General features: G+C 35.3%; 4 protein-coding genes across 9 annotated transcripts in view; 3 read left to right on the top strand and 1 right to left on the bottom strand.

The window, feature by feature from the left end:
• Nucleotides 1-20,056, top strand: part of LOC149784509 (epidermal retinol dehydrogenase 2-like) — a 31,124-nt gene extending 11,068 nt beyond the window's left edge. The window contains exons 4-8 of one of the 4 annotated variants that reach the window (XR_016413881.1): nucleotides 1,041-1,285; nucleotides 1,925-2,050; nucleotides 7,454-7,568; nucleotides 9,390-9,433; nucleotides 17,133-20,056. Coding sequence is in view for 2 of the 4 variants with exons in the window: in XM_089932590.1 (XP_089788716.1) it covers nucleotides 1,041-1,285; nucleotides 1,925-2,050; nucleotides 7,454-7,550 (468 nt within the window). In the remaining 2 variants the exon portion in view is untranslated. Of the gene's footprint in view, nucleotides 1-1,040; nucleotides 1,286-1,924; nucleotides 2,051-7,453; nucleotides 7,569-9,389; nucleotides 9,467-17,132 lie in introns of all 4 variants that reach the window. The other 3 variants (XR_016413880.1, XM_089932590.1, XM_089932591.1) reach the window with 3 other exon arrangements.
• A 7,496-nt stretch (nucleotides 20,057-27,552) lies between these two features.
• LOC149784508 (uncharacterized) lies at nucleotides 27,553-55,834 on the bottom strand. The gene is made up of 7 exons (XM_089932589.1): nucleotides 55,708-55,834; nucleotides 53,730-53,835; nucleotides 52,454-52,544; nucleotides 46,805-46,976; nucleotides 40,651-40,900; nucleotides 39,423-39,547; nucleotides 27,553-35,254 (listed from the first exon to the last, which is right to left on the bottom strand). Exons 2-7 carry the CDS (start codon nucleotides 53,749-53,751, stop codon nucleotides 31,517-31,519), a joined length of 4,398 nt encoding a protein of 1,465 aa, XP_089788715.1. The 5' UTR covers nucleotides 53,752-53,835; nucleotides 55,708-55,834; the 3' UTR covers nucleotides 27,553-31,516.
• A 3,681-nt stretch (nucleotides 55,835-59,515) lies between these two features.
• On the top strand, nucleotides 59,516-73,976 carry LOC149784507 (palmitoyltransferase ZDHHC22-like). Of its 2 annotated transcripts, none has more exons than XM_089932587.1 (2): nucleotides 59,516-59,620; nucleotides 69,375-73,976. In XM_089932587.1, the coding sequence occupies exon 2, from the start codon at nucleotides 69,406-69,408 to the stop codon at nucleotides 70,330-70,332; it is 927 nt and encodes a 308-aa protein (XP_089788713.1). In that variant the 5' UTR covers nucleotides 59,516-59,620; nucleotides 69,375-69,405; the 3' UTR covers nucleotides 70,333-73,976. The 2 variants fall into 2 exon arrangements, with proteins under 2 accessions (XP_089788713.1, XP_089788714.1); XM_089932588.1 differs by lacking the exon at nucleotides 59,516-59,620 and adding an exon at nucleotides 59,662-59,855.
• Nucleotides 73,977-78,499: 4,523 nt separating this feature from the next.
• Nucleotides 78,500-141,314, top strand: LOC149784506 (MFS-type transporter SLC18B1-like). Of its 2 annotated transcripts, none has more exons than XM_089932585.1 (14): nucleotides 78,500-78,712; nucleotides 102,735-103,319; nucleotides 104,362-104,457; nucleotides 105,713-105,786; nucleotides 111,278-111,434; nucleotides 113,557-113,625; nucleotides 115,886-115,976; nucleotides 120,047-120,186; nucleotides 121,001-121,099; nucleotides 122,836-122,936; nucleotides 126,587-126,682; nucleotides 129,351-129,425; nucleotides 130,054-130,147; nucleotides 135,458-141,314. In XM_089932585.1, exons 2-14 carry the CDS (start codon nucleotides 102,759-102,761, stop codon nucleotides 135,659-135,661), a joined length of 1,857 nt encoding a protein of 618 aa, XP_089788711.1. In that variant the 5' UTR covers nucleotides 78,500-78,712; nucleotides 102,735-102,758; the 3' UTR covers nucleotides 135,662-141,314. The 2 variants fall into 2 exon arrangements, with proteins under 2 accessions (XP_089788711.1, XP_089788712.1); XM_089932586.1 differs by lacking the exon at nucleotides 78,500-78,712 and adding an exon at nucleotides 99,586-99,676.
• Nucleotides 141,315-144,179: the final 2,865 nt, after the last annotated feature.

Below are 144,179 nucleotides of genomic sequence, written 5' to 3'. Positions count from 1 at the left end.
ACAATAACTTTACAAACTTTGAAAATTCAATGATCACTCAGGACAAGTGCAACAAAAAATGTTTCCTGTTGTAGCAGGCTTTGTTAAAGTTGGGTTGGTAGGTAGACTTGTAAAGAATTTTTTAAAATGAATTTATATATTCTCAATTGGTTCCATTTGCTAATCTGAAGAACTTCAAAGTATTCCAGGTGAATAATACTAAGTACCAAAAATGGCAAAACATTACATGTGTGAAAAAAAATCTGAATAAAAGTTTTCTCAAAAGTTTGGTGTCAGCAAAAAAATGGGGTCATCTGGATTTTAGAATGATTACTTCTGTTACAGGAACAGTAAAAAATTTTTACATGTCCTCTGTCAAATACTTACCATAAATCCAAATACTCTCTTGGGTCTGTTGCAATATATTTGCTTGTCTACAACCTCAAAAACACCAGCCAAAAATGGTAGCCCACAGCACTTGGACTTTTCAGAGTCCTGCTTTTCAACAGGAAGAACACCTTGTTCATAAGTGTGTCTTTGTGATTTGGAATTTTAACTTCAATTTAGTCTAAATAATGACCTTCCAAAGGAATATGAATATATACTAATCCAAAGGAAGTGAATTCTTGCCACTTAAGGTATGTAGAATCAAATTCTAAAAAATGACACCCATTACTGAAATAGTCAGTGTTGAATGCCTACCTGACCCTTGTGACTTGTACTGCAGCATGATACTCCACCTAGTCACACTATTAAGACACCAGGCCAAACAGTCCTAATACTAGTCTCTTAATGCTGAGCACCTAGTGAGGCAGCTGTTATTATTTTTATAAGCTTTATTATGACTCAGCCCAGGTTTGAATCCTCAACTTCCTGCATCTGAGGCAGATGCTCTCACCACTAAGCCACTGGAACCTTGTTCATAGGAAAGAAATCTTAGAGGAAATCAGCTTACTAATGTAGCCAAGGCATCTTTTGATCATGGATGTATATGACAGTAATTAAGATAACCCAAACACTAGCACCTCCTGAATAAAAATGTTTGTTGTTTTCTTCTTCAGACTGTGAAAGCTTTTCTGCCAGGAATGATTGAACGAGATCACGGTCACATTGTCAATATTGCTAGTTCTGCTGGGCTTGTTGGAGTTACGGGCCTTGCTGACTACTGTGCCAGTAAACATGCAGCTGTTGGATTTGATGAGACTATGAGATTTGAGCTATACACCATGGGAAAGAAGGGAGTTCACACCACAGTTGTCTGTCCTTACTTTATTAACACTGGAATGTTTGCGGGAGTCAAGACTAGGTGGGTCAGATTGGCCATAGTTGGTCAGTTGATAAAAGTATTTCACTATTATTTCCAGTGTCTATACTTATCAGTGTTTTTTTTCACTGAATAGCTTCTGTTGTGCCTTATACATAGTTCAATAAATATGAAGAATAAATTACAGACCTTGAACAAACAAACATCCCAGCCTTGAGAAGGGTATAATAGCAATTAAATAAATATACTTTTTTGCCAGAACTTTAAAAACTTCTGTTATCAATAAAACATATTAATTGAATACAGTGTATATTTAAAGATATTCTAAAATACTTTGTCATATTTGCTAGAACTTCAGAATTGGAACATGATACAAGACCTCTAAAACATAAAATAAAATGTATGTCCATGTGGCTCTAAAGGGTGTTTCAGATTTGTTCCATTTTCCTGGTGAGTTAGACATGCAGACAAAATGTAACTTTTTCTAGCAAAATATTTTGTTGTAACCTTTCTGATGCATTTAAAAATATAGGTATGATTGATGCAGGAAACCTGAAAGATTTATTAACATAATGTCCACCTAATATCACTGAAGTAATACATTTTTTTTCTAAATTTCCTTAGCTTAAAGATGCACTTTTCTGAATTTGGCTTAATAATTACAAATAAAATTTCCTTCAGATTTCCGTTTCTGTTACCGGTTCTTGAACAAGATTATGTAGCAGATAAGATTATTGATGCCGTCTTGTGTAACCAGCATATCATCCTGCTGCCTAGAATACTCTATATCTTCATGGCCCTTAAGTGGTAAGTAACAGTTCCTCCATTCCAACCATGGATTGCTATTAAATTTTTTTTAATACAAAGCTTATTTTGTTGATGATTTAAGACGCAAGTATCATTTTAGGGAAAAACAGTTGCATTATTAAACTTGTTTCTTAAGGATTTCCACCTTTGTAAGATAAACTTTATTGCTTGACTCAAAATTATGTGATGAAACTGAAGGTATGATGTTACTTAATGGTAATATAGTATTTTCAACTAAAGTATAAGTTGTATGTAAAATGGTGGGGTTGCAACTCTGTCTTTATTAAGTAATGATTATTAATTAATTTAGTAATCATTGTAATAGTCCTATGAATGAAAATGATAAAGTCAATGAAATCTATCTGAGACCTTGAAAAATTCTGTTGTAATTTTTGACCTGCCATAAATCAGTCATGCAGGTATTCTGTTGCATAAGAATGATGTTGTCCCAGTCATTATTTCATGCTTTAAAATATTATCTCACAAACATACACTTCTCTTGTGTATTTGATGTTAGGAGTCTGTGATCCTCAAACTTTGAAACTTTTATATAAAAAGAATTAAATACTCTTTCATCTGTTATTTTTTAGACAGTTTGTCAGTGTACTTTTTCACTTTTCTGCAATTGACTTATGCTAGGAAAGATATTTGACATAAAGCAGTGCTTGAAAATGTGCGCGAACCTGTACATTTTTATGTGATTTCATATTCCTTGTACCATTAGCTATAAAATACACCATTTTGGCCAGTTGTGGTCCCTGTCAATCAACTTACATCTTGACATGCTTGTAATCAGCATAACTCAAGAACTATTCAAAATATTCTGTAAATATTAAATGTGAACATTGTTTCATAGACCATAATATAATTTATGGGATTTTACATCCCTACTCCATTTTGGCACAGAGTTATGACCCTTGTCAGTCACTTTCATGTCTTTTCATGGGATGTTGCCTGTACTGAAGGCCATGGATTTCAGGTATTCCATTCTATCATTTAAATGAATAATTACCCCTGAATGCCAGTCTTTTCACAACTTGGATTCCCGATACAGGTTCCTCTACTTAAGGCCTCATAGAGCAAATTGCAGTGAGCAAGGCTCTTTGTGATGAACCCATCACAAAAAAGTCTAATTCAGTGCTAAATTGAAATGTTACTAGTTCAGCAACAAAAAAATCATAGCATATGAGTAATAATTCAGTAGTGACTAAAGTTGTATAGGAAAACTGTAACAGTTATTTATTCTCAGTGATCTGATCATCATTTTTCTTTTATTATTATTTGATTGTTTTTAGTTATTTAAGTTTTGTATTGAGAATGGAGCACAAACATTATCCAATTTGACCCCCACAAGTGGAAATTGCCCAAAATCTAGTTGGATTAAACTGAATAATATATGGTCCCTGTTCTAAGTACAACTTGTGCTTTGTGCCAGTGATATTTTTAAATTCTGCCTACCTCGTCTTTTCATCATCATGCACTCTGCTACCAGTCAGCTGAACCTTTGACAGGAAATCTTGGTTGCTAATGCTTCTTGCTCACAGTGATACTTTCCAATAGTTTCACTGAACCACAATCCTTGAAGATATAATCATGTAATATACATTTATTTATCATTGTACAATATCAAATGTTCACTTATTTCACTGAACTAGGAACTTAAACAGACATTTTAAGATGAAAATATAGGATTTTTGTAATGATGGATTTATCTTTCTCAGAAGGAATAATTTTAATGTATAGTTTGTTTTGTTTGTTGCCTAGATTTTGTCAGTGATAATTGAAACTTTTTTTGAGATATTTTTGAGCAAAGAATTTTGTGGCTTTTTTCCATGTTAGTCATCTGGCAGAACATATTATGCTAATGGTCCTGTTTGCCTGCCCATCTGTGTACAGTAACAGTTCTGCATGATAGCCTCATTTTGCAGTACCTACCTATTCCAACCTTGACAGATAGGGTACAGCTCTTGTGATTTTCGGAACCCCATACGTCACAGTGAGGGTGGAGAGAGTGGAAATGAGTTCAGAACAAAAATCACCACCATCATTCTGCATGTCCTGGTGGATCTGCACATCATGCTTTTACATTGAGTCATCATGGATGACAAGCATGAAATGGACATGGATGACAAGCATGAAATGGACATGAATGACAAGCATGAAATGGAGATAAATGACAAACATGAAATGGACATGAATGACAAGCATGAAATTAGTATGAATGACAAGCATGAAATGGACATGAATGACAAACATGAAATGGACATGAATGACAAGCATGAAATGGACATGAATGACAGGCATGAAATGGAGATAAATGACAAACATGAAATGGACATGAATAACAAGCATGAAATTAGTATGAATGACAAGCATGAAATGGACATGAATGACAAGCATGAAATGGACATGGATGACAAGCATGAAATGGACATGAATGACAAGCATGAAATGGAGATAAATGACAAACATGAAATGGACATGAATGACAAGCATGAAATTAGTATGAATGACAAGCATGAAATGGACATGAATGACAAACATGAAATGGACATGAATGACAAGCATGAAATGGAGATAAATGACAAACATGAAATGGACATGAATGACAAGCATGAAATTAGTATGAATGACAAGCATGAAATGGACATGAATGACAAACATGAAATGGACATGAATGACAAGCATGAAATGGACATGAATGACAAGCATGAAATGGAGATAAATGACAAACATGAAATGGACATGAATAACAAGCATGAAATTAGTATGAATGACAAGCATGAAATGGACATGAATGACAAGCATGAAATGGACATGGATGACAAGCATGAAATGGACATGGTCTCTATCAGATGGGCCTGATTTACTCTGTATGACTCCTGCAAACATGCTCTTTAGAGGTTCGTGGAGGGATAGGCACCAATTTATCTACATCATTAACAGCTGATTATAAACATTTCCTAGTTCTAATGAAGATAATGTAATAGATATAATGCCAGATGATTTGAGTTTAGATATATTAACATAGACACAATGCCTGTACTAATAGTACTGTACATTTTTTTTCCTCTTAGAAAAGGTCAATCAACATCTTTTGCAATAAGTTTATGTTTTTACTTTATTCAAAGAAATCTGAAAAGACCTCGTGGTGCTTCTCCTGAACAGTGTAAATTTATCTTAAGTAGAGATGTCAAAATTTTGGGAAATTTCTACTGGGTACCCGTCAGTCCTCATGATTGGTTACTCAGGTACCCGATAAAAGAAAAATTGTATTAAATGTGAACCTGAACTGCTTTGTTGTAGGTTCATACATGCCAACCCTCAAGAGAGATATAAGCATAATCATTACTAATATAAGTGGCAAAAAAGCATAATCTGAGCGTGAAAAGAGCAGTCTATGTATTACATGCCATAATTACAGAAAACTATGAAATACATTCATTTAATTTTGCTGCTTACCTGGATCTGCAAATAAAAAGTTTGTAAAAGATCTGCTAAATTCATATGGATTAGTAGTCTGCACAAGAGTATAGACACAAAAGAAATTAATTATATATGAATAACACTCACTTTAACTAGTATACATGACTACAGTAACTTTCGTGAATAGTCATCAAGTCCACAAATGATGATTGTTGTATTATCTTTGACCTGTCCTGGTTCATCCCTTAATGATGGTCCAGTACATCATGTTTTTAAGTTTAACAAAATCCCTCTCCTAAAAGTCTTTGGTCATAAAACATGCATCAGTCACATTGATACATCCCATTTTTATTTATTACATATTTGTTTTTTTAAAATGATATCTGTTGCCATTTATTTTCAATTTAGAGTGGTCCACTACATATGTAGTATCAAAATAGAATGAATCTAGAACAAGTGGTTTCATATTCCAGAAAGCTTTGTTTTCTTGGCACTGTTTCACATAAAATTCATGCAAAAATTACCACATTTACACATGTGGTGAATTTAATTAGATTTTTTTTCTCAGTGTTATTAAATAACAGATTTTTTCCCCATATATTTAAATGTTTCAGTGAAAAATTTCATTCTGTATAGTTGTACATTTCGTTCATTTGTTCCTAACATGGCACAAAAAGTGCATGTTATGGTAACCAAGTTTTTTGTGTTGCCTTTGCCATGACAAAAAATACGTCTTTGGTTTCCTGGTAATGAAAAAGATCCAGTAAACAAACGTAAACAGCAGCCCTGACTTGAACAGCTAACACTTGCTCCAGGGCCACAAACTTTAGGCAAAAATTACATTAGTTAAACTGGACATTTCTATTGTGCTTTCTTTTGTACATATTTAAATTTTATTTAGTCGAATATTTCTTAATTACTGTCGCTGTTGACGAAAGGTAATGATCCGTTTAATGTCATCAAGATCTCAAAACAAGCGTGTTTAAGTCATGAGAAAAATGGCACACAAACCATGGACGGACACAAAGTTAGAAAGGTTGAGCTTGAAATATTAACAATGATTCTTAAATAGGTCACACGAGAAAGGATTGTGTTATCATATAGTACATGTATGACAAGTAAATTGTAAGCAACCATGCAAACCCCTGTGATGATGAATAAATGCACACATGACATGAGCCTCAAACTGTCATCATTATTCTATGTCTCTATCAGAACTTGGACATTTTTTTTTAAATGGGTACCTGGTTCATTTTATTACCTGGGTTATTATCAACTTGCGTTTACCCAGGTACCCGTTAGCATCTTTAATCTTACATTTAAACATGAAATTTATTCCCTGAGGAAAGAAAAACAAATAAAACAAGAAAAACTAAATTTACAAATAAACGCAAACCACATGTTTAGTCCATCAACAGTAATGGATCATTCATCAGGCTGAATATAGCTATGAACTAGTTCAGTTCCTGAACATTAATTTTTGGGTCTGTATTGTTCTTTCCGATTGGGGTAATTATTTCATTCTTGACATTCGTCAGAAGATAAATTTGTTCCATGTACAGCAAGGAATGGGATAGTCCATCTATACTACAAATCAGAACAAGATAAATGTTTTCAAGGATTCTCCCCCACTTTGGAAACTAAAATGGTCTCTCCCTAATAAAGACTTGGCTTCAGCAGATGTTCAGCAGAAATCAAGGCAGTGACCATTGTAAACACTTATGTTAGCATCAGAAGATTGTTTCAGCTTGGGAAAGGTGTGTTTCTAACACACAAAACCATCTGACTTGACCTGTTGTACTTAGCCCAAATTATGGTCCTGTCATAGTCATTTGCATGAAGACCTTATGGGCAGGTATTATGTACAAGATTTGTAAGCTAATATGACCCTTTTATATACAGGACACAGTGGTTACCTTTGTATACAGGACAGTGGTTAGCAAAATCCACACTCATTTATTATATTTTATTTATTAGGGTTCTTCCTACAAATTGCCAGTTTATTCTAGCTGATTTGTTGGGGATCAACACTTTCATGGACACCTTCCGAGGGAGACAAAACAAAAATGAATGAAAATTGGATATACTTGAGGTAAATTCAGTTATCCATGTTGTTAATGTGTTCCTGTGACACAGCTATTTCTGTTTGTTCTTTGTTTTGTTTTCTAAAAATTTCTTTGCTGTTTGAATCTGCTTTATGATAGTAAATTGTAGAAATTTGTTACTCTCACTATCTTAGACCCTATTCCAGCTACATGTACACTTATGAAAACTGGCATGTGGGTGGGGGCCTAGGGTGGCAGCATTGTCTAATGTGCCTTGACCAATCACTGCCATCTCATCTCAGTCTGGGTTTGAGTCTTGGTCTTGACCAGTGTGGGTACATGAGAAATCTTGCAGGTAGTTTCATGTTGGTCAGTGGTTCTTAACGAGTTTTTTGGATTCTTCCTCCACCACTTATACTGGCTGCCATGTAATTTACATGATCATAAGTTCTTGCATCTTGAAATGGCATTAAACCCAAAAGGAGAACAACGACACTATGGATGGCCATACCAAAATGAGGCCATCTTGAAAACAAATGTATTATTATTTTTAAATATCACTACTCCATAAATGGAAAGTCAGTTGTACATGTGGTTTTCATCAGAAGAGTTCTTATGGTCTTAAATGAAAATAAGGTAAACTGATTCTTAATATGGCAGCAATGGATGCCAGCTTGAAAATACTCCTCCTAAATGGCTTCTTCACCAGTAGACTTCTTATGATACCTAGTCGGTCCTAAATGAAAAGTGTGCCAATCGTACATCCAATATGGCTGTTTTGAAAATCTTGCTGTCCCCTGCTTGGATGGTCGTTTTGATACAGGGCTTTCACAAAAGAGTTTCAAAGTGGTTTGCTCTGTTCTAAACCATTTTGACATCCAATATGTCCACCACAGTTACTAATTTATTAATGATGTTGTCACTGAAGAATATATATCAGAGATGGTTTTAACACTAAGCAGTTATAAAGGAAGAAAATAGCCATGTCTTGAAGCATCAAATAAGATTGCCAGTTATTAAAACGGCTACCATACATGCTGAACTAGCTTGGTTTCCCAGCCTAATGCATAATTTCAATATCGATGATACTAAATAATGTGTGTGTGTGTATGTGATTAATGTGTGTGTGTGTATGTGATTTTGATTTTTAATGTAGCTTTAACAATTTTTCAGTCATTTCGTTATAATGTCTGAAGTGTGACAGTTTATTGTGATGTCTAGCACTGGGTTATCATGCCTCAGACATGCAACATCGTGTCCCACCCAATGGCATTATCCTGACACCAGGCCAACCAGTCCTTACACTACCCTCTTAATGCTGAGTGTCTAGTGAGGCAGCTGTTACCATTTTTTAATAAGTCTTTGGTATGACTTTGCCGGGGTTAAAACCCGCACCCTCCTGCATCTGAAGTGGATGCTCTAACCACTAGGTCAACGGAGCGGTACAAAATGATGTAGAGTATCGTACTTGTATGTCTAGTTGATAAGGTTATAATGGTCAACTCGGCAAATAATGCAGGACATGTTTTATTTTTAGATTGTTTGTTGATCAAACAATTGCTCTGATGTGATGGTGGAAAAGATGTGAAAGTTCTTACAGCAGTCACCACCAAAACAGAGGAAATTGTAATTAGAAGAGAAAGAACAATATGAATATTTTCATCTTGTTTCCATGATTAATCCAATTTTTATTTTGGGATTCTTAATAATAACCACTGGACTTTTTCAGATTTATATACACTTGTTTTGTGTTTATGTTTCAATTTATTTGTTATGTTGCATTCATGCTGTTTGTTTCATAAGTGTTTTTTCTTTGGAATTAACGAATACCTGTATAGTATTTTATAGCTGTTGACATACCATTATAGGGAACCACGGATGGCCAAGTCATCTAGGGCACTCGCCTTTACAGGTCATTGACGTTTCACCGCCGTCTGCTTACTAGGTTTGAATGTCGGTCTCAGCAGCATGGGTATTTGAGAAAGCTTGCCAGTAGCTTCCCATGGGTTCTTGGTTCTTCCCAGGGTTATTCTGGGATCTTCCTCCACCATGTATACTGGGCCATCTGTCATGTGCTAAAAAATGATATTAAACCCATAACAACAACAATAATACCTTTACAGCATTTCTTCAGAATTAACACATAGCTTTCTATCATTTCCTAGGAATTAACATTTGATAGGAATTAACACATACTTTTATAGCATTTAATTGGAATTAACACATACCTTTATAGCATTTCATAGGAATTAACACATACTTTTGTAGCATTTAATTGGAATTAACACATACCTATAGCATTTCAAAGGAATTAACACATACTTTTGTAGCATTTAATTGGAATTAACACATACCGATAGCATTTCATAGGAATTAACACATACTTTTATAGCATTTAATTGGAATTAACACATACCTTTAGCATTTCATAGTTATTAACACATACTTTTGTAGCATTTAATTGGAATTAACACATACCGATAGCATTTCATAGTTATTAACACATACTTTTGTAGCATTTAATTGGAATTAACACATACCTATAGCATTTCTTAGGAATTAACACATACTTTTATAGCATTTAATTGGAATTAACACATACCTATAGCATTTCTTAGGAATTAACACATACTTTTATAGTATTTCGTAGGAATTAATGCATAACTTTATAGCATTTCAAAAGAATTAACACATACTTTTATAGTATTTCGTAGGAATTAATGCATAACTTTATAGCATTTCATAGGAATTAACACATACTTTTGTAGCATTTAATTGGAATTAACACATACCTCTATAACATTTCATAGGAATTAACACATACTTTTATAGTATTTTGTAGGAATTAATGCATTACTTTATAGCATTTCATAGGAATTAACACATACCTTTATAGCATTTCATAGGAATTAATGCATAAATTTATAGCATTTCATGGGAATTAACACATAACTTTATAACATTTTATGCTGGCTCAAATATAGAACATAGAGTGTAAACCTATTTTGACTTTCCTAATTTTCATTTCATTTGAAAATTAATTTTGTGGATGTGTGGCTTGGCAAGTTAATAAGGCTACATGTATATTTGCAGTGATGACCATAACATGTGTCCATCCTGCTCATGTGAATTTGCAGTACTTTTTATTTTTGAATTTGAAGTGTACTGGGTCAAAAATGAGTAGCCAGTTACATTGACTTTATATATGGAAAACTAACATCTTGCTGTTTCTAACAAAATGCTAAAGGAAATGGTGCTTGATGCTGGTAATTAAAGACTTGGGTCTTAGAACAGCTTGCAGTCACTTGTGTATGGAGACCTAATTTCTTCCTGTGGAAGACAGACAGACAATCAGAGAGACAGACTCGTGTATCAAGAACAATGTGAATGAGATCAGCACTAAAATTAATTTCTTTAAGATTTGTTTCAAGCTATGTTTGAGGTCTAGGGTCTCTGAGGCTTCCTAGTAACATGGGCCATTTCAGTGTTCAGCTATTTTGTCTTCCTAGTGACACGGATCATTTCAGTGTTGCACTGTTTTGTCTTCCCAGTGACATGGGCCATTTCAGTGTTCCACTCTTATGTCTTCCTAGTGACATGGATCATTTCATTGTTCAACTTTTTTGTCTTCCTAGTGACATGTGCATTTCAGTGTTGCAGTGCTTTGTCTTCCTAGTGACATGGGCCATTTTGGTGTTCCACTCTTATGTCTTCCTAGTGACATGGACCATTTCAGTGTTCACCTGTTTTGTCTACCTGGTGACATGGATCATTTCAGTGTTCAACTTTTTTGTCTTCCTTGTGACATGGGCCATTTCAGTGTTGGAATGTTTTGTCTTCCTAGTAACATGGGCCACTTCAGTCTTCAGCTATTTTGTTTTCCTAGTGACATGGATCATTTCAGTGTTCGACGTTTTTGTCTTCCTAGTGACATGTGCTATTTCCATGTTGCATTGTTTATTCTTCCTAGTAACATGGGCCATTTCAGTATGGCATTGATTTGTATTCCTAGTGACATGGGCCATTTCAGTGTTGCAATGTTTTGTCTTCCATGTGATGTGGGCCATTTCAGTGTTGAGCTATTTCATCTTCCTAGTGACATAGATCATTTCAGTGTTCGACTCTTGTCTTCCTAGTGACATAGGCCATTTCAATGTTCAGCAAATTTGTCTTCCTAGTTAGATGGTTCATTTCAGTGTTTAGACTTTTTTGTCTTCCTTGTAACATGGGCCATTTTAGTGTTGCAATGTTTTGTCTTCCTAGTTACATGTGTTATTTTGGTGTTCATCTATTTTGTCTTCCTTGTGACATGGGCCATTCCAGTGTTCATCTATTTTGTCTTCATAGTGACATGGACCATTTCAGTGTTCCACTCTTATGTCTTCCTAGTGATGTGGGCCATTCAGTGTTGCAATATTTTGTCTTCCTAGTGAAGTGGGCCATATTAGTGTTTCACTGTTTTCACCATGAAATACGTTATCCAGTCTTTCTGCTGGTTTTTCATAGTTTTCTTTGTATCCTTTATGACAGTCCTTCATCAAGCATTAAAAGCTGCATTCAAATCCTAGTAGGATTGTTAACGAACAAGACAAGATAGTACATGATCATCCATTTTTGCTCGTGAGGTTTAGTCTCCATAATGGTTTGTTATTTTCCTTTTGTGAAATCTTTTTATATATTTCTCCGTTGTTGAATATGTAATGCCAGTAATTTTACATATTCTTCTATTCTGCCTCTCAAATCTTTATTGGGCAACTGAATTATCATCTCTTTGTTCTCTTAGTTCCTTGCCATGAGTCAACATGTTTTGTTTCTGTCATTTGCTACAAATGTATAATTTCAAACTAGAGTCAGTATGTTCATTAGTGCATACACATAAAAGCAAAATTACAGAAAAATTTGTATCCATACTATACAACATCATCTGGTCTAATTTGGATGTCATCTCACCATTGGCTGGACACTCAATATTTTCCCTGCCTCCAAAATTAATATATCTTATATTAGAATATCTGTCTGTTTTCTTTTTCACCATTGGACCTGGGGATGTATGCACTTGTGCCAAAAAACATGGCCACTGTTACTAAAAGCAGAAGAGCATTTAAATGGGTTCTCGACAAAAACTCCTGGACAGAATTTAACAGAAGAAAGCATCCTGTCTTCAGGGCATTTAAAAAATAATGAATTATATCTAATTGACATCACATACACCAGCCTGTTACTGAAAATGCAAAACCTTCAAGTGACTTCCCAAAAACTACTTAATATCATTTGACTAAATTTGATAGTTTCTGAGCAGTAAGGCCTTTCAGGTTTGTAGAATCAACATGGTTCCCATTACTAAAAACAGAAAAATCTTTTAACATGTTTTTAAAAATCTGCAGTCAAGAATTTGACTAAATACAAAAGGAAAAAAAACAATCCCAAACGCCTTTTAAACGGACACAAATGATACTAATCCACTGTTAATTTGACCACCACTACCAAAAATAATGCCACTAAATGATATCTTCCCAAAAGCCAATAAACATAATTTTAACAAATTTGAGGAAGACTTCCTGTTATAAAGGTCTTTAAGATTTTTGCAAATGCTGATCTACTGTCAGATATGGTTGTCATTACTAAAATTAGAAAGTGTTTTAGTGTCTTTAATGAAATGTGTGTGTGTGTGTGTGTGATTTGGATTTTTAACATAGCTTTAACAATTTTTCAGTCGTATTGCTATGTCTGCAGTGTGGCAGTTTATAGTGATGTCTAGCACTGGGGCATCATGCCACAGACATGTAGCATGATGTCCCACCCAGTCACATTATCCTGACACCAGGCTGACCAGTCCTAACACTAACCTCTTAATGCTGAGCACCTAGCGAGGCAGCAGTTAGTACCATTTTTATAAGTCTTTGGTGACTTACTGCATCAAAGGTGGGTGCTCTAACTACTAGGACATGGGCATTCCTGAATGAAATGTGACAAAATTTGATAAAAGGCATCCTGGTATAAATGTCTTAAAGTTTATAAAAATGAAGAAAGACATCCGGACAAGTTTATACAAATGATACAGATCTGCTGTAAACATGTCCACTGTTTCAACAAATATAAAAACTTTCAAATGACTTCTCAAAACCACTTTGCAGAATGTGACCAAATTTGACAGAAAGGATACATGCATGAATGCCACGTGACTTTTTTTTATACAGATGTTGCTGATCGACCATCAAATGTGGCTGTCATTGCATACATACTAACAAAAGAAACATTTCTAAGCCACTAATTCATGAAAACCACTAAAACAATTTGACTGAATTTGGCAGAAATTTTAAATTCAGGTCTTTTTAATTCCTGTAAATTGTGTAGATCTGGAATTTTCAGACCTATTCCTATTATTAAAAATAGGAAAACCCTTAACAACAGCTCACATATTTTTTTAGCATAATTTTACCAAGCTTGACAAAATGCATACTAACAAGAAGGACTTTTAGATTTGTACAGAACTATGATATAGTACTATCATCAAATACTAAACATAAAAAAATGAAACCTAAATGACTTATCAAAAAACTGTCCAGCAAAATTTAAACAAGTTTGACAGAAGTCATCCTGGCATAAAGCATTTCAAGCTTACAAATAATGCTGGTCCATTATTCAATACGGCATTTGTTACTAAACCTTAAAATGGTTGGCCAAATTTCACAAATAGCATCTTGGTATAAGGTCTTTCAAGTTTGTACAGATAATGCTGATCTACCATCCAATATGGCTGCCATTGCCAGAAAATATAAAACCTTTAAATGTCAGATATAATCCCAGATTTAATGATTAACTGCTCTTGCATTTGGCTTTTAAGAAGATGTCTGCCAGGTGAGCAACTCAGCCCACATGGATCTCATGCTCTCAGTTGTTGGATGGTTGGTTGACTTGAGTTGCTGCGAGTTTTTGCAAGATTTATTTTGCTTTGACCTAATATTATAAACTGTTGTCATTGGTCCCATTTCTTAACAACCAATCACAATATTTTGCATCCTATTAATCCAGTTGCTTTGTGGGTGTGGAAATGTAATTAGGCAATCTGAATAAAATTGAGATCTGCTATAATAAGTAGATCTGACTGGTATTTAGACTGGTTCCAGTTCTGCTGACCTTTGGAATTCACAATCCACTCAGTTTTAGTAACTATCAGACATAATCCATTCATTTTTAGTAACTATCAGTCACAATCCACTCATTTTTAGTAACTATCAGTCACAATCCACTCATTTTTAGTAACTATCAGAATAACTTGCATTTCATGCTAGGAATAGTTTTCATTAGAAACAAGATGTTCCAAATGAGGTTTTTCACTTTTGTAAATGTGAAAGCTGTAAATTGATTGTAAATTAAATGGTCTACAGAACTTTACCTCGTATCAGTATCTGTCAGACAGATATCCTCCATGTCGGTCAGTTTTAATCATATTGGTACTCACACTTCTGATGATTGGTTTCTTTTTGACAGATTCAACATCAACAGATTGGTATTTAGACTTCTGATGATTGGTTTCTTTTTGACAGATTTGACATCAGCAGATTGGTATTTAGACTTCTGATGATTGGTATTGTTTTGACAGATTCACTGCCAGCAGATTGGTATTTAGACTTTTGATGATTGTTTTCATTTTGACAGATTACCTGGCAACAGATTGGTATTTAGACTTCTGATGCTAATGATTGGTTTCTTTTTGTCACATTTGACACCAACTGATTGGCCATCTGCTTTTTAAGTGAAGGAGAATTTACTTCCCACACTGAAGCCACTGCTGTAATCTAAGAAATGCTAAAAATTCTGGTATGATTGGTGTATTATGGATCTCTGTGTTGATCTGGTACATTTAATTTGCACTGACTACAATTTCAAGTGCCTTAGATAGCATTGCAGCAAGGATCCAAAGGGCATGGGACACCTTGTATCTTGTCCTGGGGGACACAACATTTAAAAGGAACAAAAGAAAATAGTAGATGGTACTTCATTGTTTGAAAGCTTTGCCACCTTAACTTATCTACGTTATAATCTCAGAATTTCCTTGAACACTTGAATTTTGTAACAAACATTTTATCTAATGCTCAAGCAATTCATGAAAGCATTAATGTGTTTGAACATCTGGTTCACCTGAAATGAATTTTCCATTCTGGATCATGCCCTCATTTAACTTTAGTGACCCACTCTACATATACATGATTTGACTTCCCCAATACAGGTATCCTGAAACTTGATACAGGTAAAAACCCGTTATAATGCAATTCTGCTTATCACACAATGGCAGCATTGCTACCATTTTTTAATTTATGGTGACATTGCTTTTTAACATCCTAAAACTTGCTCTCAGGAAAGCTGATTAGTCATATCCCTAGCAGATTATATGATCAAGAGGTTAGTTAAAACTGATGACATTGAAATTTCAATGCACATTTTCTATGGAGAAGTTGTTTGAAAAATTTGTTAACGCGATCCCACTTATTTCGCGATGTTATTCTTTGGACCCCAAGCATCATGTTATAAAGGGTTTTACCTGAATATGCTTGTAACACAAAGGGTACTGCAAAGTGGTACCAGAAAAAGGTCACTCTAAACCATCTTCCATGCATAACGGCAGTGCCAATTTTAGACATTATATAAGGTTAGCATTTCCAGTACTTTTATTGTGGTGTAACAGTAGCTTGTACATGCATTCCTTCTTAGGGGCACTAAAAAAGCAACAAAAATGAACCAATAGTATGTATGGAGGGGAAACAAAATTAATTTTTGCATGGCTTGCATCTAGTAACCTTTGCTCCCATTTAGCAGATATATTCCATTGCTTTCTGAATTTATTTAAATTCACTTTCATGCTATTTTACCCATTTTTACCAAAGAATTTACTTTGCATAAGATTCAGTAAATTAAGGAAGCTTTTTCAGTGCAGAGGAAGTAAAACAGCATGTTGAAGGAAATAAAGAGACATGCCTGTAAATGTCTGTAACATGCTAGCATAGCTTAAAAGCAGAACTCATTCTGTGAATTTTTTTATTTTCATGGTTTAATTTGCCAAAATAACATTTTGTTCAATACTTAAATTTGTAGACTATGGAAGGTATGTAGTCTTACAGTTTCTATGGATAGATTATTTCGTTGGGTCTTTAAATTCAAAGTTTGTAGCAACTACAAAATACACAAAAATAGTTAATTGACAGGATATTTAAAGTTATTTGAAAGGTAGGGACATGCTTTGAAGATTCATAGCTTAAAGACCTGTACTTCTATTTAAAAATCCATAAAATTGCAGACATTGCACCATTAATAATAGGAACCTGCAATAATTACATCTACTCAATTATAAGTAAAATCCAACTGCAAACAACATAGACCCTGATCTGCTGTCACATAATGCACTGGAAGATCAGGTTCTTTGTTTTGTTTGTTCTATAAAATACATTGACACAGATCTGTTAGTCTATTATGCAATGCAAGATCAGGGTCTGTGCAGTTTCCAGCTGGATGTATAAGCAAGTATATACAGTCGCTTTGTAGGTACTTCTTTTCATATTTGAGGGCCATTAGATTCCCATCCTGTATCATATACTTTTCATTGTTTATTTCAGAGCTATGATGCCCAGGAGTCTCTATACAGCAGGCATACTGTTGAGAGTTTGTAATTGATGAAGTTACCATGTACGTAGGAATAGTCACATTAATCTTTTGATTGAAATGTTAATTACATATTAGATGTTGAGAGTTTGTAATTGATGAAGTTACCATGTACGTAGGAATAGTCACATTAATCTTTTGATTGAAATGTTAATTACATATTAGATGTTAATAGCATCGTTTTGCAAGACGTACAAATACAACTTATTTTTATAATACTGTGTGAAGACAGAAGAATTTACATTTTTCTATTTCTGTTAAGTTTTGTTGAAATGATTGGGGTCTTTTTAACACTTGTTTGAACTCAGTAAAATTGCTAATTAGAGCAGCACTTTCAAATGTTGAAAAAGTTTTTGTTATTTATGGATATGATTTTGGGGACTCTAAGTATAACCCCATCCCCCATGCCAAACTAGTTAACAAACATTTTTGTATGAAATTGGTCATACCATTGTATGGATATATCCAACTCAAAATTGCTCAGAGTGATACAGATAGGAGAAAATAATATACTTAACATGAATAGGAGTCTTCATTCATGTACACATGGTCTTAAAGAAACATGTACACATAGTCCTAAAGAAACATGTATACATAGTCTTAAAGAAATACATATACATAGTTTTAAAGAAATACCTTATCACAGTCTTAAAGAAACATGTACACATAGTCCTAAAGATATGATGTGATGTGATTTGGATTTTTAACGTAGCTTTAACATTTTTTTTCTCAGTCTTATCGCTACAATGTCTGCAATGTGGCAGTTTATAGTGATGTCTAGCACTGGGGCATCATGCCGCAGACATGTAGCATGATGTCCCACCCAGTCACATTATCCTGACACCAGGCCAACCAGTCCTAACACTAACCTCTTAATTCTGAGCGCCAAGCGAGACAGCTGTTAGTACCATTTTTGTACGCCTTTGATATGACTAGGCCGGGGAATTGAACCCACGATTTCCCGCATCCGAGGCAGGCGCTCTAACCACTAGGCCACCAGAGTGGTCTAGTCCTGAAGAAACATGTATACATAGTCGTAAAGAAACATGTATACATAGTCGTAAAGAAACATGTATACATAGTGTTAAAGAAACATGTGTTCATAGTGTTAAAGAAACATGTATACATATTCTTAAAGAAATATGTATACATAGTCTTAAAGAAACATGTATTCTTAAAGAAACATGTATACATAGTCTTAAAGAAACATGTACTCAGTCTTAAAGAAACATGTATAAACAGTCTTAAAGAAACATGTATGCATATTCTTAAAGAAACATGTATACATAGTCTTAAAGAAACATGTACACATAGTCTTAAAGAAACATGTATACAGTCTTAAAGAGACATGTATATATAGTCTTAAAGAAATATTTATACATAGTCTTAAAGGAACATTGTATATACAGTAATTATATTCTGGTAGAATTAACTTTGTATTAGTTCCAATATGTTAGTGGTGGAATGTAGAGCATGTACTGCAGAATGAACTATTTTTGCTATGATAACATTGTACAGAATTTATTCAAACATTTTAAAAGTTTTGATCAATGATATCTTTAATAGTTTTTGAAAATATGCAGATATTTTTCTATCAGTTTAACAATGGCTGTAGATAGAAGTGTCTGAACATAATGCAATTAGGTTTGTTGATGCGGTTTAAAGAAAATACATCTTATTAGAGATATGTTTACAAAATGTAAAATCTTGTTCTTAGGGATATTTTTCCCACTATTAATTGTGAGAATTGTAATGTGTATTACTGCTGTTTTTGATACTTTTTTATTTATGAAATTGAGGTAAGCATGTGTTTGATTAGTCTGACATGTTTTCAATACAATAAAATGTAAATTCTGCAGCTGCCATTTCTGCAAACATTTAGATCATGCAGACCATCATAGTGTTGCTGTATACACTTTATTCTGCAGAAGTTTACTAGTCATTTGGTCAAAATATATTCCAATGGATAATCATTGTTTCACTTTAACCCAATGATAGAAGGTGCTTGCATTGTTTTTACATATATTTATATACCAAATGTGTTCTAGATGTCATTTTCTCATGTATTTCTCCAGGACATACAGATCCTTGCCAACTTTAATGAACACCAAGACCCACTTAAAAATGAGCATGTACATGAGCATCATGCATAGTTGATTGTCCCTCAACAAAACCAGTAACTTTCATTAATTGTACAAATGATGAATCTAATGATGTAAATGCTTGACTTCTAGATGCATTGCAATAATCAAGCACTTACTAGATAACTTTTTGCAACTGAGCAAAGAGATACTTTCATTGACTATCTAGTTATTAAGTACAGTTAGAGACATGGTACAATGGCATATATATTCAGTGGTAATGTCTGCCATTTTTAATAAATATGAAATAGTGCTGTTGCCATAGCATATAATTATCTCCTCGGGTAATAAAGAGAGATAAATTTGATACTTATTTACTTAAAGTTATTTATCACATGTCTGTTGAAACAAAATGTAAGGGTTACATTCATAGATATATCTAAAATTAAAGCAGCCCACTCCCCCTTAATTTAAAAACCTCCATGAAAATGCCAGACGATTCCCCCTTATGTCAGAAACTGGAGAAATCGGAGGAATCCATACTTAACAGATTTTAGTATCTTCTTTTTTTAAGGTACATCATTGTGGATGGCAGAACAGTGCTTAGTTAATTGTTAATACTGATTATTCTTTATAAGCATTTTATTTCTATATTAATTTAATAAATGTACACAAAGATTGCAATTATGATCTCAAATTTCACGTTATCATCGAATCTTTTATGTCATCTGCCTGATCCTTTGGCATGGGGCTGCTCATGTTTGTAACACTGTGATAAATAAATTTATATCTGCATAGATTTTGTTGTAGTTTTCACTGTTATTGGCATGAATGGATGTTGGTTCATTCAATTTATTCACCTTTAAAGTTTATGTCTTTGACTCTGGCTCATTCGTTTGCACTCATTAAACTTGATACGTTCATTCATTCAAAATAGTAGTACATTTTGCAACAAATGTAGGCCACAGTGACAGTTATTTTATGCTCCTGCTGTAATGCTATGTTTTGTATATTGAAGGTGCATACCTACATATACTATCACATACATATGTATACCCAGGTAGATCAAAGTCTCCTCAATTTCATGCTCCAGTGACATTGCATCTTTTGCCATTATGAAACTTGATAAATGAAAGAGTACTGACTGCACATAATAAATACTTAAACACAGCAGTTTTATAAATACTCCCCATGAGTACTAAAACAACACTGCTTTTTGAAGAATACACACCACATACTGAATATTGAAACCACATTGCTTTTAGCTGTACTGATCATTGATGAGAAGAGCTTATGAGATGGCCTGTTGTCTGTTTGTCAATCTGTTAGCACAAGTTATCATTACTCCTAAACTATTTCTTAGAATGCCTTGAAACTTGTAACAGTCATCCCCTGTTCCAGTTAGTCCTATATAAACAGAGTGCTAATCTGATGTCCAATATGGCCACCATAGTGGCCATCTTAAAAATCTTGTTATTGGTACTCATCCAGAATCGAATGTCGTATTGACACATGGTCACCAGAAGACATGATGTTTACTTGGTCCTAAATGAGAATGGTGCGAATCCCTTCTCCAATATGGCTACTACAGTGGCCAGCTTTAAAATGTTTCTATCACTACTCGTGGGTGGAAAATTTTATCATCATGTAGTTTTACTGAAAGACTTATTTTGAAGTCTAGTTGGTCCTAAATGAAAATGGTGCCCATCTCACTTCTAAAATGACTGCCACAGACGCAGTCTTGAATCATGTTGTCACTGCTTCTCCTAGATGGCTGTTTGTATTGTTCTCTCCAAAACACTTCTTATGATGTCAGGTTGGTACTAAATGGAAATAGTGCCAATCTGATATCGAATATAGCCATCCATCTTTAAAATCTTGTTAGCGTTTCTCCTTCAAAACGGAAAATCATACAAACATGGAGTTTCCAACAGAAGAATTCTTATGATGCCTTTTGTCTGTCCAAAATGGAAATGGTGCCAACCTGACATCTAATTTGCTCATTTGAAAATCTTGTTATTGCTGAAGTATATCAAGCTGGTTTTTCAATGCTTGGAAATTAAAAGGAAGAAATGGTCTTATCATGAATTCCTGGAAATTCTCTTCAGTCAGTAGAATGTCAAACCCTTTGAGGGACTCTTGTTTCCTTAGATACAGTGTCTGTCTGTAGATCTTTTAATTCAAACCAGATATCTTTCTTGGGCAAATTTTCTTTCTGTCAAAGCAATGATGGTGTGCGTTAATGTGAATATATGCAGAATTACTAGAGGAATGATGAGCAATGTCCAGCATATTTAGTTCGGAAAAGGACCCGACCATCAGGAAATTAGTTAATAATGATGGTGACCATATCATTCTCTAAGTTTCACAGCAATCCACTATAAACTGCAAGAGGAGATGCATTCATAAAAATGGCAAATACTGCATCCAGCTGCTTCCTCCACCAGTTATAGTGGCCGCCATGTATAGCCTATCTTGTGCTGAAAAATGGCATTAAACCCTAGAACATCAGCAGCATCCAGCTGCAAGTCAAAAAGGGCGATAACTCTTACAGACATGCCTTCAAGAAGGCTTACAACTAAAATTACATGTAGAACATTCTTTTGTTTTCATACCAATTACAAACTTTGTTTTGAATAATAGTGTTTGTAATGGCACACAATTTAATCCCCTATAAATGGCACTGATTTGCAGGTATATATCTATGTAAACAAACAGTCCTTGCTATAATTTATGATTTTGGCTCCATGCAAATTGTTCATTTTAAGTAATTCTTGTGAGGCTGTCATTACGAGAAAGTATTCTCTTCACATTTGAGATCCAGTGTGAGTCTTTGTTATATCATGAAATTCACAATAAATTAATGAGAGCTCACTGTATTAACATTCAAACAAGTTGTATTTTAAAATGACACTGCTCTTGTTTCATTAGGGTTATACATAATAAAATCAACCATATTAAGAGTTTCATATTAAGATTTTAAAAATTTCTTGCTCTGAAATGGGGTAGACACGGAGAGACAGTTGTGGGAATTGAACAATATCCAAAAACAGTAATATGTATTTAGTGATAAATATGTAACGTATATTCTACTTGAACCTTAATTTAAGGGAGGTAACTTTCATAAATTGGCAAACTACTTAATATATTTTGTTCTCACTCTTTAAGGACATATAGATTAATTATTATATTGTGTATATCAAAATTAAAATAGATATGGTATTTATAAATTAGTCATCATCAGACTTGAATACTTTATGGATTCTTAGATCCAGAATAACTTTGACAATTTCATGCTCTTGACAAATACCAAGCAAACTTAAATTTCAAAACCTCAACCCTGCTGATCCCAACACATTTTTTTTCATCACATGTGTGTTATTGTGTCTGTGTCTATGTGTGTGTGTCTTACAGTTTTCAAAATAGCCAGCTTGAGGAAGTACTATGTCAGGACTGTCTTGTAAAGTTTATTAATTCAATATTTTGTATTACCTCTGCTGGTGATAGACCAGAAGAGATTCTGGGATGGCCTGTTGTCCATTATCCATTGGCATAAGTTTGATTTTGCTACTTCTAATAAACTTTTTGAAACTTTATGCACACATGCATTACATGGCTTGTTGGTCCTAGATGAAAATGCTGCTGTTCAGACATCCATTAAGGTCAATACATTGGCCATCTTGAAAATTTTCATATATTGCTCCACCTGAGTTGGATTGTCAGCATCAAATGAACTTTTTCACTACAAGATTGCTTATTTTGTCTAGCTGATCCAAATGAAAATGGTGCCAATATGACCTCCAACATTGCCACCATTGCAGCCATCTTGAAAATCTTGCTGTCACTACATGTACTACGTGATGGTTGATCATATCAATGTGGGTTTTTAATAAAAAACGTTTTACATCTGCTTGGTCCTTAACGAAAATTGGTGCTGAAATGACATCCAACATAGCTGCAACAGCAGCTATCTTTAAGATCAAGTTACATTACTCCTCCTTAACAGAAAATCGTTATTATATGGGGTTTTCACCACAAGACTTCTTACGCTGTCAAGTTGGTCCCAAATAAAAATGGTACCAATATAACATCCAGTGTGAGCACCATCATGAAAATATTGTTAATGATATTCCTCCTAAACAGAAAGTCATATCAACATAGGATGACTTCTTATAATGTATATGGCCCCAAATGAAAATGATTCTGATCTGGCATTCATTGTGGCCACCATGGTGGTCAACTTGAAAATCTCAAAACTCTATCTCCTGAATTGATGGTTTTCACTCCATGACTTCTTATGAATTCTAATTGGTTTTATATGAAAATGGTATCAAACAAAAATCTACATAGCTTCAATCCTCATTGTTTGTGGAGTATAAAAGTACTGACTGCTTATGACAAAAATACCGATTTTCAGGAACAAATACTTATTTTAAAAAATTGTATGCATAAGGAACTGTATACATCATCTACAACCATCAGTAAAGTAGGAGAATAACCTACTTAATTATTTAATATCAAAGATACATTTCTTGCACTTTCTGAACCCTGTTCCTTTCGGGTCCCATTCAAAAGGTGCAGGAGTACAACACACATTTGGACACAGGCTGTTTATAGGAGCCCTTACCAAACCTTGCTTTTTCAGTCATTATCAATTCCAATGTACCAACTTTCATTTGGTGATATGAATTCTGTGCAGTTTTTTTTACTGAGCTATATTTGTTCTAGTTGTGAGTAATCCTTTACGACTTTACTTTCTGAAAAATGTATGCAAAATAAATCACCAGCAGCACAAGCAGCTGAAAGATGATGGTTCATTTCTAAAAGAAATTTAGTAAAACAAACTTCCGACCAAATTATATCACTGTTCTCTCTGGTATTTACAAACATTATAAGTTAAAACTGTCTTGCTGATGATTATTAGCTTTTTTATGCCGTTTTGTGTCACGGGCACCTACATGACCATAAGCGAAATCTCATTTACATAATATGCAAAACAAAAAGTTTTCACTTTTACTAGATGGGTTCACAAATCCAAACAAGACAGCTCTATTGTCCTTCCAGTTCTTTTTCTTTTCTTTGCTGGATACAATTCTAATAATTCTGCTTTGCTTTTTGACATGATTAGAAGTTGAATATTATGAAGCTGAGGTACAGTGATAGCGGAACTTGTTTGCACAATCTAATTTAGTGGTTGAAGACTGGCATGGTAGCAACTGCTCCAGTGGCCTAGTGGTTAGAGTGTCCACCTCGGATGCAAGAGGTTGCGGGTTCGATCCCCGGCCGAGTCATACCAGAGACTTACAAAAATGGTAATAACAGCTGCCTTGCTTGGCACTCAGCATTAAGAGGTTAGTGTTAGGACTGGTCAGCCTGGTGTCAAGATAATGTGACTGGGTGGGACATCATGTTACATGTCTGCAGCATGATGCCCCAGTACTAGACATCACTATAAACTGCCACACTGCAGACATCGTAGCGATACGACTGAAAAATTGTTAAAGCTACATAAAAAAGTCAAAATCACATACACACACACTGGCATGGTAGCCCAGATTTCCAATGAACCAATCATATATTAGAACTTTGTGTCTAAATACACATAATACATTTACTCTCAGAATGGAACCAGGTGCCAGTTCTAAACAGAAAATTGCAAGGAAATATTAAATATATTTTATTTTTAATTTAGAAAATGGATTTTTAACAAGGAAAATGTACACCCGTATTCACGTCCAAAATACAGGACAAATGCAAGAAAAACAGGACACTTAGCAGCTGTGCATCTAATATGGTTGTCAGGGTGGCTATCTTGAAAATCTTGTTATTGGCCAAGAATTCTGAATGTGGTTTCAACTCTAAGCGGGGCCCCGAGTGGCAGAGTGGTCTAAAGCGCTCTCTGTTAAGGATCATTGCCATCTCACCTCTGTCTGCATGGGTTCAAGTCTCGGATTCAGCCAATGTGGGCATGTGAGAAAGCTTGCCAGTAGCTTCTCGTGAGTCGGTGGTTCTTTACGGGGTTTTCTCGGGTTCTTCCTCCAACATTAATACTGGCCGCCATGTATAGCCTATCGTGTGCTGAAAAATGGCGTTAAACCCGACAACAACAACTCTAAGCAGTTAAAAAGAAGAAATGGTCTCATCAAGGATTCCTGTGAATTCTTTGCAGCCTATCAAATATCAGCTCCTCTGAGCAACTCTTGTTTGTGGAGTACCATTATTTGCAGACTTGTGATTTATACTAACCATGAATTTAAGTAACCCAACAAACAACATAATCAATCCCTAGTCCACACATTTAGGTACTGATGAAAATGTCATATTTCGCAAAACTACAAAAATGTATACCTATACAAAAAATAATAGTCTATAGTTAAAGTAATGCAGAGAATGGTACTCAAGTTATGCAAGTTTTAATTTAATCTGATTCACTGGTGCCCATTAAGTACCTGAAATAAAATGTATTTTACATGAATGCAGCTACAATGCTAGATTTATGCATATAAAATAAAATTTTCTGAAGTGCAAGCTTGCACTTCTCATACAAGATTGTAAAAGCTGACAATTTCCAAATGCATGTCATGTGAAACTTTAAATGATGTGATGGGTAATATTTAAAACTTTCTAACTTTAACTGATTTATTTTGATAGCTTATCACTTAAAACTGTACAGTTTGTTAACATTCAAGGAAGAACAACTTTCCATGAACTATGTCACTAATAATGTTGATATATCAGTGCCAAATGCAATTACATCTATATTAGTGTTAAAAAACTGCAAACATATTTCTTTTAATTTTTTTAAAACATCAAGTATACTGTGAATGGTTAACAATATAAAGTTGATGTACTACAAACTGAATAAACACTTTACTTCAAAATAAGGATTATTACATGTACAAACTGCAGTGACCTCATTTTCATCCAAATGCTCGAATCCAACAGATTATGGACAAGAAAGAGGCCAAAGTAGACTTGATATTGCTCACCTTACATAACAGTCGACCATTTAACTAAGCAGGCTTAAGCAGTATTTTAAGTACACATCCTATATTATCTCCCAAACTTTCTATTCTGCTCATTTTATTTAGTTTACTAAATTTTTGACCAAAATGCTTTCCAAAGATAAAGGTATAACTACTGGTAATACAAATTTGTTTTCTCGATTATAATTGAAAAAGTCCAAGATCTTAAGAATATAAACCCATTTACCAATTTTTTAGAAATTGGATTCAAAATATAGTCCCTAGATCTAGGGATCTAACAAGCTCGGCCTAGCAGATGCAAGGTATCTCATTAATATGCAAATATCTTGCTCCTAATTTAACATCTTGATAGTATATGACTATTTAACAAGTTCTATAAGAATCAGATCTGAAATAATGTTGCTAGATTGCTGACAAGCTCAGCCAATCAGATTCAAGGTAACATTAAATAAAATGTCTTGATGATATACGCAAGATCAGACTGGAAGAACGTATGGCTTTAAGATTGGTAACAAACTCAGCCACTGAGATACAAGATTATATCAATAATATGCATCACATTTATTATCAAACCCATCCAAGATTGAAGATCTTGATGACACAAGCATACACTGCAAGTTTGATCAAAATTAAATTAGAAATATGGCCTCATGAATGGTAACAAGCTCTGCCAATTTGATGCAAAGTCAGCCAGTCTCATGCAAGATCACCTGAAACAAAATCAGCCAATCTGATGCAAGATCACCTGAAACAAAATCAGCCAGTCTCATGCAAGATCACCTGAAACAAGATCAGCCAATCTGATGCAAAATCACCTGAAACAAGATCAACCAACCTGATGCAAGATCACATGCAACAAGATCAGCCAATCTGATGCAAGATCACCTGAAACAAGATCAGCCAATCTGATGCAAGAGCACATGCAACAAGATCAGCCAATCTGATGCAAGATCAGCTGAAACAAGATCAGTCAATCTGATGCAAGATCACCTGAAACAAGATCAGCCAATCTGATGCAAGATCACCTGAAGCAAGATCGGCCAATCTGATGCAAGATCACCTGAAACAAGATCAGCAAATCTCCTGCAAGATGACCAGATTTGTATGTGTGAATTTAGCTCATTAATGATCTTTTCCATCATCTTAATAATACAATAAAACTTGTTTTGACAGACCACCCCTTCTATCAACAATAATTGGCCAGTCAAGACAAGTGGTCTTTCAAAACAGGTCCATACAGGAGGGTCAGTTTTAAGGTTGAAATTCAACAGGGCATATGAATAAAAAAAAAACATAATTCTTGTGCATTTAGTTTGTTATTTATTGATAATTCTTGTTAAAATATTACATGCATTCTCAATCTTTTTCTGAAATTGTAATCATCATAAATATTTTTATTTTTATTTAAACTCCACGCATAACCTATTGGCATTATGGCATATGTATGGCAAGATTAATTCTAATGAAACGCTTATTATCCTGCCTATTAATCATAGTCAGCTATGATATAAAAATTTATTTACAGCCAATAGCCAAAACTTTGGTCATTTGACATAAATAACAAATGGATAACCTCAATAAGCAAAAGGATGTAACAGATACACTGAGACAGCCAGATGAAGATATCTCCAACTGGCATGTTTGGCCTTGTGTGCAGATTTTAAGGACAGTGAAATAAATAAAGCATGAATAATTGCACACCTTCACAATAACTATAGATTAACTTATCCAGATAAAGCAAATAACTTATGACGAGAAAAAAAACACAAGACCTCATTCATCCCAGTCAATATGTATTTTAACTTCACAAACAAAGGATTTAAGGCAATACACATAATGATACAATGAAATCAGGGTGACTCACAGCATTATCTGCATGAATTAGCCTTTCATAATAGGCACAGAAACAATACCGACTTTTAATTATGCAAGCCCATTACTACTCCATTTGCAGAAGGAATGGTTAATCATAACTAGGATGTACATGACTTCAACTAGTGGCAGTTTGTGACATGTACTTAAATCTGGTCTTGGCCTGTTACATATCTAGGGCAACTGGTATCCAGACTCAAATCTTTTTACAAAGAATAATCTTCACTTTGCCTTTAGAACCTCATAATCAGTTGTGATTACAAAGGATTCAATAAAGGTATGTGGTATTTATATTTTCTTGATGTTCATGGCAGATTCAAAGTGCATGTTTGGTATCAAAAGCATGATTGCTGAATTTGTTCAGCAGGTGGTTGATCATGATCGTGTTAACATAATAAAATAAATTCCTGCATGATGATTGTGGTCATTAATTTCAGGTGGTTGCTCAATACCAGTTTTACAGTACAAGTAAATACTCCAAATCTGATTAATAATGGATCAGAAATATGGCCTCTGGAATATCAACAAGGTCTACCAGTCACATGCAAGACTACCTCAAAGCATGCATGGATGTCACTCATTTTCAAACCCATCCATGATCTTGATGATAATAAACACATTTCAAGTTTTGTCACAATTTTATCAAATGTATGGCTTCCACTGGAATAACAAGATCATCCAATCAGATTCAAGATCACCTAGTTACTATTCATGGATCATGCTTATGATCAAACTTGTTCAAGATCTGAAGGATGCAAGCATAATTCCAAGTTTGATCATAAGCATACGCCCTACTGAGAAGTAACAAACCCAGCCAATCAGATGTATAAAAACTGACTGACAACTAACAACTGATAATAGATGTGATGATACTCATCATGTTTGTCCCACCCCTCTGCCAGCATTGTCTAAGATTAAGGTTAAATAAAATCATTCTTAATATAATATGATCTGCAAAACTGTATATCTTGTCTTCAAAAGCAAATGCTAGAAGAGCACTAACAAGACTATGTCATACAGATTTGACACAAACCATAACATGGCATGGCAAGACAATCCTTATGGCTTGCCAGCAATTGAAAGAGAGTTATAAAGACTTCACATGTGCTGATAGTTTTCAAAGATAAAATCAAAAGAGATAATGCTTCAGTAAGCATGAAGTTGTGGTGGGTTTCAGCACATGACAGGCATGACATTTTTCAGCACATGGTAGGCTACACAAGGCAGCCAGTATATCTGGTGGAGGAAGAACCAGGGAAGACCCTGGAAAGAACCACCGACCCATGTTGCATGTTTTCTCCCATACCCATGTTGGCTGAGCATGAGACTCAAACCCACATGTACAGAAGCAAAATGCCTGTGATCTATAAAGGGAAGCACCTTAAACCACTTGGCCACCTGGGACCCCAGTAATCCTGAAGCAGATACCGTAAACAAGATTTTACATAGTAATGTGATGGGTGATGGTGATAGTTACAAGGGGTGTTTGAAAAGTTCTGAGTATTCTATCTTTTTTATTTCTTTGAACTTGTTCAATAAAAAAAATAATGTTGTATAAAATGATTTGCAGCTGCACATGCCAGACACCTGCAGATATATATGTGACACCCATAAAATGATCTTTGCTATATTAAAATTCTTAACATAACATGATTCATCTTAAACTTGTAATACACATGCATATAGATAAAATACCTTCAAACAGTGATCAATCAGAATGAGGGGTAAAATAGAAGGACCTGTAATACTTGCTATAACAGATTGATCCATTTACAGTATGCACACCCAACTGTAAATATTCCCAGTAATATTCATTAGATCATGTTGATCTCTTCAGAGTATGCAAACTCAAATGTACATATCCTTGCATATTAAGTGCACAATACTGATCCATCTACAGAAGGCACACTCGACTGTACAATATTCATTGTACAATACTGATCCATCTACAGCGGGCACACTCGACTGTACAATATTCATTGTACAATACTGATCCATCTACAGAGGGCACACTCGACTGTACATAACCTAGCAATATTCATTGTACAATACTGATCCATCTACAGAGGGCACACTCGACTGTACAATATTCATTGTACAATACTGATCCATCTACAGAGGGCACACTCGACTGTACATAACCTAGCAATATTCATTGTACAATACTGATCCATCTACAGAGGGCACACTCAACTGTACAATATTCACTGTACAATACTGATCCATCTACAGCGGGCACACTCGACTGTACATAACCTAGCAATATTCATTGTACCTTGTTTGACAGTCGAAATAGAATGAACAACACAGACTCCAATCTACTCTGTTTTGACATTCTACATACTATTAGAATGAACCATGCAGGCTCTGGTCTACTTTGTATGACAATGAACAACACAGACACTGCTCTATTTTATTGGACATCCTAAATAGAATGAACAACACGGGCTCTGGGCTAATTTGTTTTGACATGCTAAATAGACTGAACAAAATAGACTCTGGGTTACTTTGTTTGACATCCTAAATAGAATGAACAACACAGACTTGGGTCTACATTGTTTGACATCATAAATGGAATCAACAACACAAACTTGGGTCTACATTGTTTGACATCCTAAATAGAATGAACAACACAGACTCTGATCTACTCTGTTTTGACATTCTAAAAGAAAGAGCAACATCGACTGATCTACTCTATTTTGACATCCTAAATAGAATGAACAACACAGGCTCTGATCTACTCTGTTTTGACATCCTAAATAGAATGAACAACAAAGACTCTGATCAACTCTGTTTTTCCTAAAAGAATGAACAACATGGACTCTGATTTACCAGAGAATAATACAACTTCACATCTGGATTAATATCATCTTATACACATATAATTAAGATTCCAAAGTATTAGAGTATTTCACTTATGATTTCTGACAAAAAAGAATAAAATATTTGTTTAACATCATTGTATTTGAAACATATATTTCACCAATATACATGACTCAAAAAGCTTAAGTAAAGAAATGCATTACAAAAAAAGAAGTGACACAATGAACATTTTAATGTTGAAAAATTATCATTCAATTTATATTACTAAAGATGCAATTCTTCAATCATACAGTCTCCTTTCTGACTTTTGTTCAATGTGATGTGCTCATTACCATTTTGTGACTGGTTGCTGTAGCCATCACAAACTCAAGGCTGATGCAGTTAAGAACACATTTTTATATTTTCTTGAAAATAACAATTTTCATTTCTTAAGAATCAAAATGAGCTCTTCTGGATAAAACATCAAAGTAACGCAAGTATGACTGTTCTATAAACAAAAAGAATTTAAAGTTAAGTGTGATAAAATTTGGTAAAAATGACAATCTTTTGCTGTCACTATAACCTTAAACTCGACAATTATTCAGTTTTTACTTCATTGATGGTTATGGTTTCCTGTGTTTCCTGGTCTACAATCTGAAGTATAACAATCTGGCCCTCAGTTCCTTCAATCCCTTCTATCCCCTCAATGGAACCTGGCAGAGACTGAAGGCTGGTAATAGCAATGGCCTCCGACCCTCCAATGTTAAAAGTACCATTGCTAGTGACAATGCCAGTAATGTTACCACTCGATATAATACCTGGTAACTCTTGAATCATACTCTGTACAATACTCGAGTCGAGCTGCTGATCACAGGATCTAATCACGCTGCTTTCACTGCTAGCAATCAAAGATTGACCGTTGGAGATGATCATGCCCTCTACTGGCTGGATGGATGCAATGACGTCCTGTTCACTTGCAACAATGTTCTGTTCCCCTGACAGAACAGAGTCACTCTCTGTCGTAACTGTCATACTAGATAAGCTATGTAATGCTTCTGCAGCTATCTGAGGAAGCATGGTGACTGTTGGACCTGAGTGAACTTGCAGTGATTGTAATTGTATGTTTGGATCATTTTTCATCTGAATAATCTGTTCATTTGACACTTGAATTATTTGAGGCTGTAATATTTCCACTTCAGTTTGTGCCTCATTCTCTTTCAGTTCATCAACATTCTTAAGCAATGAATTGATGTAGCCCTCTTCCTGTAGCAAATTTAAATGATCCTCATGTTTCCGCTTGTAGTGACGGACTAACGTGTGTCTATGACCACACCTAGCAAAACAAACACCGCAAACATAAACCAAACCACTATGAAAGATTACCATGTGTCTCCGCAACTCATATTCCTTGCAAAATTTCTTGTCGCAATGGTTACATTTGATTTTATTAGTCATGGTGTGAATAAGTTTGTGCCGATTCAACTGGTCAGGGTACTTGAAAGTTTTACCACAGAATGCACATAAAAACATTCGATCAGTTTCATGAGAAAACATGTGTGTCCTGAGATTACCTTTCTGCCTGAATATCTTGTTACATTTCGGACAGTTGTACTGCTCATCTGTATGAGTGTGGAACTGTTTTGTATGAGCTATTAAGCCTGTCTTGGATTTCATCAATTTCCCACAATATGTGCATTGGTATTTGAAAGTATTATCATGCACAGATGAAATATGTTCCTTCAGGTAGTTATCAAAATGAAATTTCTTTCCACACAGGTGACATTCAAATTTCTTTTCCTCATGCAATCGTTGATGCTTGATCAGATTTCCCTTGCTGATAAATGTCTTGCCACAGGCCTCACATACCAACATTTCTAGCACGACCATTTTGCCATTTCGCTTCACCATACGAACATTTGTCCCATCATCTAGTTTGCAAACATGACTATCTAAATGGTCTCTGTGGTAAAAAATTCTTTGACACTGCATACACTTATGCTGAGGTGCACCATGAATGGCTAAATGCCGCTCCAGTAATTTATCATTTCTAAAGGTCTTGTCACATAATGTGCAATCAAATCTTGGTCCTACATAACTGTCACTGAGATCAGCACAGAGATGATTGTTCAGAGTTCCCACTTTGATGAAACGTTTATAACACTTTTCACATTGGTATGGATGAGTATGTGTCTGATAATGTTCTCGGAAATGTTTTGGCCGTGTGAATTCCACACCACATACATCACAATGGCCAACACCAATACTTTTGATTTTCATTACAACATCACATATTTTTTCATGCATGTCCAGATCATCCTGCGTTGACAATGATTTTTGGCAGAGATTACACGTAAAAACTCCTTCATGCTTTACTTTATGGCGATTCAGATAAGGCAGTGTAGAGAACGATTTTCCACATGTTCCGCATGTGTATTCGGTACTTGCTTCATCTTTCACTGCTATACTGGGTACATCATTGCCCACAACACATTCATGCTGAGCAAGGTCTTCATTGTTTGTAAATACACGGCCACATTTATCACAATGCAATGTACTGCATTTTCTTTCATGGTTTTCTTTTCCAATCTTGGTTCCAAAAATCTTCTTACACTTGGAGCAAAAATAAACCTTATATTTCTCAGCTACCTCTGGACAGCATTTGACAAGATGTCGTTGTAGTGAATCTTTTCTTGAGAAACACCTTGAGCATTTTTTACATTTGAATATATCAGTATGCATGGCCATGTGGCGGAAGAGGTACATGGCTGTTTTAAAAGTTTCTTGACAAATATCACACACAAAAGTTCCTTCAGCCTGCTCCTGTCTGGCCATGTTACTTGCATCGGAATCTTGTACTGATAGATCATTCCTGTCTCCTGGACAAGGATGCTTCCTTAAGTTTTCTGTACGAGTGAAACATTTTCCGCACTTGTCACACTTGTTCTGCTGTGTATGAGCAGGGGCATGCAGAACCAGATATTTCATTTGTGAAAACTTCTTGTTACAAACTTTGCAAATATAAAAAGTTCCCAAGCTTGTCCTTTCAATTTCCATTGGAATATCATCATAAGTTTTTCTTCTCCTTCTCCTTTGTTTACCATTGTCCTTGTCTAAACCATTACCAGAATCATCATTTTCATCATTTTCCTTTAGGTAAGATGAGTTATCATCTTCATTTGTATCAACTACTGTATGGTTATTTTCATCCCTTTCTGTCACTGAATATTGTACTGGTTCTTCTGTATTGTTACTTGCATCTTTTGAAGGAAATATTGTTAGAGAACCATGCTGTTCTTGCTCACTGATTGGCATTATATCCAAATGTTCAGTAGAACCATCTCTAGTTTTAATGCATTCATCAACCTCATTGCTGGATTGTACACTTTCCTCAGTCTCATCTCTGTTTTCTTCCTTCATTTCACTGGTTGTTATTGTCTGGATGCTTGCAACTTGATCCACTCCATTAATGGTTTCTATAGGTTTCACAGCATTATTTTCCTCTAGGGTTACATCAACACCAGTGTTTCCTTCATCTGATTCTTGCATCACACCAACTGCATCATTTTCAGGAGAAATACTGTCAGTTTGTGTTTCATCCACTTTTATGTTAGAGCTCTGACCGGCTGTTGTTACCATAACAGGTTCTTTACTTTGAACATTGTATATTTTTCTTGGTCTTCCCCTACTTCTTTTGATGCTGGGTTGGATCTTTTGGGTGGGGGTGTTAGTTTCCATTGAGGACATACCACTATCTTCAACTTCCTCTTTTACCTTCACAGAGCAAACAATGTAGGAACTGAACTTTGTATTTTTCCCTTTTAAACTTCTTGAGGGTTGTATTCTACGATTTAGTTTTTCTGTAACTATAACTAAGTTGCTTGCTGGTGTAAAATCTTTATCCAATGAAACATCATCATGCAATTTTCTCCTCTTTTCAAACAACTCATCATCAGAGTCATGAAAAATATCATCTGTATCATCCTCCTCATTTTTTTCTTCTTTCAGTTCTTCTGTAGATAATTTCTCCTCAGAACGCTTAGACGTCTTCTCTCCAGCTGCATCTTTTTCAGCTGTGTCTAACCCTGATTGATATTTCCTTGGGCGGCCTCTCTTCTTTGGAGTTGATGTTGAAGTACCAACAGAAACTGCGTTTTCACTATCCTCTTTTCTAGGTCTTCCTCTACCTCGTCTTTTTGCAAAGGGTTCTGAGTTTTGTTGATAGTTTGGAAATATGTGCTCTCGAAGGTGCTTTACCATATTTACTTGAGAATTAAAACTTTGGCTGCACCTTGGACAATGGTGGACTTTTACAACTTGTGCCTTTTGTCCTTCCTCCTGTAATAATGAACAAAATCATAGGTCAACAAGAAAGCACAAGTGAAACAATTATTATGTAAATTCCAGTACCATAAAAACAATGTGTATATTGGGTGCATGCTATAAATATTTCAAGACAGTGTTGAGTGATACAGTGTATCCCCCTGGGGTGTAAAATTGAGGGTTAAAAACAACACTTGGTGTCAGAACTGGGGGTCAAATAAAAAATATGGGGGTCAAAAATGTACTGACAAATGTTCATCTGACTTTTTCAGCTTGAAATAGGATACTGCGACCTGCACAACATACTGTCTAAACATACAAATAAACCAATATGCACAATTAACACACAAATGCATTATCCATTCAAATAATAATTTTATTAGTTTAAAGTCATACAATTAACAGTCTCATTATAATCTTTTTGTAGCAGTATTATAGACCAACACATTTTACATATAAGCCAATATAAAAAGCCAATTAAATCTTTTAAACCAACTGGCAGTTAATTTACTGCCTTTCATAAAATGTGTACTATCATTGGTTTCATTGTACTTCGTCCTAGAACACATTTATCCAAAAATCAAAAATGCTAATGATTAATCTTCTTTCTAATAAGTTACACTTGAACTTTAAGATCTTTTATTGCAGCAAGGTTAAAAGCCAACAAAATCTGCAATGACCTGCTGACTTTGTAATCCAAATAACGCTTTTGTCTCCGAAAGTTTACTGATTTCTTTGTTGTGAAAGAATGTCTTGGGACATATGTGTTCTCCAGATATCTTGTGGCAAACGAGGGCAGATTTTTTAAAATTCTTACACCCTGTCACAAAAGGATTATTCACCTTTGCAGTCTTGCAATCACGTGACCAGAAGTCACACCGATAATCCTAAAGGATGTGCCGTATTCCAGTCAAGGGAATTATTTTCTCCATTTTTCATTTATGTTAGAGCCACAGCTACTCTTTGTCTTCTGCTTCTTTCAATGTCTTCACTAATAATTCTTAGTGCATGACATTTTAATCTGGAGATCAATTGCTAGTGCAACAAGCATCGAGCTTTAACATCTAGATGACATCTAGCTGAGCTCGATGGAAATCATGTGAGTGCTCACAAGATTAGGGGAAGCTACTCCATCATAACATTGCCTATGCTAGTCTGGTTCCTTGTTTTGTGTTCCCTGCGTTGCACTCTGCTATATAAATAGAGGAGCGCAATGCAGGGAGCAAACAAAGCGGGGAACCAGTCAATGCCTATGCTCGAAGTATACACAATGCCATCCCTTGTCCAATGCATTAGATATTAAATAAATCCTGATCGCATTATGCGAATCCTTTGCATCAAAAAAATGCATGGCAACAAAATGTGTGCATCAATTTTCTCCAACGTGTGTCCATGATGCACAAATGTGTGTAAAGGGAAACACTGGTGATAACTCTGTAATATACAGTCAAAATTTATTAAATCATTAATCTCTTCCAAGACCTTGCCATGATGAAGCTTGACATTAAATCTGATTTAAATGTAGACATCTAAGTGTTCATGAATCAGTAAGATATCCTAAGTCAATCATAACCTATAATATATAAATATGTTCAAAGTCTTCTGGTATGTCCATTTGTATTCTTAATTCAAGCCTAACAAGGGCCATAACTCTAAGTAATCTTAACTCAGAGCTGCCAACCCTCCAGACTCGCAATTAGTGAAAAGTGGGATAAAAATTAACAAATTTTGAACACAATCAGTGAAAAATTATATCATAACACTAACTCCATCCACACTGATGGTCAGTACTGCATTATGTGAAAATCCCAAAATAAAACTAAAACATATTATTTACAATGATTATGTGTACTACTATATTTGCAGCCAAATTTACTGACATACATAAACTTCATGCTAATTGTCATGATATGATGCAGTGGCAGTCTTGGACTTCTTCAATTAGACCATGGTAAATCTGTTTTCAAAACAATTTAGGCTTCCTGCCTGCTAGTCAATTTTGGTGACTAAAATTGTTGCAAATTTTCAGCACCTAAGAAGGCACTTCAAGTTTGTCTTATTTTTCCTCACAATAAGAAATAATCTTTCACTGTCGCTGTTGCTGATCTCCAACTGAGAAAGACAGTTATGTTTAACAAGAAAGCTCATAAACAATGCTTCAGCACTAGTAGCATGCAGGACTTGAGTAGGTGGCTTAAAGTACTCCAAAACTTAAATCTGCTGGGGGTGCTATAGCAGTGTGCTGTTTCACATCGTTCTGCCACATACCTCCAATGGCTCGTTTCGTTGCTTACAATTTATCTTTCATACATGTGCATATAATAATATTACTACATGGTACATATATAACAGGTAAATTATAAGCAATAATACCAGCCCTTGTGCACATTCCCAACTGTAAAATTCTCGGCACACTACTGTGTGAAAAGCATAATATACATCAATGTTTGATGGCTGAATGCTAGGCCAAATTTTGGTGTACTCCAATCTCTATTTCACTTTTTGTGGAATACAAATCTTTTTCCTTAGAAGTGAAAACATTTTAACTGCAATGTAGCTAAATTACTAAATGGTATTAATCCAGAAGACGAAATTTCAAATGGTGAATGATTAGTGGTGTTGGCGCATGCACGGAAAACTGTGAACTCAAGCAAATTATGATATATGCTTACATTTCAATCTAAAAAATTCCAACACTCAAAAAAGCTGTCTTCATGTAGTTTCCCAACCTTTATGTGCTTTTGCTACCAATATGCTTCCTCACATCGTCTCTTGGTAATTTAGTGTTGGCAGTACATGTGCAGAGAAATATTACTGTTAGGCCCCAGTTTCTTTCAAAAGCGTTTGTAAAACTACTATTGTACATATATATTAAAATACACTAAAATGCTTGCTACCGTGCCAACAGTACCAATACGCTATAGTTCTACTAATATCGCAATTAGTAGTGCTGAACCATTTCAGCAACGGCCAATATCACGACTAGCACTTAACTGAATTTTTTTTAAATAATTGAGACTTGGGGAATTCGTGATTTTTTGGCATGCAACGTGAATCAGTTAATCCTGAGGAAAGTCGTGAAATTCATGCAAAAATCATGAGGGTTGGCAGCTATGTTCTTTACTAAAATAATCTAAGCAATTTTTTCGATGAAGTATCAAAACAAATTTGATTGAATTAAATGTACATTGCTAATGCTATAGTATTCTCAAGAATGTGTACTGACAGAGTGAGACATACTATTATTTCAGGACAGAGTGAGACATACTAATATTTCATGACAAAGACATACTATTATTTCATGACAGAGCGAGACATACTATTATTTCATTCTCTTTCCGAAACACAAGACACCTAATCATGTGTGAAAAATAACAATACTCGAGCAACTGTTTTTTTAGTTTTAACATGTAAAACTATGATGAAATGTCAGAAGTTGCTACAACCGGAAGAAAAAGAGTTATCTTTGCCCACAGATTCACAATGGAATAATGCACAGCCCCATCTCATTATGATGGGTATTTGTGAAGCCACTGTTTCAAATTCAAACTGGTTCAACTTCGACTCCTTTCAGTTACATCAGCTTCAGTATCTCCCAAAATTAAATAGCATGGTTCTTGTTCAGAGGTCAGTGATTTTTTAAAATATTTTCTTGGGGAGATAAAGAAACTTTTTATTCAATCACCATTGCAGAGTAGGTTAAAGATAGTTATACCAAAATTCTCAGAGTAAGTTAAAATTAAGTTAATCTGAGCAGACAATGTAACACATCATGTGCTTAATTTATGACTTTGTAATGGAGCAATTTAGTAATATTAAGTGTGCAAATAAAGTGCATTGGTTACTAATGACAATGCATTACCAAAAGCACACTCAAGATCACTAGTGCTTCATGGAAATTGACATTACTAATACTGGTCACATCAGTGGCCAAAGTAAAAAATGAAAGTGAAAATGCTGACTCAAGCACAATAAACCGGATTACTCAAAATGTAGCAAAACCAGAATTGGAATATCAATATCTATTAAAATCAGCTTTCACTACAGACCACCCCTTTTAACTGATCGCCTGTCATAAATGTCCACCCTGTCTTCAGGGATCATTTTCTGGCTCCTATAGGTAATCTCAAATGACTGGTTCTAATTTAACATGTCAAAATAGAGGAAATGGTTTCAAACCAACCAGATATTCAGCAGCAGCAGCAGCAGCTTGATCTCTGATAATATTTTCACTGTGAGTCTCATTCTGGCCCTGACTGTCGTCTGTCATGAAGTTGACAAACGGTTCAATTCTGTGACCGAGCAACACTGAAATGAATGAATGAATCAATAGATAAATTAATCAACAAGGAAATGTCTGAACATATCTTGGCCTGACTTTAGTCTTTTCTCTTTCTTACCATAATATCCAAGTAGCATCCCTGGCAGATTCTTGTTTACATTCATGAGCAGATTTTGTGAATGAACGAATTGTTTAACTTCAATGCAGTAATGCAGATGCCTAAGAGCTGCTACTCCCATTATAAGCAAGAATCACAAACCTAAATTTGAATCAATGACAAATGTTAAATATGATGTAGGTAATAACTTTATTATATTATATGAGTTGTCAAGATTATACAAGTTATCAAGACTAATTCCCCCAAAGCTTAATTCTGATTACTTGATAATAATAAAAATCAATGTCACAAGACATGAACAATATATATATATATACATATATATATATATATATATATATATATATATATATATATATATATATATATATATATATATATATATATATATATATATATATATAAATAAAATTGTTTACATGACTTCCATCTACCCAGAATCAGTGTATTTTGTTGGTATGGAACTAATATGAAATAAACAAAAAACATTGCAGATTATTTCTTATTTTTAAAAAAACGACAGTATTGCTTACATCAGACCAGAGACTCTTTTTGTCTATCCTCTTTTATTTAGCTATAGCAGTTTTTAAAAAACTTCAAAATTAACCATAAACTTTAAAACAATTAAACACTGAACACAATATGGTGTACATGTGTGGATGAATAGACTTACAAATATATGGGCATGTACATGGATGCAAAAGCGATCACTTTCTGCCAAAATGGGCTCAGCAAAAAACTAAAATCAGACAGTAGTTGATAAAGACCTACCATCAGGATGACAGTGACTCAGCAAAGACCTGAGTTTCATTATTCTGTAGTCACTTTGTGTACAAGAAAGAAATAAAAAATTCACCAATTTAAACTGGAGAAAGAGATCACTTGTAGATGCCAGAAAATAATAACCAATTCATTAATGAAAATAAAGAATTTACCAACAAATTATATTAATTCAGCACATCAAATAAATCAAATCTGAGTATACATTAACCATAACAAATGCTTCATTACATTTGGTCTCTCCATCTGGCAGCTCTGTCTTTCCCAGTTTCCTGGCATAGTGCCTGGTGTACCAGACTCGAAGTTCCTCTCCTGGCTGGATATCACGCATGGTGCTGTAGAAAATGTTGGCACTGACTTGATAGGCCATGCAGTTCTGCTGCTCTTCAGACTGTGCCACCTGTACCAGGCACATCCAGTTACATTCATCCTCATCTGTAGTGTCAAGACTAACTGCTCCTGTGCCATCCTTCATCATAATCTTTGGGAATGTAATTAAAAATTAGTGCAGGGTACATAATTAGAGATCTATCAACTTCATCCTATATTGTTTGTGAATGATATAAGCCTATGGTATTGAGAGGTTTAATAAATGTTATCTTTTCTTAAGTACTGGCCAGAGTAATGTCTCACTTTAACAGTATATCTGAGGTTTTCTGTGTAATTCAGCTACATCATGGGAATGCATTTAACTGTATGATGCGCTTTCCCGATTTCATAAAACCTCACATCGTTAACAACTACACTGATGAAGTAAAAAAAGCTTCCATGAACATGTAAGTTTCAACAACTGCAAGGATGGGCAATAGTAAATTGTGGTTAATCTAATCCATTATGAAATGCTGTTAAGTGTGCAAGCCACTGTATTTTAGTAAAATAAACTTAGTGGTTTTAACGTGTTAACCATCATTTGAAATGCTTTGTAACAGGACGAGACAAAAATTCTAACTATTGCAGTGGAGAATCAAACCTGGCTCATCTGTCTCAGTTGGCTTTTACACCACTTGACTGAAAGAGCTGGACCAGCTATGCTGGCCAGTAAGTGGCCTCTTACAACATGACTGCAAAAGCTTAATCTTTTCCATTCCCCTTTCTTTTATGTAAAGTATCTATCCATTAACTGTAGGCTAGTGTAAGATACACAATTGCATTTGACCATGATGAATATCTATCAGTAAGTACCACATGACTAACCCTGGGTAGTGATCATAATAATTATCCTCAATAAAAAAGAAAATAAAGCACCTAATGTTCATATTACCCCAAACAAGTTGACGAGAAGTGAAACAAATTTAAAAGGTTGAATCAGAGAGTTTTGTGCGTTTCCTTCTGTTACTTTGTTTTCAGTTTACTATGATGGTACTTTATTACGTCAATCAGGAACACTCTGTTGTTTCCCCTATATCTCTAACAGTTATAATCTTGTCACAAACAAAACCTTGAGTAGACCAATCAAGAATTGGACAATAACCAAATTAACAAGACAAGCTATTATAATATAATTATTCTTAATGTGCTTGATAGATATGCTAAAATGAAGATTTATTACATCAACTGGCATGCGGCTAGATCTTGCGTGACTAATCTACTCTTCACTGGGGTTGCTCTATATGGATCACGGCATGACCAAGAAAAGTAATTTCTTGCATTTCAATGCCTGTATAATTTGCACATTCCCAAAATAAACCTGATTTTTGTTGCAAAATATGTTTCTCTGATAATACAGAATAATACCACTAACTCACAAAACCAGCTAAAATAGTTTAGCTATGGTGCTAAAATGTTATCTGGCCAGATGTGACAGTCAGACAGAGTGATCTCGTCTTCATACAGGGATTGGCAACAAGAAATAAATGATTAACAATTATTAGGCTGAAAACAATGTACCAATTACATGGCTGAATATGGTAGAGGGTATCATGGTCAATAATTACATGGTTTAATCTTGTACATGAGATCATGATCAGTAATTACAGTTGAATTTGGTATATGGTATCAATGTAATTACCCAGTTGAATCTGGTATATGGTATCATGGTCAGTAATTTTAATGAATATTTCAATCAAATTGTAACACAACTTTACACCTAGGTAAGTGCCTTAATTGGAGAAGAATGGTCAAATAAGGGTTACTGTACTTTCCATTACAAAAAACTAATATGTGGTACTCATGAGCACTAGAATGATTCAATCTTGTTTTTTTTATCACTTATACTGTAAGAGTGATCACAGTATTCTACTACTGTGCCATCAACAAATTTTCATCCAATACAATTTTTACTCTTTTTATCTGTTATATGGTTCCTACTCTATTTATCTATGTTATATGGTTTCTACTCTATTTATCTATGTTATATGGTTTCTACTATACTTATCTGTTATATGGCTTGTATTCTACTTATCTGTTATGCTTTAAATTTTGACTATTTATCTGTTATATGGTTTTAGCTCTGTTTATAACAACAATATTTATTTAACTCTATCAGTGTATAATAACAATATGGTTACTACTGTCAGTGACTATGGTTTTACTCTATCAGTGTATAATAAAACATGGTTACTACTGTCAGTGACTATGGTTTTACTCTATCAGTGTATAATAACAATATGGTTACTACTGTCAGTGACTATGGTTTTACTCTATCAGTGTATAATAACAATATGGTTACTACTGTCAGTGACTATGGTTTTACTCTATCAGTGGATAATAAAACATGGTTACTACTGTCAGTGACTATGTTTTTACTTGAGGATAAAGCTCATCATAAACTATGTCCACACTGCATATGTATTTTTATAGACAAGTTAACTCCCTTTCTGTGTTGAATGTTCTCAACTTAAAGAAGTTCCTTCTGTCTCCCAATGTGGTCAACCCCATTAAAACATTTGGTAAGATATATTTTACAATTGCTTTATCTGATAAATTAAAAAACTAATGATGCAACAAGTATACATCATTTAATGATTCCATGGCAATCATGTTTGCATACATGTGATTCTACTAGCAGTATGACAAAAATATAATTTTAAATGTTGTCTACCACCCATATAGTGTTATACTTGAAATGTTGTCTACCACCCATATAGTGTTATACTTGAAATGTTGTCTACCACCCATATAGTGTTATACTTGAAATGTTGTCTACCACCCATATAGTGTTATACTTGAAAGGTTGTCTACCACCCATATAGTGTTATACTTGAAATGTTGTCTACCACCCATATAGTGTTATACTTGAAAGGTTGTCTGCCACCCATATAGTGTTATACTTGAAAGGTTGTCTGCCACCCATATAGTGTTATACTTGAAATGTTGTCTGCCACCCATATAGTGTTATACTTGAAATGTTGTCTGCCACCCATATAGTGTTATACTTGAAATGTTGTCTGCCACCCATATAGTGTTATACTTGAAATGTTGTCTGCCACCCATATAGTGTTATACTTGAAATGTTGTCTGCCACCCATATAGTGTTATACTTGAAATGTTGTCTGCCACCCATATAGTGTTATACTTGAAATGTTGTCTGCCACCCATATAGTGTTATACTTGAAATGTTGTCTGCCACCCATATAGTGTTATACTTGAAAGGTTGTCTGCCACCCATATAGTGTTATACTTGAAAGGTTGTCTGCCACCCATATAGTGTTATACTTGAAATGTTGTCTACCACCCATATAGTGTTATACTTGAAATGTTGTCTACCACCCATATAGTGTTATACTTGAAATGTTGTCTACCACCCATATAGTGTTATACTTGAAATGTTGTCTACCACCCATATAGTGTTATACTTGAAATGTTGTCTACCACCCATATAGTGTTATACTTGAAATGTTGTCTACCACCCATATAGTGTTATACTTGAAATGTTGTCTACCACCCATATAGTGTTATACTTGAAATGTTGTCTACCACCCATATAGTGTTATACTTGAAATGTTGTCTACCACCCATATAGTGTTATACTTGAAATGTTGTCTACCACCCATATAGTGTTATACTTGAAATGTGCTGCTTTTGAAAAATATAGAAATTTGAGCAAGGTGTGGCAGAGTAATTGCCTTAATAGGTTAACATGTGTACATAATAAGCTGTTAATTGACTATCATATTGTTGTAATCTAGAGAGTTTAAGGCCAAATACAGAAAGTTTTATGAAGTGTTATAACAAATAAAGGGATCCAAGCTGTGAGATAATAAAAAAAGAGATCAAATAAAAACAAGTTAGTGTTTTGAGTTTTTGCAAAAACAGCAGCTATGAAATACAAGACTCAGGAATACATCTTAAGACCAACTTTAAAAAATCCTTCTCTGGGTGAATGTAACTTGAATGTGCACTGGAAAGGAGTCTGCAGCCTTAAAAATCCAGCCACATGAAAACTAAAGTTTTAACTTTTTTGCAGGCCAAAGTTAGTTGTTTTGACTTTGCCATTTCTAATGCTTACACAGAAAGTACATTCTACAGTCTCCATAAAATTCTGGACCAGAAAACTACTGGTAAGCTTGTTAAGTGTGAAATAACAATCACAATGAATGCTATTAGTGGTCACCAGTCAGTATTTTGTGAAGAAAACGAAAATTCTTGTTGATTTTATTTTTTAAATCTTTGCAGTGAACTATCAAACACACAACTCCTCCTTTTGCATTTAATTGACAGTACACAAACAGGTAAGCATTCATTATTATTGTAACATTTTCCATTATAATCTGCTTCATTTTCAAAAGTTGCTTTTTTACACCATAAAGAGAATAAATATTATATCTAAATATCCACTTTTGTTTAAAATCCCTTAAAACTGCTATATATTATGTCCACAAAAATTCTACTAGTTTAGAAGCCAGTCTTGATCAGAATGTTTAAGTCTGATAGTCTGATATCCTGATTATTTCATATACACTGTTCCAGAAGTACTTCAGCAGCTGCTTCTTACCTGCAAGGCCTGCTAAGATAAAGGCATGAGTGCTTAGAAATGGATAATCTTTATGGGAGATTTTACTGCAAGAAAGACGTGCACTCATGTGTGTGTGTGTGATTTGGATTTTTAACATAGCTTAAACAATTTTTCAGTCATATCACTACCATGTCTGCAGTGTGGCAGTTTTTAGTGATGTCTAGCACTGGGGCATCATGCCGCAGACATGTAGCATCATGTCCCACCCAGTCACATTATCCTGACACTAACCTCTTTATGCTGAACGCATAGTACCATAATTTATAAGTTTTTGGTATGACTTGGCTGGGGATGAACCCACAAACTCTCATCCGAGGCAGCTGTTAGTACCATTTTTGTACGTCTCTGGTATGACTCGGCCAGGGTTCGAACCAACTACCTCCTGCTTCCAAGGCCGATGCTCAAACCACTAGGCCATCAGAGTGGTCATGTGAACTCATGAAGATATGCATGAGTACTTTGTTGAATATAGCACATGTGCTAGTTTTATAGAGCTGGGTACCAAGAAAAATTCTTTACTGTAGTAGGCCAAGGTATTTCTGTACATACTACTACACATACTGCTGTATACCATAATTATATCAGGGGCCACAATTTAAATTTTCTCCAACAGCAGGCTGGAATAATCTTTTTCATTTCTAGCTCTCAAAGAGATGGAAAAATTATGTTTTGATTTAAAGCACAATAAAACCACATTAAATGCATTATGTTGATTGAAAATATTAATTATTTGAGATAAAAGAAAATAAAATAACCCAGCTCAAAAAAAAATTGCAGCCCTCTCAATTTAAATGGTCAGTACTTATAGGGGATGAATTTGTTATCAGTTTGTTATTGTGCACAAAAGTTATCATGCTGACATTAGAGAGATTATTAATAAAAATAAAAAGTCTACAATTTACTATCGACACTATTGCTATAACATGCTGGGAAACTTTGAGTGGAAGCCAACAAGCAGGGAAGATATTTATCAGACACAGCTAGTAAACATAAATAGTAAATAAATAACTTTGAAAAATCACCTTTTGGGGTTCTTTTTTAATTGCAAATTTTGTGAAAAGTTGGATTTTGCCTAAATATTTTTCATATCTCATTCAATCGCCATTTTGGCATATATAACAAGTGTCAAATATGTGATTAACAGTTCATCAATATATTTTTCATATATCTGAAATCAGTTTGTGACAAATACAGTGGTTTTTTAAAAAGATAACATGTTTTGGAATTATTTTGTCATGAAAAAATTAAAAAATTACTTTTAATACCATTAAATTCATAACATGATTACTGGGGAATGTCTGTATATTCCTTACAAATATAATCTGCCAAAGTACCATTAAAGTAAATAAGTACCATGGTACATACCATCAGAATAAAATGCTGCAGTAAACCAGCATACCTGTAATACTGAGTACCTCTAAAATGTAATACCTTTAGAGTAAAAAAGCCAGTATCATCAAATATATGTGTTGTTCGTTTTGCCTCAAATGGCCCAAATTGTGTCTTCTTCGGGATAATTTGTTCCGCTACCACTGTAATTGGGGCAGTCTCATTTGACTCAAGTGCTACCAGTTTCAGAAAGCTTGGAAGAGTCAGTCGTGCCCTGAAACCAAAATGACAAATTCAAACCTTGTATAAAGGTTAACTCTTTATAGCACCTGCCTTAATATTAGGGTCAGGTACACTGAGTTCCCTACACACAAATTATAAAATATTTACCTGTATATAAATAGTGCCCAATCATACAAATCAGTTTCTACAACCCCTCTAGTGATATCTGTTGAAGAAAAAGACACTGCAGACAAATCTAATGGTGTGAGCCTTCAAGAACAGCCTCAATGTTTACTAAATGTCTTGACTCTGACAATGTAATAATAAAAAAAATTTGATCTACTCAACATTCAGGCAAGTGAGTAAAATAATTTGTGTGAGTGTCATGTATGGTCTAGTATACATTTCATTTTGGGGGCCCCGAGTGGCCGAGTGGTCTAAAGCACTCTCCGTTGCGGATCACTGCCATCTCACCTCTGTCTGCATGGGTTCGAGTCTCGGATTCAGCCAATGTGGGTACATGAGAAAGCTTGCCAGTAGCTTCTCGTGGGTCGGTGGTTCTTTCTGGGGTTTTCCCGGGTTCTTCCTCCACCATTATAGCTGGCTGACATGTATAGCATATCGTGTGCTGAAAAATGGCGTTAAACCCTACAACATTTAATTTTAGTAAAGATACAGTCAAACAGATTTCAAATGTTGTCACTGCTGCATTAACACCAGAGCAACTTACATTTAATTTCTTTTGTCTTGGTACTTAGACTGACTGATCTGGACATGTGCTGTATGATGATTCACGAGAATACTGGTCTAGCAGTAACTGATATGCAATCTGATTCACAGGCAAGCATGTGCCTATCTGCAACTGATGTCCAATCAAATTAAATCTATTTCATATTCACAGCCTATCATATGCCAAGCGGTAACTTATATCCAATCAGATTAAATCTATTTCATATTCACAGGGAATCATACAGGTATGTCTAGAAGTAACTAATGTCCAATCAGATTATATTTCATATTCATAGGCAATCATACAGGTATGCCCGGCAGTAACTAATATCCAATCAGATTATTTCATATTCATGGGCAATCATATGCCTACTGCAGAATGAGTATAACTGCCTAATAAGGAAAAGTTATTATCACCTATTTTTAATTGTCTTACAATCTGGTCTTTGGAACACACCTTAGCAAACCACTTGTTCAATCACAAAAAAAGTTTTCCCCTACATTACTCAGCTAGCTTGGGACTGAAACAATAAATATATATCATCAATCAATTTTTATACCCGTTCAAGTCACATTTCACTTTGCAAACAAATCAAGCATAATGACTGAAACTGAACAATTAAGTGAATTATAGATCTATATCTTCCAGTTTAGTTACAGCATGCTCAAAGAATCCATTGCAGTTCCAAGTACAGGAATATTTCTCTGGCAAGTACTGTACAGGAGAGACAAAGAAAGAGAGCATGGGTACATATATTAAGAGAGAGAGTATGGGTGCATAGATTGAGAGAGAGAGAGAGAGAGTGAGAGAGAGATAGAGAGAGAGTGTGTGATTTGGATTTTTTATGCAGCCATAACAACTGTCCAATCATACTGCTACAATGTTCACAGTGTGACAGTTTATAGTAATGTCTGGCACTGGGGCATCATGCAGGAGACATGTAAAATGATGTCCCACCCAGTCACATTCTCCTGACATGGTCCAGGCTGGCCAGTCTGAACACTAACCTCTTAATGCTGAGCGCCTAGTGAGGCAGCTGTCAGTACCATTTTTATAAGTCTTTGGTATAACTCAGCTAAGGTTTAAACTCAAAACCTCCTGCATCTGAGGAGGATGCTCTAACCACTAGGCCACCAGAGTGGTCTGAGAGAGAGTATGGGTGCATAGATTATCAATGAACTGATAAATGTTCCAATATAACTCCATTACGCAAGGGAATCTTGTCAAGTGCCTGAACAATCAAGGAAATGTGCTTAAACTAATGGTCGATAGCTCTGACAAGTCTGTTAACTGTTGTCGGATATTTTTCCTTCAGAAGCAACTGTAGCGTATCCTACACACAACTACCCTTCCACAACATATCCCAGAAGTTTATCTCAGCATCAGCTTTTTGCAAACTGACTTGACTATTATCAAATATATTTCCACATCTGGTCTTTTGATCAAGTTGTTATAACCATGAAATTATCAATATGCTTATAATTTCACACAATCATTTCCTTTCATTTCTTCAAACATAGTCAGTAATGCAGATACTAGACTCATTTGATAAAACTTCATATGGTGCCAATGTATCTTAAAGTAGGCACATTAATGTAATTGAACACTTACTTGGGACATAATCATTTGAGTTGTAGGGTAAAGGAGATTGCTATAACAAACTTGCAACTCTTTTTTTGCTGTGTATTTGTACAAAGCCATAGTTTATTTTGTATCAGGGATTATTTTATATCTTCATTCCTCTATCTTTTTAAACTGGATTTAACTACTCGTTAGGATTCCCTCTTTACCTGTGAAACTGTAAAGTTTAACTGTTGCTATTACAAGAAGGTATGTGTACTATTACTATGAACATGTGATATATTTCATCCGATAGTCATCTCATGATACAAGGCCAATGTTGTTATGACAATCCAAGAGATCAGACCAAAATCAAAGGGAAATTTGATGTAGATGGTCCTAACTCCACACTTTTTAAACAATGGCCATAAATATTTCAAATACAGAGCCTAGTGAAATACCTTTACACAAGGTAACGAGCAGTACTACATTTGCTAAGGCATTCAAGTTATTATCAAATGTTTCATGTAACACTGATTCAGTAACAGTGCTATAAGTAAAAGTTACTTACTGTCAGTTTCCTCATTAGAGCTTTTCAATTTAATAATACATGGTGCTCAGGGAAGGTAGTTATTTTGAAAATATATGCCAGAGTACTCTGATTCCACCAAGTTGACATTAAATTGATAAAAAAATTATAAATTGCATCTATGAGTGAGTAACCCACTTTAAAAGTGCCTTCCCTGAGTCCCAGGTATATTTTAATGGAACAACCCTTAGCAGAGTGTTCAGTATAACATGATACTTAATATAATGCATACATGTCATGGATCCAATCAGTATAACATGATACTTAATATAATGCATACATGGCATGGATCCAATCAGTATAACATGATTCCATATATAATGCATACATATCATGGATCCAATCAGTATAACATGATACTTAATATAATGCGGACATATCATGGATCCAATCAGCACAACATGGTCCCTGATATAACAAAGACATGTCATGAATCCAATCAGTATAACATGGTCCCTGATATCTGCCGAGATATGAATCAAATCAGTATAACATGGTCCCTGATATATTCCAATCATATAGGCTGAATTATATTTATCCATGTAATTTACTCCACAATATGGCTGCTTTGCCTACAACACCTCAGTATAATATGGTCTCTGATAAAATGTACATGTCATGAATCCAATCCTATTAGTTGCATTATATTTATCCATGTAATGCACCCCAAATTAAGGCTGCCTTGCCTAAAACACCTCAACATGGTACTGGAAATTATACAGACATGTCATGAATCCAATTACACTAGTTTAATTGTATTTATTCATGTAATATACCTCACAATATGGCTGCCTTGCCAACAACAGCTTCATATAACATGGTCACAGATAACAAAAGATCTGATCCAAACACTCTGGTTGAAATTGTATTTATCCATATAATGTACCCCACAATAAGGCTTCCTTGCCTAAAACACTTCTGTATAACATGGTCCCCAATATAACGTAGAGATGCCCTGCATCCAATCATACTGGTTGAGTTGTATTATTTGATGTAATGTACACCACTATATGGCTACCTTGCCTATAATATCCACAGTATAACATGGTCCCTGATATAATCCAGATATGCCCATACTCCAATCATATTGGCTCAATTGTATGTATCCATGCAATGTACTCCACAATATGGCTGCACTACAGTGTATGAAACTCACCGGAATTTCCTGCAAACCCACAGTTCCACTAACCTGAAAATGCTGCTTTTCCTGTCCATAATATATTGGTCCCATACTTCATCATACTAGTGGAATAAGTGTAATCAGTGACCCAATGGTAAATTTAGCTATACATGGATATTAACCCTTAGAAAGGTTATTTATATTATTAAACATGGAACATAACTAAGATATTTATTAATATTCAACTTCACATGGTCACTATTTACTGACCTGGACAATGATGCTCACTGTCCAGCTGATGCAGATCCATACGTAACCAATACACAGACTGGGCATTATAATCTAACCACTGATGGCCAGTCTGAATTATACCATGAATAAGAAACAGGGTCCTCATCCACTGACTTGTCATCACTGACAGTATCAAAACTAGACACAGCCTCCAAAGATGATGCTGTGGTATCCAGCATACAGCTGCTCAAGATATTAGGCCTGCCAAAAGACGAGTTCCAGCAGTAGATTGGTGAAGCTAGAACTGGATCAAATGCATCCATATCAACAGAATGCAGCTAACTATCAGCTCAGCATCGTGAATGATATTCAGGTATGTAGCTCACATCAGCGTCTTGAAATGTCAATAAATTTACCGACTTCAAAATTTTCTGCATCATCCCGTTTTCTTTAAACTAAATTGCCTTTTTAACTAATGTATGTTTGTGATATAATTTATCTAATAATAAGACCATATCTGTTTACCTGTGGCATGCCATGACTCTCATAACTGTTTAGGCCTGTATGAAAAAACGGAACTCTTCCATAACTCCAGCTCCAACATGGCTGATTACACATACACAAACTACTCTTTTTCAAGACATATCAAACACATTTGTATGACTCGGCCGGGGTTCAAACCCACGACCTCCTCCTTCCGAGTTGGACACTCTAACCATTAGGCCACCGGAGTGGTCCTTGAACTATAGTGTTGCTCAGTATGCTGAACCTATGGTGTCAAATCATTAGTATGCAAACTGAAGTCAGTAACTTCAGCTATACTGTTATTTATTTTTTAATGGCTTTTAATATTTTTTTTACTGTCATAAAAAAATAAAACTTATTTAGTAACTTTACTTGATATATCTAAAAATCTAACTGGCCAGATGGCTACTCATATTTTGCTCGAGTCTGCCATGAAATTGGCTGGCATCGGACCAGGGGTCAGCAACCTCGCCTGCAATACCTCAGTATAACATGGTCCCTGAAATAATGCATACACATCCTGAATCCAGTCTAACAGGTTGAATTGTATTTATTTATGCAATGCACCACAAAATATGGATGCATTGCCTGCAACGCCTCAGTGTAACATGATCCCTGATATAACTGACATTTCATGAATCCAATAATACTGCTTGAATTGTATTATCCATGCAAAGTTGCCTACAATATCGTTTACTTTTTTGGCTCACCACCACTGCAGTATTGTGAGCAACCACTACAATTATTATGCAAATGTTCAATAGCGAATTGTACCGTGTCAGAACTGGGTCCTGGACTCCACTCTTGTCCAACCCCAATTCAGGACAGTCCTCTGTAGCATGATCTTCACCACAGATATCACAACCTGAAAGATTCAATAAAAGTAAATATGCATCAATGAAAAACAAATGCACCACCCAAAACAAATGATTTAAGTGCATAGACTGAAGCACAGAGGAATAAACATCATTAAAACAATATGACCCTTTCATATAAGCAGTGAGACATAAAAACTGAAGTAAGCATTATAAAGATTAAATTCTGAGCCAATTATAATATCACACTAAAAAGAAAATAGTTTTAGGTAAATAGAATACAGCTTGGCTAGCTGAATGCGACCCATGGGCCGCATGCTTGAAGCACCTGCCCTTCAGTGTTGCTACAAAAACTCTGGGTTGGACAAAATACCATAGTTATTCAAATAGATGCCCCCTGGATGATGCAATTTCCAATGAGAGGAATGTGTTGATTTTGTCTGTTCTAATTTTTTGCTTAATATCATGCATCACTGACTGAAATGTTTATAAATTGCTTTGATTTTTGTAACAGTTGTTGGATTACTCATGTACTGTTTTAATTATTTCCACATACCATAATGGATATAGATCGATCTACAAGCCTCGATAAGGTAGGAGTTTGTATTTTTCGGGGGTGGGGTGGGGTGGCGGCTTAGAATAATTACAGTATTTGATACTGAACACAGTCTAGGTTGCAGTCAGGTGGGCTGGAGTGGTTATCCAGTTGTTGATGCCAGAAAAACAGATGAATAGAAGAATATGAATTCACAGGTTTTCAATGATTGCTGAATAAACTTTTCTCACCACTTTTATTTACTTTATTTAAAGTGTTCTCAGATACTATCAGGCATACTGTTCCAATGACCTGCTAAGCCATTTATGGAACTAGATTACACATACAATCCTTGATAATCTTGACTTGTTTTAACCGAAGGACAAATTTCATCCACACACTGTCAAGAATTTGTCAGTTTCATCACAATAATGGCTTGAACACACTGGACCATTGAACACACTGGACCATTGAACACACTGGACCATCTAAACCTGTTTTTAGATCCCACATAATATCTACAATTTTATCTGTCAAACTGGTATGTCATACCCAAACTTAACTTGCTTAATTTCTCTTTCTTAAAATCCTGACTTATTTTTCCTCCAGATTCCTAAAGGATGAATGGGAACAACATGGTTTCAATCTTCTGGTAAATGTTCCAAATTATGGAGGTTGTTCATATGTGACAAATACTCACATTCAAGTACGCTGACATCCATGTTTTTTGTTACATCACGTCTACAATGTCATCCTACTACAGCATCGCAAATGTCCTTGAAACATGTACATGAGCTTCTTGGTTCCTGAAATGGAGAACACATATTTACTGAGAGTAACTGTTTAATGTTCAATGTCAATAAGTAAGTAAATCATTTCTCTTCAAGTATACATGTCAAACACAGCTAAGTTATTTAAATCACTTAAGTTTAATCTCTCAGGTTATGCTACTGCATAAAAAATAATGTCTGCTTAAATACTGGTCACACTGCATGGAGCTGGGTAAGTATTGTCAGATTTTCTTAAATAAATATATTTCTTTACATCATTTTGATTAAATTTAATTTAATTTAATTTATAATATATGTAAAATAACATTCCTGCATGTATGATCAAGCCTATGTCACACTTATATTTGCTGGATTAGCACCCATGAAAGACTGAACAACAGGCACTCATGTCTAGCAAATATCCACAAATAGCAACCAATGATATACCTATATTATTACTAGTGTGTCTGTGTGATTTTGATTTTTAAGCGCGCTTTAACAATTTTTCAGTCATATAGCTACGATGTCAGCAGTGTGACAGCTTACAGCGATGTCTAGTACTGGGGCATCATGCTGCAAACATGTAGCATTATGTCCCACCCAGTCACATTATCTTGACACCAGGCCAACCAGTCCTAACACTAACCTCTTAATGCTGAGCGCCAAGCTAGGCAGCTGTAAGTACCATTTTTGTAAGTCTTTGGTATGAATTGACCGAGGATCGAACCCACAACCTCACACATCCAAGGTGGACGCTCTAACCACTAGGCCACTGGAGCGGTTATTATTACTAGTATTCTTTTTATGACACAGGGATATTCTAAATCCAGAAATATATATATATATATATATATATATATATATATATATATATATATATATATATATATATATATATATATATAAAGAGATTCAGAACCACCTCATCTATTTCTCAAGACACAAATAAGCCATAGATGCAAGTCGGCACAGTAAAATACAGAAAAGTTATATATTTTGTTCAATGGAACTTTTTCAGCAAAAATGAAACCCCAAGTATTTGAGTTAGCTTGGATATTTTTGACTAGACTTACAGTATGATTGACTGGGAAGTTACAAATGAAAAAGATCGCAATGTGGCCTAGTTGTTAAAGCATCTGCCTCAGATGCTAGAGGTCACATTTTCAAACCTTGTCTGAGTCATAAGAAAGACTTGGTACGACAGCTACCTCACTAGGCATTCAGCATTAAGAGGTTAGTGTTACTAAGGACTGCTCGGCCTACAAAAACAACTTCTCAGTCCTTGTTTCCCCACGTAGCTAGTGATCCAAATGGGACCTTAACGTATTTGTAGATGGGGTATGGTTTGTTGGATTGACCTTTAAGCTGTGTGTGTGTGTTCCTAGTACATTACCACTCCAAACTTTTATTTGAAGAAAATATGCCATCAGCAATGCATGACTGACTATATATATATATATATATATATATATATATATATATATATATATATATATATATATATATTAAATGAATACTAAAGCATGGATCGATGGATAAGCCAATAAAGCGTTAGGTCCTCAAAACAATTATGTCTGGGCATTAAATATATAAGACTCTAAGTTACTTAAAGGATGCACAAGTACGTGGCATTTGGTATTCCTGCAAGGAAATGAGATCATACAAATTTTCAGCTGTTTTACTCAATAGCTTATGTGCATGCATATCTCAAACAGTTTTCACATTTTATTCAACGTATTTATTCAATATGTATTTTCAATTATATCCTTCCCAATACTATAAACACGTGCGTTTATTTTGATGGTTTTTCCAGATTAAGGACAATTCAAAGATGTCGAAACGGACGTTTTGCAATGAATACCTATATGTGCACATATAAAGTACGTAACAGAGAATAAATCTGAATACCTATGGGCAATCATGGCAAAGCAAATCACTCATAATTCCTATATTTAGTAAAAATATTTATAAGACATAACAAATTGTCAAAATATTCATTAGTTAAAAAATCCTCGTCCCGCCTAAGAAAATTTCGACGCCACCATGGTGGTTTATGTCATGCGCATTAAGGAGCAGATCTCTCAATCGGGATACCATCTGCCTTTTCCGCGTTTTAGGAAATGGTGGCGCTCTACACATTTGTATTTTGCTCGGATGGGGTGGGGTATTTTTAAGGTAAAGAATTTCTCCTGCTAGTTAAACTAGCTATTTAAAAAAAAAGAAGACATTGTATAACTTAGAATATTTATTTCCCCTCTATTTTGGTGTATGATTGGTGGGTGTAATATGGGTTATAGAGTATACAATTCAGATGTATTTCTTCAACAAAATGCTAGCTCTGCTTTTTCAGTATTACTTCCTGGACTTGTGAGGTAAATTGTATATAATAATAACGATCTCATAACTTGTTTACATTTTATAAATATGGTAATTCATTCGTTGCACTTTGAGAAGATGGTGTTATATAGTCTGTCAAAATTAATTTTACTTATTTTAATAACTGCTAAAATTGCTAAAGATAGTGTACTTTACTCTAAGTCAAGGTTATTTTTCAGTACATGCTTAGATGATGTACAAGTTTCACAAGTACAGTATCCAAAGAAATTTCAGCTATAGGTGATGAAAGTAACGTATACTTATGCCAACATTCTCTGCATTGTGCATTTTGCAAATGAGAACAATTTCACCTTATATGTGTGACTCTCAAAAGAAGTTATAATAACTGTTGAGCGCTCCCAAAGGATGAGAATGATCCAACAAATTCGTTATTTCTGGTACTACCACTAAGGAATTATGAGATTGCGGGCTACATGCAAGCTTTGCTTACGTTGACTTTAAAAATGTATGACAACATGCATAAACATTCGAAATAACTTTGTCTCTTTCTGCTACACGCCGAATAACTTCAACTATCAGAAAGAGATTCGGCGGTAACCGTAGTACTCAGATCAGATTTAACTTTTCCTTTATAGTCTCTACTTTTGTTTCTAAGTAATGAATTGTCCATTGTCCAACTCATAATATATCATATGTTAATCTGAAATACATAATAAAGATGAACTCAAGGCGAAGTTCATATCATAAGTTATCCAGGATATTGTTTTATCTTTTTTGAGAGTGACTGAACTATAAACAACGTCGGGTGCAATGGGCTACCGATTTCACTTCCGCGTCAACGTCCAGGCATCTTAACTCATTGTGTACTGTAGCCGAAATACAAACAGACAACCACATCCTAATGGTCATATTCTAAAGAATAGACAATAGCCTTTAAATCAACACAAAGAATGCCTAAATCTAACTTTTGTTTCACCACCAAAATGCTATGAAAAGGTAGACTAGGACTGAACAACGTAATCTCGTCCAGCCAGAATCTGGCATGGCTCCTTAACAGTTATAGGTATGGTGAAGATCTTATGGAATCACGCGAGAGTCTCGATGAACGATTTAAATTTCTGTGGCATGTTTGTTTGTCTGTTTGCTGTTTAGTTCATGCTTCATTTGTTATATGCAGTAGTCATATCAGGCTACAACTGCTATCGCAAGTAACAGTAGACGGTACTGCCTTGGAATGTTGACTCAGAGTGGACAGCTATATAAGGGTCCGTCTTGAAAGTCTTCTCTGGAGTATCAGGCCATGGAGCAGATATGCTCACCGCCATCCTGACTGTGAAGGCATAGGCGAAGGGCTGTGTGTACTGAGCAGTGTCTCAGCCTATGTGCAATAGGACCTAATGGTCTTCAACTACACTCGGATTCGTCGCCCAACATCCTCTTTCTACTGGATTCAGACAGGCCTGTATGAGAAAGTGAAGGTGACGGCGCAACTTTCTCTCACTTAAATCCAACTCCCGTGCAAGTCATGGCATTATCACCCTTCCAGCTATCAGATACGTCTAAGTCATGTGATGTTTGGTAACCTGCACAGCATCAGGTGTGGATAATCTGGGTTCTGAAGATGCAGACCTACACAAAAGAGGTTCGAGGCATGGGATCATTTTTCACTGACTGAAACGATAGTGGAACTAGGCAGTCTCCTGAGCAACTGTGCTGCCCTACATAGGATCAAATGGCTCAGCTACATAAAACGAGGATGGGGCTAAAGATTACATGCTTCACTTTATCACTTTTACCCTGGTCAGTGACTGGGGTTCCACTTTAGCTATCGAAAATCATTAAAAGAGGACAAAGGTGACGCCGCTCCCCATCGGTTCTTGGAATGTGTGCACACTGATGGGCCAGAGACAGGAATAGCTCTACCAAGTAGAGAACTGGCCACATGCAATACCCCAATATTGGCCCTAAACGAAACTTGCCTAGCTGTGGAACGTCAACTGGCTAAAGTTCGAGCCGGTGAACTTGTTCTGGACTGACCAAAGTGAAGAAGAGCAACGTTAAACTTTTAGTGGTATTGTCATCAAATTACGGCTACTCAGCAAGGTCACAAATTCCCGAAAAAGGTGCGAATAACACCTTCTTGGAAATAATACTTCACTTGTCTGCGAAAATGCATGAAACTATCATTGGCGTCAATGAACCCACCGTGATGATGACAGAGTCTTTTCTCGCAGAAGTGCCGAAGGAAACAAACTCATCCACGAGGCTGGAGCAGGTGCAGATCATCAGACATGCTTAAGCATCATTGACGCAAACATGACTTTAGTAGATGCAACAACAACAGACTCCTCCAACTGAGGAATTACGCTGAACATGACCGCCTTCTTTCAGCCATGCTAAAACTCGACGTGGTAGATGCACCCGCGTTGACATCTCACTGACTGTTGTATCGTCAGGTGGGCCGATAAATCAGCCCAACATCTATAATGATATTTATTGGCGTTTTAGGGGATGATACTGCCTATTCATTAAAACCTGTAAAACTCGGCATACACTGTTGTTTGCGTACACGTGTATTGCTATTGGCTGTTGGGCCACCATCGGTTGAAGGAGTCTTTTGGCGAATAATACGTACTATTTACGGATCAGATCCTATTTTTGGCAACTTGTAGATACAGTTGGAAAAACAGAACCCTCGTCCTATGGCCCTTTTGAATTTCGCGCAGATATTGCTGCTACCAAATACCGATAGGTGTTTAAACAGTCGCAGATATGTTCCGCAAAGATTTGCATGCAGCAAACTTGCACATTTTAATAAACAAGTGACATCATACCCACATATCGTCCAGTATCAACACAGATTTGAGGGTTGGGTTGATTTATCGGACTATCGTCAGGAGTGACGAACACCATGAGAGGTGTAGAATGTTGGTCTGACCATAGGCTCGTAGTTGCTAGGATCAATATCTGGATTAAGCGTAGAAGACGACGACAAGGCAAAACAACACTCAAAAAGATCAGTGTCTCCAAAATGAAACAGGAGAATGTGAAAATCAATATCATCACGGGTGAAAGGCTGATTTATCGGCCTACGGCATTCATTGAATGACTGTGCAGCCTATGTGTGCTTGGCTGCGTCCCATATCCCCCCCCCCCCCCCATTCCATCTCACATAAACATTAAAATTTGTTTTTAATGAGAATCATGCTGACATACAAATGCTCGAAAAAAATTCAAATTGAAGTTGTGAGAGCTGTTTCGGTATCATCATTGACAGTTTACGGAGTTTTTGTGAAGTAAGCCTGGTTGGCACGCCTTATTCAATCTATCCGTCTACCGCAGTTATTGACTTGAAGAGAATGATAAGAGCAGGGCACCAGTTTACCACTCAGTTGACAAGAAGGATGGTGAACCATTCTGTACGATAGGGTCGTACCGTGATCGAATTAGATTTTTACAGGTCTTCAAGGCTTCGTTCCTTTTGGTAATTTTACATTTTCAGCATGTAGTCAGGATACACCATTACAAGAAAGATACAAGTAATTTTATTTAACGTCGGTAGTCAGGGTAACATGAACAGACGCTCAGAACGACATAACAAATCCGTCATAGATCACTGTCTTCGTCAGGTACACGGTACAAATTTCCAGAGACAGTACGCATCGGAAATATAACAATGCAAACAGAGCAAGACAACAGTAAATAACATGAAAACATACGTACGTACGTACGTACGTATATATATATATATATATATATATATATATATATATATATATATATATATATATATAAATTCTTGTAACAGGAGGAGGAAAGCAAACAATTGAAAATGTAGGATATGACGTGCCTTACTGTTGAAAACATGCATATAGGCCATCTTAATTTATTAAGATACCAATAAATGAGGGTGCTAAAGATAAAAGTTAAACCTGTTATAATTAAAAAAATTCTAAGAATGTATGGGAGTAGAACTTAAGTCGGATAAACTCTGTGGAAGTAGTAATCTTATAGCTGAATTACTACTGACTGCAAAATAGAATGACATAAAGCACATAGTGACCCTGTCTGAATAAGCCTGCTGAATTCTTTGAGATTGTTCTCATTTGATTGTGCTGGCTGTTTCCAGACTATGTGGGCATCAAATTTAAATGAGCTTAACGAACCTTGTAATTTTTTCCCTTGGTATTGTTTCCAAATTTTGATCCCTGAGATGAATGTGACCAGATGACCAGTGTATTCTTATGAAGTATCTTGTATAATTGTGTATACTTTTATGCAAATTAATTTACTAATACATGTATATGTAATTGTTTTTCTTACATGAAACTTATACGGTATGAAAATTATCAAAAACCAGTATTTTGCAGTTTCTTAGAATTGTGTTTGCTAATTCAGAAATACCCCAAAAGGGGGCAGTAGTTGAAGTTGGACCTGATGAAACATTTGTGAATCAATAGTATCAGTGGACAAAATGGTAGTTGAGACATTGCAAGATGTTAGATATGTGATCACAAAAATTTAGTTGAGAATCAATAATACTCCAATTAGTTTCTCTCAGTCCTCGCAGGTTATTTCATGGACTTCTTCGGATTAATTTTGCACATTTTTGCTTGTATATCAGTGGCAGCTTGCCCAATTTTGCTTGTATGTCATGGCAGCTTGCCCATTTTGGCTTGTATATCAGTGGCAGCTTGCCCATTTTGGCTTGCATGTCAGTGGCAGCTTGCCCATTTTGGCTTGTATATCAGTGCCAGCAAACCAGTAACTCAATATCTTGCTCTCTTCTCGTATGACAGATATTATTGGGGTTTTTTACATTGTAAGATGAAGTTTGTCGTGAGCATGATTATACAGTATTGTTTCTTTAGTAAAGTGAAATAATGTGGTTATTAAAGATATTAAATATGAGAGGTCCCAGTATTGAGCCTTGTGGAATTCCTATGGAGGCTTTATCCTGGTTACAGTGTAAGGATCCTAGTTTAAGGCATTGTTTTCAGTTATGCAAGTAGTTTTCAGTTTGATAGAGTTCAATCAGCATTGTAGGTTTTCTTCGTCTGTGTTAAGAATCTCAGGCAGACTGTCAATGAATAGGTCTTATTAATATTGCACCCACATTGGAGCCATTGTCCAAGGCACCCCACCAGCAGTTTTTTATTGAACTGACTACAAGAAGCCTTTCAAGATTGCTCCGGTGGTCAAAATGGTTAGAACATCTGCCTCGAATGCAGAGGGTCACAGGTTCAAACCAGAGCAGTCATGCCAAAAGCTTACAAAAATGGTACTAACAGCTGCCTCACTTGGCACTTAGAATTAGGAGGTAGTATTCTGATAAATCAACCCTTTGCCCATGATGATATTAATTTTCAGGTGAGGGCTGATATCACATATTAAAAGCTGCAATCCAAATTAGGCTGCACACATTGGTATATATTTTATACACTTACTGGTATTTCTCGTGGCTAAGCAGCTACTGTTGGCTGAAGGGTTCTTTTGGTGACATGTAGATTATATTTCCTGAGCAAATCGTATTTTTGGTGACTTGTAAATCCATCTGGAATAGCACAACCACCTGTCCTGTGGCCATTTTGAATTTTGCGTTTACCAATTACCGATATGTGTCTAAAGTGTATGTGGATTTGTTCTGGAATGATTTGCATGCAGCAAAATTGCATATTTTAATGAACAGATGATATCAGACCCACAACATATTGACACAGATTTGTGGTGTCTCTATGGATTTCGTACGTACAATCGTGATGAAGAGTGCACCAAAGTCATGTGAACTTGATCCAATTCCAACATCGCTGCTGCTTGAGGGCTTAGATCCAGTATTACCTTCACTAACTGATGTTATTAATACCTCTCTCTCATCCGGGGAATTCCCATCATTTTTCAAAACTGCCATTGTAAAGCCTCTGCTGAAGAAACCAACAATATACCATAATGATTTAAAGAACTACCGCCCAGTTTCTAATCTCCAATTCATATAAAAAAGTCTTAGAAAAGGTTGTTCTATCCCAGCTTGTATCTCATCTAAATTCAAATAGTCTTTTAAGCAATGTACAGTCTGCATATTGCCCTTGCCACAGTACTGAAACTACTCTTCTAAAAGTAGTTAATGACATTCTCATTGCATTGGATAGCGGAAAGATTACAGTTCTCACCCTTCTTGATTTGTCTGCAGCATTTGACACAATAGACTATGATATATTACTTCACCGTCTCCAACATGTATTTGGCATTCATGATACAGCCTTACTGTGGTTCAAGTCCTACTTGGTCAACAGGACACAAATTGTATCTGCAAATGGAATACACTCCAGCCCAGTTGATCATTGTTTTGGTGTTCCACAGGGGTCTGTTCTTGGACCTGTTCTCTTCATTCTGTACACTCAGTCGCTCTCAAGTGTCATAGATCATCATCCAGTGTCTCACCAATTGTATGCTGATGACATCTAAATATACAAATCTAGCCACCCAACAAAAGTTGATGCTACCATCCAAGGTGTAGTAAGGTGCATTTCTGATGTGAAATCGTGGATGACATGTAACAAGCTGCAGATGAATGATGATAAAACTGAGGCCATTCTGATCACAACAAAGACTTTCTCATTCACATCCTTTACCTCAAACAATAAATATCAGCAACACCAACATTAAATTCACACAATCAGTACGAAACCTAGGTGATACTCTGGACAGTACTCTCACATTGCACCAACATGTCTTGAACATATGCAAGGCTGCATATCTTTAGCTGAGACGCTTCAGCTCAATTTGCAAATATCTTTCAGTTGATACCACTAAAACACTTGTGTGTTCATTAGTACTTTCAAGACTGGACTATTGTAACTCAGTTCTGTCTGGTTCATCACAATATCTACTCCAGAAACTTCAAAAAGTACCACGATCAGAGCATACCTCCCTGCTGCTCTGTACCCTACACTGGCTATCCATTCGATCCAGAATCAAACACAAAATTTGTTCTCTATGCTACGTTTTACTGTCAGACTCTAGTCCAACATACCTATCCGACCTCACCCATGTGTACACACCAGCAAGATACTTACACTCCTCTTCTGACAAACGAATACTCATTATTCCAAGTATGAAAACAAAGTCATATGGACAGTGTTCTTTTGCATCCCAGGGCCCAGCAACGTGGAATGAACTGCCCACTGAACTTAGACACAAAGACACACTGATCACATTCAAGAGGGCTCTCAAAACTCACTTATTTCGACTGCAAGAACAAACTTAAGACCTAATAATGTTTCCTACCTGAAATATTCTCAGCATGTTTTTCATTTTTTTAATGTTTTTCTAACTTCATGGTGTTTGTTTTTGTAATAATATTATCATATGTTTTTTATCTTATAGGTGTTGTCTAATGTTGTAAAGCGCTTAGAGCTTCTAAAGATTAGGTGCTATACAAAGTCCTCATTATTATTATTATTAAGGAGGTCAGTGTTTAGACTGGTCGGCTTGGTGTCAGGATAGTGTGACTTTGTGGGAACATGATGCTACAGTGGTTAGCATCACTTTAAACTGTTCCACTGCAGACAAATAGTGATATGACTAAAATCGTTAAAGCTACATTTTAAAATAATTCAATCCAATCCAGGTGCCTTTTCAAATAACTGGAAGTGCAGGTTTTTAGTAGGTAGGGCTTCTTTAAGACATCCTGGAAACTTATCTTCCCCTGATAAAGAGTGCAAGTTTCTTGAGCACAAAACTGATGAGCATAATTTTGGAATTTTAATAGGCATGTTATTGTCCTCCCATGTAGATTTCTTTATTTCAAAGTCTTTTGGAGACTCGATAAAGTCTACGTATTGATACACTTGGGTATTGACTGTATTTTAGGTCCTAATAAATAAGACAGTGATGTACAAAGCAACTTTTGTTTGTCAAGCAGTTGCTACACATTTGTCTGTGTGGATAATTACAGATGTTTATGCAAGACTTTAGACAGTGTCACATGGACCATGCTCCAGTCCCATAATTTTTAATTTTCTATACTCCTACCAACATTGACTAGAGCAAAAGTATTTGAATTATTTTCTTGTAATGCAAATATTAACAAATCGATGCACTGAATTTAGTGTAAGAAATGTTGATGCATTAGTTATAAGAAACTTAAGTTATAGGGGCCATGAGTGGCGAAGTGGTCTAAAGCGCTTTCCGTTAAGGATCACTGCCATCTCACCTCTGTCTGCATGGGTTCAAGTCTTGGATTCAGACAATGTGGGTATGTGAGAAAGCTTGCCAGTAGCTTCTTGTGGGTCGGTGGTTCTTTCTCAGGTTCTTCCTCCACCAGTAATACTGGCCGCCATGTATAGCCTAAAGTGTGCTGAAAAATGGCATTAAACCCTAGAACAACAACAACAAACTTAAGTTATAAGGGATTTAATTACCTTCTTCTTTAACACTGATACCATTTTTTACTATATGATATTTCTACTTTTCATTTCCTAATACATGTTATTTAAGTATTAACTAAAGAACTGACAATTTAAGATGTGTAAATATAAATAGGTGACAAACTGATGCTAAATTTTAGAAATGCTAAATGCAGATCTCCAGAAATTAAAAGTGAAAAATGATATTAAACATAAGGCACACATTTAGATGTAGGTACATATGTGTACAAGTAGACATTTGTTTTGTTTGAATATGTTAAGCATGATAGTATTCTAAGGTTGAAATTAAGAAGCTTGTTTATTTGTACATAATATTTCTATATATAATTTTCTTAATAAAAATTAAATTAATTGGTTTTCAATCACATGTTTCTTTAAATCTCTGGTTGTTAATTTTTGTCCATATCTTGTCTCTCAATGCAGCTTTCTGAAATTTTTTCTAATGCATACTTTTTATAATACTTCAGATATTGTGACTAATATTTAAGTGTTTCTTTTTATTCTCCATATCCTTCATCAAAAAAGCAGCTTTTACTGTGTATTCTTTCTGGGTAGTTGCTGGAAGTTGCCTAGTATCCTCCTTTATCTTTTGGAACATAGTCATCATTGAGCTTCAAAGAATGCTGCATCAAGAGCAGTTGTACTCAACTTTTCATTGTCTATTCCTAACAAAAGTTTGGGACTGCTCCAGTGGCCTAGTGGTTAGAGCGTCCGCCTTGGGTGTGGGAGGTCGTGGATTCAAACCCTGACTGAGTCATACCAAGGACATAAAAATGGTACTAACAGCTGCCTCGCTAGGCGCTCAGCATTAAGAGGTTAGTGTTAGGACTGGTTGGCCTGGTGTCAGGATTATGTGACTGGGTGGGACATCATACTACATGTCTGCGGCACGATGCCCCAGTGCTAGATATCACTACAAACTGCCACACTGCAGACATCGTAGCAACATGACTGCAGAATTGTTAAAGCTATGTTAAAATTATTAAAAAAACACAAAACAAAGATACAAAAGTTTGGTTTATTTTAGAGTTTGTTGATACTTCTCCGATGCGAAAAGAACCTAAAGTTGGAAGAAAATTAGTGTAACATAAGTGACTTGATTAGAATGGGTGCTTCTTCATTGCATTTTGGCTCTGAATCGTCTTAGACCAAAAGAGTTTATGGGATTGTCTGTTTCCTACAATCAAAAGTACAGGGAAGATGATTATTCTACTTCAGTTTTTTATATTTTAATTTTATTCTAATATCAGATTTTTCCTTTAAACTTTCTCACTTTTTTATTATGTGTGTATGTGTGTGATTTGGAGTTTTAATATGGCTTTAAAAACACTTTCAGTCATATCGCTACGATGTCTGCATTGTGCAGTTTATAGTGATGTCTAGCACTGGGGCATCATGCCACAGACATGTAGCGTCATATCCAACCCAGTCACATTATCCAGACACCAGGCTGACCAGTCCTACAATTAACTTCTTAATGCTGAGTGCCAGTGGAAATGTTGGCTCATATCAGAGCATACTAATGCCATTTGTTATCCACAGTAAGATGTGCCAGTTTGACATTGCTAGAAAAGAAAGTTAATTCAGCTTATATCAGAGCACAGGCAGAGAATCAATACCAGTATAAGATAATTAAATTTCTGTCTGAATCTGGATTGTCTGACTTGAAAGACATCTCAAAATTGATACAGAAATTTAGAATAAATAAAGTTTTAATAAGCTTGAAGGCTGAATTTCCTGAAAACATTTTCTCTATACCATTACTTTAAGATTCAGTCAACTAAAAATTAGATTCAAACAGAGAAACAAGTATAATAGACATATGAATGCATACACATCACACAGAAAGACTGGCTGTTGTTGTTGTTGCAGGGTTTAATGCCATTTTGCAGTCCAAGATTGGCTATACTTGGCGGCCAGTATAAATGGTGCAGGAAGAACCCAGTAAAACCCCAGAATGAACCACCAACCCACGAGAAGCTACTGGCAAACTTTCTCACGTACCTCCAATGGCCAAGCCCAAGACTCGAACCCACACAGACAGAGGTGAGATGGCAGTGATCTCTAACCGTGAGCACCAGAAAGGTTTGAGTCATTATCTACATTAATACATCCATACATTTATAAACTTCCATAAATTATTGATCCATGGTTGTGACTCGACTGTCATAACAGAACTGGAGTTGTTCTGCTTTGCTATGTCCAGCCAAATGTCTGTATATCAGTTGGTCCCTTCATGCAATTATAGCACACAAGCTAGGTGGCTTTGTGCCATGAAAGTTGTTCACACATTTTGTCAAGGTCATGGGTGGATGACCTGATCAGATTTTCAGGTCATTACAGCAGTTTTTAACTCTACTTGTCATGGACCATAAGAGTGTTTGTCTGCCCTGACATCCAATATGGCCACCACACCAGCCATCTTGAAAATGGTATCACTACTCCTCCTGAACAAATGGTGTTAGCAACATGGGGTATTCACGAAAAGACTTCATATGATGCCTTGATTGTTCTGAATAAAAATAGTGCCAAGCTGATTTCCAATATGGCAACAGTATCAGACATCTTGAAAATCTTGTTATTGCTACTTGTCCCTAATGAATGGACCTCCCAACATGTGATTTTCACTGAAAGACATCTTATGATATCTAGTTGATCTTGAGTGGAAATCTTGCCACAGTGGTCATCTCGAAAATCTTGTTGGTTGTAAATGAAACTAGTACATGTACCAATCTGACAACCAATATGTCTGATACAGTGGCTATCTGGAAATTCTTAACTGTCGCTATTTCTCCTTGATGACTGGTCATATTGGTATTGTACTTTGGCATTTACAACAATAAACAAAATCCACTTGATATAGACATATGAAATTTGTTTGGCATATTTGTGGTCTATTGTAGATGACCTGATTTGATTAATGTTTCACTAAAGCCCTTTTTTTTATATATCTCTGACACATTTATGAACTTTGTTTAGACTGCAAAATTCAAGTTAACACAGTTTATATTTATTTGATTCCTATGATTACTTTCATTATCATCAAGCTCAAAATCCATTTCCTTTAGCAAAAGTTCTTTTGGAATGTGTAGCTAGCAAAATTGTCTTAACTTTTACCATCATTAAATCGGTTCGAGTCTCAGATTCAGCCAGTGTGGGAATGTGAGAAAGCTTGCCAGTAGCTTCTCGTGGGTCGGTGGTTCTTTCCAGGGTTTTCCCGGGTCTTCCGCCACCATTAATACTGGCCACCATGTATAGCCTATCGTGTGCTGAAAATTGGCGTTAAACCCTACAACAACAACAACAACCATCATTAAATTAAGAGTTTTTTTGTTGTTGGTGGTTTTATTTTTTATTTTTACTTGTGTCATTCCAACTTCTCTTAACAAATAGTATAAACCACTTGTTAGCAGGCAAGTAACTTTGTGTCATGGTCAGTTGGGTATGTTATTGATTTGGGTATAATGCCATCTTTCATTGCACGATGGTTATACATGGCAGCCAGTATAAATGGTGGAGGAAGAACCAGAAAAAACCCCAGTAAGAACCACCAACCCAGGAGAAGCTACTGGCAAGCTTTCTCATATAATCACATTAGCCAAGCCAGAGACTTGAGCCAGTACAAACAGAGGTGAGATGGCAGCAATCGTTAAAGTGTGTTAAACCACTTGACTTACCCACCTGGGGCTCCAGTTGGGTATTTGATGAAGTTTCATGGCATTCCTGTATTTTTGAGGGGTTATTTCAAAATAGAAAAGGGTAATTATAACATAGTTTTGTATACTTTGTTAGGAGGAATCAGTAAAACACATTACATAGACCCTGATATATTGGCACATTATGAAAGATCAAATAAGGGTCTATGTCATTAACAGTTGGATGAGATTTGTGAGTTTATACTGTACATATATAAAAATGAATGAGAATACAATAAATATAGGTCGTTTTTTTATCAAATTGCAAATTACTGCCTATACTCTATTTGCTGTTTACAAAATCTGTTTACTGCATGACTAGTTCCTGATCCTGACATGTCCTCAGTTGGGGTCAGTTCCAGGTGTAGGTTATTGAACTGTACCATTTACACCTGTATTGGGTGAAATTTAGCTGTGTCCATGTTAATTTAAGCTTTGGTTTCAGGCAACACTTTTTATCAATTGAGATTAGAGTGAAAAACATTGTAATTGCATGATAAATTGCTAAATTTCTTTTGTGACCAAATTTTTTTTTTGTCTTTGAGACTTTGCTGAAGTTAGTGCATTAGTAAAATTGAAAATAATGGATTTATATAAGGAATCAAACAGATTATAATAAAAACCATGTGAATTAACAAATGAAATTTGGTTTGCATGTTTATATGCATAAATGGATGTCTGCATTAAATTTCCATGCAATTATTGCAGTTTTTCAAATTGTTCTATTTTTTAATTTTTGATAACTTTGACTTTTTGGGTCTGCAGTGAAGTGCAGTTGTTCTAGGGTTTAACGCCATTTTTCAGCACAAGATAGGTTATACATGATGGCCAGTATAACTGGTAGAGGAAGAACCCTGGAAAACCCAGGGAAGAACAACTGACCCTTGAGAAGCTTCTGGCAGGCTTTCCCATGTACCCACACTAGCTGAGCCTTGGACTTGAACCCATGCAGACATAGGTGAGATGGCAGTGATCCAGAAGGGTGAGCGCTTTAGATCACTAGGCCACTCAGGGCCCTGTGAGGTGCAGTAAGTATATAACAAACACAAATGTCTTTGTTCTCTGTGTTTCTTTTATTTGTTCACTTAGTTTTATTTATTTTTATAATTTATTTCAGCCTTGTATTTGAAGAAAGACCTCCTCTCAAAATGGGTTGGATGAAGATCAGCACAGACAATGATGGCTCCGAACACCGAAGTTTTATTGCCACGCACAGTCGATTTTTGGTGTCTCTTATGCATTTGGTCGGAGTTATCTACATATTAATCTTTTGTTCTGCAGTTTTTCTGATGGAGATTTACTTAACATTGCCTTATATGGAACAGTACTATCATAACAATAGTAGTTTTAAAACTTTTTTGTCGTATTATATCTACTTCAGTATAATAACAAATTATCTGTTGATTCTGTCACATCAGAAGAAATCCCATTTTTCATCAGATCGTTTGACTGGACTTCCATTCAGAGCAAGGAATGACTTCCAACAGCAGCATGATGTGCCCTCGGACTGGACAAAATGCACACATTGTAATATACATGTTCCACCACGAACAAGGCACTGCTCAGTTTGCAGAGTCTGTACATTGAAAAAGGACCACCATTGTTACTTCACAGCATGTTGTATTGGTTTCTACAATCAAAAATATTTTATCATATTTTCTTTTTATGGAATTGTAGGTGGAACCTTTGCTTTGTATCACTTGATTTTCTACCTCAGTTCATCATATGCACCATTTTTGTCTATTCAGATAACTAAATATTTTTTACCATATTCCTTTATGTCAGCATTACTTGGGTACAGCTCATTTTTTGAGTTATTGTTGGTAATGTTTTTGTTTTTACATGTTTCAAGCACTGCTGCATCAGTCTATTACTTTCTTTGGCAGATGCTTTTGATATTCAGAAACCAGACTGCATATGAATTCTTGAAACGTACCAGGACAGTTGATATGACTGTGTCGGAACATCTTCAGTCAGTGTTTGGACCATATTGGCTCATAAACTTTCTGGTACCAGTCCCATTTCTTTTAAATAAGGGTGATGGAATGCATTGGCCATGCAAAAAAAATCTGTGATCTCATTTCAATTCAGACAATAATGTTTTGCAGAATTTATCTGTTCACTATGCTAGAAATAAATGGATTTTTTTTCAGTTTTTTCTATGATGAGGTGGCTTCAGCAATCAAAATTTTTTGTGGTCTTTCTTTCTCAAACCTCCAATGTGCCTTACCCATGGATTGAAGTATAAGTCTTGGGCTGCTAGGTCAAGGTCAAGCTGAAATTATTCTATGGCATGGTTAGTTACTTTGTGTAATTTTCATCTAACTTTGTAGGCAGACTACTTTTGGGCAAACCTTGCTCACTGTTGATACTGATGTTGAGAGGTGAAAGGTCTAGGTCATTTGATCCAATATTGTCAGGATCTTTAATTTCCACTGATAAAATCATTTCCCATTTCAGCTTTCATCAAACTTCATAACTAGTTTACATTTGGGCAGTGATAGCTCCTATTGAGTTCAGAGGTCAAGGTCACTGTAGCAAATATTTTCACTTTGAGTTCCTAAAGTTTGATTTTTGTGGTTCTGTATTTAATTTGGGTGTGATACTAGGTTTTAGATAACTTTTAAAGATCTTATTAACTACACGGTTCTAGATTGCTTAGTTGTTGTTGTTGTTGTGGGGTTTAATGCCATTTTTCAGCACATGATAGGCTATACATGGCGGCCAGTATTAATGGTGGAGGAAGAACCCAGAAAACCCCGGAAAGAACCACCGACCCACGAGAAGCTACTGGCAAGCTTTCTCATATACCCACATTGGCTGAATCTTAGACTCAAACCACCGCAGACAGAGGTGAGATGGCAGTGATCCGTAACGAAGAGCGCTTTAGACCACTCGGCCACTCAGGGCCCCCTAGATTGCTTAGTACAATGCAAATAGTTGCATTTCATAATAAAGAGGAAGCATAACCATGAGAAAATAACCATGACAAAACTATTATGTAATTCGTTATATTTCTACCAACAGGTTTATTTGAACCGCACCGGTAGCCTAATGGTTAGAGCATCTGCCTTGGATGCAGTAGGTCGTGGGTTCAATCCCCAGCCGAGTCATACCAAAGACTTATAAAAATGGTGCTAACAGCTGCCTCGCTTTGCGTTCAGCATCAAGAGGTTAGTGTTAAGACTGGTCGGCCTAGTGTCAGGATAATGTGACTGGGTGGGACATCATGCTACATGTCTGTGACATGATGCCCAAGTGCTACACATCACTATAAACTGCCACATTGCAGACATTGTAGCGATATGACTGAAACATTGTTAAAGCTACAGTAAAAATCCAAACCACAACCACAACCAAAATGTAATGAAGTAGTTAAATCTGTCAGTTTGGTTCAGCACAGTAACTTTAGTGGTCCAAGATATGGAATTACCAAACTTTGTAATTAACTTTCACATGGTACAAGGAAGAAATCTCACAATTTCATGCTGAAAAGGTAAAATGGCAAGGTCACTTTGACTCAAAGAAGGAAAATGGATTCTTCACAATAGTTTGAGTTGTTATCGACAGTAACCAGACTTTATGGATAATTTGCACTGGGGGTTGGGAAGAACCCTATCAATTTCAAGATCTGAATGTCAAGGTCAGCATGACAGAAAAAAGAAAAACTGTTTCCACATGATTACTAGAGTTCTACACCATCTGCAAGTCTCCTTCGGCTAAGGAAGAAACCTTTTGATGTGGGGCTACAAACATCAAAAAGGACAAGATCACTAATTGTTTCCATACACTAACTGGAGTTCTGTAACATCTACAGTTACTAAACTTTGTGGATAACTTGCAGTTGATGTTAGGAAGAACCGTTATTTTGTAGTCAAAAAGTCAAACATCAGCATCACTTTTACTGAAATAATAAAAACGTTTAGATTTTCACACAATAATACTTTAACCAGACTTTGCAGATGGCTTGCACTTGGGATAAGGAAGAAGAATATTGAGTTTTAGGGTCAAAAGGTCAAAGGTCAGGATCATTGACTGAAAGAAAGAAAATTATTTCTGCTAAAAGACAGTTCTACATCACATACCTGTCCAAACTTTATTAATGGCTTTCATTTATGCCAAGGAAGAAGCTTATTGATCTTTTGGTCAATAGGGCAAATGTTAAGATCACTCAGGAAAAAGATGGTTTATGTGCTGTTCGTGGTATTCTTGCTTGGACTTAAAATTTTTTAAAGATTCAGCTGTTCATCCTGCGTCTGTTTAATCATGAAACTTTATCTTTTTACAGTTAAGATGCAGTTTGTCAATTCACTCTGTCTTTATGACAGTTTATTCAAAAGAATTATGCAGTTGATTTATTATGAGCATGGTTATATTAATGAAAATTTCAAACTAATTTCCTCATCACTTTATAACATATCATAATTAACATTATAATGTATGTATAATGTATGTGTTTGGATTCACATTTGTACATTTTAAACAATTTTACTTGAGCTTTTAATGCATTATTCATTTTTATCTTTCCTGGCCATAAGGTATGGCATGGCCTTGAATCTATTATTAGTCATCCATCCATCAGCATTGCTTATTACCACATCTTGTGGGACAAGTCTGATTATGAACAAGATGTGTTTATATATATATATATATATATATATATATATATATATATATATATATATATATATATATATATATATATATATATAAAGTAATCTTGTATCTGATTAGTGAAGCCTGTCACCACTCAGAAGACAAATTTGCAGCCTGGATGTCTGGATGTGCCTCACCTGTACATCATCTTTATTATAGACTGTTTCTATAATTAGTGAAATGAGCACATATTAATCAGGTATCTTGCATCTTATGTAGATGAGTTTCTTACTGTACAACATATTAATCGGGTATCTTGCATCTTATGTAGATGAGTCTCTTAACTGTACAACATATTAATCAGGTATCTTGCATCCTATGTAGATGAGTTTCTTACTGTACAACATATTAATCAGGTATCTTGCATCTTATGTAGATGAGTCTCTTACTGTACAACATCTAGAGACTGGAGCTGAAACAAATATCAAATTTTCCATTCATATGTTCACTGAATGTATTTGGATATTTTCTCATTCTTAATTAAACATTGAATTCTGTCCTTCTATATAAGCTTGCTAAGTGAAATGGTCATGTGTTAAGGTATATAATACAGATGAGAGACATTAGTCCAACTTGGGTCTTTTGTTAAATTAAAATGAAGTAAGGACATAGCTGTTGGGGAGGGGAGGTCCAGTTTAATAACAGTTATTTCTTCCTTGATAAGTGCAGGGGGCCAGTGGCCTTAAATTCCTTGAAATGTTAAAGGGGAGTGGGTCGGGACTTATCTTAGGACATTGCTTGCTTGCCTTAAATTCCTTGAAATGTTAAAGGGTTGGGGGTAGGGGCTTATCTTAAGACATTGTTTGCTTAACATCCAAAAATTGTAAACAATTTTTTTATAGTGGAAGTTGTCTTATCATCAACCATTAGCCTATCATTAAAGAATGTTATCAGTTCCCTTGTGTAATCGTCAACCATTAGCCTATCATTAGCAAATATGATGAGTTCCCTTGTGTAATCGTCAACCATTAGCCTATTATTAGTGAATGTTATCAGTTCCCTTGTGTAATATATTTGACATTGGAAAGTGTGTGTCTGTGTTTAAATAAAAGGATAAAAGTATTGACAACTTTTTATCAGAAGTAATTAGGCCAAATTACTTAAACATGTACAGACATGTGCAGATGTGGCTGGTACATGACACACTGCTGTTATTCCTTTATGTACATTACTATACTTATGTAGTATGTAGTTCTGTGAAAATTTATTTTGGATATACCATAATAGATTTGAAAGTTTTTGGACCCGGTCAAATAGTTATTATTTATGTGTGTCTTAAGTCATATGCACGCCAAAAATATAACCTTTTTCAGTTTGCCAGTCCCTATAGACAGAACTACAATTTAGACTCGAGCAACAAGATTGCTGCATTTTAATGTCTTATTCTTTTTTTCAGATTGCATTTTAATCATATTTCCATTGCTGTTTTGTTAACTTTAATTGTTTTATATGATAAGCAAGTATATTTATTTATTTTTCATTGATATAAGCAATTATGTACAAAGTGGTGTAACCTATATTAGGACATCGTTCTCAGTCAGTATTTAAATAAATGCCTTTAGCATAAGACTCACATAATGTAACCATCATGTATTCATTAAATAATTAACACAAGCCAACATCCTGAACAAGGATGCAGCAGGGTCTTATCCAGCCATTTTGGTTTTGTTGAATGTACTTGATACAAAATGTAATTTTAATGCAATGGTTATTCCACATTCATTTATATTATTATCATTATGTTTGTTGTGCAGAAATGTTTGTTTTTATGGCAGCAATACAAACCAATTAAATGTTTTGCACATCGAAAATGGCTTGAGAAGAGAAGGGAATTTCCCCAGGTTGTAACCCACCCACCCTTTTATTTTACAACACTAATCAAAAAAAATTATTGTTTTAAAAACAATGAGATTTTGAGGGATAAGATGTGGTCCATGCTTGCAATAACTGGCTCCAAAATATAAATGTTTTCATCGTAGGCTGTTCACCAAGGTATGCATGCTTAATCAGTTAAGTAGAATTATTTTTCTTGGTTACTAGGAACAGCTTTAATATACCAATGTGAAAGCCGACAATATTAGGCTGGTGTTAAAAAGTAGAGGTAATTTTTTATGCGTGTAAAACATTGTGGTAATACTATGTATTTTTCCTTGTCCAGGAAAATTACATGAATTTGAAATAGAAATAAGAAGAAAACTGATCAAAATTAAATATCTTTTTTGATTTCTCAAATGATTTTATATCAGCCAAATTTATAACAATCCCATGTTTTCAATATGTTTTCAATAATGGTTGTAGTGTCCTTCTTGACAACTGGAATATCAGGAACTCAGAAGCTGCAATCATTAGATATGCCATTTGGTAAGTTGACATATAAAGCTCTCTGGTGTCCCAAAACTTCTAGTAGATGAGAAAATTAAATATGATTTTGTCTCCTGACATTTATAAAGCTGGAACTGATTAGCTGTGATGATAAGGAATGGTGTCCTAACTTTTACAGTGTCCCAAGACTTGCTTTGATTATGGTAATATGAATGAATTCTTGTTCAATACTATATTTACTCACTTACAACTCTGGTATAAATGCAGACAGTGTAGACAATGATTTGTAATCACATCATGTACTGGAAGATCAATGTTTATTTGTCTACTGATTACTCTAACAAACTGCATAAGCCTAATGCATTATGTGATAGTATTTCTCTGTTCAGTTTGAAGCTGGAATCATCATATAAATGGGTTTATACTGTTTTTGGCCAGATTCTGTTGACACAAACACTGAGTCATCCACAGAAACTGATAGATCCTCATAACTTTGTATCTCAGGAGGAGTATAGATGAACAAATAAAGGATTTAAGATAAACAAATTTGTATGCTTTGATATTTAAATCATTGAGTGTGGATGATGAATTTATTACCATACAAAGATTTGTTTCTTGGTGAATTCTTAACCATTGTTGGTACTGTATTTGGCAATTTTAAATTTTTGGTGAATTTTGAATACTATTTGTTACAAGATGAAAGCCACCTAAATATTTCAGTGACGTTAATTAATAGATTGCACAAAGCTTTATTCCTAGTTACACGTAAATAAAATTGCATTTGTCATGGTTTATATTACAACAACATCCTGCCTGCTCAGAAGTAAATCCTTATATCGATATAATTCAACACAAATTGCAGTGCATTACCATCTTTCCACAAGACATTAAACTTTGCACATACTGTATTGTGGAAGAGGATGCAGAAAGAATGGGTGGTGGGAATCCAGATCGCTAGATACAGTCAAAATTGTACGGATTATTTTGGTTTAGGCAAAGCCCATGCAGCACAAATCAACCATATTTGATTCAAGTTCCAGCTCTGTCATTAGCCATCTGCTCATTGATGGATCACCTTACTACTACATCATTGAAAACAAGCCCACATACCCTTACACGACAGCATAGCTGGACCACTTTCCTAATTACTGCATACAAAAAAGACCCCAAAACCCCACATTCACTGCTGCATTACTTTCTTTACTGGGGCCCCGTTACGGATCACTGCCATCTCATCTCCATATATGGAACACGTACTAATTAATCATTTTCTTGACTGCTGGATTTCAGTTATGTAGGTCAGAATTCTCTTTCGTCTTACTACTGAAACACATAATACTAATGTAATAAATCGAAACATGACCACCTTAAATGGAAATAATAAAATGCTATAATTGTGATACTAAAAAGTATATAAAAAAATAGTAAAGTCTGGCATTGATAATTCTTATGTTTGAAAGGATTGAAAATATGCAGATCGTTGAAAATAGAAAATAAGTGTTTTAGTTGTATATGGATGCTCTTGCTGGCTTATTGATCATCCCAATAGACAATTTGCCAAACGTCAAGTACTCTGGATATTTTATTACCGTTTTAAATAGCTGACAACTAATGGTATTAAAGGCACATTTACTACAATCCTAAAAATACATTCGCCTAAAGAATTATCAGTCACGTTGAAACCGCTCCGGTGGCCTAGTGGTTAGAGCGTCCGCCTCGGATGCGGGAAGTCGTGGGTTCGATCCCCGGCCGAGGCATACCAAAGACTTACAAAAATCACGTCATGTTGAAAGAAACTCAACGGAACAAAATACCGTATGCTGGATTTGTGGAAGTAGTTGTAGGGTTTTAAAGGCACCTTTCAGCACAAGATAGGCTATACATGGCGGCCAGTATTAACGGTGGAGGAAGAACCAGCAACCCACGAGAATCTACTGGCAAGCTTTCTCACATAGCAACATAGCCGAACCTGCGACTCGAACCCACACAGACAGAGGTGAGATGGCAGTGACCCGTAACGGTGAGCGCTTTAGACCACTCGGCCACTCGAGGCCTCGATTTGTGGAAGTAACGTATTGATGTTGATCTTAGCTACAGTCCTACAGCGAAAATATAGGCCTGATTAGTCAGGAGCAATGCACTCGCTTTTCGCCTGTGTCCTCTGGTTCAATACTAGGTTTTAACAAGTTTAACTATATAAAAAAATACCCGGCCCTCAAATACTTTATTAAATATTTTCTATGTTTTATAATTTGGTTTAAACATAATATGTTGCCACAATAGGATACAGTGGGATTGGGGAAATGTTGTAACAACTTAAATTAGCCCTCACCCTACACGATACAAGTATTAAAATGTATTCAACGTAACATGATAATGCAATGTTATTGGAGAGAGAGAGGCAGGCTAATTTGACAGTAATCACGATTTGAGCAAGTTATTGAAATTGTCCGGTAGCGGTTATATATTTGCATAAATACTGTAAAATTATGTATTTTGTATGTGCATCGCCTTTTTCCCCAAAGCCGTAAATCTAATCTAGCCAAATAGTTGCATATGGCACTGACATTAATTTACTCATCAACTCAGTTCGTCATCTACTTTACTTGGAACATAACATGAATGGGGTTTTTCGATCCCAACGCAGGAATAAAAACGGGTGTCAACAAGCTGAATTTGGTTTTGAAAAATCAGCTTTTAATGAACTTATGTTATCTTGTAATCTAGTATTGATGATATCTAGGTTTCGATTTATAAAATTTGTCATTTTGCTAAATACTATATTTGGACATAAACACTTTTTTTTAAGGCACTGTAGGACATGCTACATTGATTTATATTGAGAACAGCCAAAAGATTTCCACACAAAGCAATTATATCCATTATATTAGTTATAAATATTATCTTGAGATAAAAGAAATACAAACATCTTGGTTTGAAAGACATCTCTTGCCACCCTACCCCATCCCAAAATTAAATGGTCCGTTCATAAGTCATCAATAAAAGGTGCCGTTGGTGTAATTTGGGTTCATCCATCTTAAGACCCGCCTAAAGTCAATATCTGAACCGTTGATAATTCGTTGGAAGATTTGTTACAAATTTTCGTAAAGTAAAAAACGCTTTGCATAAGAAGACTAGAATAACTATATATATTTATAAAACTCTCATCTTACTTATTCTCAAATCAGGGGAGACAATAAGTTATTCCCCATTATCAATAAGCGAAGCGGATTGGCTCTCGTGGCTTGATATGGTGATTATATTGCTATACACTCCGCACTTCGTACCAGTCATATGTGACGGCGGTTTGATCTGGTACACATTGTTACATCGTTCAATTAGATAACCCAGACTAAAGCCTAGTACATACATCATCAACAGATGGCCACCGGAGAGAAATTAACTGTTGTTACAGTAGGTGATCTACATTCAGTTACTTTACTGTCAGAAATGGACCTCAACTACAGTAAACAAACGGTATGTATACAATTTATAGTCATATAATAGCCGTGTTTGTGTAAGCTTGAATCGTCATCATTCATGTTCGATTACCATAGACTCTATGATAGGGGATGAGCAGTACACAATTTCTTTTTTTTTTTTATAGTTGAAGTGTTGGGATGCTTTAACCACAAATGATACCAACGGGCAGTCAAAACAAAAACACGGTGTTTGCTAGTTCGCCTTTTGTTTGTTCCAGTTTGTGAACTTCTTAGTATTACATGTGCCTGTTAGAAATTTGTATGTCAGGCCAAGCGTATAAACTCCGGTTGCGTGATTAGGATTTAGGACATAGTTTTAAATTTATTTTCTTTCCTTCTTACACTCTTTTTTTCTCATAAAGATGAAACTGAATATTTGTAATTACTCAGTGGACGAAGTATGCGCAAAGAACTTCATGACATTTTACAGAGTGACCACTTCACCGCATCTTTGATTTTTTTTTTTCTTCACCGTACTGGGATGTTAAACGAAATAAACTGAGCTTGTACATTTGTGGCGGAATTTAAAATTGTTGGGATTTTTTTTTTTATTCATTTGTGAGATTCGTTTAAATTTTATTTTTCTCCACCCCTTCTACAAAATGCATTTAAAATGTTGTGACATTATTATTCTTAAGCTGAATAAGAAGTAGTTACTATTATTCTTAAGCTGAATAAGAAGTAGTTACTATTATTCTTAAGCTGAATAAGAAGTAGTTACTATTATTCTTAAGCTGAATAAGAAGTAGTTACAGTACATGCAACCAGGGACGTCATTTAAACTTTTTTCGGGGTGGGGGGGACTTGACGGGCTTGTTAATTTTCGTATATAGGCTACAGCAATATGACGTCCCTGCATGCAACAGTAAGTAACATCAGAGATATAAAACTGATATTTATTTTATCGCTTTGCAAAGGGGGAGTGTCCAGATAAGTGCCCGTTAAGCATGCGCGATGGAAAACACAGGGGATGTAAAGAGCGGTGGTACCTACTGAGTCAGACCTGCATCCAGTTTCCTGTTTGTTACGATCATAAAGGTACCGGATTATAAAAAAAAAAAATCCGTTTCCGGATATATCAAAACATTATTTTTGGACCATATCACACAGTACTTCTACATGTATACTAAGTTGAGTAACACTGTTTTCACAACCATATTGATAATGAAATACTACGTGTGTACTTGCGCAACACTGCTTTCACAACTTACAAGTTTATATGCGCAACACTACTTTTACAACCACACTTAAACGCATCTCAATAGTAAATAATGATTCTTGTCCGTTTGTTATAATAGTTAGGTTAACGACCTCAACTACGTCATTTCGCTGTCGTAAGGAATGCATAAATTACATTGTTGTGATCACAGGGGTTCGTATCGTTGCTTAAAATTGACCTGACATACATGACCCTGTGGTTGTGATTACAAATAGTTGATCAACAACCACTAAACAAGCAACAAGTGTTTCATTCATTTAACACCCTAAAGACGTGTTACGCCTCTTCATCCATACCATCAGAATGGTGTGTAGACGCCTGTGGATGTGTTCTCGCTTACATTTATAGGAATCAAAATTCTTTTCATGTCTCCCATTTTTCATTTTCTTACGAAAAGAAACATTAATTGCTTGTTTAAGTGGCAGTTGATTAAATATGTATACCTATTTGTAATTAAAATATTATAATTTAGTTGTACCTTTCACTTGAAATTTAAGTACAAGATTTTCAGTACGGAGATTTTTTAATTTATCAAATCGCAACGTCAGTGAAGCAACCTCAAAAACAAACAAACAAATTTACCCCCCCCCCCAGAACACGTCTAGCGCCGTTAATTATCACTGCAAGACTTGAGATCGCATCAGATTGTTTTTTCAGTCTCTGATTAATACATTGATAAATTCGACATCATGAACACATAATTAGGTACAAACAAAGAAAAACCGAGATAAATTTGCATTCGTTGCAGGCTGTTGAATCATTGGAAAAGCAATCAAACCTGACAAACTGACAGCAGCTATCAATTTATTGGGGGTGGGGCGAATGCTTTCTGCTCTTCTCCTGTTATGTCTTATGTTCTTAATAGGGGTCTACCGAAAGAAAGGTAACAGACAAATAATTCTTTAAATAATGGTAACTAAACTTGCCAGTTAAACGAGATAAGAATAGCGTATAAATATAAATTCAACGGGGAGTTTAATAAAGTGTTTCCGGAACGTGTCTGTACAATGGTATTCAAGATTATAACATTCTAGTTAGAGAGTCCGTCTCGGATGCGGGAGGTCGTGGGCTTGAGCCTATGCCGAGTCATACCAAAGACTTACAAAATGGTACTAACAGTTGCCTCTCTTGGCGCTCAGCATTAAGAGGTTAGTGAGGTTATTGGTCGGCCTGGTGTCAGAATAATGTGACTGGGTGGGACATCATGCTACATGCATGCGGCATGATGCCCAAGTGCTAGACATCACTATACACTGTCACACTGCAGACATCGTAGCGATATGACTGAAAAATAGTTAAAGCTACGTTAAAAATCCAAAGCACGCACACACACACACACACCTCATTCTGAAGCGTATCAAAATGCATAGTACAATTTTGAAAGTTAACAATTTGAGCAAAATACTTACATCTCTTGAATACAAACTTAAACAGTTAAATGAATGAACGATGATGATATACATAAACGAGAACAGTGATAAAATCTTAAACGCCATCGAACCCCACTATAGGACATAGCTGTGTCAACTATCTTGGCGTGCCTATGTAAATGGGTGCAAATTCATCTTAATCTTACTGTTTGAACACTGCTGCAGGCAAGATACAACCTTTAAACTCGACCACAACATTTGTGACGTTCCCAAGAACGCACACTAAATCCATTAAACTGTCCCATGCAGTAGAGTACTAACAGGGGCGTACATGGCGGTAGCTCAGGGCACCAAAACCACTCGCGCCAGAGGTCTTGGGGGGGGGGGGTCAAAACTCTTTTGGGCCTTTCTCGTCGCCTCGGGCGCCATTTACCTTTAGTATACCACTGGCCTCATGGGCATTACATGTACTTAGGTGTTCAAGTCATTGTACAACCAAGATCTCGCAAAGCCACGCGAGAACTAGAAGGTAATGCTATTACGAGATAAAAGATTTTAGATTCTGTGTTGATTAGTGCTTAAGAACGCCGCTAGATACTTACCTCGTTTGCTAAGAAAAGTGCTAATTATAGGATTATTTCCGTATGAAATACTATGCCGCATGTATAGAAATGCGTTTTTAACAAGCAACAGCAAGTTTTATTCAAGGTAAACGTAATACAGGAATCTGAGAGAGAATAGTTTTGAATCATCTAGTTTCGGGTTTACAAAGAGCAACCCAATCGGGTGACTTACTGAGAAAAGGTACGGTAGCAGATAATGGCAAAATCTATTGAAAAAGAAACTAAAACATTGATTCAGTACTGTCTAAGAGTGTGGTATTTAAGGAAATTAAAGAACGAGGAGTTTATTCAAATAGTGGTAAATAATTTTGGCGGAGGATTAAAAGCACTCTCAAGATGAACTGTATTTCCACCTTCACACAGATTGTGCAATCATACTCAAACATGAAATTCACAGAGCATCAATTGTAAACACAAATATAACTTGCGAAAGAAACCCCATAACAATAAAGAAGTTTTTTTTTTTTCTAAAAGAAAAATAATATTTAAGCATAATCACTATGACATGTAAGAAGATATATAAAAAAGTAGAGGTGGTTAAAATAAAAACTTGAAAGACATAGTACTTGTTCTGCTGTTAAGATTTTTCATGTTTCACAAAGTATTTATATATATATATTGTTTATCTAATTAGTTGAGCATATGTGTGTGGCCTAAGTGATGAAACACAGACTTGTACAAGAAACAACATATATTTGACAAACATTGCCGCTGCACACGTTTAAGCGACTGATTTGTGACGAACCTTCATAAAATAAACGAGTGACCATAAGTACATATTTCATTATAGCAGTCAGGCGTAAACCGTTCTTTACAGCTTTCCAATGAAAAGTTCAGTCTGCTCTTAAAATCATTTAGTGTTGATGTACATACAACTTTAGCTGCGACAGTACGGTACAGTGTCCGATTCGTAGTATAAGGGTTGCAGGTTCAAGACATTCCCAGGCCATCCCAGGTCTGCTGCCTCTGGTGACCTTGACTTGGGAAAGACGCATGCCTCTAGGTTTCTTGGCGTGATATAGCCAATAAAGTGATGTAAGTTCTGTTACAAACCAACCAACCAGGAACCCAGCCAGCCAGCATCATTGGAAGGATTGTTCGTGTCGCAATACTATTTTAAGACGTGTCAGACACGAGGTCATGGGCGTCTTTTCACTTGTCGTAATCAAGCATGGGGTATGAATATTCAGTTTGAATGATATGATTGATTTAAAGTAAATTCAGTTTTTTGAACACAAAAAAATGATGGTGTTTTAAGACTACATATACAGCGAACGGCGTTTTACTACGACGATGTAGTGTATTATACAATGAATGTTTACAAACTCTGGTTATTTATCGAGGTCCTTGTTCTCTGTCTTTGAAAGGATTCACTGAAATATTTTGTTTTTCTTGTCAAAATTAAATTGACACACAGAAAATGTTGTGTTTGGTCCTATCTTCCAGAAGTGTTCTTTTTAATACTGGGAATCAATCATGGGTACATTACCAAACAGGCAATAGCGTTTGTAGGTCGTGGTAACGAGTGTCATTTGCCTGTCAGTGTTGTACTATTATGGTTCGTTCATATATTACTTGCTCGCAGGAAATTCCTGTTCGCTGTATCAATATAAAGCATAAATTCCTTTGCAAAAAATGCATTTTTTTACTGGTTTTGACAATATTACCTGACAAGGGTATAGAATTCAGAAGTTGTTGTGGGGTTTAACGCCATATTTCAGCACACGATATGCTATGCATGGCGGCCAGTATTAATGGTGGATAAAGAACCGGGAAAAAACCGAGAAGAACCACCGACACACGAAAAGCCACTGGCAAGCTTTCCCACATACCCCATTGACCTGGTTATTAGTAGATCTGACAGTCACTGATAAAAGTTCATGGTCAGGACACCTTTGAAAGTCTTGGTCAACTCATGTTTAATAACCTATCAGATAAAGCGTTGCATTTTGTGCTAGGGCGAGTTATCGTTAAAACTTGTATGTTACGAATGACTTCTTTCACTTTCATAAAACTGATGACAGTTTAATTTGATTGGTGAATCGCAATGTCAGCAGGACATTGATTCGTATTGGTGTCCGTCAGATATCCGTTGTTGAAGATCTAGATGTTAATCAGATTGAGCAATTACAGTACTGGGACTTTATTTCGGCGCATTTCTATTGGTTGCGTTGCATTACGAGTTCGCGTATTAAAATGCTTCGATTAAGCGTCAGTCTTTCATACGAATTTTAGCGCCAAAATGTTACCTAAAACGAGCGCTTTATAATGGCTGACATGTACAGTACATTTACTGCATACTGATGATTGTGGTTCAGTTTGCTTACAGCTAAGGTTTCGGCTTGTTTTCGTGTTAAGAATCACGGAGATGGTCTGAAATCAGCTATCATATGCTGAAAAATGGCGTTAAACCCTACAATAACAACAACTTATAAAAGGAATAAAGTTCTTTATACCTCCGACCTGATGTATTCCAACTTTAATAAAAATTCTAACGTGTGCTTTCCATATATTATGTTTTTTCATGACAGTATCTTTCGGCATCTGAATATAACTTAGCACTGAATGCTCTGATGCGTATTGAAGTGCTCTCGTGTCATGATTTATAGAAGCGCTCTCGTGTCATAATTTATTGAAGCGTTCTATAGAATTGGTTTGGGTGCGTCAAGTGTACGTACGCTGGGAGTGGTGTAAAAAAAAGTATGCATGTGTACAGGGAGGGGGGAGGGGTCAAGCTTTGTCAGATTTTTGCGTACGTATGAAATTGATGGCTCCCAAGGTGTAGATAGGTCCATATACCAGAACTTTGGCTGACAAAGGTCGCTTTAACACGAATAACGCGGATTTATTGGCGTTAGATCAGAGTTTTCCATAATGCAGTATGACGCTTCTTTTGACGATAATTGTCTCTCTGACGTATTTTGTTTTACATAATCAGTAATCACCAGAGGCTACAAATGGGGTCATGCTAAAGGGCATATTTTCAACACGTGTCTGTTCGCATGTAGCATACCATCGTTCACCCTGTCTAAAGTTACAGGGGTCAGCCTATACCTGTACGAGTTTTATCACTGGGTCATAATTTGTATAGTCTCTGATCAAGTACTAAATAATCACAAGGTAAACTGGCCCAATTATGGACTGTTCAAGGCTCTAAAGCTGTTCCGATTAACCGGTCATACTCATAATCGGGCCGATCATTAGAACAATCGGTATAATCGGTATCGGAAGAAATAATCGGTGCCGATGTAAACAAATTTCCAAAATATAAATTCAGTCATAACATTCATCTTGACATGGCTTGAATTTTAAATCAAAATTAAATAGTGGAAATTAAGGAATAAACATTTGATTTGGGGGTTAATTGAAAGACAATATATTCTTAAAAGTAAATGCTTTTTAACACACTAGATGTAAACTACCGCTGATTGTCTGCACACAACAAATCATCAATACCATTCATGCACTCATCCCAATCACAGCAGCCAACCAGCCATCGCGTGGCTGTTGAACTTTCAGCATACACATTAGCAGATAACTAGGCAGATTAGATTGCTAGTGAAATTTCCAACTACTACGAAACTATGACTCAATATAGTTAATCTGTTCTTTAGCCAGTCCAGCAATGCTGCTAATCAACGAATAGCGGTTGGATGCTGAAGCAGCTGAATCCTGACATACAAATATTATGCAGCATTGATATTGGCATGCATGCGCCAGCGACGTTACCCCTGGATACCCCAGGAGCTGAGCTATTTCAGCGCGCGACTCGAAGCGTGGTGCATGCATCCATCCAGCCACGTGAACAACTTAGTAGGAACTTACTTGATTTAAAACATTGTTTCAAGAGCGCGAATCGATTGGATTTTTAATATTGTTTAGAGATTGTACACTATTAAATATACTACGAGCATATGCATAATGTCGAACTCAAAATACTCAAGTTTAGTCTGGAATTACTTCAAAGTAAATGCAGTCGACGAGTCCAAAGCAAATTGCACACTTTGCAAAGAATGCATTTCTAGAGGTGGAAAGGATTCTAAAAACTATACGACATCAGATCTTGTCCTGCACTTGCGCTGCAAGCACATCGTCGAACATGGCCTGTTTCAGGCAGATAAAAAAGAAAAGGATGCTGCGCAGTTAACTTCAAGAGCCGCAGCAACTCCTCGTACTCTGACTATTGACAGAAATCAGCCAACTGCATTTGACGATCCGAGAACTATTAGTTGGCACAAAGTTACTGCAGAGTTCATGGCAGTAGATGTGCTACCGTTATGCGTTGTTGAAGACATTGGGTTTCGACGTCTGATGGCCAAGGCAGAACCGCGTTATAAAATTACAAGTCGGAAGTACTTTTCCACATCTTTGATATCTGACATTCAAAAGGCAATACAACGCAATGTGACCTTAGTTTGACCTCTGATACGTGGTCAGACCCGTCCATCGGCGTATCCTTGTTGAGTCTTACGGCACACTGGCTGACGGAAGACTTTCAGCGGAAACAGGTGATTTTATCAGCAGCGCCTCTCGATGACTCACACACAGGAAAACATTTGGCGAGCAAACTGGACAAATTATGCTAGGTATACAACATTCCCAACACTAATATCCATGTTCTTCTGCGTGACGGTGGTGCAAACAGGGCTAAATCAATGCGTCTGGACGAAAATCGACAGCATTAGCTGTTTTGCACACACGCTGCAGCTCGTTGTCAGTGATGACATTCTGTCGCAACGAGCTGTCAAATTTGTTTTGGTGATCTCGCGATCCATAGTGAGCAAGTTCCGGCACTCCATCCTGGCACATCAGCAGCTCGAAGAGCAGCAGGAAAAATTTAGCGTTACCGATAAAAAGCTCGTCCAGGATGTCCAGACATGCTGAGATTCTACATACAATATGGTGGTTTCGTTATAGCTACTCTCTATGACCTGCCTAGCCTAACAGCCCAACAGTGGGTCTTGATTAACAATATTGTGGACACGTTAGGCCCATTCATGGACATTACCAAGGAATCCCCGACCGAGTCATACCAAAGACTTACAAAAATGGTACTAACAGCTGCCTCGCTTGGCACTCAGCATTAAGAGATTAGTGTAAGAACTGGTCGGCCTGGTGTCAGAATAATGTGACTGGGTGGGACATCCTGCTACATGTCTGCGGCATGATGCCCTAGTGCTAGACATCACTATAAACTGCCATATTGCAGACATCGTAGCAATATGACTGAAAAATTGTTAAAGCTTCGTTTAAAATCCAAATCACATCACATTACCAATGAAGTAAGTGATAGCCAAACATCAGTATCCGTCATTCTTCCTATGCTGAAAATGCTCAGAATGCTGCTGGCTCGAGAGCATGAAGCGAGTCAAGGTATTAAGACAGTGCGCCGTGATATGTTGACGTCACTGAACACACGCTTTGCTGACGTTGCCAGCAACAATAAGCTTGTGTTGGCCACAATCTTGGATCCACGATTCAAACATCGCCTATTCAGCGAAGAATTACTTGTGAGCAGATCCAAAGAATGGCTTAGAGCAGAATTCATCATAGTTGCGTCAGCTGACAAGCAGGCGGAACCCCCAACCATAAAACAAAAAACTGAAACTTAAACAAACGCCACTGGACCATCAACGTTGCGTCTCTGGGAGTTGTTTTCTGTGGCCTATGACGAACCTGTCCGTATCGTCAACGAAACAACCCACGTGGATGACTCCGTTGACGTGATGCTTGAATTGTGTCTGGCCAACCCTTTGTTGCCACGAGAAGAAGATATATACGACTAGTGGAACGCTCACAGGTTTCAGTTCCCCTTCCTGGCCAAATTAGCTACACGTTATTTGTCTGCACCAGCTTCAAGCAAGAACTGAGAAAAGGTACTGTTGCTTAAAGACAACCTACCTCAACTAGACTTTCAGTATTAGCTGCAGCCAGTGTACAGTGACGTCTGACTTGAGTCTTAAAGTATGTGTATTATTAATTTTAATTATTATTGGGCTATCGTTATTAACATTTTTAGTCATTTATTAAAATCTAGTAAAGGCGACCTGCATCATTGAATGTAAGTTAAAAGACTAGCTATTACATTTTCATTCATTGATATCTTGAATTGGCAAACCATAAGTTTTATGAGTGTTAGTTTTAAAGTTTTTCAAGTTGTTTGTTTGTGTGATCGTTGTTTTCTATAAATAGCAATGTACTTCTTACCCAGTTTCTGTTTGTTTTTGTATAGAGGTTCAAATTCACTTACCGCATAAACAACCTTGTTATAACTCACACGGCCAAATACCTGCTTGCATTACACAAATAGGTTTATGTTTCGGAACGCGGTATCGGCATAATCGGCAAAAAGTGACATCTGTACAGCTGTATGGCAGATTGATATTTCTAGGTATATCTTTCCCATTCTTCTCTTTCGGTAACGACAGTTTTATATTCAGTGGTGGGAATACTTATAAAAAAAAACTTATTATATCCATTATGTTAGAATAAAAAATATATTGAGGTAAAGAAAAAGATACGCTGGTTCAAAAAAGAATCCTAAACACTCCGCAAAAAGAAACAATTACACCTAAACATCTTTGAGGATTGCCAAAAAACTGTACAAACACATTCAATCAAAAATCTTGTTGGTTCCAAATGAAATTGGTGCCACTTGGACAGCCACTATGGCTGCCATAGCGGCCATCTTGAATTTTTTTTTATCGCCACACCTCTTGAATGTACGGTCGTAGCATCATGATCTTTTCCTCTAAAAGACTTCTTATAATGTCTAGTTGGTCCTAAATTAAAATTGTGCCTATGCTATTTCCATGGCAGCCATCTTGAAAGTCTTGTTATAGCTGCCTCATCGGAACGAAAACTCCGATCGACATGAGGTTTTCACCGAAAGATTTCTTATGATATCCAGTTGGTTCCAAAAGAAAATGGTGTCACTCTGACATCCAATGTGGCCACCATAGAAGTTATTGATGTTGCTACTTCTTTTGGTGTCTACTTGATCCTGATTGAAAAAAGTGCTGATCTCACATCCAGTAATGCAGTCTTGGCGGCCATCTTGAAAATCTTCTAATCGCTACCTCTTCTAAAGGGATAGTCATAGTAGCATGTAGTTTTCACCAAAAGACTTTGTTATGATATAAATTTTTCATAATGAAAATGGTGCCGATCGCACCTTCAACATTGCCACCACGCCGCCATCTTGAAGATATTATTGCTCAAGATTTTACGAAATGATTTCAACACTTTGCAGTTGGAATGAAGAAAAGTCTTATCCTGGATTCCTGGAAATTCTTTTCGGCTTGTAGGGTGTGTTTTAAAAAATGTTCTTTTTTATGCCTGATGTAAAACCCACCAAATAATAATAAAAATACAATATGACCGTCTTATTTAAACCGTCTTTCTCAAATAATTTGTTTCCTCTCTGTCCCAAACAATTTACCGTCCTCAAGCCACGCCCCGTTCGTTTGATGGCAATTCCAAATAGCTTGTGTACAGTTACAAATAGTCTGGTTCCCTACTTCGTATGCTCCCTGCGTTGCACTCCTATAGGACACACGGTACTAATTATATGGTAAAATGGGAACCAGCCTGGAAATGGGTAAAGAAAAAATAGATTATACGGCTTTGGCTGACATGATTGGTTAATAATGTAAGTTATATTTTAGGAAAAATAATATTTTGAGAGCTTATCCTAGTTGTAACTGGAAAAAAATAGACTGTTTTTATTGATGGAATTTCAGTCTTGAGTTGGAACATACATTGCTAAAATTAGCACATGACTCTTTGGTGCGGAATTTAAAGTACATGGTTCAAACCCATGCAGGTTCAGAAAATTCAGCGGCTCATATCCTTTTCTCAACACAGAAGCTGACATCGTGGTTTCATCTATATTGATAAATATAGATTTGATCATGAGCACTCAAAAAGTTCAAGTTACTGAATTTTTAATATCATGGTGTTTGCATGGGTTTACCTTGGGAACTGAATTAGTACCATGAGTCCTATACAAAGCTATTCGTATAGCGGAATGCAACGCAGGGAGCATACGAAGTAGGGAACCAGACTAAGTTACAAATTGCCTATCCGAAAACAAGTATTATTGTTGAACGATCTGAAACAAACGCTTACACATATATTTTTCACTTTTTCCAAAGTTTGAAGTCTATAACTGTTTTTGGAGTATTTGCATGATATTAGCACACACACACACACACACACACACACACACACACACTATGAACAGGATCACATATGTGTTCGGTAGCTTATTCTAGAAAGCTTTGAGACAGCGGTGGTTATATCGATTAAAACAACCACTGAAAAGATTTCAATGTTTCACTGAATCGTCAACACCCCATATGTTGCCGAGTATTATTCAGCTTGGAAAATATGACCAGTAAAATGTACAGTATGGCTCAGGAATCAATGATGTATGCAAGCACTAACTTAAACAAACAATGTTTATTTATTTCTTCTTCTCTTGTTTGGCATATACAAGTTTTGGAGGAGCATATCGTGTTAAACATATTTGTCAAAGTCCATCCTGTTCTGTCCTTCAATCTCAAATTTATATATTTCGAGTAATTTCTTCATGAATTGAAACTTGAGTGTATGAATTTACGTTTGTAAGACATAGAGTTTAATGTTTATTATTTTTCAACAAATTTAAGTGGTCTCGGTATGGTCTCTACATAACCAAGTCACATGATCGTACATGATAAACCTAACTTTGTTGGTAAAATGCTGTAAACATAATATAGGCATGATTCATTGTTATATTTGCGAAATTTTATGAAAACAAAAACAAATTAAATTTGTCCCAGTGAAACAGAATTTGTGAAACTGATTCCATTGAAGCACTTTTGTGGTTTATTCGTCACTTTCCTTAACAGTTGCTGCGATGTTTGCCATCCATCACGTTAGTCATGTGACGTAACACATGTATGTCATGCCCCAATAACTGTTATTGGAAGTATTGCCCAGTCATGAATGAGACTGCACTTCAACACTTACAAAGAACAACATAGCTACTTTAGGGAAAGCGAGTGAAATAATGAATGAAACATAAGATCAATAGAAATCATACGTTTTCCTCTTTTACGGGTGTCATAAGATACAAATTTGAAGTTCTAAGTTAAGACTGAACCAACAGGAAGCTTTGTACATTTACGTCTCGCCTGCTTCACCTTTAAATTATATAATCCAGAAACTTGACATTGCTGTTGTTGTTGTTGTAGGGCTTAACGCCATTTTTCAGCACTAGATAGGCCATACATGGCGGCCAGTATTAATGGTGGAGGAAGAACCCGGAAAAACCCCGGAAAGAACCACCGACCCACGAGAAGCTACTGGCAAGCTTTCTCACATAACCACATTAGCCGAATCCGAGACTCGAACCGACGCAGACAGAGGTGAGATGGCAGTGATCCGTAACGGTCAGCGCTTTAGACCACTCGGCCACTCGGGGCCCCAAACTTGACATTGCATGTTTAGAGAGAAAAGGTCGTCATTACAACCAAAGTTACCGCGTTTATTATTATTATTATTATATATATATATATATATATATATATATATATATACATATATATATACATATATATATATTCTTTTCTTTTTTTGTATTCTTTTTTCTTCTCTGTGCTTGAGGAAATAATTTGTAGTTATTAGTTCTAGTTGTCATAGGCAAGAGGAAGTTATGAGATGGTCTGTTGTTCGTCCGTCCGTTAGCACAAGTTTGGTATCACTTCTCATAAAATGATTGGAAGACTGCTATGAAACACATGCATCGTATGGTCTAGTTGGTCCTAAACGAAAACTGAGCGACCAGTAGTCTTTTATTAGCAAATAGATTAGCGTCAAAGCATCTCAAAGTCTATGTCACATAGACTAGCGTCAAAGCATCTCAAGGTCTACGTCACATAGATTAGCGTCAAAGCATCTCAAGGTCTACGTCACATAGATTAGCGTCAAAGCATCTCAATGTATATGTAACATAGATTAGTGCCAAAGCATATCAAGGTCTATATCACAGACTAGCGTCAAAGCATCTCATGGTCTACGTCACAGGTTAGCGTCAAAGCATCTCAAGGTCTATGTAACATAGATTAGCGTCAAAGCATCTCAGTATCAGCGTCACATAGATTAGCGTCAAAGCGGCTCAAGGCTTACGTCACATAGATTAGCGTCAAAACAACTCAGGGTGTACTTGAAATTTGCACCGCAGACTGCAAATTGAGGCGTCAGGTAAACATGTTTCTTATAGCCTTGACCATGGATGGATGTCGACTTATCCTTACACATGCTTCTCCGTGGACTGAACCCGAGACTGGAAGGTGTTAAGAATATGTGGTAAATAGTTAACATGCGTACACGTCTTGAACATAATATGAGACTTAAACCAGTCCTCTAAAATGCTCATTGCAACGAATTTTATCCATCCAACATAGAGGTCTTAACACGCGGTCCGCATGCGGCCCGCCAAGCCGGATCATGTGGCCCGCAAAAGAATTGGCGTCATAAAGTGTCATGAGAGATAACAAAGGTGGTGCGGCCCTTGGGTCACCGAAAATGCCCTCATGTGGCCCTCAGGGTTGTATGAGTTTGAGATCATTGCTCTTACCGTCCATCATACACATGCGCATACTTTGTGATTGTTGGATATTAGACTGGTGTAGCTGCACTATTTTAAAATTTTAATCTGTTTTACTAAATCTTCCTGAACTATCTAAACTTATTTCTTCTCTCACTTTCTTTCTTTTAGTTTTCTATCCTTCCATTTTGTCGAGCACATTTAAGGTTTTATTTTAAGTTTTTCATTGGGTTATATTTTGTAAACCCCGTGATAGATTCTGATCGAACTTGGCATGAAGCATTATGAAACTAAAAATATCAGTCGGTGCCCCTTTGACCTTGGGGTCAGTTCACCGACATGGAAAAGTTGCGTTATGTTTTCGTTAAAGTTTTCTCGTTTTCTTGTATGTTGTAAACCATTTTATTGATTTTCTTCATACTTGGGATGAATAATTGTAAATCTAATACATTTCATTCCACGATATACTCTCGCGTCTTCTTGATCTTGGGGTCAATGTCACATTTACAGCATAATTTGCTTTAAGGCTTTGGTTACAGTTTTTCATTTGCTCTTATTTCCAAAATGCATTGATTGATTTTGTTTATACAGTGGAAGATTGTTTATGAAGCAAAGAACATTAATTCGTTGATATGCTTGCCATTCACATTTGACCTGGGGTCAAGGTTACTCGTTTAACATCACTACTTTCATCGTTGGCTTGGCATGTTCTTTCTTTCTTTCTTGCTTTCTTTCTTTCTTTCTTTCTTTCTGATCATATGTTGCTTTTTCTGTACAGTGTTCAACCAACCCTCCATAATATATTGAGTTACGTATCATCTCTTTTCTTATCAGAATTTATAGCACCCGTGACTTCAATTATGAAAACCTCACATGACAAGATTTCATATATTTCATGCTACATAAACTGTACTATCTTTATTTGCATGCCCTAAATTCACTTTTTGTGCATTGTCGCTCGTGGCATACGCTTTTCTAAATCTGATATGAAATGCCCCATTTACTTTTATTTTTCTCACGTGCTATTATTGATGGTTTCATAATTTGTTTTTTCCGCTCCCCGAACATATTATAATCGACTTTTATTGAGCCAGAGTTTTGTATTAAAAAAAATATATATTTCTGAGTAATAGCTTTAAACTAAACAGTTGGCAGAATTGGAACCTTTTGTGAGAAATATTTTCCGCACTGTTGGAGCTTAAAGTTACCATTCCTCTCTCAGTAAAATAAGGCAAGCTTTGAAAGCGTCTTGTGTTCAATCATCAATGGTAAATATTTCGCCATGTTCTGTTACTAGTTCTTCGCACATTTGTTATTATCAGAGAGAAGCTTAAATCTTCAGCGAAATTGCACGTTTGTGCGTGTTGAATTCCAAATATGCTAGTTCAAGAATCAGTTGTCCTCTCTCTCTCTCTCTCATACAGACACTCCCAACACCACCATGCCATGCTTAGATCTGATAACGCAAAGTAAGCTTAGGTGACAAAACAAACATTATCTTTAAAAGTACGATTCAATAAAAGCATCTCAAAAATCTTTGATATTTTAACATGACTACTACTCCTTGCATGAAAAAGAAAAGTCTGGTGCTCAAGAACGCAAATGTTTCAGTCCTTATTTATTGCTTGCTAGTCTTGCGTATACTAAAAGGTGTGCAGCAGGGCGGAAATGACCTGCTCATGTGATTCTCTGACGTATTATACGACCTTGAGTGCAAGTCTTTTTTAATACTGAAGTTGATCGCATTGTGCAGATAGTTACGGCATTCAGATAAAAAGACATTAGTTTTGCTTCAAATATCGATTTATATTTTATTTTTAAAAAAATGTTATTTTATCTGAAGTACGGTTCCTGACCATCCTTGTATGTACTTATTCATCCAATAGATGCGCGCTGTACGTTGGAGATTAGTAGAGGAAAATAAAATCTGATTTTGATGGATTCGTTTCATGTGATGCAATATTTTACCCTTGAGTAAGCACAGTGGAACTAAGTAGTGAAAAGTAAATGAGTGTCCTCGGTTGCAAGTTTTCAAATAAGGAGCAAAGAAAATAACTTTAATTCATGTGAGTTTATATCTTTTGTTTGATATGATAATAAATTTATCCTCGAAAAAATAACTTGACCATGCGGCCATGACGTGGTGTTCTTATTTTTCCTGCTTTGTGCTTTGAAGGTGGTTATGGTGACGGTATTATCGTGTGTTATCGTATACTCAAAGGCCTTTTATTGACTGGATACTGTTATTTCCATTAAAAAAAGAATAAAACAACAAAACATGAGATATAGGATTGTACTTATTATTGATCTTAACATTCTTGCCAACACGTGTATTAGCTGCAGCTACACAGTTTCATGAGAACTAATGGATTGCTTTCCTCGTCTTCTTAGTGTTAATTCGTGCAACTTGGGTTTCATACAAGGAAAAAGATCTCCGCCATTTTAACTTCGGCCCACGACTACTGGTTTTTGAATTTGATCTGTTTGCCTAAACCATGAAAACGTTTATAACCTACGAAGTATTATCATTGATGATGCGATTAGGCATTGGTCCTTGCAGGCAAGGCGATGGGTACCGCAACCAGTAGACCCAGGCTTGAATCTGAGTACGAATAAAAAATTACCTGATCTGTATGGTTATATTCATTCTTCATATTAAAAACATTACGTTATATTAGTATGCTTACTGCTGTAGGATCCAAGTATATCTCGTTCCACGTGTTTGCTATGTATGTATGTATGTTCCAATTGACGTATATATATATATATATATATATATATATATATATATATATATATATATATATATATATATATATATATACAGCCAACTATATAAAACCATGGAAAGCTTCAGTATTTTCGGAAATAACTTTAAATTTGTGGTCATCATGCAAAGGTATTCAGTTTTAAATGTGCTTGATTCTTGTATGTGACAATGTCCATAATCTGTGGCACGCCTCGCCACTTCTACACGCACAAATGATCGTCAGTAAAGTTCGAAGATTTTAAATCTACTTTAAACAATGTAGGAAGAATCGCATCATTTTTCTCCCATAACAATGCACGCATATTTTTTCTTGTAGAAGCGGGGTAAAAGTTACGGGGGAAAAAATTATATATCTGTGTTTAGGGTTAAAGGTTACATCAGCGCAATCATTGCTGGATAGAGCCGAGTAACATGTTACGCAGTAAAATTGTTTCAGATTAAACAAATATAATAAAATTAATCTCTTTGGAAGTTATATCATTCCGAATAATATTAGCAAATACTTCTCAAAGATAAAAACTAAAAAGTACAGATTCTTTAAAAGGTTTAAATATTTGATATTAATATTAAAAACCAAATCCTTAAAAATTATTAGGCTTATTTGTTAACTACCATAACATTCGTGATGTTCCTTTTTGCATGTCAAGGCAATATACTAATAACGAGAACTTGTTTTTGTCACAAGGTTATCCGATATGGAGTCACGCGACTTAAGAATTGTTTTCCCGCTTGAATTGCAGAGAGCTATTCAAGGCATAAATTGTCCCAATTTTTAACATAGTTACTGATATCTCTATATAGTGCACACAGAAAAGACAGGAATGGACACCTAATGATTTTACAGTAGAAAAAATGTATGTATGTATGTATGCATGCATGTATGCATGGTTGTATGTATGTGTTTGCGCGCGTGGGTGAGTGCGTATGTATGTATGTATGTATGTATGTATGTATGTATGTGTTGATTCATTGTTGGATGGATTTACGTAGTACAGTATTTGTCAAAAAATAATTTTTTAGCTAATTATATTATAGATATTATAGGTCTGTTTACCCGTGTACATATTTTAGCTTGAGTATTTTCAGAATGAACGATCTAACTATTGTTCATAGACATAGTGTTCAGATATTATTAATCTTTAATTTTATGCGTTTTTCTGAAATATGCTGCAGCTGTGTGCAGCGGCCTGTGATTTAGATATGAACGATCTGTTTGCATACTTCTGATTGTTACAATAGTGTCTGCCTGGTTTTTATGCTTGCGTGATCTTATTACAGTCCTTTCCACGCTTTTCTTGAGGTTTATATAATAAAATGCCTTATTTCAAATAGCCTTCACCTTCACATGACGACCAATTTTGGGTAAAATAGCGTGGAACGCAAGATTTATCATGTGATGTAAAACATACTGATATCACTAAACGTCTTCGTCTCAGTATTTAAAAATCAAGCACGTGACTTCATGGTTGGAAACTCGTAGTACTTTACTTAAGTCAGAACGACAGAACTGAGAACGGAGCTGACTGATAAAGTCGATGGTGGAATCATCGTTTCAGAAATCATCTGATTCAGACGTTGTTCTCGCGATTGCACTTTTGTTTCAACCTACGATTGATTTAGGCAAGAAAAAACAAAGGTGTTAGAGCCACATTTTGTGGGAATAAAGGAAATACTTTCAAAGAAAATCGGAAAAAGGCAATTAAGGTATGTTGGAAATAATAATAATAATAATAATAATAATAATAATAATAAGAAGAAGAAGAAGAAGAAGAAGAAGAAAGAAAACGATGATGCTGAGAAGCAGCAGCAGTAGTAGTAGTAGTAGTAATGCAGGATGACTGTACTCATTTTGTTATTCACCGGTCGGTACGTAGAATGTATCCTTCAACTAGATACGAAGAATGTATCCTCGAATTGTTTCGTCTGCCGCCGTCGCCTGTCATTTATAGACGTTTGTTTCTTGTTCTTATGTTTATTGAAGATCGGTAATGAATTTTTACATATTGTCTTCTATCATTAAATTCCGGTCGCTACTGCTCACTGGTTGGTGGGTCATGCGAAATCCAGGTTTTCAATATGACATCCATTTTTACAGGCAAGAGTCTACTTAAAGAAAACAAAACTTTATATTATATTTCATGAAGGGTAGGTCATACTTGAATAATTTTGTTACGCAGCATTAAATGAAAACAACCTTGCATATTTTTATGACAAGACGACAAGCATGATTGTACCCCTTGGAAGAACGGACAATGCTCCGCCCACTCTTCGCATGGAACCAAGATTCATGAATATTTATTGTGAAATTGTCATGAAAATGGTATGGAAAATGTCGACGTTATCGTTGTCTGGTTGTGAGTAAATTCTTTCTATTTATCCTAGTCGGCTGGGCAGACATTTGAACTCAGTTATCACTTGCACTTGAGTATATCCGTAACATGGGGGTGGGGGTGGGAGGAGACTCTTGATAACATCCTCTTCAAATAATTAACACGAAGTAAATCAAGACAGATTGCTCTTAGAAAGTCATCACAACGAAATAAAATAATGATTCCAAGTTTTTAATCTCTTAACATACATGCATCCTCCACTCGGGTCAGCATAGGGATAGTGTCCAAATTTAGATAATAAATTGTCATATAGCAACATTAACCTCTTAATTCTGAGCGCCAAGCGAGGAAGCTGGTAGTACCTATTTTGTAAGTCTTTGGTATGACTTGGCCGGGGATCGAATCCACGACCTCCCGCATCCGAGGCGGACACTTTAACCACTAGGCCACCGGAGCGGTAATGGTTGTAAGAATTACAATTTAGATTATGTCGGCATTATTATCATTATGGCGCATTAAACACTATATTTACAGCTACTCTGTATATATTTACGGCATGTATGTATAGGTTTATGGCTGCATTATCCTTCCCGTCCAGACATACGTGCGTGAGTAGTGCGTAAAATCGAGATACTAAGCCAGTCATCCTCCTATCCTTAGTCTATTGTTTTTCTCCAAACACTATGCCCCTTCCCAACCCCGCATCATATTCTCCACATTTTTGGGCGGAGAATGCTAGATCACCACCCGTCCATATCTTTGCCATTTCTTTTAGGCACCATTCCAAGAGAATGTGGATGTCGGGCTGGAAAAAAGCCAGCATTACTTATTAGCTATATTGTCAACGAAATAATTTTGAATATCCTAGTCGCGACTGACAAATACCCGTGTCTAACTGATGGTGTGTCCGACTGATGAATACGTGTCTGATTGATGAATATGTGTTAGACCGACGTCTGTTTCCAAATAATGGCGTTTCTTAGTCGGCTGATCGGCAACTGTGTTGATTATAAAAGACTGTACATAGTGTCTTGTAATTAGGTCAACTGACACATTGTTTTCCTAGAGATTGATGAGCATGTGTGGCCTTGTGGTTTTTTTGTGTTTTTTTTTTTTTTTGGGGGGGGGGTATTTTTAAATTTAAATGGTAGGCGGGTGGGTGGCCTGGGGACTTCGTGAAGAAAAATATTATCGTGTGGTAGGCAGACTATTGGTATTTAAGAACGAATATAAAGGGTTGAGGATATGAAGCTGGGTGGCATAGCTCGTCGGCAATTGGCCCTTTTTGCTTCAGTAATATTTCGAAACACCTACATCGTTTTAGACAGGAACTTAAAACTTAGGGATATAAATGAAGATTATCCAGAGATCTGCACAGTGGTTTTAGAATTTGGGTACACTTCCTTTGTGTGTGTGTGTGTAGTTAGTGTGTGTGCATAGACGTGTCCTACATATACGTGTAATTCAAGGTGGGTTGGGGCTAGTGATAGGTAAGGAAAGTCGGGGATGGTACTACTTTTTGTGCAGATTTCTTTGACTAGTGGTCTAAGGCTTCTTTACAGATCGCTCACACATGTTGCGTAAGTTCGAGTCTCAGCTCGACTAACGTGGGTATTTTAGAAAGCTTGCCAGTAGATTCCTGTAGGTTGTTGGTTCTTTTCCCGGAATCTTCACGATTCTTCCACCACCAAATATACTAGCCTTCATGCATAGCCTATCGTGTATTTAAAACGGCTTTAAATCAAACAAACTTCGCAAGTTCTACAAGAATAGTATTCTCTTCAATAAACACTCAAAGAATCATTACAGACAAATGTATTGGTAGTCGTCATAATCTCTCTATACCCTGTATATTTCATACAAGCTACAGGGTAAAGCTGGTAATCACTTTCATGTAGTCTTGTATACTTTGAACCAACGATAAAGTGATTTATCATTGATTCAGGCAATGTACACACGGTACAGGGATAAAAGTAATGCACTTTAGTGCAGACTGAGATCGAATTTGTTGGTCCCGTACAGAGTTTGAGACGTATTTAATCACACGAATGAGGTAAAAGTCTTTCAAACTTTCTTTTTACAACTGTAATATAGTATTTTTTTAAGCACGCTAGCAATGTATAGGTTTTATGCAGCTTTGAAAATCTCGCCAAACTTAGACTTTTCTAAATGTCGTACTAATGCAGTAGCATCTTTGTTTGGCTATTTGTATTTGAAAGCTTCCGTCTTCTAGGTCTGAGTTCGCCTAATGCCATTCATCACTGGATCCCAAACTGCTCTAGTGGCCTAGTGGTTTGAGCGTCCGCTTCGGATGTGGGAGGTCGCCGGTTCGAACCACGGCCGAGTCATACCAAAGACTTATTAAAAGTAGTACTATCAGCTACCTTGCTTGGCCCTCATTTATTAAGAGGTTAATGTTGGGACTGGTCGACCTGGTGTCAGGATTATGTGACTGGGCGGGACATGATACTACGTGTCTGCGGCATGATGCTCCAGTGCTAGTGGACATCGCTGTAAACTGCCACACTGCAGACACCGTAGCAATAGGACTGCAAAATTGTGACAGCTACGTTAAAAAGCCATCACACGCACACACACACTCATTCATCCTAAAGTCTAGTTGGTCCTAAATGAAAATGGTGCCGCATGGACATCTAGTATAGCTGCCAGAAGCTTTCTGGACATCATTGTTATTGATACTCTTTCTGAACGGAAAGTCTTGTTAAATTTGGGTTTTCACCGAAAGACTAAATACGGTGTCTAGTTGCTCTCTAATGAAATTGATACCGATCTAACCTTAAGTATGACCGCCATGGAGGCCATCTTGAAAATCTTGTTGCAACTCCTCCTAGAACGGTCATATCAACTTGGCGTTCTACCAAGATATCTCTGATGATGTTTACTTGTTCCGAGTTGAAAACCAAACCGATCTGACTGATATCTAATATGGCCACCACGGAAGTCATCTTGCAAATGTTATCGCTTGTCCTCTTACGTGGACCATCGTATCGAGATGGTTTATTCACCATAAGACTTGTTATGAAGTCTAGTTGATTCTTGATGAAAATGGTGCCAGTCTGACATACAATATGGCCGTCATTTCAAAATTTTGTTATCGTTAATCCTTCTGAATTGATGACGAAATCGTCATAGGGTTTTCACCAAAAGCCTTCTTATGATGTATACTTGGTACTAAATGAACACGATACCGACCTGACACATAATATAGTTGCATTGGAGCCATCTTGAAAATCATATAGCTACTCCTCCAACAGGAAAAGTCGTGTGGACGTGAGGTTTTAATTAGAATGCTTCTTATGGTGTCCAGTTGGTCCTGAATAAAAATGGTGCAAATCTTCATCCATTATGACCACCATATGTTGGGCTTTTAATCAAATGACGGCTTGTAATACCTAGCTATTCCAAAATGAAAATGGTACTGATATTACATCTAACATGGCCACTACAATGGCTGTCTCTACACTTCCTGAATGCATTTTCATATCGACATGGGCTTTTCACAAGAAGACTATTTACGAAAATGGTGCCTACATTACATCCAATATGGTCAGTATGTTTTGTCATTATAGTGGCCGATTTCCTCTCATGGTTACTAAATTCAAAACCTTCCTGTATTGTTTCTTTCTTCTCCAGTTTTGATTGAATTCGAAATGAAGAGAGTAAACCACGAGATTCCCCTGATGATAACCTCGTCACTGACTTTATTGTTTCTCGAATAATCATACGTAAACTTCTTTCGCTACCCTCCCCCCCCCCCCATAGATGGACAATTTTGGCTTACCTCGGCGGGAATTGGTGAAAATTTTCCAAATTTGTGTTGTAAGCTTGCCTCCCCGTTAATCTTTGTGTTTCGTAGGCAACCAACTGCTCCGGTGGAGTAAGTGGTTAGAGCATCCGCCTTGGATGCAGGATGTTGCTGGTTCAAACCACGGCCGAGTCATACCAAAGACTTATAAAAATGGATGGTACTAGCAGTTGCCTCACTTGGCACTCAGCATTAAGAGGTTAGTGTTAGGACTGGTCGGCCCGGTGTCAGGATAATGTGACTGGTTGGGACATGATGCCACTTGTCCGCGGCATGATTCCCCAGTGCTAGCTAGACATCACTATAAACTGCCACACTCATAGGCAACCAGGTATGGTCACCTTCGTCTGCGATAAAGGGATTACCGGTATGTTAATCAATGTTTGGAGGAATGTACTCAGCAGACCTTGTGTCAATAAAGTCTTTGTTCTACTTAATCCAGACTAACGATATGATGTAAGCTTATGTTGTAGTTATATTGGTCATATACCAGTAGAGCTTACGGGATGGTCTATGTCCGTCGTCTGCTCGTTAGCACAAATTTGTTATCGCTACTCTTTTTAAACCACTTAGAGGGTTGTCATGAAATTTCAAACACACACACACACATACATCCCATGGTCTAGTCGGTCCAGAATAAAAATAGTGCCTCTTGGGCATCCAATTTTGGTACTACTGTGTCCGTCTTGAAAAGCTTGTTATCGCTAATCTAAATGATTTGTCATATCAGCATGGAGTTTTATTAAAATACATTTTATGATGTCTAGTTAGTCGTTCATGAAAATGGTGCCGATCTGACTTCTAATATGACTGCCACAATGACCATCTTGAAAATGTTGTTACAACGTCTTCGCCTGGATAGTTGAATGGCCATATCAATACTGTGCTTTCACCAAAACTTAAGACTTCGTATTATGTCTAGATGGTCCTCTACTTCTCCAAAACGGAGAGCCAGATCAGCATGGGGTTTCCACCAGAAGGCTTCTGACGATGTCTTGTTTGTCCCAATTCATGTCTCGTTGGTCCTAAATGAAAATGGTGTGAATCTGATATTCACAAGGACTAATTATTTGAATTTTTTTTTTATTACTGAAGAATATCATAGATAGTTTCAAAATTTAGTAGTGGCAAGGAATAAATGGTTTTATCTTGAATTCATTGAAGTTAATACAGCCAGTAGAGCATCAGTTCCTTTATGAGACACGTGTCCTATTAGCAGTTACAATTTGACTTTTCAATAAGGAGATAACTTGTACTGTATCAATGGCCTATCCTTTCTTTCCAGATGAAAAGCTGACAATATGAAAGCATGGAGGGAGAAGTCAAGGGAGGCGAGGAAGAGGACGATCCATCTTTACCAAAAGCAACATTCCTCCTGCCCAATGCAAATGAACAAATTTCTACACATACTTCCTACGAATCAAATGGTACAAAACATGATCTGAACAATGATAATAAAACACATATCGATGATGGAACCTGTTCTAGCTCTTCACAAGACTCGATCAATGATCTGGATTTGTTCTTTCATAGTGACCCCATAAGGACGTCCTCTTGTAACCCAGATGACTTCGTTACTAGTGATGAAAATGGATATGCTAACTGTGATGAAAAACATAGTAATATCGGGGATAATGTAGATGGCCAGAATGGTCTTAATAGGACTAATGATGCAGATGAGGATTCAAAATCCAGTGCAACATCTGATCTTACTTTAGAGAATTCTTCCAGTAACACTAATTCCCAGTCCACGCCTTTTTCATTGCGTGCTCTGAAAAGAGAACAAAAAGTTGTGCTCGCTCTTTCGTTCTTTACGGATTTGCTGATATACCTCAGTTTATCAATTCTTGCTCCATTCTTCCCAGAAGAGGTAAGTCAGACTGGTACTCTTGCTTTATTCTTCCCAGAGGAGGTAAGTCAGACTGGTATGCTTGCTCCATTCTTCCCCAGAAGCAGTAAGCGAGACTGGTTCTCCTAATTCATTCTTCCCAGAAGAGGTAAGACAGACTGGTGCTCAAATTAAACTTGATGATCATACCAGAGACGTTATTTTTGCACAGTAACAGGAGTATTATGTAAAGCTACTATGGGTCATCTCCTGTTTTTTAATTGTTTTCGTTTGCATGCAATCAATCTAATCAATATTTGGGTCAAAGTATTCATGTTGTATGGACAAAACAGAAAGAATAATATCTTGCAAATTAGTTTCGAATCAAGGCAGTCATACAAACATAATTTACATAAGTTATCTTTCACAACGTTTATAACAAAACAATATTAAACCAATAGTAACATGCTGTAATTTTAATTTTATATTAGAATTGATTTTTTAGTCACTTGATTACTGCATGGTCAATGGTGGGTTGTATATTGTAGACATTTCATCATTGAAAAAGACCAGTCATATTCATACTCTGATGTGGAAACTTTTTACTATCTACTATGTCATGAATGTAGAAATCCTTTGAGTCGCTCTTTACTACTGTATCTACAATGTCATGAATGTAGAAATCCTTTGAGTCACTACTATCTACAATGTCATGAATGTAGAAATCCTTTGAGTCACTCTTTACTGTCTACACTGTCATGAATGTGGAAATCCTCTGAGTCACTCTTTACTATCTACAATGTCATGAATGTAGAAATCCTTTGAGCCACTCTTTAATCTTAAAAGTTGAGTTACCAGGCTGAAGCAAAGTTTTAAACAGTAGAAATGATCAAAGTTTTAAATAGTAGAGTGATCAAATTTTAAATAGTAGAAATGATCAGTTGTGAATAGTAGAAATGATCAAAGTTTTAAATAGTAGAAATCATCAAGTTTAAATAGTAAAAATGATCAAAGCTTAAATAGTAGAAATGATCAAAGTTTAAATAGTAGAAATGATCAAAGTTTAAATTTTATCATTATCCAGGCTAGGTCGAAGAACATCAGTGACACTGTATCCGGATGGGTCTTCGGGGTCTTTGCATTGATTCAGTTCCTGTTTTCTCCAGTTATCGGAAAATTGGTAAGAAAAATTGGTGTCTTTATTTGAAGTATGTCAGTGGTAATAGAATGTAACCAAAGGGTAGATAAGCCACATAAGGTGGTAGGCATGGGGGTAAAATCCATTTTGCAATATTATGGTTAATGGATGGTATATCAAACACTGAATGTTTACTTTCTTGGTCATTTAAAACTGCAGAATAGTATATGGTAGAAACCTGTGTACTATTGTTGGCTGAAATTATAGTTATGGGAAAGTTGCCATCATTCTCACACTTTTCATGGCCAAAGTAAAAAATAAAAAAAAGTACTGGAGTGGGGTGCATACTGCAGGTTTATAAACCCCCATCTCACCCCCATTGCTGTGGACTCAGAAGCTCAATTTAACGTCTGTTCACTTTTATGGAAAGGGATTTTTTTACTTCCTGCTTGACTGTTGGCAAATTAATAAATCTCTGTGCTTTTTTAAAGATAAACCATTGACTACCTGATTTTGCATATGTTTTTGTTGTAGTTGCAGTGTGTGAAACATAGCATTGCAGTTAACATGGTTTATAATAGGAACAATATACCCACATTTTATTTTGACTTTTCTAACAATAGTTTTAGAATTTTTACCTTGTTAGATTAGTTAGAAAGTTGTGATTAAGTAGGCCAAGTTTGCATGAGCTCAAGCCGCTTGGCTGCAGTTTCTAGTTTCCACATTGACTGGCATTAACAACAATGATTAGTGCCTTGGAATCACAGATGAACGGCCTCAGTCATTTAATGAGGCAAGTAGCTTAGAATGTAAATCCAAATCTTTTGCAATTATAATTACAGATAGTTTTCTTTTTCTTAAAAAGGGCATGCATAGTAATGTTGTAGATCATGAATTCATGTATTTGAGAATAAGTTCAAAGATCCATGTTGATGAGATTAACTAATCCTACTGTATATAGTAATTTACTATAGTATACTTATCTGACGTTAACTGTGAAAAATCCTTATCGCTCAACATTGGCCTTTGACCTTCTGCTTTCAGATGCTAAATGTTGGCACTAAGATAAATAATTACAAACTTTTATAGAAATTTTAGAACTCTCGATCATTCAGGTTTGGATTTTTCTGATACAGTAGGCTCGTTATAAAAAGAGACAATTTTAAGAAAATTCATATGTGCGTTCTCCAGTCATTTCTTAGCTTATTTGCCTACATCCAAGTCTGAGTTCATTGCCATTGCAAAAAAGTGAAAGCCCATTCCATTATCAAATATCACTTTCTTTTCTTACTTCCAGATGCCAAAGCTTGGGTCTCGATTTGTCTTTCTATCCGGTCTGTTTATGACTGGGGGATGCACAGTTCTGTTTGGGTATGTAATAATTTTGTGTTTTGAATTAATGAATAAACAGAATGTCCAGCTACAATATTTCATTATCTGTACAGGAATTGTGTGTATTTCATTGTTGCATCCTGGCTGTGAAATTGTGGAGCTTCCTCACCCACCTCTTCTGCAAACAACTCCAATACAAGTTTAAAGAGGGAGGAGTCATGCAAATTAAGTCATATTCCTCAATGTTTGATACAATGGTGCAAGATAGTTATAATGAAATTATTTAATTCAATAGTTCTATATTTTTCGTCGAAACATACCCATTCTTCCTTTTGTAAACCAGTGCCATTTAGCATGGTTTATGCTTAGAACTGGAATTGCCCAGAAATTAGCCAGTCCACTGAATATGTAATTATCCCAGAATGGGTACTGAAATTGATGTCACACAGCCAAGACAGACCAGCTGTTCATATGTGTTATAACTGATTAAGGTGTGTCTGTTTGTGTAATTTGGATTTTTTGCATAGCTTAAACAATTTTTCAGTCAAATTGCTACCATATCTGCAGTGTGGCATTTTATTGTGATGTATATCACTGGGGCTTCATGCCACAGACATGTATCATCATGTCCCATCCAGTCACATTATCCTGACACCAGCCTGATCATTCTTAACACTAACCTCTTAATGCTGAGCGCCAAGCGTGGCAGCCGTTAGTAAAAAAATTTATAAGTCTTTGGTATGACATGACAGGGTTTTGAACCTATGCCCTTCTGCATCTGAGACAGATGCTCTAACCACTGGGCCACTGGAGCAGTAACTGATTAAGGGACCTTTAATTTAATTTTTGGGTGCAGGAAGATGGGAATTTTTGTAACAAAATTTGCAGCCCACATGTAGCTTGATAAAAACATTCTTGCTCTCGTTTATAGAAAAAAAGGAACCTATTACATCCATTATATTTGTTGGAAAGAAATAATCTTCTTGAAGTAAAATAAGTAAGATATTTCAGTTTGAATAAAATTATAAATTTCCTCATAATAATGCTGGCATTTGTTGCAAATGCACCAGTCAAAAGTGCCCTAGTTGAACTTGAAACAACAAGGTGCTCATGGCTGCTCAAGCAGATGAACATGGCCAAAAATGCGGAGATGATGATCATGTTACCAAGGAAACCAAAGATGATTGCCTAAGCAAATAATGCAAAGTTTCAGTTAGCAGGGACCAATATGAAATTGAATGAAAAGGCGGTATTACATGCAGTCTCTGTATGCATCAAGATCAACCCCATTACATTCAAGGAGGGTGGAAGGGTGATGTAAATTTCAGGAAATCTACAATAATGCTCTGGAGAGAGATAGAATTTACTTACAATCCACATTAAATAGTAAGTTTGTAAAAAAAAAATAGCAATTTGATGAGTAAGCTCCCCACCCCTTTGCTGTGGTACTCTGTATTCTTTTAAAATGGAAATGGGGTGGAAGGGGGCATTCTCGCTTTTAAATTCCTGAGTGCAACATTGTAGTTGTAACTGACTATGATATATAGAATTTTGTTGCTGCTTTTCTTTGGCTCAGACCTTTGAATTATCTTGGAGTCATTGATTTTGGTGCACTTAACCTTTCCAGAAATGTGATACCTCTAACCATTCATAGTGATATCTCTAACTTCACTTGAAGCAGAAATTATTTTAGCAAAGCATGCATATCAAATGAAAATGATCTATTTCCTCATTGTCCTCTTGACATGCTTTCATTCAGATGGCCGCTGGTCAGAATATTCATTATTATGTCATTTTCATTGACATGCTTGTGTCAGTTACATTGTTATATGTGTAATTTGCAACAGAGTTATACTGCAGAGTAATATCAATAGCAGATATACAACATAAATTTATATATTACAAAAATCGCATTAAGAAATTAATTTTGCAACCCTAATGCTTTTGTAATTTTATTCTCATTTTGGTTTTGGGAGAGATTTCTTCTCAAGACCTACAAGAAAATGGGGAAAATCCTTTTGTTTGTTTGTATTATAAGAAAATTGCTGACTTGTAAGCAAAAATATTAGATTTAGCTTATAAACAATTTTTAAAAGTTAATTGATAAAGTGTTTTTGCAGAGTGTCAATCTCCAATGAATGTAATTTTGGAACTTTAGAATTTTCCTGCATTCTTCATTACATATTTATCTAGAAGTGCAATTATTCATTGCCAAAAAAAACTGAAGATTTTTGAAAAAAAGTTTTATTTAAATTTATTATCATTCTTACTGCCATATACAAGTTACGAAAATAAAATAGGCCACCACTATCTACAAGTTAAGAAAATTAAATAGGTTGCCACTATCTAGAACTTAAGAAAATTAAATTGGTCCAACTAAGTTCATTTTCCAGATTAAATTTAGCAGATGTTGAAATTTTTCTATTGTTTGATTGTTTGCCATGAGATTGAAAAGACCAATACTTTAAATAAGGATAATAGTAAAGAGTACTGATTTAACCATAAAATATATGTTAAAAATTATGTTTATTATTATTAATTAATTATGTACAGATTATAATAACAGAGAGCTCCTTCAGAATTTCAGTGATGACAGCTCAACCTGAAGCAATATAACACAGTACTCCATTCTAAACAGTGTTTCTGATTCAGTTATCCACACTGATACATGATTTTGTCACTTCTGGAAAAAATCTGTAAAAATGAAAAAAATATGAACTTACTGTTTTAAGAATCAAATCCAAAAATAATCCAAGAATAATCCTCGAATAAAATTTTTGAAATCCTAATAACAATGATTTCAAGTTCGAGTCCTGACAAAGAATCCAAGATGGAAGACAATGATGTATGGTATAACCTGTAATGTTGAAGTCTACAGTTCCTTGTAGAAACAAGAAATATCACTCTGGTTTTGGAAATCTGAATAATTTTTTTTTTTATAAGAGCTGTCTTTGTTCAAGAATCTCACATGAGCACACATATTTTCCAGGAAAAAAAAAGAATTAATCCTTTTGAATCCAAGTAATTTGAAATAACTCCAAACAGCACAACATACACCTTCCAGTGTAAAGAAAAAAGCCCAGCTACTGAGAATATCTCTCTAAAACAAAGGTTATATCATATTCTAAAACACAAAAGGTGGATCATGTGATCATGTTCCAGAACCTCGTTGAAATTATTTACTTGTTAGAAATTACGTATTCCATGTATGGCCCTGATGAAAACCAATCATTTTGCTCATAAAATAAAATTTACAAAAATTGTATACATCTTAAACCATGTAGTCCCATCATGACCTCGACAACAACCAATTATTTTAAAATAAAAATAGAACTTTTAAAAATAGAACTTATTTACGTGGTTGCTACTAATTTTGAATCAACATCAGAATCTTGGTCAACACCTGGTGTTTACTTAAACGAACAGTCATGGTCAAACTATTTTCTTAAAAAAGTATCATCTCCAGTGAATAAATTTACATTACAATAGCATATAATAAAAAAAATGTAAAACTGACAAACAAACAATTAAACTATAATAAATATATATTAAATCAGATATAATTAAATCAGATATACATAACACAAGGCATAGATAGGGTTAACACATCGGAACCTTGACTAGCGAAGATGGAGGTTTTCACCAGAAGACTTATGTTGACTAGTTGCTCCTTATGAAATTGATACCACTGAGACAATAAATATGGTCACCATAGTGGGCAACCAGCAAATCTTGTTATTGGTATTCCTCCTTATTAGCATCAGGTTTTTACCAAAATACTAACTAACATGTGTATTTGGTCCAGGATGAAAATGGTGCCAACCTAGCCTCAAATATGACTACCACAGTGAACATATTACAGATTTCACTAATTCTTCTGGATGATTGGTCATGGGATTTTCACCAAACTTGTTCTAATGGTGTCTAGTTATGAAAATGATGATCTTGTATCCAGTATGGCTGCAAAGTGAAAATCTTATCACTCAGTAATATCATAACTGGTTTCAGCTCTTGGCAGATAAAAAGAGGAAATGGCCTTATCTTGATTTCCTAGAAACTAATTTTGGAATAAATAGAATCAGTCCATTCGAGGGTCTCTTGTTTATTGCTTTTACTTTAATACAATAGAGCAAAATCTTGGTGCTTTGTTTCTGCCTGTCCATAACCCCTACAATTTACAATTCCATAATGTTATGCCCATTTTAGGGTTGCAGATATGAAATTAAGGATTTATTGTTTTTCATCAATATTAGGTGGATTCTATTCAGAATATCATTATTTTTCCGATTGTCAAGGTCAAGGTCACATGTTAGCTGCTTTATTGTGTCTGCTTTGTATTTTCAGAGATATCAGAAATTCAGGAATACAACCTGATATATAGTTCTGTATCATCACAAAATAATTTATTTCTTCAAATGAACCTGCATTTTATCTTCAAGGTCAAGATTGCAGCTTAAAGTTAACCTATGACCTTTATCTGTCTTTGAGCGCATTACCCTTTGTAAATAAAGTGAAATATTTTTGATTTGATGCATCCTTAAATTTTATTTTGTCTTCAACATTTGAAATGCAGAGTTCATATCAGAAAGTTTATATGTTTGTCTGTACAATAACAATAAAGCCTGCAGATTGCTAATTAGTGATTACAGTACCTGTTCAATGTTTATGTTATTGCTAGGGATTGTGCTCTACATATATTGTAAACTTTTGAGAGAGTGACAGGTGTATGGTGAAGTTGTTTACATTTGCAATATATACACTGGAGAGAATGTTGGCATACCTCTATATTACTTTCGTGTACTGTGGCTGACATTTATTTGGATGTTGTACTTGTGAAAATTGTACATAATCTAAGCGAACAGCTAACCAAAATGACTAATCCTATGTGCTATAAAAATCAGCCTGAATCAGCAGTTTTCAAAAAAGGGAAAATTAACTTTGACAGACTAGACAATACCAGCTTCTGAAAGTGCACTGAATTAATTACCAAATGCATTAAACATAAAAATAAACATTGGCTCATTTTTAAGACTTTACCTCAGAAGTCTAGGAAGTGAAAATGACCAAGCAGAGCTAGCAGATTTTTGGTAGGTGTGTATTTGAGGTAAGACCAAGCTGTATACTCTATATAACCCATATTACACCCATCAATCATACACTAAAATAAAGGGAATTGAAAGTTCTTTTAACATGCAGAAGATATATATGGTCTTTTTTTAAATAGCCAGTATAACCAGTGAGGAAAATGGGGGAAATTCTTTATCTTTAAAACTTTAACTCTATGTAAATAAGAAACTGTAGAGCACTGCCTAGAGGGGCTTGTGTGCCACATTTATGATCATCCTGCCTTGCACAAGGTCAAAGGTTAGCATTACTAATTTTTTGTTACCCTCATTGTAAATCTGAAATTGTTTCAGTACATGTCTTCGTAGGGTATTTCATTTATAAAAATTCTTGTACTTTGTTCAAAGGTTAATATCAAAGGTAATGTCTAATGTGTCTTTATTTTTGCAATGTCTCCGTGTTTCAGCCTTTTACACTATGTTCCTGTGGATGACGGTGGTACTGTGTTTATCACGTTGTCCTTTATAATTCGGATTGTTTTGGCAATTGGGTGCACAGCACAGCAGACGGCTTCTATCCTGATGATTATGAAGTTCTTCCCAGATAACATGATGACTGTCTTTGTAAGTATTCTGGAGAAAATCCAAGAAAACATGATGACTGTCTTTGTAAGTATTCTGGAGAACATTCCAGATAATATGATGACTGTCTTTTTAAGTATTCTGGAGAAAATCCCAGAAACCATGATGACTGTCTTTGTAAGTATTCTGTAGAAAATCCAAGATAATATGACAACTGTCTTTGTATGTATTCTGGAAAATATCCCAGATAAGATGATGACTGTCTTTGTAAATATTCTGGACAAATTTGCAGGTTGTTGTTGTTGTTGTTGTGGGGTTTAACGCCATTTTTCAGCACGATAGGCTATACATGGCGGCCAGTATTAATGGTGGAGGAAGAACCCGGAAAACCCCGGAAAGAACCACCGACCCACGAGAAGCTACTGGCAAGCTTTCTCACATACCCACATTGGCTGAATCTTAGACTCGAACCGCCGCAGACAGAGGTGAGATGGCAGTGATCCGTAACGAAGAGCGCTTTAGACCACTCGGCCACTCGGGGCCCCAAATTTGCAGGTAACTTGATGACTGTCTTTGTAAGTATTCTGGAGAAAATCATAGAAAACATGGTGACTCTCTCTGTGAATATTCAGGACAAAATCCAGTTTCATAAAGTTTTATACACTTTGGCATAATATATATGCAGATCAAGTTTTATGATTTTATTAACACGCAGTCTTATGGTAGACTGTGTAACTATTATACTGCAACTGAAAAGTCTTATGGTAGACTGTGTAACTATTATACTGCAACTGAAAAGTCTTATTGTAGACTGTGTAACTATTATACTGCAACTGAAAAGTCTTATTGTAGACTGTGTAACTATTATACTGCAACTGAAAAGTCTCATGGTAGACTGTAACTATTACACTGCAACTGAAAAGTCTTATGGTAGACTGTGTAACTATTATACTGCAACCGAAAAGTCTTATGGTAGACTGTGTAACTATTATACTGCAACTGAAAAGTCTTATGGTGGACCGTATAACTATTATACTGCAACTGAAAAGTCTTATGGTGGACCGTATAACTATTATACTGCAACTAAAAAGTCAAGATATTCTTTTGTTTTATATGCTGTGCATTAACTCCGGTGAATACAGTCAGAAGAAATAAATATAATTGCCTTTTCAACCTTACTTACGAATTGAGGAAAAATTCATTATCTGAGAGGAATGATTTACATATTTTCTGCATGTTGTCCAATTAGACCTTTTGTGGATCTAGAGCATTTTTTCAGCCAAGTTTTAATTTCTTGCCCAAATGTTGGCATCTGTGTTATATCTATCTATAGTTTGTATAGTCAAGCATTTATCAGAACTATGCTGCATCCATACTTTCTAGACCAGCAATAAAATGGAACACTTTAACAATGGTATTATCTCAGTACAATGATGTAAAAAACACCCACAACAATTATAGGGAAAATGCCAAGAGAGAGAAAAAAGAATTAGCTTGACATGAGAGATATGCAGTTTTACCATTAGCGATAGTAGTATCAAATCTGCAATTTTTTCAAAAGCTTTTACTAATGTACAAGCGTGTTCTTTGCAGCATATAACAATGTAAAATAACAGACTTAGGACCAAAATTAAACCTGATCATCAATTTTGGCATGTATAATTTGTAGAACTATTGTGTTGTTGTCGACCATTGACATGGGGTTTTCGACATCAGTTTCCTTGAATTGTAAATGTTCACTGATGATTCTCTTCATTTCTGATCGACTATACTATAGTTTTATAAATAGGAATGGTTTTACGACGGGCACAAATCATCTTGTACCATCACGTTGTGAGAGCTTGTGTCTATATGTTGCAGTGCAGCATTGACCTTGCTTCTGATTTGTTGGCATTGCGATAAGAATGCATAATGAATAATTTACTGGAAAACACATCGCCTTATTTAAATACCAGTTTATCTGCCTGATATTTAAAGCCCCAACTCAGATTCCTTAATTTTGTCTTGACTCTAGTGTACCTATGTTAAAATTATATTCACTGCTATTCACTGAGAGAAAACAAAATTATCTAGGCATTATCTCAGTTTATCTTATTATTTGCAAGGGAATGCAGTTTTAACTATAACAAGGTTTGTTGTATTCTCAAATTAAATTGAATTTCAGGGTATGGGTGAAATCTTTGTGGGAATAGGCATGGTGTCTGGCCCAGCTATTGGAGGATTCCTCTATGCTGTAAGTCCCATTGTAGTGTATTACTACATATGCTGTAAGTCCCAATGTAGTGTATTACTACATATGCTGTAAGTCCCATTGTAGTGTATTACTACATATGCTGTAAGTCCCATTGTAGTGTATTACTACTTATGCTGTAAGTCCCATTGTAGTGTATTACTACATGTGCTGTAAGTCCCATTGTAGTGTATTACTACATATGCTGTAAGCCCCATTGTAGTGTATTACTACATGTGCTGTAAGTCCCATTGTAGTGTATTCATAGTGTATTACTACATATGCTGAAGGTCCCATTGTAGTGTCTTACTGCATATGATGTAGGTCCTGTTGTAGTGTATTATATATGTTGTAAGTCCTAATGTAGTGTATTACTACATGTGCTAAGTCCCACTGTAGTGTAGTATTACATATGCTGTAAGTCCCATTGTAGTGTAGTGCTACATATGCTGTAAGTCCCATTGTAGAGTAGTACTACATATGCTGTAAGTCCCATTGTAGTGTCTTACTGCATATGATGTAGGTCCTGTTGTAGTGTATTACATATGCTGTAAGTCCCATTGTAGTGTAGTGCTACATATGCTGTAAGTCCCATTGTAGTGTATTACTACATGTGCTGTAAGTCCCATTGTAGTGTATTACTACACGTGCTTTAAGTCCCATTGTAGTGTATTACTACATGTGCTGTAAGTTCCATTGTAGTGTTTTCATAGTGTATTACTACATATGCTGTAAGTCCCATTGTAGTGTATTACTACATATGCTGTAAGTCCCATTGTAGTGTATTACGACATGTGCTGTAAGTCCCATTGTAGTGTATTACTACAGATGCTGTAAGTCCCATTGTAGTGTATTACTACATATGCTGTAAGTCCTATTGTAGTGTATTACTACATATGCTGTAAGTCGCATTGTAGTGTATTACTACTTATGCTGTAAGTCGCATTGTAGTGTATTACTACATGTACTGTAAGTCCCATTGTAGTGTATTACTACATATGATGTAAGTCCCATTGTAGTGTATTACTGCATATGCTGTAAGTCCCATTGTAGTGTATTACTACATATGCTGTAAGTCCCATTGTAGTGTATTACTACATGTGCTGTAAGTTCCATTTTAGTGTATTATTACATATGCTAAGAGATCTTTTTAAAAAAAATTATTGTTGCTCACTTTTAATTGGAAACTAGATACATTACGTTTGCAGTTTTTCTGCTATTTAATAATCAGTAATAATGAATTATTCTGTTCTCTCTTGCAAATCTGTCTTCTTATCTTCAAATCAAAATTGATGTAGATGTTTTTAGAAATCAATATTTTAAACATGGTGATTTATTTTTGTCAGATATTAATGTGACATGCTACCTAATGATTTAAAAGGCATCCCCAATACTGAGACCACTTTCACTCTACTTGTTCTTTTCATTAGATCAGATATACAAAGCAAACAGAGTTTGATGTAGTCAAAAGGTTTGTTTGCATGGATTATTGCAGCAATGTCCAAATGGCCATCCATCCATAGACAAGGTGTTTTTTGTAACATACCACTGGTTTATAATGATCGTTTTTGGTAAACCTCATATGTGCTTTACCCAGGGTATAGGCAGAAAACATTTTGATTTTTGGGCTACTGGGTCTAAAGTCAAGGTTGATGGAGCTGAAATTGTGATTTTCCTTTTTCATAATAATTTTTTTTTTTTATTAGATTTAATTATATTTCTTTGGTAGATTACACACAGGCAGTGGCACCTTCCTTTTGATTCTGAGGCCAGTAGGTTAAATGTCAAGGTCATTAGAGCTGATATTCAAATTTTGATTGCTTTGCATTTAATAAGTAAAGTTTCCTTGTCCAATTTGCATCAAGCTTTATAGGTTAGTCTGCACTTGGGCAGATGTACTCTTAAGCTCAAGAGTCCAAAGTCAAGGTCAGGAGCTAGAATTGTAATGTTGGATTCTACTTGATCAGTCTACTTTCCCCAAATTCATTGTGCCCATTTTATCAACTCAATAACTGCATTATACTTGAGGAAGGGCAGCTTCCCATTTTAGGAAATAGATATGAATCAGCAATTTATTTTTCTTAGCAGAGATTGAAAAAGAGATAGAATTATATATACACATTCAGACACAATGTGAGACACATACAGTTGTACAGACAAACAAATGTATTTTATATATTAGTTGTATATATGCTGTAATTTCTTAACCTGTATTTCACTATCATCCATACAGCTGTTTCACATCTTGTTTTTGCTTCTTCAGAGTGGTGGGTTCATGCTTCCCTTTGCCTTGATAGGGGGTCTGGCCGTTGTAACCTTACCAATTTCCTGGATAACACTGCCTAGTGATGACAGTAAGTCAAATGATAATCTGTGACATGCTTTACATTTGCTGTTTGTAGACATATATTTGTTTTGAATTGCTCAAGTATCTTTGAAGTATTAGAACCTGTAAAAATTAAAACATTCTTAAATGATATTGTTTTTCATTGTTGGAGTTAATATTATTAATATTGGTATTCATTCATTTTTTTTTATTTGCCAAAAATTAACAGCAGTGGAATCACTGGATCTCTGCTTTAATCTCCACCTGTTAACCCCTAAATAAATGAATGAATGAATGAATGAATGAATTTTTAAAGTAACTGGGTCATATTCTCCACTCTCCAAAATTGCGGCCATGGATTTCATTCAGTACTCACTTCAGTTTTCTCATTATAAACTGCCATATTGCAGACATCATAGCAGTATGACTGAAAAATTGTTAACGCTACGTTAAAAATCAAAATCACATCATATCACAACCATGAAAGCTTCAATAACTTAAGTATAGGCTCTAATATTGATGTAGGCAGCAATTAGTTTTTATAAATTATCAAATTCAAATGATTTAGTGAGGTAGGTGCAGACAAAGAACTTGTAAATTTTGAGCAATGATCGGATTTTACTGTTAAGTCTTTCTATACATAATATACCAGAAATATAAAATGGTTTAAATTGATGCTAAACGTAATATATACTACACTGCTTAACAGTTAACAGGCAGGCCTATATGTATGGAGCCAAATAGGTAACAGGTGTTCTATTTATAGCACACTAGCACACTCCACTGGGTAAGTTTGCTACATGCATATCGAAGTGCTAAAAAGCCATACATTCTATGAGGTAAAGGGTTAAATAAAATATTCAAAAGCTTTTTTAAAGTTAATATATTTCTTAGCATGAATATTTAACCGCTCTAGTCTTTATTCCACGTTCATGTAGTTTGAGAAACAGGTGTGCAAGACTTTTATTGTGCAATAATTTTGTGCCGTTAGACCAGAAGAGATTATGAGGTGTCGCATTATCGATAGACTGATCATTCATTAGTACAAGTTATCACTGTTCCTCCTAAACTGCTTGGAGGATTTGAAGGAAATTTCAACAGCACATTCATCCTGGGATCGAACTGGTCTCGATTGAAATTGGTGTTATTTGTACTTCCAGTATGGCCACCACAGCAACAGTCTTGAAAATCTTATTATCATTACTCCTTCTGAATGCATGGTGATATCAGCCTATTCACTAAAAGTCTTCTTATGATATCTATTTGGTCTTGAATGCTAATGGTTCCAAAACTTATATCAAATATGGCTGCCATGATGGCCATCTTGAAAGTCTTGTTACTGCTTCTTTTTCTCATTCAGTATATGAGATCTCTATCCTACATAATTATATATATATATATATATATATATATATATATATATGTGTGTGTGTGTGTGTGTGTGTGTGTGTGTGTGTGTTACTGTATATATATATATATATATATATATATATATATATATATATATATATATATACTTATACCCTTCTCCCTTGATAACTTGTGCACAATGGGATCCACAAACATAGACCAAACTGTAAGTGAGGGCGCATGTTACTGAGGTACCTCCCAAAAATCCACTAGACACCACATAAAGGTACGGATGGGGTGGGGTAGTGAACTTGGATGTTTAATGACTGAATCCTTGTTTTACAACCACATCGATAAGTCAATAATAATTGTTAATAACTTGCTTTTTCTAATAAAGTTGTTGGTGATTCTGTATGAATTACAATTATTTTTAAAATGTCCAACATGTGAGAGATCATTAACATTGATCTAACTGGTTTCAACAACCATCATGTGTACATAAAAACATTTGTGTATTATGTCACTGCTTTTTGTTTTGTTGATCAGACTGTTTCCCAGATTGGTATTTAATAGTATATTGCCAAGTAGGGGGTCAATGTAACAGGGAAATAGACTAACTGTTGATACACCACCAAACAAGATTCCATTTTTTTTAAAAACCAGTGACATTTATTTCGTGAGACAATTGTCTATTTTGAAACTAAATATCTGTATTGCTCAGTTAGTACAATGTTTAAATCATGATTTCTTTGGAAGTATTAGTGAAACTTCTTATCATCCTTTAGGATATCTATAAGTGCCAGTTCAGGATCTCCCTGAAACTCACTTGCCCACAATGGTCCATATCTGTGAAATCAAGCTCTTTATTTTACAAAGTATTCATTTCGCCTGGTTGCCTTTCTATCTTTGATCACAGTTATGAATGAATTGGTTATTTTAAGGTAGTTTAATTATGTTACATACACATTAACATTTATAACGGTGTTCGATTGATCAACTGAAGTGAGTTCATCCAACATACGAGCATGCCGCCTGATTATAAGTATGTAGGATTTACATGCCTTTTAACTTTTCTTTTATTCCACCTTCTTTATTTATTTGATTTAAAAGACATAATTAATGTGATAATACAAAGGAGGCCAGCTTTTAATTCAGTGCAACAATATAGCAAATACTTCGGCAAGTCAGTAATCAAAACACAGTTGGCACTTAATTAGGTTCTCAGAGAAACACTAGTGAACATAGCTGTTACGGTAGATTGACACATTTTACTTTAAGTATACATTGCATTTATGATAATTACACTTAAGAGGAACCAAAAGATGGAACTAAAACACAAATTTCACGTTATACAAATTATTTAATTGGCATTTAAATATTAATGTACTGCCTAGACTGAGATAAGTGTCATTTTCATTGATCAAAATTTCCTTGAATATCATTAATTATGGAGTACTAAGAATGTCATCTGGAAAGAAAATGTAACAATGTTTTTGACTTCTTATTAAAAGCTGATAATTTCATAATGTTGATTACAATTTCCAGGTCCTATCTACTGTTTTCAATGAGTGATATATAAGCGCTTCAGTTATCAATTTTGATCTTGATTTTCTCCAAGTTCAACACAAAGGGATCAATTTTGGGGTATTTCTGGTTTAAAATATGGGATCCATGCCTGACCCTGTGTTATAAGTGGGTTTGCAAGTTATCAGGGTGCAAGTTATCAAGGGAGTGGTGTTTGTGTATATATATATATATATATATAATAAATCTTCTGAGTATTAAAATAAATCTCAGTTGGTAAAAAATTCAGATTTTAAGAAATAGTCTAAATTTGATTTTGTGCAGAAAAAATGAAATTTTTTCTCTAGTAGCTTTTCATGTTTGAACTTTTGAAAGATTCATTCTTTTACTAGTTCAGTTTTGTTTTTTGTTTTTACTTGCATGTAGAAACATGAAATTACATTCAGCTTCTGCAATTTCACTTTACTTAATTTCCTAATGCAAAAGTAATATCCGTTTGAATACATGTTTTTTTTATTTATGCTTTTTATAATAATGAAGACACCTGAACCAATGAATTAACAGTATTTATGGGTCTGTCTTTTTTTGCTGCTAGCAATGGACTGAAATAATTATTATGGCTTGACACCATTAAGTAGAAATACTAGCTGATTCTCTGTAGTTCAGGTGTTTACCCACACATCAATGTCAAAGATCTAGGTGTTTACCCACACATCAATGTCAAAGATCTAGGTGTTTCTCCACACATGATGTCAAATGCCCAGGTGTTTCTCCACAAGTGTACCATATTTGTTTAATTCCAAAGTAAAATTTGTCAACCATTATCTTTGACTAATGGCATGAAAGAATGATATGCATTTTCAATTACAATATTGCTCATCTGTCAGTCCATCTTGCATGATCTTGTAATAAAAAGTTTTTTTGTGTGTGCTCATTGTGTTTGTTTTATTTCCTGTTGGTGACAGTGCATTGTTATTAAACTCTGATTTTAGGCCCATTAAGATGCATCAATCACCTGGTATGCAACTCAGTTTTGAATTGAAAGGTCAGAGGTCACCATTACAGAAATGACAGCTCATCCAGTGAGACTATAAATGATATATTTTATTCAGTGTAAAAAAAGCTGTATAAATCAACCAATGCCTTATAAAAGAATGCTTTCAAGACAAAAGTACAGCATATATGCATGCTATTTATTTAATGCTGATGTATTGCATTGGTCAGATACTGTGAGTAAAGAGGAGGATGTATCAACCTGGGCGCTGCTGAAGACACCATCTTCCATCATTGCTAGTCTGGCCATCCTTGTATCAGCTGCCATCTGGTCAATCTTGGACCCTACTCTAGAGCCCCACCTTAGACAGGTGATGGTTATATTTGCTCATGTTTAAGTTATATCTTAATCAGGATTTAGTGTGAAGATTATGTGTAGAACAAAAACAAAAGCAAAATATCAGGCACATTTTGATATATGTAACATGTCAATAAAATATTCACAGGCACATTTAGATAGATGTAACATGTGGATAAATTATTCACAGACACATTTAGATAGATGTAACATGTGGATAAATTATTCACAGACACATTTAGATGTATGTAACATGTAAAGTATTCACAGTCACATTTAGATGCATGTAACATGTATAGAAGTATTCACAGGCACATTTAGATGCATGTAACATGTAGATAAGTATTCACAGGCACATTTAGATATATGTAACATGTATATAAGTATTCACAGGCACATTTAGATATAAGTAACATGCAGATAAAGTAGTCACCAAATGTATACCATTATATACTAGTAAACATTAATCAAGACATTATTTTATGGTCCCACTGTTTTCAGTTTGGATAATTTTGGAGTCAGAATTCAGAGAACATTATCAAGAAATCTTTTGCAATAATTAACATTTGGATTTTGAAATATTTCAATGAGCATAGTCCAAATTATTTAAATAACCAAGAAAAGGAAGCTGCATTAAGATTTGGAAGATTGGTTTAAAAATTGAAAATATATGAAAGAATTGAATCATTTTCATGAATACTGTAATAGAATATTTTGCTTTTGTTTGATTGAATGTAGATATGGGTGCAAGCTTCAGAGGGTTTTAAAGAAAAGTATAGGAAAGTTGATTTTCAATCTTTTAAATTTTAATGTTCTCATCTTTTCAGTTTGATTTGGATCCAGAAATAATTGGAATCTTATTTCTCATTATGGCTGCTGCATATGCTGTGACTTCACCAGTATGGGGCTGGCTTGCAGATAAACTGGTAAGAAATCAAGAATTGCATAGGGAACATAAGCAGTCATTTTTTAAGGCAATCCTACCAGCACATAGTCATCACTTTCTTTGACAGAAGTGACAGAAGAAAGACATGAACACAAAAATGTATTAAAATACCAATTTATATTACCCAGAATTTGGAATGTGGTGTATGTCATAAATAATTAAGGTTATCACATACAAGATATCATATGATGGCCGTTATCACACTTTGACCTATATAAACTGTTAGGCCTTTAACCATAGGCTCTTATTGGAATATAGGTTTGATATGGGTATGATATGAACTTTCCATTTGTTTCTATTTCACTTGCCTATTTTACAGGTAGGTGAACTTCAGAGCACTTTGATCCTGATGTGTATATAATATAACCTGTACAAATTGACTTCTGCATATTTTGTAATCTTCATACAAAAGTGCCATTGACACAGATTGTTCAGGTCAAATACCTCCAGTTTTTCACACAAATACTCACCTTAATGGGAGGAAAACATGTGATGCAGATCAAATATGAACTTCACGTTTTAATATTTTCAGTCTGTATATAGATACGCAGTATTTAATTATTGACAGCAATAATGCATAATTTGCTGTCACACATGTTCTGTAACATTTGGTCATTACTCATCCATTGGTGGTATACAGGGAACAAGTACATTTTTTAAATGACTTTGTGACTAGAATAGTACCTATAACTCATAGTATTTCATGCCATGTGACTTGATTTTCATTATATAAAAATATAAAACATCTCTAAAATTCACACCTGATTGTGTCCATAAACATCTACCAAAGCACTGACAAGAGCTCAAGATGTTGAGAGAGGCTCAAATTTTGGTTACCATTTTGGGGGTAAAGTGAGGTGGAGTGTTTTCAACTTTTACAATTGAGAATAATAATTTCCGTTGTCCTTTATAATATTCCTCGAATGGGTTTTAATATTTATGGATATTTTGTCTGAAGAATTCAATTAAAGTCCATAATTAATCATGGATTTTTTTAATATTAGATAAACTTGGTATGCAGTACTTGTAAATTTTTTGCACCAGTACAGTTAGAGTTGTTTCCCTTTTAAGGTTAGAATGGATCTATCTATTGAAATTAACAAATACCAATTAACTAAAGCTAGATATTGATGTAAATTATTATGAAATATACTCTTATAAGTCAGGTCAACCTGCAAACAACAATGATCCTGATCTGCCATAGCATTATGTGCCTGCAGATCAGGGTCTATATTGCTTGTTCTCATAGCAAACTGCACAGACCCAGATGTGCCGGCACATTATACTGCAGCAGATCTGGGTCTGTGCAGTTTGAGGTTTGACTCATCTTACAAGTATAAATTGTAGACAAATCCACATGACTTAAAAATTTCTCATGAGCAAAATGTGTCTGGTAATTGATTAGCAGGTCACTCGGGCAAGAATGTCATAGGTTATTATATAACACTGTTTATAGTGTTTAACACTTAAGGCAAAATCTCCAAATTAAACTGATGCATAGCATGAAGTACACATCAGTTTGGGGTCATGTATGAAATTCACACATGAAAACCCAGAAGTATTGGCCAGAAGGAAATGCTGAGTTCTTTCCAAAGATGGATTCAGAGTTGCTTGAAAATGTTACAAAATAAAATAAGAATATTTAGCATGTACATTTAAAATATTGAAGAAAGTTTCAAAAGTAATTGATTCAGATTTTTCTTCTAATCATTTTAGCCTGACAACAGGATTCTTCTGATCCCAGGATTCGTCTTTGCAGCTCTTGGCCTTCTTCTTCTGGGACCATCCCAAATTCTTGGTTTTGATCCCACTTTTAAGTAAGTTTCTCACAGTCTGTTTTATCTTAGTCCTGCTTCAAGAAAGTTAACTCCACGTTAATCAATAGCAGCAGCAGCATCTACAGTCCAGTGACTGATGTTAAGAATACCTATCTAAAATAAGATGTTGAAGATACATTTTAATATTATATCCTCTATTCTCAAATCTTTTTGACCATGATGCTTATGCTTATGTTCAAGATATGAAAAGGTTTTGCATTTGGTTAGAAAGTTAAACTCCTGGCATTCTTTTAGCTTTGGTTCTCAGCTTGCATGCTAAATATAATATATCATTTCTTTATGTTGTGATCTCATTTTGAAGTTCTGATCTTATTTTGAAGTTCTGATCTCATTTTGAAGTTCTGAACTTGATCTTAATTGAAACTTTTGCTCAAAACCTTTGGAAAATATAGGATCATACAAGTCACTGCTTGTTATCCTGGTACACATATGTTATTGCAAGCAAAGGAAACACCTAATGTACAACATAATTGATTCAATGTTTGTTAATATAAAAAAATGTTTGTATGATACATGACATAAACCAGTCATAAAAAGCCAGAATCTGTTTTTCTGAGTGTCAGGAATAGCTAGCTTATTTATGCATACACTTTCAGTCACACTTTCATGTGTACACTTTCAGTCACATTTTCATGTCTACAATTTCAGTCACACTTTCATGTGTACACTTTCAGTCACACTTTCATGTGTACACTTTCAGTCACACTTTCATGTGTACATTTTCAGTCGCACTTTCATGTGTACACTTTCAGTCACACTTTCATGTGTACAGTTTCAGTCACACTTTCATGTGTACACTTTCAGTCACATTTTCATGTCTACAATTTCAGTCACATTTGCATGTCTACACTTTCAACATGGTTAAAATGTACTGTCTTTTCTATTATAAAAGTCATACAGACTATTTAGTAATGAGTGTCATTTTGTTTAGAATTTGATTACATGCACCTTTAAACTGCACTTTTTCACTTATTTGGATTCGCATACATTCATATTCTGTTGGTCATTATTGATATATTTATACACCTCAGGCAGGACATTTTTGGATGAGGTCAAGCTAACGGTGTGATCCAGTGAAAACCAGATTGGATGTTGCACACTGTGATGTCACAATGAAATTGGCTCATGTTGAAAACAAATTCATACTACCCTGTTATTTGTTTTGATAGACGTGAATACTTTTTTGTAGACTTAGTTTAGTACCTGGCTACTATTTAAATGTCCACAGTGATCATTAAATTTCATCTGGATATTTCTTGATGACATTTAAGGTGCAGAGCAATCAACAGTAAGGATTGTATAGACTTTGGTCAAACTATTTTAGTATTAAATGTATAGAACAACAATAATATTTAATTTCATTTGAATAATTGTGCCTACATTACCACACTGACATACACTTTAACTGCCCACAGCCATTGATACAGACATACTGTTGTATAATGTATGGATCCATCCATACTGTAATATAATGCAAGGATTCATTCATACTGTAGTATAATGTATGGATCCATTCATGCTGTAGTATAATACATGGATCCATCCATACTGTAGTATAATTTAAGGATCCATTCATACTGTAGTATAACGTATGGATCCATTCATACTGTATTATAATACATGGATCCATTCATACTGTAGTATAATGTATGGATCCATCCATACTGTAGTATAGTGAATAGGTCTGGGTCCATCCATATTGTAGTAGAATGCATGGATCCAGACATAATTTGTTATTTTGTATGGATCTTGGGAGCCCTGAGTGGTTGAGTGGTGTAAGACACCACTCAACCACTCAGACACTTGCTGTTACAGATCAATGACATCACACCTCTGTCCATATGAGTTTGAGTTTAGGCTCAGCTCACATTACAAGGTGAGAAAACTTGCCAATAGCTTCCTGTGGCTTGGTTCTACCTGATGTTTTCTAGGGTTCTTCCTCTGCCAGATATGATGGCCACCATGTACTGAAATAAAATGGCATTAAACTCATAAAAACCTTGCATGGATCCAAATATACTGTTGCATAATGCATGGCTCCAGATATACTGTCATACTATCTATGGATCCAGATATATTGAAGTATCATGCATGGATCAAGATATATTGTAGTATACATGGGTCCAGATATACTGTGATGTAATACATGAATTCATATATACTATAGTATGAATCATGCATCAAGATAAAGCATAATGCATGGATCCAGGCATGTTGTAGTATAATGCATGGATCCAGACATATTTTAGTATAATGCGTGGACCCAGACATGTTTTAGTAAAATGCATGGATCCAGACATATTGTAGTGTAATGCATGGATCCTGATATGCATAGTATAATGCATCAATCCTGATATACTGTTGTGTAATACATCAATCCTGATATACTGTAATGTAATACATCAATCCTGATATACTGTAGTGTAATGCATGGATCTTGATATATGTAGTATAATACATGGATCTTGATTTTTAGTGGAATGCATTGATCATGATATAATTTAGTGTAATGCATGGATCCTGATGTATGCAGTATAATGCATGGATCCTGATATATGTGGTATAATCATGGATCCTGATATATGTAGTATAATACATGGATCCTCATATCCTTTATTGGAATGCATGGATCCTGATATATGCAGTATAATGCATGGATCCTGATATATGTAGTATAATGCATGGATCCTGATGTATGCAGTATAATGCATGGATCCTGATGTATGCAGTATAATGCATGGATCCTGATATATGTAGTATAATGCATGGATCCTGATACATGTAGTATAATCATGGATCCTGATATATGTAGTATAATACATGGATCCTCATATCCTTTAGTGGAATGCATGGATCCTGATATACTGTAGTGCAATTGATGGATCATGACATAACATAGTGTATGGCACCTAATATGCACAGCAACAGTTTTGTCTGAGTGGTTATGCAGAAGAGATAAAATTAGATTTGTTAACAAATTCAGTTTGTATGTCATCAATATCAAGTTTAAAGATTATGACACATGAACAGATTAATGCAATACTTAGGTTATAAAATGTTAATGAGATACTTAGTTTATAACATCTTAATCCAGTACTTAGGTTATAACATGTTAAAGTGATATTTATGTTATAAGATGTTAATGTCATATTTAGGTTATAATATGTTAATGTGATATTTAGGTTATAACATGTTAATGTGATTCATAGGTGATAACACGTTAATGTAATACTTAGGTTGTAAAATGTTGTTGTTGTTATTGTAGGGTTTAACGCCATTTTTCAGCACACGAAAGGCTATACATGGCGGCCAGTATTAATGGTGGAGGAAGAACCCGGGAAAACCCCGGAAAGAACCACCAACCCACGAGAAGCTACTGGCAAGCATTCTCACATATCCACATTGGCTGAATCCAAGACTTGAACCCACGCAGACAGAGGTGAGATGGCAGTGATCTGTAACGGAGAGCGCTTTAGACCACTCGGCCACTCAGGGCCCCACTATAACATGTTAAAGTGATACTTAGGTTATAACATGTTAATGTGATAGTTTTTAAATTTGATACTTTAAATAGATTTTACTTATGAACATTGCTTTTAAATGAAAACTACTTGTTACTCTCATTTCAGTGAGCTATGGCTGAATGTATTCGCCCTTGTAGTATTGGGTGTATCAGCAAGTTTAGCCTGTATTCCTACTTTTGATCTCTACCTGGATATTGCAGAGTAAGTACAACAAAATGTATCTCATTTACATATGCTTCAGGTGAGGTGTGCATCCAAATTTTAGCAGATCTGATTTATCAGAAAACCTATGTTAATCTGTGCATAATTCTAGTTTTTCCATTTTTAGAAAGACTAAAACATTTGAACTTCATTTTAAAGTTGTCTGATTTTATTCATACAGAACGGTAAACAGATATAAGTATTTTGGATGGATGGGAGGGTAATTACTGGATACTTAAATTGTCGGTACATTTTAATATGTTATTTAGTCACCATACCGCAAAACAGTTCAAAATTGAACAGTACAAGTTTACTGATTAACAAAAATATGATATGTCATTGTTTTCAAAATGTATACTAAGTAAGGGTCAGTTTTGGGTTAGAAAAACTTAAAAGCTATTTAACAAATTAGTCACAATTAGATGCCTGGATAAGCTTGCCAGTGTGCAATTAAATTGCAGTAAAAGTATTGGTATTAGCTGATGAACAGTCAGTGTTCTCCTGTGAATATACTTTAGCCTAAGCCAACTGCACATAATGGTTGTTCAGAATGATTCAGCTGCTAAATTTGAATAAATATTAAATATCTCTTGCTGGATCCTTTATAATTTCTTTCCATTGAGGTCTCCATATCACATGATGTTAGTTGGAAGGATATATAGAACTATAATGTTATACACAGTGCTGCAGAAATATTCTCACCTGGCAACTTTATAATCCTAGGGTCAGTCTGTAAGGTTCCAGTAGGAGAATCTAGTACCTTAGTTTCAGTTTCCATCAGCTCAAAGGTTATGTTTCATGTAGGGGCCCCTAGAGGCCGAGTGGTCTAAAGCACTCTCTGTTACGGATCACTGCCATCTCACCTCTATCTGCTTGGGTTTGAGTCTAGGAAATCAGCACATTTGGGTATGTGAGAAAGCTTGGGTTGGTGGTTCTTCCTGGGGTTTTCCTGGGTTCTTCCTCCACCATTAATACTGGCCACCATGCATAGCCTATCATGTGCTGAAAAATGGCATTAAACCCCACAACAACAACAACAACATTGTTTCATATAGGTGGTAGTGTTCTCCATGTATTCTGTTTTCATCATCTGAAAGATATTCTAGATGGTAATGTTCTGCATGTGGTTTGGTTTCCATCACCTCAGATGTACATTAGTTGTGCATTTTACATGGTAGTGTTCTCCATGTGTTTTGGTTTCCATCACCTCAGATGTGTGTTAGTCACACATTCAAGATTGTAGTGTTCTCCATGTGTTTGGTTTCCATCACCTCAGATGTATACTGGTCATGTATTCTAGTTGATAGTGTTTTCCATGTGTTTTGGTTTCCATCACCTCAATTGTACGTTAGTTACACATTCTGTGTGGTAGTGTTCTTCATGTGTCTTGGTTTCCTTCACAACATAGGTATGTTAGTCACTCCTGCAAAGTAACTAAAATTTATAAGTTCATGTTCATATCTTGTACTACAAATAGTTGAATATCTATCATCAAATAAGCGTTATGACATAAAACAGCATGGGGAAAAGTACCCTGACACAAACTGCATCCCCAAATAAGGGTTATGACATAGAACAGCATGGGGAAAAGTACCCTGACACTAACTGCATCCCCAAATAAGGGTTATGACATAGAACAGCATGGGGAAAAGTACCCTGACACTAACTGCATCCCCAAATAAGGGTTATGACATAGAACAGCATGGGGAAAAGTACCCTGACACTAACTGCATCCCCAGTTAAGGGTTATGACATAGAACATCATGAGGAAAAGTACCCTGACACTAACTGCATCCCCAAATAAGGGTTATGACATAGAACAGCATGGGGAAAAGTACCCTGACACTAAATGCATCCCCAAATAAGGGTTATGACATAGAACAGCATGGGGAAAAGTACCCTGACACTAACTGCATCCCCAAATAAGGGTTATGACATAGAACAGCATGGGGAAAAGTACCCTGACACTAACTGCATCCCCAAATAAGGGTTATGACATAGAACAGCATGGGGAAAAGTACCATGACACTAACTGCATCATTCCCCAAATAAGGGTTATGACATAGAACAGCATGGGGAAAAGTACCCTGACACTAAATGCATCACGATATAGTGGGTTATGACATAGAACAGCATGGGGAAAAGTACCCTGACACTAACTGCATCATTCCCCAAATAAGGGTTATGACATAGAACAACATGGGGAAAAGTACCCTGACACTAACTGCATCATTCCCCAAATAAGGGTTATGACATAGAATGGCATGGGGAAAAGTACCTTGTCTTTAATTGTTTGTAGACCAATACCCAAATGAATATTAAAAAATTTATCATATTTACACAAGTTGAAAATCATAGATGACTGTTATCAAATGCACAAAGACAGAGTATGTTTTTAGCAGGAAATTTTGAGATCACATAAGCTCTCCACAACAGAGAGCCCAAACTTCTATTAGTGAAGGTTTTATATGCTTTCATTGACTGTATAATTTCCTTTCACTGTACTGCCATTTTTTAATCCAGCAAATGAAAACTGTTAACAGGTGATGCTTTGGAAGGTTGTTCTATAAGGCTTTCATTTTAAGAAGACTGTTTAGTCATTTTTTGTTGCATATATCAATAGTTTTTGATGATATATTAGTATATCAACTGTTTATTTTGTTCCCAGAAAACTTGGGTTTGAAGATGACACAAGAACATATGGTATAGTGGCAGGGCTTTGGGTCTCCATGTATGCTTTGGGGTATGTATACCTACCCTTCATCATCTATGATATGCATGTTTCTTGTCTTTTTTACCATTATACTTCCATTTTGTTGCTTTACAACATGTCATATTTTAGGTAAATAAAATATTTCATGAGTGGCAGAGCTGCTAGTAACAGCATGAAATGTTTCCACTTTACAAGTGCCATATTTTCTTTCAGCTGTTTAAATAATATTAGAATTTCCTTTGATCTGTAATATAAATTTTGTAAATAGGGCCTTTTTGTAATTTATATTTTGTTAATAGGGCCTATTTATAATTTATATTTTGTTAATAGGGCCTATTTGTAATATAATTTTGTAAATAGGGCCTATTTGTAATTTATATTTTGTTAATAGGGCCTATTTGTAATATAAATTTTGTAAATATGGCCTATTTGTAATTTATATTTTGTGAATATAACCTGTTCGTATTAAATATTTTAATTAATTGATGGTTTACTTTGTGTTTATTATCTTGGATTAGTCTTTACTGTAAAAAATATTTTTATTAATTTTCATTACCTGTTGATTTATGGAACATTCTCAGATGGTGGAGATTTTAATATCTGCAGTAAGTATTAACAGTCTAAATATGTTCTGTAGAATATTTTTTGTCCTATGCAGCGACTTCATTGGTCCCTCTGTTGGTGGTTTCCTACTGGATGAAGTTGGATTTAATTGGTGTGTCACCTACACTGCAGGGGTCTGCCTTGCAATGGTAAGAATAGAAGTAAGATTTGGTAACTGGGAGAGGTCAGGGCACCAGGAGAGTTGTCAGATTTAATTAATTCCTTTGTAAATTATTCTGTCCCTTGCCACCCATGTCAGATGTTATCACTTCTCCCCTTCTTTTGGTGTATCATAAACAAGAGATATGTATGCATCAAAAAAGTCAAAGGAAGTGGCAAATATTCCATGAAATCAATCAACTGGAGTGAAAGAATATCCATGAATTGCTTTCCTTTTTTTGTATGAATCAGATGGTTTCAGTATAACATCATGAATAGGATAAAATTCATTTCCAGTTGGAACAAAGCAGTCAACATTTTATGATAATCCTCTATCCTATACATTACCAGGTCACATTAACAATAGGAAAATTACTTTTGCTGTCTCCCAAATCCAGTCCATTATTTTCCTTCTGTACTGACTTCCAAAAATAGATTCTATGGGTAGTAAATCTTCTAGGATACCAAAGAATAACCTTCCGTTACTATTGCTAGATGGGATTTCTGTAGGACTTCATCTCCATGGCTATCTTCCAACAGATGGAACATAGCCAATCTCCTCCTACTCCAAATACTACAGGGCATGCATGGGAGTCTCAAGAATGGCCCATGTTTTAAATAGAGCCACCCAACACAACCTTGGCCAATGTAGTCATCTCAGCTACCTATTTATAATTAGCAAAACACAAATCGGTGATCTCTACTTCCACTTTTCTGAAGGACTACCATAAAGGCCAAGCTGTGGACACAACCTTTGTGTTCCAGCCTTCTGTTTAATGGCCAGATTGAAGAAGTCCACAGACAAACCACCAAGGAGACAAATTTATCTCCCCTGCAGCCACAACACTGCTACAGGGATACAATGAGAATCATGAATGGGACATGAGAGAGACATATAGGACACAAACCTCTGGGAAACCGTCCTACCCAAACTTCACCCAGCGAAAGCCGCAGCGCTCACAAACCAAAGCAAATAAAACACACAGAGGGTCCTGCCATTCAGCCCAATGTTTCTTCTCTAGACAGCCTCCTCCCCTCAAAAAAAGGACATCATCTCCAGTCTTTGCTTTCTCTGCTAGTGAATATCTACTATATTTGTATGCTTGTTGTAAAAATGGATTGCTTTTGACTGGGTTGCATTGACCATTTCTCTGTCCACCTGTCACTTGTATCATCATAATCATTATTATCTTCATCGTAATATCAGTATTGTTGTAAATAACCATCACAATGTTGTTGTTATTGCATGAAGTGCTTGTAATAGATTCCTTCACATAGGTTGTGGAATGCCCTCAGTTTGGTTTCAGACTCGTTATTACTGACTTTTTTTCCTAAGACATAATTGATGACCTTTGTGATTGCCACATATAGTATCACATGTGTTAATGTTATCTTCTTCCAGGTGTCAAGCCAGGGTAATGCTGGATAAAAACCTATCATGGATGACACAAAACCTTTTCCAGAGTTCAGTTTGATCCATCTTTGTCTTATGTTACATGTTTAGGTTTAAATAAACAGTAACACAAGAAAGAGTGAAAACAACAAGCTTTAAAAAATGTAACAAATTATTTATTTCCCTGGAAAAGTAAATGTAAAAATGAAAAAATAAGGACTTACAGTTTTAAGAATCAAATCCAAAAATTAATCCAAGAATAATCCACAAATAAAATTTTAGAAGTCCTAATAATGAAATGTTCCAATGATTGCAAGTTCGAGTCCCAACAAAGAATCTAAGATGGAAGGCAATGATGTATATGTATCCTGTACTGTGTTGAAGTCTACAGTTCCTTGTAGAAACACAAAAAATAATCCAGTGTTTGAAATCCGAATAAAATTTTTAAGAAAAGTCTTTGTTTAAGAATTCTGTATGAGCACTCAAAATATTTCCAGAGAAACTAATTAATCTTTTAGAATCCAAATAATCTGATTAAACATTAAAATGCAATTCCCAAAATGACACAAAAAAAGAAACTCTTTTCGACCCAGTAATTACAAGCCCAACTGAGATTATTTCTCTAAAACGATGGTTTAAAACCTGAATTTTACACAAAACAGATGCCTAATTGTGAAATAGAGGATCACGTGATCATGTTTGCACATAAAAAATCATGTAGCCCCAGTATGGCCTTGATAAAAACCAATCATTTTACTCCAAGAAAAAAAGTTGTTCACTTCACTAAAAACTGTTTACAAGTCAAGGGTCATGTAACCAAAACAGCCTCGATCTCAGCCTTATTATTCCCACAAAAAAATTGTTCAGTGACTGTTACTAATTTTGAATTAAGGTCAGGAACCAGGTCAGCCTTATGTGTTTATAAAACTATTTTCTGGAAAAAGAATTCAGTTCCTAGTAAACAAAACTACATTACTTTGACATAATGAAATTAAAAAGAAAAAGATTTTAAAACTTACAAACAATTAAATCTGATGTAAATTAAATCAAATATACATAACATTTGGCACAATACAACTGGACAATACTTATGTAAAAGGGAATTTGATCACACCCAATTCAAATCTTTATTCCAAATTTGTCTTGTTTGGCAGGCCTGTATAGTTTCAATTCTGAATGATACACCTATACCATAATTGTCTATGTCATAATTGTCTCATGAACTGCAATCATCATGGAATGCTGGTACTACTCTGTGAAATTAGCCCAAACTGTGTCATGAAGAAGCTACACCTTGTTAATTCAATGATAATTGGGTCTATTCCTATGCACCTGTATGACTTGTGGATTGGTATGAAAATGCAGGTTAATGTTTTCATAACTATATTTGTAACAGTGTTCTTAAATTTTTCAGATATAACAGTAGACAAGTCCATTTCTGTGATGCTAGTTTGCTGTTGTTTTAGCTGTGCATAAAATTGGTTCATTGGCTATGTGGTGTTCTATAAAAAAAAGTGACTGGTTTTTCTTTGGAAAGATTGAAATGAGCCATCAATTTAGGATCAGTGGGTTGATTACACCTAGGAACATGGCTACACCCTCCACATTGTGTATCCTTGCTTTCTGTGTTTACTTTAGTAAAACCTGACTACGATTTGGATCAGAGATTTCCATTTTACAAAGCTTGATTAAACAAAGAGACATTTTGGATGTATTGCCACTCTTGAAAATGTCAGACCCATTTTGGGAAAACTTGACAAAAAGAAGGCAGATGGATTTCAGGATCCACGTCTGATGCCAGTTTCATGCACATGCAAATGGAAATATATCTAAAATCAGTAGGAACACCTGCAATTTATTTAAATGTTTAACATTATTAATTTAGAATTACCGTTCTTTCTGTAATGATCATATAGTATTAAAAGAGCTCCAACTTTGTGATTATAAATTGTTAAATTAAGAATAAAATGAAGATAATAATGAGTGTTCATAATTAGGAAAGTTTATGATTCTGAATTGCATTTTGGTTTATGAATATGATCAGTGACTGTCAGGAGGAACCAATGGCTTGTCAAGAAAAGAGCAGGTGTGTGTATGTGTGTGTGTGTGTATGTGTGTGTGTGTATGTGTGTGTAGTCTGAAATTGTTGGGGAGCTGTGGTAGATCAGGTGTCAGAGTGTACTACTAATAATCCAAGGGTTGTGGGTTTGATACCTGCCCTGGACAGCTTGGGGTGACTGCCTCAGTGTGTCCTTTGGGAAGGAACTTAATTTCCATGTCCTTGGCATGATTTAGTCAATAATATGTTCAAACTGCTTTTAAAACCAATGTGAAAAAATTCAGAAATCTTCATATTTGCTGGACATATCCAACAGAACTGATTTTTTTACACACTGTAAAATGCCCCAACTGTACATTGGGACTTTCTGATTAGTAATTCATATTCATACTTGATAATTATTTAATTGAAACTCATAAATGGGTATTAATCTCATTATACAATGTTTTTAGCAATTTCCTTTATGACATAACAGTCATCCATGTACATTTACATATGCCACTGTAATTATATTCAAAGTAATGACATACTTGCCATTATCCTAGACAGTATTGGGGATGGGGTTAAGACTCAAAAAGTGTTTTGAGGTCCCAAGGGGGCTCAGTGTGTGTGACCCCAAAACAGCAATATCTGATTGAGAGTAAGTTATCTTTTCATGTAAGCCTTAAATAAACGATTGTAAATTCAAATCTGATTAAAAGAAAAATTGTCGTGTCAGTTTTCTTTAAGGGAATTAAAATACACTTACGAAGGAATAAAAATAGTTGGTAGACTTAATATTATTATTACAATACACCACACCTATGTGTGCAAAGTCTTGCATAATTACAATCAGACTGACAGTAAATATAAATATGCACCAAGTTTCTATATTAGATAAACATTGGATGACAAAATATAGGCTTAATTAGATAGTCTTTGCTAATCTCAATAGTTAAATAGGGGGATTGAATGTAATGCAAGTGTCATTAGTGTTTATTTTTGCATTTTATTGGAGACTAGATTGTGCAGGTCATACAGCAGTAATAAACACCCCTGTCCAGTATTGTATGGGTGTTAACACCTTATCAACACAAATCAAATGTGAAAACATGAACATGTACTTATTTTTGTCTTTCAGTCAGTCTTTTTCATGGTTGAAATCTTTCTAAAAAGCATGGGTCATTATATAGTCGATAGTAATCTTTAATAAAGAGGGTTTCAATATTCATATTCAGGACATTGATGTGTAATAAATTTTGTTCTTCAACACACATCTAGCATTTCTTTAATTTACCTATAACTAAAATCGGGTTGTTCCACTTTGTGGACTTTACCTATGCAAATTAGGACAGTGCACTCTTCCACAGCAGTCTTCAAAGGATGTAAGACATCACCCTAGCTATTGTCAGCCAGTTAAGTAATACATGAAATGTTGGTTCTTTATAGTTGACCTCTATGCCTTTTAATTCCCTCCTTGACAATTTGTTGTATAAATAGCCGAAAAGATGTCTTTCACAAGATCTAAGCAGGGCTGTTTATCATTTATGCATGCCACAGGTTACAGATATATCTCTCTTTTTGTTTTCTTCTCTCTCCAAGATTACTGAAATTTGTGTTTTTCACACTACCAGGTCAGGGGGTTTGTTGTTAAAAATCATGGTTTTAAATGAAATGTCATGTTATGGCAGGTATGTAACGATATTTAGAGTTATATTTCTGCTACATTTCAACTTCAATATTTGCATTTTGATTAAATAACTAGTATCTTACATTTTATGTATCACTAATGTTTATAGCAGTGCTTTTAAGTTTATAATATTGGTAGGTCACAGCCTGCCTTATCATTCTCTCTAATTTGTCTTGCAGGCTTTTATAATTGGGATCGCTTGGTTGATTGAAGTGAAAGTATGTTGCCGATGCAAGCGGCCCAAGAACAAATCAGAGGTTCAAAAGCAGTCCGAACCTAACGAGAAAACACCACTTCTTCAAAGTTTGCCATTTGACACCTCATTTGATGAAAATGATATACTCAACACCTATCCGCCAAGATATGGTGCTGATTATGTGTAGACACCCAAATTCACAACTAATAATAACATACTTATGACAGACAGAATATTAAGTATATCAATCACAGATCATGATAATAGATCCTCTGTTAGTTGGAAGTTTATTTTGAATCACATATCAAAATAAATATACTCAAATTTTGCTGATAATATTTTTATTTTAACTTGCTGGTTTTTTATTGAATTATTTACAAAATAAAACAAATTGTTGTTTGTTACTTTTGAAGGACTTAATTCTGATAATTCTTTTATTAATTTCTTGGGAAATTAAGCTATTACATGGAATTTAAGCTATTACATGTAATTTAAGCTATTACATAAAATTTAAGCTATTACATGGAATTTAAGCTATTACATGGAATTTAAGCTACTACATGGAATTTAAGCTATTACATAGAATTTAAGCTATTACATGGAATTTAAGCTACTACATGGAATTTAAACTATTACATGGAATTTAAGCTATTACATGGAACTTAAGCTATTACATGGAATTTAAGCTATTACATGGAATTTAAGCTATTACATGTGGTGTTCTGAATACTATCCATGCCTTTGAAAAAAAGCTAGATTTGTATACTGTTGGTTGCTTACTTTATCAGAACCAGTCAAAGTTTTTGATGGCTATACATAACAATTTAGTATAGCTATGTTAATCATATTGTTCACAACATTTAGCTATATCAATTATCAATTGAACTATGCTCTGCATCAATATTTTCATTTTTGTTTTATTCTTGGGGTCAGTATATACCCACGGTATATATGGTACCTCTTGAAGAAAAATATGTGAGTTGTGGAATTTAATATCTGCTTAAACTTACCTTTATCAATTACATGCATAACATTATGAAGATAAGTTTTATTAATGATAATTGATGTATGAAATACATGTATAATATATGAAGGTAAGCATAATTAATGGTAATTGATGCCTGAAATACATGTACATGTATCATATATGAAGAAAAACATTACTAATGGTAACTGATATATGAAATACATGTATAACATACAAAGGTAAACATTATTATTGGTAATTGATGTATGCTGCTGTTGCTGCTGCTTTTGTAGGGTTTAATGCCATTTTTCAGCACATGATAGGCTATACATGGCAGCCAGTATAAATGGTGGAGGAAGAACCGGGAAAACCACGGAAAGAACCATCCTCTCATGAGAAGCTACTGGTAAGCTTTCTCACATACCTGCATTGGCTGAACCAGAGACTTGAACCCACGCAGACAGAGGTGAGATAGCAGCAATCCATAACAGTGCGCGCTTTAGACCACTTTGCCACTCGGGTCCCCATTGATGTATGAAATACATGTATAATATATTTAAAAAATCATTGTTAATGGTAATTGATGTCTGAAATACATGTATAACTTACAAAGATAAACATTATTAATCGTAATTAACACTAACACGTGCTATTTATCATATGTCTGTTAGCAAACGTTTTTAGAACACTGATCTTCAACACCAGTAATTATAATCTGAGACAGTACATTTATGATGCTTTATTCTTCTTGATAGATCTCAGCATTATCTCAAGGTAACTATCAATACTTTGAAAGATATTTTTATTATCCACGCTTATACATAACATTGCAAAAACAAAGGCTATCTAAATCAGCAACACAAAAATTCTGATGAAAGAAAGTACATCCTGACATTGGCCAAAATTGACCTTCACCGTAATTGACCTTCACCTTGGGGTCCTAGGTGGTTGAATGGTCTAAGGTGGTTTAAGAGTTGAAGTCAGGTAAAAAATGTGTTCTAAAGGTACCAAGTTGATCTCGTTTTAGTTTTAAATTTATTCATCGAATAATTGTTACTAATTATTTTTTGGGAATTATTTTATAGAACATTTACACCTTTGTGTACAAATATTGCATATTTGTCCAATAAAAACTTTGTTTAAGGTGAACATTGGACATTTTGTGCAATTTTTTGCTTAAGCTAAATATTATATTTACACTTGCTGATTCAGAACACAAAATCCTTCCATTTATGTCTTTAAAAAAGTTCTTGAAAGATATATAAACATTGACATTGTATTGCTACATTGAGAAAAGCAGGACCAGTTTCCTCAAAAATGGGTCTGTATCGTGAATCTGGTGTGAGAAATACATTTCTTACTATTGTTTGTTTCATATTTTAGTGTGATTTTATGAAAACAAGAACAAAATATTTTAGTCTTACAAGAGATTTATATCGTATAGACTAATATATACTTGAAATTCTGTACCTAAAGAAAATGCACATGTTCTTCCTTTTCTTTTTGTCTGTATATCATATTTATTGTTGTAAGATAATATGACACTCAAAATGGTTGATTGTAACTTGGCCTTGGGATGTGTTCAACTACCCAGTCACCAAACTGTTATAGGGATTGTATAAAATTTGCCACACTAAATAGCTTCATAAAATGATTTCAAAAGTTAAAATTATTTACCAATTTTATTTATTTTCATGCATTAATTGTATACATCAGGAATAGTTGTAAGTCTAATTTAGCAACTGTTATGTACAAGGGACAATACTGTGAATGCTTTAAACTTGATTTTAAAACAGTTACCTCCCTTATACACTGATCGAGACTGTTCTTCATTTCCCACCCATATGCTACAAAACTGAAGTAAACTGCACGTAGGATATTGTGTGTGGTATGTATTCTTTGCACTTTTATACTTAGTGGAGGTTTGTTTTATTCCTCTGATCTCAGTAAGTTATCCTACCATGAATTTGAAATGATCAGACATGTCGCTCAAAGGATATTTTTTTAACCTTAAAAGTGGAGAAAAAATGTCTCTCTAGACAACAGATGACAGTAATACAAAATGCAGTTGGTAAATTCTTCCACATAAATGTCTATTTTAAGAGTTAACTTAAGATTATGTTATTTTCTTTAAAATAGGTTGTGTTTTAATGATGTTATAATTTTGAGGGGTTTTGAAATATGTGGTCATTCCAAATAAAATATTTTACATTTTAAATTTTTTAGAATTTAGTTAGCCCTTTAACTCATAGCATCTGTTACTGTCTAGGCTGTTGATGTACGTGTGCCAAAACCACAGAATGCAATGTGTTATAAATAGAACAGCCTTTACATAAATTAACAGCCCTTATGTAAATAGACCTGCCTGTAAAGCTTATAGAACTGTAGTATATGTTGAATTCAAGATAAAGTTGAACCATTTTACCGTTTTTAAAAAAACATATTTGTTACCTGTAGAAAGGTTAAAGAAAAAAAATTTGATTTTTATTGCTGTATAATTTGTTTTTACTGAAGAATTTTATATATGCTTAAAAACCATGAGAGAATGTTCACTGTCAAGTCAGTGAAGCCATGTGACCAACCATAGCTGACCTTTCTCAACCTCAAACTCTGCCAGTAGGTTGTCTACATCTGTATCACTAAATTATCTGAATTTGATAAATTATCAAGTCAATGTTGGTTTCATCAACATCAGAGCTTATATCTGACTTGTTGAAATCTTTATAACTATAATTCTAATCCAAACTTAAGAAAGTGCTGAATGAAATCCTCAGCTTCCACTGAGGACAGTGGAGAATCCAACCCAGTTACTTTAAATAGCAGACTACCATTATATCTTAAATAATACCATGTGATGTAACATAAAGCTCATTTACCACCATGCATATTGTTTCTAATATGGGTTTTCCCTGAAGGTGGTGCTATGGAAACCATCTCAAAATAGATATTGTTTACTGGAGGCATCAAAACATGCAGATGTTGTGCAGGTATCCAAAGGCATCTGTATGCAAATTGGACAGAAGCATCAAAAATTGCTAACATTGAAATGCAGGTAATGGGTTAGTCAGAAAAGTTTCATTTTTATTTTATTTCTTATTCAGGAATAATTTTCACAGGTGTATTAATATTTTAAATATAGAGTCCCAAATATTTCACTTGAGTCAGAAAGAATGAATCGTTGATGATAAGGAGTAAGGCTATACTCTGAATAATATTCGTCACATTTGAATATTTTTATTGAAGATAATTTATTCATGTTTTAATTACAAACATCACTTTGCAGTAATTAAATGGCAGTCAAATTCAGAAAGATGTTATTTGTTTTTATTACCAGAATACATTCATTATTTAATGACACGAGTTTTAAAGAAATTTGAATATATTTATATGATATAAACAATATATATTATTTTTACAGTTTCAGTAAATATATAAATATTTTAGGCAGATGCTAGATTTGTATGCTTTGATTTGTGTATTTCATAATTTCATAGATGTTAGTGTTTATCATTTGTAAGTGAAATGTGTTGAGATTGATGATGACTTTAGCTGAGAACAGAGGGAGCTGCTCCAGAATAGGTAGTCTGTACGATGTAACATGACATTTGATTGTAATGCCAAGCTGGATAATGTAAGATTTGATGAAACCAAGTAAAGATCCAATTGCACAGAGACAGATCTGCCATTGCATAATGAACTGGCAGATCAAGGTTTTATGCGGTTTATTGGGACTAATCAGACAGACGACGTAAACCGCTGATCTACCGACACATTATACTATGGCAGATCAGGGTCTATTTTGCTTGCAGTTGGGCCTGACTTGTGAGAATATACACCACCCATGCTTGGCAGATAACTGGGTTCATTAGTTTAGTTACCTCAATTTACGTGACCATACAATGCCATCTCCTACATCTTGTTTTTTATGTACAGTAAGAATTTGGCAACTCAAAACATCAAAAGACTGCATACTTTTATCGCTAAAACAAATATTTAGACCTACATCATTTGAAGTGATAGAATTTTCCCTGTCCTTGTCTACATGGTAGTATAACTTGTTGTGGAGTTAGGATTTATATTTCAGTTTACTTTCAAAACTTTTCTCTCACATATGAGTACAAATGCAACAAATGAATGATGTGAATTTGAAATGGAAAGAACACAGCCATGAAAAATCAGTTTTGTTCTATTAATATATCTGATGAAATGCTTACTATCTAGATTAAAGCAAGAATAATCCTAAAATAGTATAAACTATTTTTTTAAATATAAAGTATTAACCTGTAAACTTGCACAAGAAAAGAAGCAAGAAAATGAAATATATTTGTATGTGGCCATTGATGTTTTGAATTAGTCAGAATGCTACCAATAATGAAGTATTTGATTACTCTGTTTCAAGAGTATTTCAGTTTAGTGAGGTTTCAGTCTTGAGCATTTTTAAAAAAATGCTGTATTAATCAATGAAATGATTTCATATTTAAGTGCAATATATCCATAGCATGCAGCAGTCGATAGTGTATGTACACATGTGTGTTTTTTTAAAAGAAAGAAAAGCTGAAATTCAATTGTGTTTGGGAAATATTGTGCCAATTAAGGAAAATATTTTATTTTGAAGTGCCATTTTGCCACAAATTGAAACAGTCATTACAGCTAGCAAATATACACAAATCTGTTAGAGTAATTTTACCATATGTTTAGCAATACAGTTACGTTTTCTAATATTGAGTAATTTGTTGATGGTTCATTTTAAAGTTTTATAATTTTAGGATGTATATGACTGATTGGTATTATTTTCCTAACTTTGAATTTGAATTTTGAATAATATGTTTTTTTCACCATTGATGCAGAAGTAAATTAAAAGGCAGGAATCATTTGCATGGTTTTGGTATTTTCTTAAATATATACAATCACCTCATTTTTGTATGTAATGGATTCAGCTTTGTACTGAAATTATTATTATAAGTATTATTAATACGAGTGTTTTAATGTTTGATTGCTTCTAAAGTTTGGTGCAGATGCATTTAAAACATGGAGGGGCTGGCCACTGTAGTTATGAGGGAAAAAAACTTTTAAGCACAACCCCACCCTCTCCTGGCTGAAACCTATTGGATCAAAAAGTTGTTGTTGTTGTAGGGTTTAACGCCATTTTTCAGCACATGATAGGCTATACATGGCGGCCAGTATTAATAGTGGAGGAAGAACCCGGGAAAACCCCGGAAAGAACCACCGACCCACGAAAAGCTACTGGCAAGCTTTCTCACATACCCACATTAGCCGAATCCAAGACTCGAACCCGCACAGACAGAGGTAAGATGGCAGTGATCCATAACGTAGAGCGCTTTAGACCACTCGGTCACTCGGAGCCCTGGATCAAAAAAGAAAATGAATAAATTCATATATTTTTATCATAAGACTAGCATCAGATTGGTATGGTCTCACAAGAATATTTTTGTTTCTTCTTCTCATGCTCACTTTCTGCCATTGCTTTTCAACATACCCCTTCACGCTGTCATACCCCATCAATTAAACATACATGTATACTGAATTCAGGGCATCACATATATATCTGCCCAACACCCAGAACAAGTTCAAATTCAGCTCATATAGACTAAAAAAAGTTATGGGCTCTGTTTTTACAATCTACCTCTGAAGACCAGGATATGAAAATGACCAAGCAGAGCTAGCAGTTTTTTTTTATTGGTGCACATCTAATGTAAGGCCCAGTTGTATTGTCTATAGCCAAAACTACACCAATCAATCATACACTAGAATAGAGGGAATTAAAAGTTCTTTAATAATACCCAAGATATATACAAGGTCTTTTTTTAAATAGCCAGTGCAACCAGTGAGGAAACTTGGGGAAATTCTTTTTCTTTAAAATTCTAACCTATGCAAAATACGAAACTGTTAAGCACCACCTTTAATGCATGGTAAAGATCATTTTGGTGCATGGTCAAAATTACTTTAATGAAGGGTCCAATTTCCACAAATAAATGCAAATTAATCTGTGGCAAGGAAACGTAGCCAGTATGATGCAATTAAATTTGCAAAATAAGTTCCATTAGTCATGGATTAATGAGTATAAAGCTAGAGTACTACTTGGGGAAATGATCTGATGTTCTGGGACGACTGCAGAAAATATAACAAATCTGCTTGGTTCAGACATGATTTATTGGCATATTTACAGCACATGGGATATGGCTACAGGTTCTCACAACTTAGCAACAGCCCTACCCCCAATACACAAATCGATAGAAAAAAATTTGCAGGGTTTGGTCTGGTGCTTTATGGCACAGCAACACAAGTAAATTATTTAGTGCCGAGGCTATTGGAGTAGTGTGCCTTGCCCAGGGATGCACCATGGTAGCTGACCCAGTCTGATCCAATGGTAGAATTTGAACCCACACCCTTTCAGTTGTGAATCCGGAATGGAAAGAGGCAAAGACAATACATGTATATACTTATGCAAGGATGATAAACACAACCTGCTAATACAAATGAATGAAACATCCATAGCAATAGTATCGGGAAAGTGTGTGTTTTGGATTTTTAAGGTAGCTTTAACAATTAATGCAGAGCAGCAAATGAGGCAACTGATAGTACCATTTTTATAAGCCTTTGGTATGACTCGGCCGGGGTTCAAACTGTGACCTTTCACATCTGAGGTGGATACTCTAACCACTAGGACACTGGAGTGGTGTGTATAGGGAAGGAGTGGAGACAAGAGAAGCTAATATAAAATAACTAATTTAAAGAGGAGAAGGGGGTGGGGGGAGAAACATAAACTGGATTCGATGTCATATGTTGGAGGGAGGTCATGCCAGTAGGTAGTTTGTCTTATACGATTATTTAAATCTTTTAGCATCTTTAACATAAGTCGGGGAGATTTTTTGTGTTTGGTTTACTTGATATCTCAGCTTACCCAAACAAAAGTACTTTTTGTACTAACTGGGATGAATACTTTGTTGAAGCAATGCATTAGTCTCAGCCTTGGTGCTGTAAGTTGCAAGTAAAAATGTAATGATAGGCTGTCTTATCATCGGATTCATCCTCTCAACATGTGCAGAGTGGACTATCGGCAAGAAAATTTTAAAATAAACTTACGTTTATTTTTATCCTGGTATGAATAATTGATGATTTCCTGTTACTGATATAATAACATAGTGGGTGTTGGAGAAAGTTCAAATTTCAATGTTTGAAAATCTGTTTCAGGTTTTAATGGATCTGGCAGAGTATTTCAAAACTTTTATTGTGGAAGCCATATAAAAAAATTCTGGTTATTTGCTGAAAATTATTTCTACTTTGCAAACAATATTGTGTGTTTAAGTAACGGAGGTTAGGTGGAAATGAACCATATGCAATTTTGTGAAAGGCACAGAGTTTATGAAATTATATTCTTTCCGTTAATGGGCGCCATCAAGTTTCTCTGTAAATATTATAAGTAAGGTTAATGTTTACTGAGTACTGTTACATGTCTGATACAATGATTTTAGTGACTGTTTAGTTATACATTTGTAATTAAAAGTGTAATATTTATCTGGAATCTCAATATTTTAATGATATTTAATATTTATTGTGTTGTAATTACCTATTAGCAATATGTACAATTTTGGCAGGGTATTGTGTAGTGCAACCGAAGATTATAAATATGGTTGTCGTGCACACCAGTCAGTTTCCTATGGAATTCCCCTCAGCTAGCATCGGATTTATATGCAAATGCAATATTTATTATATACTC

Source organism: Sinohyriopsis cumingii, chromosome 14 (assembly GCF_028554795.1).
Source record: "Sinohyriopsis cumingii isolate HCF-2022 chromosome 14, ASM2855479v2, whole genome shotgun sequence".
NCBI classification, from domain to species: domain Eukaryota; kingdom Metazoa; phylum Mollusca; class Bivalvia; order Unionida; family Unionidae; genus Sinohyriopsis; species Sinohyriopsis cumingii.
Note: the sequence above shows the minus strand (reverse complement) of the source record. Positions and strands in the feature narration are given on the sequence as shown.

Bases quoted from the DNA above. Each gene is read 5' to 3' on its own strand.
- LOC149784508 (XM_089932589.1), bottom strand. From the start codon at position 53,751: ATGGATGTCAGCGTACTTGAAT. The intron at 52,545-53,729 runs GTGAGTATTTGT...TGAATCTTTCAG, and splicing joins GGATGTCAGCGTACTTGAAT to GTTGTGATATCTGTGGTGAA. The intron at 40,901-46,804 runs GTATTACATTTT...ACATTCCCAAAG, and splicing joins CTGGCTTTTTTACTCTAAAG to ATTATGATGAAGGATGGCAC.
- LOC149784507 (XM_089932587.1), top strand. From the start codon at position 69,406: ATGGGTTGGATGAAGATCAGCACAGACAATGATGGCTCCGAACACCGA.
- LOC149784506 (XM_089932585.1), top strand. From the start codon at position 102,759: ATGGAGGGAGAAGTCAAGGGAGGCGAGGAAGAGGACGATCCATCTTTA. The intron at 105,787-111,277 runs GTATGTAATAAT...TCCGTGTTTCAG, and splicing joins GGATGCACAGTTCTGTTTGG to CCTTTTACACTATGTTCCTG. The intron at 121,100-122,835 runs GTAAGAAATCAA...TAATCATTTTAG, and splicing joins GCTGGCTTGCAGATAAACTG to CCTGACAACAGGATTCTTCT.